At 45.3% G+C, this 135,389-nt stretch overlaps 8 protein-coding genes and 2 non-coding genes across 16 annotated transcripts; 1 reads left to right on the top strand and 9 right to left on the bottom strand.

Annotated features, from left to right (window-relative positions):
- Window positions 1-10,017: 10,017 nt before the first annotated feature.
- LOC100841068 (thionin BTH7) lies at window positions 10,018-10,947 on the bottom strand. Its single transcript, XM_003557539.4, has 3 exons — window positions 10,616-10,947; window positions 10,459-10,527; window positions 10,018-10,350 (listed from the first exon to the last, which is right to left on the bottom strand). The coding sequence occupies exons 1-3, from the start codon at window positions 10,857-10,859 to the stop codon at window positions 10,256-10,258; spliced, it is 408 nt and encodes a 135-aa protein (XP_003557587.1). The 5' UTR covers window positions 10,860-10,947; the 3' UTR covers window positions 10,018-10,255.
- A 15,460-nt stretch (window positions 10,948-26,407) lies between these two features.
- Window positions 26,408-27,339, bottom strand: LOC112268586 (thionin BTH7-like). Its single transcript, XM_024457280.1, has 3 exons — window positions 27,008-27,339; window positions 26,854-26,922; window positions 26,408-26,751 (listed from the first exon to the last, which is right to left on the bottom strand). The coding sequence occupies exons 1-3, from the start codon at window positions 27,249-27,251 to the stop codon at window positions 26,657-26,659; spliced, it is 408 nt and encodes a 135-aa protein (XP_024313048.1). The 5' UTR covers window positions 27,252-27,339; the 3' UTR covers window positions 26,408-26,656.
- Window positions 27,340-31,268: 3,929 nt separating this feature from the next.
- LOC112269867 (thionin BTH7-like) lies at window positions 31,269-32,200 on the bottom strand. Its single transcript, XM_024457282.1, has 3 exons — window positions 31,869-32,200; window positions 31,715-31,783; window positions 31,269-31,612 (listed from the first exon to the last, which is right to left on the bottom strand). The coding sequence occupies exons 1-3, from the start codon at window positions 32,110-32,112 to the stop codon at window positions 31,518-31,520; spliced, it is 408 nt and encodes a 135-aa protein (XP_024313050.1). The 5' UTR covers window positions 32,113-32,200; the 3' UTR covers window positions 31,269-31,517.
- Window positions 32,201-36,129: 3,929 nt separating this feature from the next.
- LOC100841672 (thionin BTH7-like) lies at window positions 36,130-37,058 on the bottom strand. Its single transcript, XM_024457287.1, has 3 exons — window positions 36,730-37,058; window positions 36,576-36,644; window positions 36,130-36,473 (listed from the first exon to the last, which is right to left on the bottom strand). The coding sequence occupies exons 1-3, from the start codon at window positions 36,971-36,973 to the stop codon at window positions 36,379-36,381; spliced, it is 408 nt and encodes a 135-aa protein (XP_024313055.1). The 5' UTR covers window positions 36,974-37,058; the 3' UTR covers window positions 36,130-36,378.
- A 3,931-nt stretch (window positions 37,059-40,989) lies between these two features.
- Window positions 40,990-41,921, bottom strand: LOC100841368 (thionin BTH7). Its single transcript, XM_003557540.4, has 3 exons — window positions 41,590-41,921; window positions 41,436-41,504; window positions 40,990-41,333 (listed from the first exon to the last, which is right to left on the bottom strand). The coding sequence occupies exons 1-3, from the start codon at window positions 41,831-41,833 to the stop codon at window positions 41,239-41,241; spliced, it is 408 nt and encodes a 135-aa protein (XP_003557588.1). The 5' UTR covers window positions 41,834-41,921; the 3' UTR covers window positions 40,990-41,238.
- Window positions 41,922-47,888: 5,967 nt separating this feature from the next.
- LOC112269800 lies at window positions 47,889-61,109 on the bottom strand. 7 transcript variants are annotated; one of them, XR_002961939.1, is made up of 7 exons: window positions 60,858-61,109; window positions 60,600-60,757; window positions 59,741-59,803; window positions 59,249-59,314; window positions 48,486-48,814; window positions 48,333-48,401; window positions 47,889-48,228 (listed from the first exon to the last, which is right to left on the bottom strand). XR_002961939.1 is itself a non-coding variant. In XM_024457001.1 (6 exons), exons 1-5 carry the CDS (start codon window positions 61,005-61,007, stop codon window positions 48,398-48,400), a joined length of 441 nt encoding a protein of 146 aa, XP_024312769.1. In that variant the 5' UTR covers window positions 61,008-61,109; the 3' UTR covers window positions 47,889-48,228; window positions 48,333-48,397. The 7 variants fall into 7 exon arrangements, 3 of the variants coding, with proteins under 3 accessions (XP_024312769.1, XP_024312767.1, XP_024312764.1); XR_002961936.1 differs by having other exon boundaries at window positions 48,486-49,247; window positions 59,616-59,803; XR_002961938.1 differs by having other exon boundaries at window positions 48,486-49,247; window positions 59,616-59,803; window positions 60,600-60,762.
- On the bottom strand, window positions 57,953-58,122 carry MIR7724B (microRNA MIR7724b). Its single transcript, NR_127007.1, has one exon. It is a non-coding gene; the product is annotated as a microRNA MIR7724b (primary transcript).
- A 16,899-nt stretch (window positions 61,110-78,008) lies between the features above and the next one.
- LOC100841700 (leaf-specific thionin DB4) lies at window positions 78,009-78,861 on the bottom strand. The gene is made up of 3 exons (XM_003561373.3): window positions 78,583-78,861; window positions 78,431-78,499; window positions 78,009-78,326 (listed from the first exon to the last, which is right to left on the bottom strand). The coding sequence occupies exons 1-3, from the start codon at window positions 78,824-78,826 to the stop codon at window positions 78,223-78,225; spliced, it is 417 nt and encodes a 138-aa protein (XP_003561421.2). The 5' UTR covers window positions 78,827-78,861; the 3' UTR covers window positions 78,009-78,222.
- A 5,664-nt stretch (window positions 78,862-84,525) lies between these two features.
- Window positions 84,526-84,692, bottom strand: MIR7724A (microRNA MIR7724a). Its single transcript, NR_127006.1, has one exon. It is a non-coding gene; the product is annotated as a microRNA MIR7724a (primary transcript).
- Window positions 84,693-114,226: 29,534 nt separating this feature from the next.
- On the top strand, window positions 114,227-117,505 carry LOC100842615. The gene is made up of 3 exons (XM_014896307.1): window positions 114,227-116,490; window positions 116,582-116,669; window positions 116,765-117,505. The coding sequence occupies exons 1-3, from the start codon at window positions 114,227-114,229 to the stop codon at window positions 117,503-117,505; spliced, it is 3,093 nt and encodes a 1,030-aa protein (XP_014751793.1).
- The last annotated feature ends 17,884 nt before the right edge of the window (window positions 117,506-135,389 follow it).

Consider the following 135,389-nt stretch of genomic DNA (forward strand, 5'->3'; position numbering starts at 1 on the left):
TTTTGATGGCTAGCTTGGATTGATGGATTGCCTGAGACTCGAGGCTCCTATTTATAGAGAGATGATGGTGTGTGGATCGTACAATAGAGTGTTGTAGGCATGCGAATCTCTCTCTCTCTCTGTGTCTTTCTCTCCGTGTAAAACACCCTTTAACTATAATTAACATGTTTTGACATTACACAGTGACATGAGATATAATTTATGTCCTTGGAGTCCTAGCTAGCTGTTGGGAATCGATCTGGGTATTGTGGGGAGGTCAGGGCCTGCATGCCTAAGCACCGTGCGCACCCGCGATTCCACTCTACTTGATGTTAGATGGTGCTGGCCGTGTTGGCCGTGTTCTTATTATACGGGGTGGCAGCCGTGTTGGCCGCGTCGTTGCCCACCACGCGGAGCAGCGCCTACCCCGGTCCCACCATGACATGCAACGTGATCCCTAATTAACCTACCTTAGGCCAAACCTAAACTTGTGCTTACTCTTGCGCTAATCTAATAAATTTTTAGATGTGGGTTCTTATCATACGGGGTGGCAGCTGTGTTGATGTTGGATAAAAAATAAATACTCACTCTGATCCTAAATTCTTGAATCAAATTTGCCAAAATATGAATGTATCTATTTTTAAAAAGCGTCCACGTACATGTAGTATTTCGACAACAATTTAGTATTGGAGGAAGTATTGTGATATGGCCACCAAATTTAAGCGCAGTCTATACTCTTCATCAAAGTTTAAAAACACTGCTTACTGCAGTTTTATTATGTATTTTAATGCAATCATGAAGCTCAAAATTCTCTCCGATGAACCTATAAACCGTAGCTAGACCTTGTTTCTGTTCTGCTTGATTTATTTTTCTGCAAAATAGAAAAGGTATTTTGCTTGATGATTTGTCCGTTTCTTGGCTGAACCAATGTTGGGACACAACATAGTTTTTCCATTATTGAAATGCCCACTGCGCGGCTGTTTAAAAATGATCTTGCTATGCGATCGAAATGAATTAAATTAGAGATCTCATTAAATTAAGCTGCATACTTCTCACGTGACGCGATGACAAGTCCATGAGCGGGATAACGTGGCTCAGCTGCTGAGCAGAAGCACCATCGCGTGCGTGGGGTTGATCCAATCTGCGATATGATCGAGACGCCACCTGCTGCATTTCAGTTTTTTTTTCTTCTGAGATTTGTCGGTTTGGTCAAATTACCCACGAGATTAGATCCCTGTATAGTACAGCATCTTGTACGAGTAACACATATTTTTGAGCACATGCAACGAAGCAACGCACTAATTGTTTTTTCTTACGAGTGCAGATTGTGTTGGTAGGGGAGAAACGTACTGGAAGGAGGCCTTTCTCTCCCTCCATCTCTCCTCCTGACATATTTGGTAGCCTAGTAACACCGTGCACAACCTGCATGGTTTATAGGCAAGGAGCAATGAAAATGCATTGTGGCAAAATCTACCAAAATATTTGTATAAACGCACACTATACACATTATGAAACTTCGGAAAATCAGATTTTAAGGTGAATATCACCCTCTAGGATGATAAATGCACCATGCTCACGGTCACCAACAAAATCCAATTAGGTTGCGGCATAAAAAAACATTGGCTCCCGCCGATGGAAACCGTCAAAACGTGAATTTTCAATCCCATGAAAAAGGGAAAAAGGTGATTTTTCTTCAGTGGAAAAAAAGACACAAAACCGTGTAACAGGGGTCATGATATCCGAAAAACAGTCGAAAACTCAAAAATGTGGTCTATAGTGCACGAAAATGGTCAAAAGTGTGATAATTTCTGCATCGGTCCAAAACTTTAGGGACTAACTTGACACCTTTAAAACAGAATTAGAACTTCAATTGTTTGTTACTCTCTTTTTTCCATGTATACTCTACTTTACTGGATTATTGAACATTGGTTTCAAATTTCATGAAAGTAACGCAAATTTGAACTATACTTTTCTTATGTCTTCCCTACAGGTTTTTGGGACGGTTTATGAGCGTTCAGTTTTTGGCTTAGGGCTTGATCGATATATCCCTGGCTCCACCACGGCCTCACACCGGACAGGCCTTCGACCGTGACACACGTACCTCCGCTGCAACAGAGCCCCACACTAGCAAGCACTTGGACACAACCACGATACACAGACTCAGACATGGACATACATACACAGTTTGACCCTGACGTCGAGTGGTACGTTTCAGACGGTCAGGATTGTTAGAGCTGCTTCTCACAGCTCCAGTTCTTCAACCTCACGAACACAAGGGTGAAATAATACTTCGCTTTGTATCCCGGAAATTTAGAGTCCCGACCCTCGCGTCGTCCCTCTCGCAGGCGACTCGGGGGGCTTAATTAACCTAGCACCGCCGCCGCCACCCTCCCCTCCCCCCTCCTCCCCTTGCCGCCACCTAAGGCTACCTCCGGCCAAGCCTTGGCCGTGGCTGATGACGGCGGCGGCGAGGAATCGGACCCTCATCCACATGCGAAGCTCTCGCGACAGCTTCCTACGGCGGCGTTTTTCTGAGTCGGCGTCGACACGATGATTTTCGGCCAGATCCGCCGGTCCCTCCACTGGATCTAGCGTCTGCCGGCATGGATCCAGCTCGGATGCCGTTGCCCCGCCCGCCTGCTCAACGCCTGTCGTCCCCATTGCCCTCTTCCCCTGGACGTCCTGCTCCGCCTCGAACCTCCATCGTTCCCCTGCCCATCGTCATTGCTGTTGGCCTACACCAAGCCTGCTGCCCCAGATCCGCCACGCGTGCGGCTCGTCGGGCCCTCCATGGTGCCGGTGCCGGTCCCCTATGCCGCTCCGCCATGTTGCGGTTTTGCTGGCCGCTCCAAGGCGCAGCGCAGGTCCCCTGCCCCAGCTTCACACGTGCATGATTAGCATCGCATGGATCCGCCTCTCCGTCGCCTACCCCGATCGTTCGGCTGCCACCCTACTGTGTTGCCATGGACCCGGCTCCATGTCGCCTCCACGGCGTGCACCTACAACCCTGCTGCTGCAGGTTCGCCATCGTCTGACAGCCGTCGCTGTTTTCGACTCCACCTCCCACCTCCGTCGCGCCCCTCAGGTTTGCGCTGGCGACATCCCAAGCTGCTCCATCCCTCGTCCCAGCTCCTCCTATCCCCCGGCCAGATCGAGGCGGCCCATGATCCTCGGACAGACAAGGGAGGAGCTCCACTGCCACCCACCCACTTCCAGATGCATCCGCCCATCCTCCTCATTCATCCGCCACTCATCCCCTCAGATTCTACATGCCTTTGCCGTGCTACATGCTGATCCTACATGTATAAATAGAAGGCAAAGCCAGCAAACTAACTCTATGCATGCTTAGCTAACAACTCCACGTCCTATCCAAGACTATTCCTATCCATGCACGCAGCAGATTATTCCTATCCAAGACTCCATCGGCTAACAACCTCCAACGGAAGCTAACTACTACTATACATGCATCGATATCTACTTTATCGATCGGCATGCAGACCTCCAGCTAACTTTCACGCATGTTGCCGGCCGTATATCACGGCGTTGCTGCATCGCACAGCACCGGCACCTTCGTTTCATACCTGACATGCCTGCAGCTTCACGCCACCGGTATCTCGCCTGCTCGCCACATCGCGCAGCGTCGCTGACATCTCACCGCGTCGCATCACACGATGACTTTGGCATCTTGCCTCCTTGTTGCATCGCATGACATCAAGCATCTCACGTCGCATGTCACGGTTGAAGACTTCATTGGCTCCGTACGTCTCACACGTACACCATGCCAATCTACCATGCACCTAACTACATGCATACGAAAATAAAAAAAACAAGCAGATACAAATCAAGATTAAGGCTAACAAGGACGATCTCCCATCACAAGGAGTCAAGGAGATCGGTCTCGGAACCATTAATCCGAGCACCGTTCCCAGCCTACCTCACCTGAAGGCTACTTCCATGAGCTCGAGTGCTAGTATACGCAGTCGGCCAGGTGCACGGCAGTTCTCACAGTAGGTTAGTTGTTCTTCATTCACCATCTCGTGTCTTTTCGCATTTCATTGTAACGACAATGAACTTGTAATGGCATTGCAGGAGGTGGAGGGTATGGTGGCGGCTCAGGTGCAGGCTCAGATGGAGGCTCAGAGGCAGGATCAGGATGCTCAGATCCAGGCTCAGGTGGCGGCTCAGGTCCAGGCTCAGATGGCTCAGATGCAGGCCGCACTGAGGGATCAGTACAACCACCTTAGGGTATGTTTACCGCACATAATAGCCAAGAAAAGCATGGTATTAGTTTCGTAACTACAACTCTTTGTCTTTTCAATATGCAGCCGTACCTCGCTGCCACCTCTCAAGTTCCGCCTATAGCACCACCGCCGTTCGACTTGGCGTTTGTCAATCTCCGGATTGAGCATGCTCCACAGGCTCCGGTGAGTTCACTCGAAACATTTCAATCTCCATTCATGATTTTTCTTGCTTTCTTTGAGGGTTGGGGTCAATGCCTAATCATTTGTGCAACAACATCAATCCGGCCGTGGCTCGAACGACCCTTCTTCACACGCAAGCCTTGCCGGAGGCAACCCTCTTGGCCAGTCACCTGCTCCTGGGCACTGACTCGGGTAAGTTGCCACAAACTTGTCTCATCTCGAGGTCCATTGTTTTGAAAACTTACTTTCTTCACACGTAGAACTGCATAACATAGCATCACATAGTGACATAGATCCCATTTTAGAGCCAAGAGGGCTCACTTGGCTCCAAAATGGTGGCCCAGTGGCATTTTTGGGCATTTGGCTCATTTGGCTCCAAAAATGGCACTAAGGCACCATTTTTGCTCAAAAATGATTCCATGGTGGCATAATGTAGCCAAATGGCTCGTTTTTAACCCAAGATGGTGCATTGTCGGCATTTTTGGGCCATTTGCTCATTTTATGCGACCATGGCACCATCTTGAAATCAAATGAGCCATAATGACTCCAAAATGGTGCCTTGAAGCCATTTATGGCTCATTTGGTTTCAAAATGGTGCCTTGGTGGCATTTCTGGGCCAATTGGCTCATTTATGGGACCATTGCTCCATTTTTGAGCCAAATGGCTAAGTTCCGCTTCAAATACTACAATTGTCACTTCAATACCTTTATTTCTATCTAATTATGCAATTCCAACTCTATTTCATAGGTTTCTACTGGTGCAATGGGTGGTGGATGTTGAAGGTGCCCGAGTCACCTTCTTTTCATGTATGAACACTTGTAATATGTTCCTACCATGTGATGAACACTTGTAATACTTTTGTTGTGAGATATGTGATGTTTTCGGACTTTCATGAGATGTTTATATGCTTGTGATGTGAATGCTATATGTGGATGCGTCTATGATTTTGTGTGGATGTATTGTTGTGATGTGTCTGAATATATATCTGTATATGTGCTGTCAAAATATTTCTAATTGTTGCGATAAAAAAATAAAAAAAACCCTTTGCAGACGGCCACAGTCCTAGCCGCCGGCAAAGGCTGAGCACGGGCATGCACCAGATCGTGCCGCGTGTCAGCCTTTGCCGGCGGCATTTTCGCCGGCCGCCAGAAAAGACCGACAGGGGGGCCACGACCTGGCACGCGTGGCCGGCTCACGGCGTGCCACGTGTCGTGCCTTTGCCGGCAGCGTTTTACCTGGCCGCCGGCAAAGGCCGACAGGGGGGCCACACCGTGGCACACGTGGCCGGCTTGCGGCGTGCCACGTGCCCGCCCTTTGCCCACGGCATTTTAGCTGGCCGCCGGCAAAGGCGCCGACACGTGGGCCTGGCCCACGCCCACGCGTGGCCGGCCCGGAAGAAGCCACGTGTCAGGCTTTTGCCGGCGGCTTTTTCCCTGGCCGCCGGCAGAGGCCCGACATGTGGGCCCAGCCATTAACGGCACCACCGGCCGTGAGCTCCTTTTCTTTGCCGGAGGACGTTATTTCGGCCGCCGGCAAAGGCTTCGCCGACGGACCCGTGCGAAAGCCGCCGGCAAAGAATCCTTTGCCGGTGGATCTCGGTGCCGATGGGCTTTGTCGGCGGCCCCGAAAAAAGCCGCCGGCAAAGGCTTTGCCAGAGGCAAAGGTGCCTTTGCCGGCCGCCCCTGGCCTCCGGCAAAGCCGGTTTCTCCCGTAGTCATCTCGCCTCGCATGTCACGGTTGAAGACTTCATTGGCTTCATACGTCTCACACTTACACCATGCCACTCTACCATGCACCTAACTACAAGCAGATACAAATCAAGATTAAGGCTAAGAAGGATGATCTCCCATCATTAGGAGATCGGTGCACTGCAACGATAGTACTGTCTGTTGGATGCTAATCCATCGCACAACCACAGCCGGTCGGAGACGCCGGTTCTTACTTTGCTAGTCTTTTGTCGTGCAGCGCAAGTTGTCGTCTGTGCTACGTGGGTGCGTATCAGCCATCTTCCGTTTGCATGTCTTCCCTCTGGAAAGCTCTGCTGTTTTTTTTCCTTTGTCGGTCTCTTGGCGTGTGTCTCAAGTCGTCGCTCTATTTGTGATGTGTGCTACGTGGTGGTTCCTCTCCTTGTGTGAGCGTCGTTGTGTGTCTTTGCGTTGTTATGGACTCTGGAGGCTATAAATACCTAGGCCTCCGTCCGGACCGAGCGACTTTGGTTGGTGCGGCAGGCGGAGGGGATGCTGCGGGAGGCGTTGTTTTTTGGTGTACGTAGCCAGTTTATCTCTGTTGCGGCTTGATGGTCGTCGCGCTCGCTTCGTCCTGCCGCGGCATGGTTGGTGGGGTTGTGCCGGCTGCGCGGCAGAAATCCTGCCACGGATCTGGGATCGTCGCAGCAACGAGAACGGCAGAAAAAGAACAAAAAAACAAAGAGCTTTTACATCCAGCATCCCATTGAGGCGTCGTTATAGATGGCATTATATTGCGAGTTGAACTATGTGTGGACTCTGATTGGGTCGAAATTCAAAAAACGAAAAAAGAATAACGGAAAAGGAAATTGTTGGCTGGTCCCAGTCCATGCCAGCGTCGTCATCAGCCTCGCCGGCCACCTACTGGCCGTCGCCACCTTTGTCGTTGTTGGTGTCCCAACTGAACTCCCCGTCATCGTCGTCGGTAGTGTGGCTCAGACGGGCACCGGCGTCGCCATCTGTCATCGCCTCCTGGTCCAGGCGGGACCAATCAAGGGCCTCTCATTGGCGGTACAGTCGGCGTACTTCGGGTTCTTGGGGGCCGGCCGCGAGTGACCGCTGCACGCGCCTCCTCCGCCCACGCAGGATCTTCATCAGCGGGCTCCTCCTTGACGACCGGATGGGCACGGTGGCCCACACGCGCTCCGGCGTGCGCTCGCGGATGAAGATGCCACCCGCGTGTCGAGTCGCAGCCATGCGTGCGCGGCGGCGGGGACCCCATGATCGATGGCGTCGATACGCAGAGGGGCGGTTTCGCAGGTGAGGGGGCCCGGGGTGCCGCGCTACATGTGCGGCATGACGGTGTCCCGGCATGCTCCAAAACGTCATGGTTGCGTGTGTGCGTCAGTGCGGCGAGGCGGTGTGGTCGCGCGACTATGCGGATTCCCATTGCCGCCGTAATTGGGAACCGTCGCCTGAAGGGACGCATATATGCATATGCTGCGCCTGCATGCATGGAACCCTGCGTCTGGCGTGACGCGGCGCTGACCCGTGCCGTCTTGGGGAACCGGCGCATCGCGTTGACTTTACGTTGCTGACGCCGCCCAATCGCGCGGCGAGTCGTAAGTGCGAGGGAGAAGACGGCCACCACGTCGAGTTCTCTGACAGGTGATCGACGTCGGTGCACCAAATAAGTGGGCTTGGGCCCCGTCTCGAGTTTTGGAACGCAAGATGTGGAAAAACGCAGGAATGCCTAAAATATAAGGTGAATCGAAACCATACGGCTTGATCGACGATTTGAAGGAACGGGGAATTTGTTGGGCACCTTTCGTACAAAATTCTTATGAATATTCTTTGTCCCGTACGGGACCTAATTGCATTGTGTGCCATCTGTATCGTGTAAGAATACTCCATGTTTGTTAGAGCGTCCAGTGCAGTTCTCTGGATTCGGGAGGCGTTGGGAAAATGTGTTCGGGGTGATCACTACGAGCAAGAGACCACTAGTTTTCATGCGGCTCCAAGGGAAGCTAATATGTTTACAAAGGTGCACTCAAACTTTGATCTGCACAGTCGCACAGAGCAAACTAGGACAGGCAGGGAGCTCCTGCGACAAAACTTTGAGAAGCCCTCTGCGGACAAAAATAAAACTAGGAAAAGATAAACAAAAGGCCATACATGTATAGTAGGAGAGCAGGAGCCCAGCCCAACTTGAGCCAGGACGCTGTCCTACCTTTTTTTTTCCTTTTTTCTGTGGCGAGGCTATTTTTATCTTTTTTTAGGAACAAGGCTATTTTTATCCCACGTAACAACGACCGACCTGGCATGCTTCCGGCAAAACGGGCCGAGGCCCAACCCAACTTGGAGAGCACCAGAGCAGCCCAGCTGCACTTCTTCTTTTTGTTTCCCTCTGTGTAACTGACGGTTGGCTCCACCTGTCAGCATCGCCTGATCCTATTTGGTCCAGAACGCGAGCGGCATCTGGCATTGTCCAGAGCTTGTCCACGAACCGCCGCCTCGCGCCTCCATGGCCAGCTTCCATATCTCGAAGAGACGACTTGTCCGGCAGATCGATTTGAGGAGTCCCTGCGAATATCCGTGCCGAAGGAATGGTCTCGGAAGGCTCTGTAATGAATTATGGTGAAGCGACTTCCCCAAATCTTCCCCAAGTCGGCGGCGGCCACCGCCGCGAGCCAATCTCCTTCCTCGTGGAGTAGAAATCCATATTCACCCTAAGGAGAGATGATCCTCTACGACCCAGCGTCCCCGAAAAGCCCCTCTACAAGTCCCCGAGTGCCATTAGCCTCTCCCGCCATGAAGCCCTGCCTCGGACGCCGCTCGGTGTCGATGACGACCCTGCACCAGTGTTCCGACCCTTACGTTGCGTTCATGGTCAGGTCCGCGTTAGTTTTCTCGCTTCACCTTTAGTGTGAAATTGCTTGTCGCTTTGACTCGAAAGGACGGTTCAGTGTGAAATTAAGCAATGATAAATATAGTGCTGCCAATGCTCTGATCATGGCTACAGGGTATCTGAGATGCATCCACATTTAATCTTTAGAGCACGCCTGCCAGGAGCTCCTCTGATGCTTCCTAACAAAAAGAAGCATCGGACGGTTAGTGGACCCGACTGACAGGGCTGATAGGAGTTCCCCTGACGCTTTTTGTTGCAAAAGCGTTAGAATTATGATGGGCCTGCTGAAAGCGCATCTAGTTACAACTTTTGACGTATCTTGATGAAAAACACGCCAGAGGAAGCCTGCTGCTTCAATCTTGTGTGAGTTTAACCGTTTTTGCTCGTGCACGCGCCCTTAATTTGGCGGGCTGATTGATTGGTTTCTGTTCCCACTAAATTTGGAATGCTTATATATACTTTATATCATCTTAAGATCTCTACCTCTATCTCTCCGGCCAAATTAATCGATCTCATATTCTCATCTCCCGCGCCAAGATATCTATTAGTGGTGATTCATACCAAAACACGTTCATAGCGGAGGAAAAGGCAGGAAGCAGAAGGCCTAAGTCCCTCTCGAATGAGAGGTAGGGGATCGTGGACGTCATCATGGGAAGAAGAGACGAAGGATTGTCGTTAGAAACGTTGTGGTTACTTGTCGGCCTTGTATGAGACATGGGATGTTAAATCCTAGCTTATGATTGTTTAGTTAAGAAATTATCATTGATATTTCATTTTCATACATTATAACCTATTGTATGGTTGTGTAACTATTCATCACAGCAAAGAGCCATAGATTCTGGCCAACCCCAAAATTATATTCGTATTGGTTAAATTTGATCAATTTCTGGCAACGGTATTCAGGATGTACCTATCATGTGAAAAAAAATATGCGGGAAGCAATCTATCATTAGTGTTATCCCGATTATCCAAATATAAACGACTAGGAAAGTAAAATAGGTACTTACAAAAAGGAACACTGACGTGAAAAAGAAAAACTGAAATTAACGTAACAGAAATTACATAGTTGTAGTATTCATATTAATTGGCCAAGGGTTACAAATATATTCTCGTTTTGATTCTTATTGGAATAAGGAAAGAGAAACGCGTGTCCAGAAATAACATGACACACTTGCTTGGATACGATTGATAGGATCCAAGTTTATTGAACATGAAGTAGCAACAAGATCTTGGCCTTTGACATCATGCATGCACATGCATGATTAAGCTGCAACGGATGCAACGGCAGCCTCATTCCCGTTACAGAGACTCACACATTCATCGAGGCAGAGCTCCACGTTCTCTTCGCCGCGAGAAACTGGTGCGAAATAGTAGACATTATATATCTATTAGACACACACAAAAATTACAGTTCTACATGACAGAAATTAAAACTAATTTAGAGGGATATATATATATAATATACCATGGTTCATGTTGTCACACACGGTAGAGCTACATCCGATGTTGCAGTACTTAATGGCATCTGATTCACCTGCAAGACAAAATAACTGGCCGTCAGAACTTATTTGCAAGAGAAAATAAAAGAAGTGGGAAATGAAGAGCGAGTGAGTTTTCTTTACGGGAGTCAGCGAGAAGATGCATCGAAGGATAGTCAGCTGGACATCTATTGCCACTTATGTGTATACAGCCACACCTACTTGCACACTCTGGTCGGGTACCCCCGAGTTTACGGCAGGCGTTGTAGCAGAATCTTGACGACGTGTTTTTGCAGCAACTCTTGCCCTCTACTTGGACCTGCTCCAGAACTAGCCCCAGTACGAGGATACAAATGATCACGCTCTTAAGACCATTGTTGCTTGCCATGGCTGGCCGGCTGGTTTTTATGTCTACTTGGTTTGGATGGCTGGCTGGTTTGGATGGCTAGCTTGGATTGATGGATTGCCTGAGACTGGTGGATCCTATTTATAGAGAGATGATGGTGTGTGGGTCGTACAATAGAGTGTTGTAGGCATGCGAATCTCTCTCTCTCTCTTCGTGTGAAACGTCCTTTAACTATAATGAACATGTTTGACATTACACTGACATGGGATATAATTTATGTCGTCCTTGGAGTCCTAGCTAGCTTTTGGGAATCGCTTTGGGTGTGGTGTGGTGAGGCAAGGACCTGAATGCATAAGTACCGTGCGCACCCTCGATTCCACTCTATTTGATGTTAGATGTGGGTTCTTATCATACGGTGTGGCAGCCGTGTTGATGTTACATAAAATAAATACTCACTCCGGTTCTAAATTATTGAATCAAATTTTGCCAACATATGAATTTATCTATTCTTAAAAAGCGTCTATATAAATATAATATTTCGATAACAATTTAGGATCGGAGGGAGTATGTGATATGGCCACCAAATTTAAGCGCAGTCTATACTCTTCATCAAAGTTTTAAAACACTGCTTACTGCAGTTTTATTATGTATTTTAATGCAATCATGAAGCTCAAAATTCTCTCCGATGAACCTATAAACCCTAGCTAGACCTTGTTTCTGTTCTGCTTGATTTATTTTTCTGCAAAATAGAAAAGGTATTTTGCTTGATGATTTGTCCGTTTCTTGGCTGAACCAATTGTGTTGGGGGGACAACATAGTTTTTCGATTATTGAAATGCCCACTGCGCGGCTGTTTAAAAATGATCTTGCTATGCGATCGAAATGAATTAAATTAGAGATCTCATTAAATTAAGCTGCATACTTCTCACGTGACGCGATGACAAGTCCATGAGCGGGATAACGTGGCTCAGCTGCTGAGCAGAAGCACCATCGCGTGCGTGGGGTTGATCCAATCTGCGATATGATCCAGACGCCACCTGCTGCATTTCAGTTTTTTTTTTCTACTGAGATTTGTCGGTTTGGTCAAATTACCCACGAGATTAGATCCCTGTATAGTACAGCATCTTGTAGGAGTAATACTTATTTTTTTAGCACATGCAAAAGCAACACACTAATTGTTTTTTCTTCCGGGTACAGTTTGTGTTGGTTGCACTACGTCACGGTAGATAATCGGCCGCATTTCAAAATGTGTCAATTTGGTTTTAAAATGCGTCAAGTTTATATTCGTGGCATTTTAAAAGTGTTGAATATACTCGTGTTGGCAAAAGTATTTGACGCATTTTTATAGGCAAAATCTGCGATTGAAATACTAAAAGTGCGGTTAAAAACCAAAATTAACTACATTTGAGCAAAGTGCGGCTAACATAGTGCGGACAAACGTCTACCGTCAGGTAGTGTAGGAGAAAAACGGGTTGGAATGAGTCCGATTTCTCTCCGTCTATCTCTCCTCCTGACATATTTTTGGCAGACAAGTAAAACCGTGCACAACCTGCATGGTTTATAGGCAAGGAGCAATGGAAATGCATTGTAGCAAAATCACCAAAATATGTATACAGCCATACAGGGAGGCAGGAACTGGAGATGAGGGCGCGAGGGGCGATGCGGTGAGTATCAATTTTTTTTAAACCATTAGAAACACACAGCGTGAATCAGGCGCTGTCGAATTTGGAGTTTGTTCCGATGGACGATGAGCATGCGCGGCAGCCGGCGGCGAGCGTTGCTTTCCTGTGCGGCAGGCAGGCTGGCAGAGAAGGGAATACAAGAGGAAACGATCTGGAATTCTGATCGATCGATCGGTTTGGCGAGTGCTCGGCTCACTGTGGATTCTCCTTCTGGCCCAACTGCTTTCTCTAGATGGGCTTGCTGCCTTGTTGGGCTACGGAACAGAGACAAATTAGAGTAGTGAATACTTGGTTGCTCTAAAAAAAAAATAGAGTAGTGAATACTTTAGAGGAGGCCAGGCGCTTGCTGCTCCGCAACGGGCCATCTCCCACGTTTAGTTTCGCATCGATGAACAGTACTGTGCTGAATTTATTTTATAATATGCTGTTGTAAAGAGTAAAATACATCACTAGTCCATGAACTCGGCAAAAATGAACACTTTAGTCCATAAACTCAGAAAACACACACTTAAACCCTTAAACGGTGACTAATTTGTCACTTTAGTCCAAAAACGGTTCGGTGAGGTTTACACACGCCACGTGGCCGCCACGTCCGATTCGGCAAGGATCCTGGACTTCTACTCGATTTCCCAGGATTCCCGTCTAGGCGCGGCCGCCTTGCCCCTCACGGGGCGGCTCGGGCATGGTGATTTTGCAAAAAAAAGCCTGAGAAAATCGAGCAGTAGTCCGCGGTCCTACCCGAAGTTGACATGGCAGCCACATGGTGTTTTTAAGACTTGCCAGACCATTTTTGGAATAAAGTGACACGGCAGTCTCAGTTTAGGAGTTTACGTATGCGTTTTCCGAGTTCGTGAACTAAAGTGTTCATTTTTGCCGAGTTCTTGGACTAGTGCTGTATTTTACTCTGTTGTAAAACACACACGAAAACAAAAAACCCGAAAATAGCCAAAAGCCGGTTAGAAAAGCCCCTAAAACCATGCCTGTATGTATATAAACGCACACTATACACATTTTGAAATACTTCTCACATTGTTTGTATTGTCCATCAGACTTCGGAAAATCAATTTTTCAGGTGAAAAAAAATCATCCTCTAGGATGATAAATGCACCCATGCTTATGGTCATTAAGAAAATCCAATTTAGTTGCACTACAAGAAAACTGATTTTACGTAACATAATCATGTAACACAAGAAAAAAAATGTACATACAGATTAAAACTGCACTAACACATCATATCAACACGTACTAGAGAAGACCCAAAAATGTGTTACTAGGACATTTATAGAGTAACATATAATTCTGTGTAACACATAATCATGTGTTGGTGCATAGTGTTTCGTGCTATGTAAATCAAGGGAGAAAACTAGAATAGTTGTTAGACAATGTCATTCATAGGTGAGAAGGTATGGATGCAATTTGCTAATTATTTAATTAATACATCTTAATTAATGCACAATATGCTCAAGCTCAAACCGAGAACTTTCACAAATCATATATTACTAACCCACTTTAATGAGATGCAAGTGTGGTACTTAAATTACTAATCTCTTTTGCTTTCAAAATAATTAGAATCTATTATTCTCTCATAATCCATATAGTTGCTGTTGTACAAAAAATAAGTATGCACAATTCAGAATCGAACCACTTTTTCTGTATCTAACTTTGGGTATTTGTGCCACTTTGCTTCGGGATGAAGCGCGCTGGGCCAAAGCAAGGAAAGCCTATGAAATCTAGGGTATTGCATCCATGTGTTACAAAACCCTGACCTGGCATAGTGTTGCAGTATAAAAAAAACATTGGTACCGCCCACGGAAAGCACCAAAACATTAATTTTGAAGTTCATGAAAACGGCCAATAGGTGATTATCTTCACTGGAAAAAAAATGACTCGAAACCGTGTAGCGGGGGTCATGATATAGGAAAATCAGTCGAAAACTCAACAAGCGTGGTCTATAGCGCACGAAAACGGACAAAACAATGATTTTTGTGCATCGGTCCAAAACCGTGTACCAGGTGTCACAATATCAAAAACGGCCGAAAACACCAAACTATCACAAACAATATGGTACATGACGAAACAAACGAAAAGAAACACTCCTAGGCAACACATTCAAGAAGGAACGCCGCATTTGCGCTGGTGATGACAAATCCTTATCGAACTCTGAATTTTCATCCGCAATGCCAATATTCAAACCACCACCTTCTACAAGGGCACGACACAACGCGCGTCAAAATTGCCTGATCTGGGATCATGTGTTCCCACTACTGAAGAAACGGGCATCACTAACGGTCAAAAACTGCATCACTAACGGGCATCCCGCCTGTCACTAACTTCCTGCCAGTAATGGTGGGCGTCATCACTAACGGTCGGTCCAGCTGTTAGTGATGGGCACCCCATCAGTGGCGGCCACAGAAACTACGCCCGACAGTGATAACATTTCATCCAATTAAAAAAAAGCAGGCCTGTGGCCCGATTCACCAAATCAAAAATCACACAAATTCATCAAATGTTTCACAACACAAATAAACTAACCCAATGTCTCGAGATGAATGGTGAACCGATCGAAGTCGATCCGAAGCTCTCTGACAACAGGCGCACTCCTGTAGTAGCCAGTCGACTCCACCGCACCACAAGCGTCGGCGGCAGCGCCTTGGCACTCCATGACCATGAACTCCCATGCAGATGTCAGAGAAAGAGAGAGAGCGAAATCGGGACTGCAAAAAGATAGAGAGAAGACCGACCTGAAGATCTTCAACTCCATGACCGTGCCGTCGACTCCATGACCGCACCGTTGACTCCATGGCGGATTGCATGTGTTTTAATCTAATCATGAAGCTGAAAATTGTCTCCGATGAACCTATAAACCCTAGCTAGACCTTAACTTCTTTCTGTTCTGCTTGATTTATTTTTCTGCAAAATAGAGAAGGCATTTGATGATTTGTCCGTTTCTTCGCTGAACCAGTTGTGTTGGGACACAACATAGTTTTTCCGTTATTGAAATGCCCACTGCGCGGCTGTTTAAAAATGATCTTGCTATGAGATCGAAATGAATAAAATTAGAGATCTCATAAAATTAAGCTGCATACTTCTCACGTGACACGATGACAAGCCAATGAGTGCGATCACGTGGCACTGCTGAGCCCTGAGCAGAAGCCCCCATCTCCAAATCTGCGGTATGATCCAGACGCCAGCTCCTACATTTCATTTTTTTTCTACTGGGATTTGTCGGTTTGGTCAAATTATGCACGAGATTAGATCCATGTATAGTACAGCATCTCGTAGGAGTAATACGTATTTTTTAGCACATGCAGCGAAGCATCGCACTAATTGTTTTTTCTTTCGGGTACAGGTTTTGTGTTGGTAGGGAGAAACGGATTGGAAGGAGGGCGATTCTCTCCATCTATCTCTCCTCCTGACATATTTTGGGCAGTGTTCATACGAGTTCTTTCGTTGCTTTCCTATGTGGCAGAGAAGCAGGGAACCGAAGATAAAACCATCTAGAATTCTGATCGATCGGTCGGTTTGGCGAGTGCTCTGCTGACTGTCGATTCTCCTTCTGGCCCAACTGCCCAGCTATGCTGCTCTCTCTAGATGGGCTTGCTGCCTTGTTGGGCTTTAGAGTAGAGACGAATTAGAGTTGAGAATACTTAGAGGAGTCCAGGGGCTGGCTGCTTGGTTGAAACCGGATCGGATTCGGACAGATAATGCTCGTGCCATATCCTTACCATATTTTTTATCGGATTCGGTAGTGCTACGGATATGGGTTCGGACACAGAAACGGAAACGGAATATAGCGGATTATGTCGGAAACGGAAACAGTACGGTAGGTCCTTTATAACTCTGGTGAACTTGCCAATACATTCAAATGTATTGACCACGTAGTGGCTCCAAATAACAATGCAGGTGGATCCGACGATGAGTGAGGTTCGTCGTTATGTTGTGGGTCATGTGCTTACATTCCAACATGCTCTCACCTTTGATTAGTTGTGGCCTTTATGTTCTACCCTTTTCCGCTGCAGTATTTTGAAGCATTGTTTCATGATGTTGAAACAGTATTTGTTTATGCTGGCCCAAGAGGTCATGCGAGGTTGTAAGTACTATTTAAATCCTGGATGATGCGATGTAATAAAGTATTTTTGACCTTTGTTTCTGTATATTTCATCATGAAACTGTGTGTGCTAGTGAGTCGATCCAGGGACTAGCACAGTAAGCACAGAGATCAAACCCTGTGTAAGGGGGAGGATCGCTTCAGATGGTATCAGAGAAATGTGTTGCCTGTAGGAACGTGACTCTAGCTTGGAATAGGACAAGACTAAACCATAAGACCAAACCTTAGGATTATTTCTTATCCCTATCTGATCTATATATATACATATGTTTCACTCCTTATCTCTATTCATCTAAATCATTGCATTTATATTGATTTATTTCACATGTACACCAAATACTATGCCTTACCACAGATGCATGTTTTTTTTATTATACCACAGATGCATATTTCTTTTATTATACCATCCACCACTATAATCATGTTGCTATGTTATTCACATATTATTATGCATCCAATTTTATTTGTCAATTCCACCATTTATATTAAATCTTATCACATTATTCCCACTCTACTACCTTTATTTTATTTTTACTTTTACATACATCCGACCATTTGATCATGTCACTGATACTCCCTTACCTTCCTTCTTATTTTACCCGAGTCTACTACCCCTCCACGGACGACGACCAGTTGTTCAGTGCCCCTTTGGCGGCACTGTGTGCGTCTCTTGACCTGCCACCACCCAGGTTCAGAGGCCGAGTCGAGCCCGCCGTGCCAGAAGGATGGCAACCGCGGTGGGAGATTGAGGCGAAGATCCGCGGGCGTGAGATCGCGCCTGCCACTCAGGATATCACCTTCATCGCCCGCTACCCCACCTTCGAGCAAGGCCTCCAGTTCGCCATGCAGTGCGCCTTCGCGCAGGTGTGCCGGGACTATCGGCACGAGTTTACCGAGACCTGCCCCTTCCGTCTCTTTGGAAGGCAGGACCACACGTGCCAGGCCATGCCAGCAGCCGACGACCAGGAGGTGTCCGAGGTGGCTGCCCAATTTGAGAGCATGGAGAAGAACACCGAGGATCTGGAGACCTGCCTTGGTGAGGAGATGACCAGGACTGACGATGCTGAGAAGCTAGTCGGTCATCTGCTGGAGGAGAAGACCCAATGGCAGGAGGATAAGGCATTGCTGCAGAACACTATCCTCAACATGGGAGATGCCATTGATCAGCTGAAGTACGAGAGAGACCTGGCTCACTACTACTGCGAGGAGTTCAAGGCCTTCATCGAGGCAGCAGCCGCAGCCGTCGCCGAGTCAGCACCAGCTGCTGCACCGGCACCAGACCAGGCCCCACCTCCACCGCAGGATCAGGAGGTGGTACCTCAGGAGGGAGTGCCGACCGAGGAGGAGGAGCCCCAGGAGGTCCACGAGATGGACACCCCTGCCACCAACACCCGCTCCAAGAGGAAGAGGGTGAACGGGGCCACGACGACAGCCACACCTCCCTAGTCTCGATGCCTGCCAGTCTTTATCAGTTTTGTCGTTATCAGTGTTGTGAGTTAGTCATTGACCATACAATCTATGTGTTTGGCAATGTAGATCGATTGCATTTTTTCTCGTACTCTTTTCTTATGGGCAGTACCCCATCATGAACAAGTGTGTTTTTGCTATAATTTCCAAAACCTTTTTATGATTGATTGAGTGTATGATTGATATATGCTTGAGACAATATCTTGTTTTGGGGGTATTAGACATCCTTAGCCCTATTCTATATGTTTCCTCATCTATGCTACCCTAAACAGATGTCTCCGAGACGCCAAAAGCCCGCCAACAATGCCAAGGCAAACAATGCCGAAGCAGACGGAAATGCCGCAACCATGCAGCAGTTATTGGCCGCCCAGACCCAATTCTTCCAGCTGATCACCCAGGAAATGGCTCACAACAACAACAATCAACAGAACAACAACAACCAGCGGCACCACCCACCTCAAGTGGATATGCTGACCAGATTTCTGCGTTTGCGCCCGCCCACCTTTTCCAGCTGCACTGAGCCCATTATGGTTGACGATTGGCTTCGTTCAGTCAACAAGAATTTGGTCACCATCAACTACACTGATGAAGAAAAAGTGAGGTTTGCAGCTCATTTGCTAGAACGACCCGCAGCATCATGGTGGGAGAATTTTCAGATCACCACCCCCATCGAGGACGTCACCTGGGACATGTTCCAGGAAGCCTTCCGCACCGCCCACATCTCTGCGGGAGTGCTCAGCCTGAAGAACAAGGAGTTTCACAGGCTGCGACAGGGAAGCCGCTCTGTGTCAGAATATATAGCAGTATTCAACCAGCTGTCCCGCTACACGCCGGACGATGTGAACACCGATGCCAAGCGCAGAGAGAAGTTCTTGGACAGTTTGAACGACGAGCTGTCGGTTCAACTTGCTGTTGCTTACACCCCCTCTTACCAGTCCTTGATTGACAAGGCCATCATTTTGGAAAGTAAGCTCACTCAAATGGAGAGCCGCAAGAAGATACTTCATGATGGAAGTGGTTGTTCCTCCTTGAGCAGGAACGGGAACCAGAACAACCACCGCAGTGGAGGTAATGGTCACAACCATCGCCAGGGAAGCCAAGGACACCACCACCAGGGTGGCAATGGGAATCGGCACCATCAGCAGCACCAGCAGCAGCATCAGTTCGCTCGCCCAAGGCCCACCAATTGCAATGGAAATGGCAGGAACAACGGCAATGGCCAGAGCAACAATGGTCAGAACCACAACGCCAACAAGGACCTAAGCAAGGTAGAGTGCTTCAAGTGTCACAAGATGGGACACAATGCCACCAACTGCCCGGAGAACCAGGATGGCACTGGGAACAAGCCCAATCCATTCCAGAAGGGCCACGGGAATCACGTGGACGTGGAAGAGATCACCGAGGAACCAAGTATCATACTTGGCACCTTCCACATTAATGCTTTTGAAGTACTAGTTCTATTCGACATTGGTGCATCACATTCATTCATTTCAAGAGTATTGGTAGAAAGAGGCAAATTACCCTCTGAGACCATGAGTAGACCCATGAAAGTGAACTCACCGGGTGGAACAATACTAGCAACCCGACACTGCCACCAGCTACCTCTAAGTATTGGGAGACACACTTTTCCCTCTCATCTCATAGTGATAGATTCTCGAGGACTGGACCTATTCCTAGGAATGGAATGGTTGACCTTGTATGAAGGTTTAGTAGACTATACCCATAGGACTGTCACACTCACTACCCCTGACCAAAGACGCATCCGGTACAAGCTGTACGCCAAATTCAGCAAGTGCGACTTTTGGTTGTCAGAAGTTAGTTTCCTTAGACACATCGTGTCAGGAGCAGGAGTAGCTGTCGACCCAGCTAAGGTTGCAGCGGTTACAGAATGGGAGGCACCGAAGAACGTCGGAGACGTCCGCAGTTTCCTTGGACTTGCTGGTTACTATCGGAGGTTCATTGAGAATTTCTCCAAGATTGCAAAACCCATGACAGAGCTATTAAAGAAGGAGAAGAAGTTTGCCTGGAATGAGAAATGTGAAGAGAGCTTCCAGGAATTGAAGAAAAGACTAGTGTCTGCGCCCATCCTTGTTTTGCCTAACCTGCAAGAGGATTTTCAAGTATACTGTGACGCCTCACGTCAAGGATTGGGAGTGTTAATGCAAGGAGGAAGAGTTGTAGCGTACGCTTCGCGGCAACTAAAGAGCCACGAAGGCAACTACCCCACGCATGATCTGGAGTTAGCATCAGTAGTGCACGCTTCGAAGACTTGGAGACACTACCTGATGGGGAAACGTTGTGAGTTGTTCACCGATCACAAGAGCCTGAAGTACATATTCACCCAGAAGGAGTTGAATCTGAGACAGCGAAGATGGTTGGAACTGATAAAAGATTATATTCTGAACTTACAATACCATCCAGGCAAGGCTAATGTGGTAGCCGACGCTTTGAGCCGTAAGGGCTATGTGAATGGTTTGACAGCTGGAGAACTACCGCCAGAATTGTGCGAACAATTCAAGGACCATAGATTGGAAATAGTACCGAAAGGCCACCTGGCTAATTTGGCAGTACAGCCCACGTTGTTGGACAAGATTAGAGAAGCACAGAAGGACGACGCTGAAATAAGGGAAATAAAAGAGAATATGGTTATCGGAAAGGCCAAAGAATTTCAAGAAGACGACCAGGGTACCATATGGTTCGGAAAACGCATTTGCGTACCGCAGGATCCGGAAATCAGAAAGTTGATACTACAAGAAGCCCACGACTCACCGTACTCAATCCACCCTGGGAACACGAAGATGTACATGGACTTAAAGGAAACATTTTGGTGGTCCGGATTAAAGCGAGACATCGCAAAGTTCATTGCCTTGTGTGATGGGTGCAGCAGAGTTAAAGCCGAACACCAGAAGCCAGCAGGATTGCTTAGACCACTGCCAATACCAGAATGGAAGTGGGATAAGGTGGGCATGGATTTTATCACTGGATTACCAAGGACCAGATCAGGATATGATTCCATTTGGGTAGTGGTTGACCGTTTAACCAAGGTTGCCCACTTTATACCGGTAAAGACCACTTACACCAGTGCACAGTTAGCGAAGCGCTACATGTCCAGAATCGTGTGTTTACACGGAGTACCCAAGGAAATAGTTTCAGACAGAGGTACCCAATTTACCTCAAGATTTTGGAGACAACTACATGAGTCTCTATGGACGAGACTAGAATTCAGCAAAGCTTTTCATCCGCAGACGGATGGACAAACCGAGAGAGTAAATCAGATCCTTGAGGATATTTTGAGAGCCTGCGCTCTAGATTATGGATCCAGTTGGGATGACAATCTGCTGTATGCAGAATTCTCATACAACAACAGCTTCCAAGCCAGCATAGGAATGTCACCGTTTGAAGCTTTGTATGGAAGGAAGTGCAGAACACCATTGTTATGGGATGGTGTAGGAGACCGTAGCCTATTCGGCCCGGATTTGATAAAGGATGCCGAGGAAAAGGTTAGACTCATCCGAGACCGACTGAAGGTAGCTCAGTCAAGGCAGAAAAGCTACGCAGATTCCAAACGTAGGGAGATTACCTACGAGATTGATGGTAGAGCGTATCTCAGAGTTTCACCGATACGCGGAGTTAAGAGATTTGGAATCAAGGGAAAGCTAGCACCCCGTTTCATTGGACCTTTCAAGATATTGTCACGACAAGGAGAGGTAGCCTACAAATTGGACTTATCGGAAGCATTGTCCAATGTCCACAATGTCTTCCATGTATCGCAACTGAAGAAGTGTCATCCTGAGATGGCCGACACACCACTGAAGGATACAATACCCCTAGAAGAAGTCCAGCTGCAGAGTGACCTCACCTATGAGGAGAAACCGATCAGAATCTTGGATACAGCTGAGAGACAAACCCGATCCAAGACCATCAAGTTTTGCAAAGTTCAGTGGAACCATCACACTGAAGAGGAAGCCACCTGGGAGCGCGAAGATGATCTTCGAGAAGACCACCCACACCTCTTTGCTAACCACACCAAATCTCGAGGACGAGATTCATCTTAAGGGGGTTAGGTCTGTAACATCCCAAAATTTCAAATTCTTACATGTGCAATTGCATTCAAGAACATCATGCCACAACTGCATATTTGAATTCAAATTTGAATCTCAAAAGGCTTTAAAATTTTTTATTGCAATTTAAAACCTAGGGTTTTCACCCATTTGAGCTTTGGATCTTCAAACCAATAGGGATTATTTATAAAAGGGGTTTATTGCATAATTAGGCAATCCCATAATTATTGGATAATTATTTGGAGTTGAAAAACTATTTTATTTAAATAGTTATATAGCCCTAAAGGCATTTATAGGGCAAAGGTATTTTTATATATTTTATTTTGAGGGAAATTACTCCCAAAAGTTGAATCATGATAAAACATGATTTTACAAATTTTCTGGAATTTATTTGGATCAATTTGGAGTTCAAAATCAAAAGATATCAAAGAAATCAGAAATAGAAAAAAAAGGCTAAAAGAAAAAAAAGGGAGGAAACCGGACCGCCCCGGCCAGATGGGCCGAACCGGCCCAGCTTCGCCCGCGCCCGAACCGGATTGAGCCGGCCCCGCCGCACGCGCGCGCGCCGTGAGCTGCTGACAGGTGGGGCCCACCTGTCAGGCTTCGTCTTCCCCAAAGGAAAGCTCCGCCTGTCACGCGACGTGTCCGCACCGGATTCCGCGCGCGCCATCGCCGCCCCGCTGATCCCGGCCTTCTTGAAACTCGCCAAGCGCGCCTCCATAAAGCCTGCGACCTCCCCGTTCTTTTCCCCCTTCTCGCCGTCCCTATTACGCGCCCACGCCGCCGCGATTCCTCGCCGTCGCTCGCCCCTGCCGCCGCCTAAACGCGCTCGCCTCCTGCCCCTTCGTCTTCCTCTCTCTCTTGCGCACCCCCTGACGCACTTGCTTCACCTTTTTGCGCACCGCAGCACCTCGCCGACGAGAAGCCGAAGCTCCGCCGCCCGCCGCCGCGTCTCCGTCGTCCCAAGCGTGGCGTCCGACATCCCCAAGGAGCGCCGCTGCCGCCCGCATCTCCGCCTCAACGAGACGCGCACGCCCATCTCCTCCCCGACCCGAAACCACGCCGGAAAACGCCCGCCGCCGCTCCCCGCCGTCGCCGGAGCTCCGCCGGGACCCTAGCGCTGCCTGTAAACCCTCATGCTCAATCTCGTCCGTTGGATCTTGATCAACGGCCGAGATTAGATCCAGTTAATTCATTTTAATCGAACCGGTATCATCCAATTAGATGCTGACATGTGGCACTTTAATAGAAAAATAAAAATGTAATTTTAATTCCCTGGTTTAATTAAATGGCACTTTTGCAGAAAAGCCCTATAACTTCAAATGATTATAACTTTTGAACCCTTTGGCCAAATTTGACAAACTTTACCTTTTTGGAAAGCTCTCAACCTGTAGAATATTTTTGCACTGTTTAAATTTAAGTTTGAACATTTGAATCACAGTCAATTTACAGAATAGGGTTTAATACCATTTAATTCATAACTAATTATTTAGAAGTTCTTTTTAATTGAAACCAGTGCCCAAATATTTTTTTTATTTTCCTATGTCCATTGGGACAGAGAAATAAATATTTTGAATTGAAGTAAATGGCTGATGCCAATAAAACCTTATTTTAGGGTTTAAACCCTAGCCTTTGCTTTTTGTTTAGAACCCTATGCATTAATTTTAATTACCAATGCTTAGGAGCAGTTGATCACCCAAATAAAATAAACCAAATCATGTCACATTTTTTGCATTGCATCATGGCATATATTTTTGCTTTTGAGTGTATTGTGTGTTTATGTATGCATTGTTTGTATTGATTAGTTTTCTTAGAGAGCGAACTGTGTGATTGTCAAGAGTGCTTGAATACCAATTGCTATCAAGGCAAGTTCACTTTGACCATCATCCCATTATTTTATTACGCACTAGATTTTATCAGTTGCATTGTTAAGATTATTATTGTACCTATGCTAGCTATGATTCTCGTAGTAGTACAGGTTACCCTTGACATGTCCTTACCACCAATTGCCATCATAGTAGTAAAATGGTATGCTATGATAATATATGAGGGTGGTATTATGACAATGTGAAACTATTGAATTACAATATGGTTTTCCTAGTGTATGGCAAAACAAGTAATTCAATGAACCGTCCTAGGTGGGCTGCTTTGAGGAATTGGAGATTTATGCGACGTCGGGTCCATTTCTATGAGTCGTCTCGCCATTTCTATGGGAGCGCCTGCGTCGCAAATGAGGAATGCCACCCGGGGTAACTAGAGACTGGACTAGTTTCTTGTTTAATAGCTTCTAGTACAACCATATGGTATTATGGGCTCTCCCAGGATGGATGTAAGAAATATGAACCTGGATCTGAGGTGACATCGGTATGTAGCAGTGTAGGTTGGACGCGTCCCTCAGGTGGTTTGGGGGAATATGTTCTGAAAATTCCTGTAATCGATGTCATTGTTACTTTACCCTGAGGACAGCAAGGGATTAACACGTCGATTTCTTGTGGGTAAAGTGTACCACCTCTCGAGAGTGTCAAACTAAGTACTTAGCCGTGTCCCCGGTTACGGACAATTATGAGCAACTAGATATTGGGGCCGTAAGGAAGGTCTCACTCATTCCAATTTCTTAATACAATGAATGGATTGAACTGGGTAGGAGCATTGATGTATCTACTCAATTTGCCTAGGTTAATAGGAGCATGGGTGTTTCTACCCCGTGTCCAATAGAATTCAAAACTATTTGTTTAAAAGTGATAGAATTGAACAATGATGTTTTTATGCAAATGGCCAAACCCCTCCTAGCCAAATTATGCATGTACTTGGTAGTTCCTTTATAACTCTGGTGAACTTGCCAATACATTCAAATGCATTATGGCTGCAAATAACAATGCAGGTGGATCCGACGATGAGTGAGGTTCGTCGTTATGTTGTGGGTCATGTGCTTACATTCCAACATGCTCTCACCTTTGAGTAGTTGTGGCCCTTATGTTCTACCCTTTTCCGCTGCAGTATTTTGAAACATTGTTTTATGATGTTGAAACAGTATTTGTTTATGCTGGCCCAAGAGGTCATTCTAGGAACCGGAACTTCCGGCTGAACCTCCGGGTGCTGTCTTTTACTTTTCAAAAAACCGATTTTTGAGTTTGTTCCATGGAGGATGAGCATGCGCGGCGGAGAAGCAGGGGACCGAAGAGAAAATGATTCTCCTTCTGCCGAATTCTGATCTATCGGTCGGTTTGGCGAGTGCTCGGCTGACCGTCGATTCTCCTTCTGGCCCAACTGCCCAGCTATGCTGCTCTCTCTAGATGTGCTTGCTGCCTTGTTGGGCTTTAGAGTAGAGACGAATTAGAGTTGAGAATACTTAGAGGAGTCCAGGGGCTGGCTGCTTGGGTGAAACCGGATCGGATTCGGACAGATAATGCTCGTACCATATCCTTACCATATTTTTTATCGCATTCGGTAGCGGTACGAATATGGGTTCGGACGCGGAAACGGAAACGGAATATAGCGGATTATGTCGGAAACGGAAACAGTGCGGCAGCGGATCGGAACTGAACAAGAAACGGACAATAATGGACGGATAATACCTTCAGGACATAGTCTCACACACGCAGTACATATCATGTAGTAGTACATTTTTAAGGGTCTAAAACTCACAATTTTTTAGAACACATAGTCTCATATTCAGCAACATGTGCCATCATGCAACAGTCAACATGCATTCACCAGAGCAGTAGACAAAGTAGACAAAATAAATACTAGCGGTTGGGATGGGAGAGAGAGAACGAGCCAGAGAGAACGAGAGAGAGAGACCGAGCGAGAGAGGCGGAGAGAGTTCCTTCCGGGGCTGTGTCTAGGATAGGGCTAGTAATTTAGTATATGGGCCTTAGGCCTTAGTCCATGACAGGAGCAGCCCAACTTTAGCCCTGCAGTATTTTTGATTAAAAAAACTAATAATATGCTAATATTTACTGCCGGATCATCCGATCCGAAATCCGGATAATCCGTTATCCGTTGGATTATGCTTATACAGTATCCGGTTGAGATATCCGATATCCGAATCCGGATCCGACCGGATAGACATTTTCTCTTCCCCCGTATCCTGTGCCGCCGGATCCGGATCCGGATTTAGCCGGTTTTATTAAGGTCTCACCCGGTTTTATCAAGGCTTCACAAAATACAGTTTTTGTCAAGACTTCATTATTGTTTTATTGATGTTTTATTCTGGTTCCAATAAGATTTCACAAACTTCACAAAAAGGTACTTACAAAAAGCAACACTGGCATGAAAAATAAAAACTGAATTTAATGTAACAGAAATTACATAGTTGTGCTATTCATATTAATAGGCCAAGGGTACAAAGAGTGGTACAAATATATTCTCGTTGAGATTCTTATTGGAATGAGGAAAGAGAAACTCGTTTCCAGAAATAACACGACACACTTGCTTGGATACGATTGATAGGATCCAAGTTTATTGAACATGAATTAGCAACATGATCTCGGCCTTGGACATCTTGCATGCACATGCATGATTAGGCTGCAACCGATGCAACGGCAGCCTCAGTCCCGTTACAAAGACTCACACATGCATCGAAGCAGAGTTCCACGTTCTCTTCGCCGCGAAAAACTGGTGCAAAATAGTGGACATTATATATCTATTGGACACACAAAAAAAATTACAGTTCTATATGACAGAAATTAAAATTAATGTAGAGGTATATATATATACCATGGTTCATGTTGTCACACACGGTAGAGCTACATCCGATGTTGCAGTACTTAATGGCATCTGATTCACCTGCAATAGAAAATAACTGGCCGTCAATAACTTATTTGCAAGAGAAAATAAAAGAAGTGGGAAATGAAGACTGAGTTTTCTTTACGGGAGTCTGGGAGAAGATGCATAGAAGGATAGTCAGCTGGACATCTTTTGCCATCGATGTGTATACATCCACAAGTGCTTGCACAGGCTCCTTGGCTACCCCCAGCTTTACGGCAGGCGTTGTAGCAGAGTCTTGACGACGTGTTTTTGCAGCAACTCTTTCCCTCTACTTGGACCTGCTCCAGAACTAGCCCCAGTATGAGGATACAAATGATCACGCTCTTAAGACCATTGTTGCTTGCCATGGCTGGCCGGCTGGTTTTTATGTCTACTTGTTTCGATGGCTGGCTGGTTTTGATGGCTAGCTTGGATTGATGGATTGCCTGAGACTCGAGGCTCCTATTTATAGAGAGATGATGGTGTGTGGATCGTACAATAGAGTGTTGTAGGCATGCGAATCTCTCTCTCTCTCTGTGTCTTTCTCTCCGTGTAAAACACCCTTTAACTATAATTAACATGTTTTGACATTACACAGTGACATGAGATATAATTTATGTCCTTGGAGTCCTAGCTAGCTGTTGGGAATCGATCTGGGTATTGTGGGGAGGTCAGGGCCTGCATGCCTAAGCACCGTGCGCACCCGCGATTCCACTCTACTTGATGTTAGATGGTGCTGGCCGTGTTGGCCGTGTTCTTATTATACGGGGTGGCAGCCGTGTTGGCCGCGTCGTTGCCCACCACGCGGAGCAGCGCCTACCCCGGTCCCACCATGACATGCAACGTGATCCCTAATTAACCTACCTTAGGCCAAACCTAAACTTGTGCTTACTCTTGCGCTAATCTAATAAATTTTTACATTGATTACATGAATCACGGACATGATGTTCGAGGAGCTGGCCTAATATGCAGGGCCACACGGGACTCTCAGATGTGGATTTGTTCTCAGAGCTTGAATGCGTGTATGTTGTACCGATAACTACGGCCACCACGGCTGCCACATGTTAGGAAGAAAATTAATTAGGTGTTTCACCATCCTATTGTATTTTCTTGAATAAGTACATGTTATCGAATGAGTAAAATGAACCGCAGGTCCTAAAACTATTCGTGGTGTGTCGAATGAGTCCTAATTCTATCAAAGTGCATGTTTGGATCCTAATTCTTTGTAAGTTGTTCACGTGTGGTCTGATTCGAGCCCAAACCGCCGCTGACTGGCCAGATGGCAAGTTGACCGCTGCCACATCGGCCAAGGTCGTTGGGCGGGAGTTTTCCCGCCGTTCCTGCGGTCTGGAATTGTGCAGAAACCCCCTTATAAAAAATAGAGACTGCAGCTGGCAAATTCTCTCTCCTTCTTCTCTTTCTTCTTCCCATTGCTTGAGCCGTCCGCGCCGCCGGCCCCCTTCAAAGCTCGCCTGAGGGGAAATACTAGAATCGCCTGCCGTGTCACCTCTGCTCCGGGTGGGCTCGGGAAAATCGGGGAAAGAACCGCGAAATGAGTAAAATGAAAAGGTTGGGCCTATTTGCAATTTCTAGCGACCCGACATTTAGCCAGCCTGGCAGTCAACTTGCCACGTGGCTGGTCTCACCAGCGGCTCGGGCTCGAATACGACCACGCGTGAACAACTTACGAAGAAATAGAGTCCAAATATGCACTTTGATAGAATTAGCACTCACTTGGCACACCTCGAATAGTTTTAGGATCCGCGGTGTATTTTATTCATTCGATAATTAGGTGTTTCGCCATCCTATTGTATTTTCTTGAATAAGTACATGTTATCGAATTAGAGCTGGCGGTGCCACCCAGGCCAATGTCCAGCAGCAAGTCGAAGGCCATGCGGAGGTCCTAAAACATGAAGGTGGAGCCACTGTTGCAACAATGCGGCGGCGACAGGTGCTGTCGGTTGCTGCTACGCATAACATTGTTGTTGTGAAGGATGACGATGAAGATAGGTCGGTCATGTGACCTATATAGGCCGATGATCTGAGATTCGTCAAAGGTGTTTTATCGTGTCTTTTAGACGAGTTCTGAGGTAACACCATAGCGATAGCTATATGAAGACTTTGTTGTCTTTTTAAGTTGTAGTACTAATATCTAAGATCTAAACTGTCTGCAAAGGCCGGAAGAATGTTCACCTTTTTCAGAAAAAAATCTACATAATGCATTTGGATCTCCCAAGTATAATTTTGGATATGTGCCTAATGCCGGTGACCTGAGTCGGGTTGTACCTCCATGTGAGACTGGAAAGAGATTAGAAAAAATAAATATGTGATATGGCCACCAAATTTAAGCGCAGTCTATACTCTTCATCAAAGTTTAAAAACACTTTACTGCAGCTTTATTATGTATTTTAATCCAATCATGAAGCTGAAAATTTGTCTCCGATGAACCTATAAACCCTAGCTAGACCTTAACTTGTCTCTGTTCTGCTTGATTTATTTTTCTGCAAAATAGAGAAGGCATTTTGCTTGATGATTTGTTCGTTTCTTCGCTGAACCAATTGTGTTGGGACAGAACATAGTTTTTCCATTATTGAAATGCCCACTGCGCGGCTGTTTAAAAATGATCTTGCTATGAGATCGAAATGAATTAAATTAGAGATCTCATTAAATTAAGCTGCATACTTCTCACGTGACGCGATGACAATTCAATGAGCGGGATTACGTGGCTCTGCTGAGCAGAAGCACCATCGCGTGCGCGGGGTTGATCCAATCTGCGATATGATCCAGACGCCACCTGCTGCATTTCAGTTTTTTTATTTCTACTGAGATTTGTCGGTTTGGTCAAATTACGCACGAGATTAGATCCCTGTATAGTACAGCATCTTGTAGGAGGAGTACATATTTTTGAGCACATGCAACGAAGCAACATAACGCATAATTGTTTTTTCTTTCGGGTACAGGTTGTGTTGGTACTTGGTAGGGAGAAACTGATTGGAAGGAGGGCGATTTCTCTCCCTCTAACTCTCCTCCTAACATATTTTGGCAGACAAGTAAAACCGTGCACAACCTGCATGGTTTATAGGCAAGGAGCAATGGAAATGCATTGTACTAAAATCAACCAAAATATGTATTAGACGGAGGCAGGAACTGGAGATGAGGGCGCGGGGGCGCTGCGGTGAGCATCAATTTTCTTAAACCATTAGAAACTCACCGTGCGAATCAGGCGTTGTCGATTTTTGAGTTTGTTCCATGGAGGATGAGCATGCGCGGCGGAGAAGCAGGGGACCGAAGAGAAAACGATTCTCCTTCTGCCGAATTCTGATCTATCGGTCGGTTTGGCGAGTGCTCGGCTGACCGTCGATTCTCCTTCTGGCCCAACTGCCCAGCTATGCTGCTCTCTCTAGATGGGCTTGCTGCCTTGTTGCGCTTTAGAGTAGAGACGAATTAGAGTTGAGAATACTTAGAGGAGTCCAGGGGCTGGCTGCTTGGGTGAAACAGGATCGGATTCGGACAGATAATGCTCGTACCATATCCTTACCATATTTTTTATCGCATTCGGTAGCGGTACGAATATGGGTTCGGACGCGGAAACGGAAACGGAATATAGCGGATTATGTCGGAAACGGAAACAGTGCGGCAGCGGATCGGAACTGAACAGGAAACGGACAATAATGGACGGATAATACCTTCAGGACATAGTCTCACACACGCAGTACATATCATGTAGTAGTACATTTTTAAGGGTCTAAAACTCACAATTTTTTAGAACACATAGTCTCATATTCAGCAACATGTGCCATCATGCAACAGTCAACATGCATTCACCAGAGCAGTAGACAAAGTAGACAAAATAAATACTAGCGGTTGGGATGGGAGAGAGAGAACGAGCCAGAGAGAACGAGAGAGAGAGACCGAGCGAGAGAGGCGGAGAGAGTTCCTTCCGGGGCTGTGTCTAGGATAGGGCTAGTAATTTAGTATATGGGCCTTAGGCCTTAGTCCATGACAGGAGCAGCCCAACTTTAGCCCTGCAGTATATTTTGATTAAAAAAACTAATAATATGCTAATATTTACTGCCGGATCATCCGATCCGAAATCCGGATAATCCGTTATCCGTTGGATTATGCTTATACAGTATCCGGTTGAGATATCCGATATCCGAATCCGGATCCGACCGGATAGACATTTTCTCTTCCCCCGTATCCTGTGCCGCCGGATCCGGATCCGGATTTAGCCGGTTTTATTAAGGTCTCACCCGGTTTTATCAAGGCTTCACAAAATACAGTTTTTGTCAAGACTTCATTATTGTTTTATTGATGTTTTATTCTGGTTCCAATAAGATTTCACAAACTTCACAAAAAGGTACTTACAAAAAGCAACACTGGCATGAAAAATAAAAACTGAATTTAATGTAACAGAAATTACATAGTTGTGCTATTCATATTAATAGGCCAAGGGTACAAAGAGTGGTACAAATATATTCTCGTTGAGATTCTTATTGGAATGAGGAAAGAGAAACTCGTTTCCAGAAATAACACGACACACTTGCTTGGATACGATTGATAGGATCCAAGTTTATTGAACATGAATTAGCAACATGATCTCGGCCTTGGACATCTTGCATGCACATGCATGATTAGGCTGCAACCGATGCAACGGCAGCCTCAGTCCCGTTACAAAGACTCACACATGCATCGAAGCAGAGTTCCACGTTCTCTTCGCCGCGAAAAACTGGTGCAAAATAGTGGACATTATATATCTATTGGACACACAAAAAAAATTACAGTTCTATATGACAGAAATTAAAATTAATGTAGAGGTATATATATATACCATGGTTCATGTTGTCACACACGGTAGAGCTACATCCGATGTTGCAGTACTTAATGGCATCTGATTCACCTGCAATAGAAAATAACTGGCCGTCAATAACTTATTTGCAAGAGAAAATAAAAGAAGTGGGAAATGAAGACTGAGTTTTCTTTACGGGAGTCTGGGAGAAGATGCATAGAAGGATAGTCAGCTGGACATCTTTTGCCATCGATGTGTATACATCCACAAGTGCTTGCACAGGCTCCTTGGCTACCCCCAGCTTTACGGCAGGCGTTGTAGCAGAGTCTTGACGACGTGTTTTTGCAGCAACTCTTTCCCTCTACTTGGACCTGCTCCAGAACTAGCCCCAGTATGAGGATACAAATGATCACGCTCTTAAGACCATTGTTGCTTGCCATGGCTGGCCGGCTGGTTTTTATGTCTACTTGTTTCGATGGCTGGCTGGTTTTGATGGCTAGCTTGGATTGATGGATTGCCTGAGACTCGAGGCTCCTATTTATAGAGAGATGATGGTGTGTGGATCGTACAATAGAGTGTTGTAGGCATGCGAATCTCTCTCTCTCTCTGTGTCTTTCTCTCCGTGTAAAACACCCTTTAACTATAATTAACATGTTTTGACATTACACAGTGACATGAGATATAATTTATGTCCTTGGAGTCCTAGCTAGCTGTTGGGAATCGATCTGGGTATTGTGGGGAGGTCAGGGCCTGCATGCCTAAGCACCGTGCGCACCCGCGATTCCACTCTACTTGATGTTAGATGGTGCTGGCCGTGTTGGCCGTGTTCTTATTATACGGGGTGGCAGCCGTGTTGGCCGCGTCGTTGCCCACCACGCGGAGCAGCGCCTACCCCGGTCCCACCATGACATGCAACGTGATCCCTAATTAACCTACCTTAGGCCAAACCTAAACTTGTGCTTACTCTTGCGCTAATCTAATAAATTTTTACATTGATTACATGAATCACGGACATGATGTTCGAGGAGCTGGCCTAATATGCAGGGCCACACGGGACTCTCAGATGTGGATTTGTTCTCAGAGCTTGAATGCGTGTATGTTGTACCGATAACTACGGCCACCACGGCTGCCACATGTTAGGAAGAAAATTAATTAGGTGTTTCACCATCCTATTGTATTTTCTTGAATAAGTACATGTTATCGAATGAGTAAAATGAACCGCAGGTCCTAAAACTATTCGTGGTGTGTCGAATGAGTCCTAATTCTATCAAAGTGCATGTTTGGATCCTAATTCTTTGTAAGTTGTTCACGTGTGGTCTGATTCGAGCCCAAACCGCCGCTGACTGGCCAGATGGCAAGTTGACCGCTGCCACATCGGCCAAGGTCGTTGGGCGGGAGTTTTCCCGCCGTTCCTGCGGTCTGGAATTGTGCAGAAACCCCCTTATAAAAAATAGAGACTGCAGCTGGCAAATTCTCTCTCCTTCTTCTCTTTCTTCTTCCCATTGCTTGAGCCGTCCGCGCCGCCGGCCCCCTTCAAAGCTCGCCTGAGGGGAAATACTAGAATCGCCCGCCGTGTCACCTCTGCTCCGGGTGGGCTCGGGAAAATCGGGGAAAGAACCGCGAAATGAGTAAAATGAAAAGGTTGGGCCTATTTGCAATTTCTAGCGACCCGACATTTAGCCAGCCTGGCAGTCAACTTGCCACGTGGCTGGTCTCACCAGCGGCTCGGGCTCGAATACGACCACGCGTGAACAACTTACGAAGAAATAGAGTCCAAATATGCACTTTGATAGAATTAGCACTCACTTGGCACACCTCGAATAGTTTTAGGATCCGCGGTGTATTTTATTCATTCGATAATTAGGTGTTTCGCCATCCTATTGTATTTTCTTGAATAAGTACATGTTATCGAATTAGAGCTGGCGGTGCCACCCAGGCCAATGTCCAGCAGCAAGTCGAAGGCCATGCGGAGGTCCTAAAACATGAAGGTGGAGCCACTGTTGCAACAATGCGGCGGCGACAGGTGCTGTCGGTTGCTGCTACGCATAACATTGTTGTTGTGAAGGATGACGATGAAGATAGGTCGGTCATGTGACCTATATAGGCCGATGATCTGAGATTCGTCAAAGGTGTTTTATCGTGTCTTTTAGACGAGTTCTGAGGTAACACCATAGCGATAGCTATATGAAGACTTTGTTGTCTTTTTAAGTTGTAGTACTAATATCTAAGATCTAAACTGTCTGCAAAGGCCGGAAGAATGTTCACCTTTTTCAGAAAAAAATCTACATAATGCATTTGGATCTCCCAAGTATAATTTTGGATATGTGCCTAATGCCGGTGACCTGAGTCGGGTTGTACCTCCATGTGAGACTGGAAAGAGATTAGAAAAAATAAATATGTGATATGGCCACCAAATTTAAGCGCAGTCTATACTCTTCATCAAAGTTTAAAAACACTTTACTGCAGCTTTATTATGTATTTTAATCCAATCATGAAGCTGAAAATTTGTCTCCGATGAACCTATAAACCCTAGCTAGACCTTAACTTGTCTCTGTTCTGCTTGATTTATTTTTCTGCAAAATAGAGAAGGCATTTTGCTTGATGATTTGTTCGTTTCTTCGCTGAACCAATTGTGTTGGGACAGAACATAGTTTTTCCATTATTGAAATGCCCACTGCGCGGCTGTTTAAAAATGATCTTGCTATGAGATCGAAATGAATTAAATTAGAGATCTCATTAAATTAAGCTGCATACTTCTCACGTGACGCGATGACAATTCAATGAGCGGGATTACGTGGCTCTGCTGAGCAGAAGCACCATCGCGTGCGCGGGGTTGATCCAATCTGCGATATGATCCAGACGCCACCTGCTGCATTTCAGTTTTTTTATTTCTACTGAGATTTGTCGGTTTGGTCAAATTACGCACGAGATTAGATCCCTGTATAGTACAGCATCTTGTAGGAGGAGTACATATTTTTGAGCACATGCAACGAAGCAACATAACGCATAATTGTTTTTTCTTTCGGGTACAGGTTGTGTTGGTACTTGGTAGGGAGAAACTGATTGGAAGGAGGGCGATTTCTCTCCCTCTAACTCTCCTCCTAACATATTTTGGCAGACAAGTAAAACCGTGCACAACCTGCATGGTTTATAGGCAAGGAGCAATGGAAATGCATTGTACTAAAATCAACCAAAATATGTATTAGACGGAGGCAGGAACTGGAGATGAGGGCGCGGGGGCGCTGCGGTGAGCATCAATTTTCTTAAACCATTAGAAACTCACCGTGCGAATCAGGCGTTGTCGATTTTTGAGTTTGTTCCATGGAGGATGAGCATGCGCGGCGGAGAAGCAGGGGACCGAAGAGAAAACGATTCTCCTTCTGCCGAATTCTGATCTATCGGTCGGTTTGGCGAGTGCTCGGCTGACCGTCGATTCTCCTTCTGGCCCAACTGCCCAGCTATGCTGCTCTCTCTAGATGGGCTTGCTGCCTTGTTGCGCTTTAGAGTAGAGACGAATTAGAGTTGAGAATACTTAGAGGAGTCCAGGGGCTGGCTGCTTGGGTGAAACAGGATCGGATTCGGACAGATAATGCTCGTACCATATCCTTACCATATTTTTTATCGCATTCGGTAGCGGTACGAATATGGGTTCGGACGCGGAAACGGAAACGGAATATAGCGGATTATGTCGGAAACGGAAACAGTGCGGCAGCGGATCGGAACTGAACAGGAAACGGACAATAATGGACGGATAATACCTTCAGGACATAGTCTCACACACGCAGTACATATCATGTAGTAGTACATTTTTAAGGGTCTAAAACTCACAATTTTTTAGAACACATAGTCTCATATTCAGCAACATGTGCCATCATGCAACAGTCAACATGCATTCACCAGAGCAGTAGACAAAGTAGACAAAATAAATACTAGCGGTTGGGATGGGAGAGAGAGAACGAGCCAGAGAGAACGAGAGAGAGAGACCGAGCGAGAGAGGCGGAGAGAGTTCCTTCCGGGGCTGTGTCTAGGATAGGGCTAGTAATTTAGTATATGGGCCTTAGGCCTTAGTCCATGACAGGAGCAGCCCAACTTTAGCCCTGCAGTATATTTTGATTAAAAAAACTAATAATATGCTAATATTTACTGCCGGATCATCCGATCCGAAATCCGGATAATCCGTTATCCGTTGGATTATGCTTATACAGTATCCGGTTGAGATATCCGATATCCGAATCCAGATCCGACCGGATAGACATTTTCTCTTCCCCCGTATCCTGTGCCGCCGGATCCGGATCCGGATTTAGCCGGTTTTATTAAGGTCTCACCCGGTTTTATCAAGGCTTCACAAAATACAGTTTTTGTCAAGACTTCATTATTGTTTTATTGATGTTTTATTCTGGTTCCAATAAGATTTCACAAACTTCACAAAAAGGTACTTACAAAAAGCAACACTGGCATGAAAAATAAAAACTGAATTTAATGTAACAGAAATTACATAGTTGTGCTATTCATATTAATAGGCCAAGGGTACAAAGAGTGGTACAAATATATTCTCGTTGAGATTCTTATTGGAATGAGGAAAGAGAAACTCGTGTCCAGAAATAACACGACACACTTGCTTGGATACGATTGATAGGATCCAAGTTTATTGAACATGAATTAGCAACATGATCTCGGCCTTGGACATCTTGCATGCACATGCATGATTAGGCTGCAACCGATGCAACGGCAGCCTCAGTCCCGTTACAAAGACTCACACATGCATCGAAGCAGAGTTCCACGTTCTCTTCGCCGCGAAAAACTGGTGCAAAATAGTGGACATTATATATCTATTGGACACACAAAAAAAATTACAGTTCTATATGACAGAAATTAAAATTAATGTAGAGGTATATATATATACCATGGTTCATGTTGTCACACACGGTAGAGCTACATCCGATGTTGCAGTACTTAATGGCATCTGATTCACCTGCAATAGAAAATAACTGGCCGTCAATAACTTATTTGCAAGAGAAAATAAAAGAAGTGGGAAATGAAGACTGAGTTTTCTTTACGGGAGTCTGGGAGAAGATGCATAGAAGGATAGTCAGCTGGACATCTTTTGCCATCGATGTGTATACATCCACAAGTGCTTGCACAGGCTCCTTGGCTACCCCCAGCTTTACGGCAGGCGTTGTAGCAGAGTCTTGACGACGTGTTTTTGCAGCAACTCTTTCCCTCTACTTGGACCTGCTCCAGAACTAGCCCCAGTATGAGGATACAAATGATCACGCTCTTAAGACCATTGTTGCTTGCCATGGCTGGCCGGCTGGTTTTTATGTCTACTTGTTTCGATGGCTGGCTGGTTTTGATGGCTAGCTTGGATTGATGGATTGCCTGAGACTCGAGGCTCCTATTTATAGAGAGATGATGGTGTGTGGATCGTACAATAGAGTGTTGTAGGCATGCGAATCTCTCTCTCTCTCTGTGTCTTTCTCTCCGTGTAAAACACCCTTTAACTATAATTAACATGTTTTGACATTACACAGTGACATGAGATATAATTTATGTCCTTGGAGTCCTAGCTAGCTGTTGGGAATCGATCTGGGTATTGTGGGGAGGTCAGGGCCTGCATGCCTAAGCACCGTGCGCACCCGCGATTCCACTCTACTTGATGTTAGATGGTGCTGGCCGTGTTGGCCGTGTTCTTATTATACGGGGTGGCAGCCGTGTTGGCCGCGTCGTTGCCCACCACGCGGAGCAGCGCCTACCCCGGTCCCACCATGACATGCAACGTGATCCCTAATTAACCTACCTTAGGCCAAACCTAAACTTGTGCTTACTCTTGCGCTAATCTAATAAATTTTTACATTGATTACATGAATCACGGACATGATGTTCGAGGAGCTGGCCTAATATGCAGGGCCACACGGGACTCTCAGATGTGGATTTGTTCTCAGAGCTTGAATGCGTGTATGTTGTACCGATAACTACGGCCACCACGGCTGCCACATGTTAGGAAGAAAATTAATTAGGTGTTTCACCATCCTATTGTATTTTCTTGAATAAGTACATGTTATCGAATGAGTAAAATGAACCGCAGGTCCTAAAACTATTCGTGGTGTGTCGAATGAGTCCTAATTCTATCAAAGTGCATGTTTGGATCCTAATTCTTTGTAAGTTGTTCACGTGTGGTCTGATTCGAGCCCAAACCGCCGCTGACTGGCCAGATGGCAAGTTGACCGCTGCCACATCGGCCAAGGTCGTTGGGCGGGAGTTTTCCCGCCGTTCCTGCGGTCTGGAATTGTGCAGAAACCCCCTTATAAAAAATAGAGACTGCAGCTGGCAAATTCTCTCTCCTTCTTCTCTTTCTTCTTCCCATTGCTTGAGCCGTCCGCGCCGCCGGCCCCCTTCAAAGCTCGCCTGAGGGGAAATACTAGAATCGCCCGCCGTGTCACCTCTGCTCCGGGTGGGCTCGGGAAAATCGGGGAAAGAACCGCGAAATGAGTAAAATGAAAAGGTTGGGCCTATTTGCAATTTCTAGCGACCCGACATTTAGCCAGCCTGGCAGTCAACTTGCCACGTGGCTGGTCTCACCAGCGGCTCGGGCTCGAATACGACCACGCGTGAACAACTTACGAAGAAATAGAGTCCAAATATGCACTTTGATAGAATTAGCACTCACTTGGCACACCTCGAATAGTTTTAGGATCCGCGGTGTATTTTATTCATTCGATAATTAGGTGTTTCGCCATCCTATTGTATTTTCTTGAATAAGTACATGTTATCGAATTAGAGCTGGCGGTGCCACCCAGGCCAATGTCCAGCAGCAAGTCGAAGGCCATGCGGAGGTCCTAAAACATGAAGGTGGAGCCACTGTTGCAACAATGCGGCGGCGACAGGTGCTGTCGGTTGCTGCTACGCATAACATTGTTGTTGTGAAGGATGACGATGAAGATAGGTCGGTCATGTGACCTATATAGGCCGATGATCTGAGATTCGTCAAAGGTGTTTTATCGTGTCTTTTAGACGAGTTCTGAGGTAACACCATAGCGATAGCTATATGAAGACTTTGTTGTCTTTTTAAGTTGTAGTACTAATATCTAAGATCTAAACTGTCTGCAAAGGCCGGAAGAATGTTCACCTTTTTCAGAAAAAAATCTACATAATGCATTTGGATCTCCCAAGTATAATTTTGGATATGTGCCTAATGCCGGTGACCTGAGTCGGGTTGTACCTCCATGTGAGACTGGAAAGAGATTAGAAAAAATAAATATGTGATATGGCCACCAAATTTAAGCGCAGTCTATACTCTTCATCAAAGTTTAAAAACACTTTACTGCAGCTTTATTATGTATTTTAATCCAATCATGAAGCTGAAAATTTGTCTCCGATGAACCTATAAACCCTAGCTAGACCTTAACTTGTCTCTGTTCTGCTTGATTTATTTTTCTGCAAAATAGAGAAGGCATTTTGCTTGATGATTTGTTCGTTTCTTCGCTGAACCAATTGTGTTGGGACAGAACATAGTTTTTCCATTATTGAAATGCCCACTGCGCGGCTGTTTAAAAATGATCTTGCTATGAGATCGAAATGAATTAAATTAGAGATCTCATTAAATTAAGCTGCATACTTCTCACGTGACGCGATGACAATTCAATGAGCGGGATTACGTGGCTCTGCTGAGCAGAAGCACCATCGCGTGCGCGGGGTTGATCCAATCTGCGATATGATCCAGACGCCACCTGCTGCATTTCAGTTTTTTTATTTCTACTGAGATTTGTCGGTTTGGTCAAATTACGCACGAGATTAGATCCCTGTATAGTACAGCATCTTGTAGGAGGAGTACATATTTTTGAGCACATGCAACGAAGCAACATAACGCATAATTGTTTTTTCTTTCGGGTACAGGTTGTGTTGGTACTTGGTAGGGAGAAACTGATTGGAAGGAGGGCGATTTCTCTCCCTCTAACTCTCCTCCTAACATATTTTGGCAGACAAGTAAAACCGTGCACAACCTGCATGGTTTATAGGCAAGGAGCAATGGAAATGCATTGTACTAAAATCAACCAAAATATGTATTAGACGGAGGCAGGAACTGGAGATGAGGGCGCGGGGGCGCTGCGGTGAGCATCAATTTTCTTAAACCATTAGAAACTCACCGTGCGAATCAGGCGTTGTCGATTTTTGAGTTTGTTCCATGGAGGATGAGCATGCGCGGCGGAGAAGCAGGGGACCGAAGAGAAAACGATTCTCCTTCTGCCGAATTCTGATCTATCGGTCGGTTTGGCGAGTGCTCGGCTGACCGTCGATTCTCCTTCTGGCCCAACTGCCCAGCTATGCTGCTCTCTCTAGATGGGCTTGCTGCCTTGTTGCGCTTTAGAGTAGAGACGAATTAGAGTTGAGAATACTTAGAGGAGTCCAGGGGCTGGCTGCTTGGGTGAAACAGGATCGGATTCGGACAGATAATGCTCGTACCATATCCTTACCATATTTTTTATCGCATTCGGTAGCGGTACGAATATGGGTTCGGACGCGGAAACGGAAACGGAATATAGCGGATTATGTCGGAAACGGAAACAGTGCGGCAGCGGATCGGAACTGAACAGGAAACGGACAATAATGGACGGATAATACCTTCAGGACATAGTCTCACACACGCAGTACATATCATGTAGTAGTACATTTTTAAGGGTCTAAAACTCACAATTTTTTAGAACACATAGTCTCATATTCAGCAACATGTGCCATCATGCAACAGTCAACATGCATTCACCAGAGCAGTAGACAAAGTAGACAAAATAAATACTAGCGGTTGGGATGGGAGAGAGAGAACGAGCCAGAGAGAACGAGAGAGAGAGACCGAGCGAGAGAGGCGGAGAGAGTTCCTTCCGGGGCTGTGTCTAGGATAGGGCTAGTAATTTAGTATATGGGCCTTAGGCCTTAGTCCATGACAGGAGCAGCCCAACTTTAGCCCTGCAGTATTTTTGATTAAAAAAACTAATAATATGCTAATATTTACTGCCGGATCATCCGATCCGAAATCCGGATAATCCGTTATCCGTTGGATTATGCTTATACAGTATCCGGTTGAGATATCCGATATCCGAATCCGGATCCGACCGGATAGACATTTTCTCTTCCCCCGTATCCTGTGCCGCCGGATCCGGATCCGGATTTAGCCGGTTTTATTAAGGTCTCACCCGGTTTTATCAAGGCTTCACAAAATACAGTTTTTGTCAAGACTTCATTATTGTTTTATTGATGTTTTATTCTGGTTCCAATAAGATTTCACAAACTTCACAAAAAGGTACTTACAAAAAGCAACACTGGCATGAAAAATAAAAACTGAATTTAATGTAACAGAAATTACATAGTTGTGCTATTCATATTAATAGGCCAAGGGTACAAAGAGTGGTACAAATATATTCTCGTTGAGATTCTTATTGGAATGAGGAAAGAGAAACTCGTTTCCAGAAATAACACGACACACTTGCTTGGATACGATTGATAGGATCCAAGTTTATTGAACATGAATTAGCAACATGATCTCGGCCTTGGACATCTTGCATGCACATGCATGATTAGGCTGCAACCGATGCAACGGCAGCCTCAGTCCCGTTACAAAGACTCACACATGCATCGAAGCAGAGTTCCACGTTCTCTTCGCCGCGAAAAACTGGTGCAAAATAGTGGACATTATATATCTATTGGACACACAAAAAAAATTACAGTTCTATATGACAGAAATTAAAATTAATGTAGAGGTATATATATATACCATGGTTCATGTTGTCACACACGGTAGAGCTACATCCGATGTTGCAGTACTTAATGGCATCTGATTCACCTGCAATAGAAAATAACTGGCCGTCAATAACTTATTTGCAAGAGAAAATAAAAGAAGTGGGAAATGAAGACTGAGTTTTCTTTACGGGAGTCTGGGAGAAGATGCATAGAAGGATAGTCAGCTGGACATCTTTTGCCATCGATGTGTATACATCCACAAGTGCTTGCACAGGCTCCTTGGCTACCCCCAGCTTTACGGCAGGCGTTGTAGCAGAGTCTTGACGACGTGTTTTTGCAGCAACTCTTTCCCTCTACTTGGACCTGCTCCAGAACTAGCCCCAGTATGAGGATACAAATGATCACGCTCTTAAGACCATTGTTGCTTGCCATGGCTGGCCGGCTGGTTTTTATGTCTACTTGTTTCGATGGCTGGCTGGTTTTGATGGCTAGCTTGGATTGATGGATTGCCTGAGACTCGAGGCTCCTATTTATAGAGAGATGATGGTGTGTGGATCGTACAATAGAGTGTTGTAGGCATGCGAATCTCTCTCTCTCTCTGTGTCTTTCTCTCCGTGTAAAACACCCTTTAACTATAATTAACATGTTTTGACATTACACAGTGACATGAGATATAATTTATGTCCTTGGAGTCCTAGCTAGCTGTTGGGAATCGATCTGGGTATTGTGGGGAGGTCAGGGCCTGCATGCCTAAGCACCGTGCGCACCCGCGATTCCACTCTACTTGATGTTAGATGGTGCTGGCCGTGTTGGCCGTGTTCTTATTATACGGGGTGGCAGCCGTGTTGGCCGCGTCGTTGCCCACCACGCGGAGCAGCGCCTACCCCGGTCCCACCATGACATGCAACGTGATCCCTAATTAACCTACCTTAGGCCAAACCTAAACTTGTGCTTACTCTTGCGCTAATCTAATAAATTTTTACATTGATTACATGAATCACGGACATGATGTTCGAGGAGCTGGCCTAATATGCAGGGCCACACGGGACTCTCAGATGTGGATTTGTTCTCAGAGCTTGAATGCGTGTATGTTGTACCGATAACTACGGCCACCACGGCTGCCACATGTTAGGAAGAAAATTAATTAGGTGTTTCACCATCCTATTGTATTTTCTTGAATAAGTACATGTTATCGAATGAGTAAAATGAACCGCAGGTCCTAAAACTATTCGTGGTGTGTCGAATGAGTCCTAATTCTATCAAAGTGCATGTTTGGATCCTAATTCTTTGTAAGTTGTTCACGTGTGGTCTGATTCGAGCCCAAACCGCCGCTGACTGGCCAGATGGCAAGTTGACCGCTGCCACATCGGCCAAGGTCGTTGGGCGGGAGTTTTCCCGCCGTTCCTGCGGTCTGGAATTGTGCAGAAACCCCCTTATAAAAAATAGAGACTGCAGCTGGCAAATTCTCTCTCCTTCTTCTCTTTCTTCTTCCCATTGCTTGAGCCGTCCGCGCCGCCGGCCCCCTTCAAAGCTCGCCTGAGGGGAAATACTAGAATCGCCTGCCGTGTCACCTCTGCTCCGGGTGGGCTCGGGAAAATCGGGGAAAGAACCGCGAAATGAGTAAAATGAAAAGGTTGGGCCTATTTGCAATTTCTAGCGACCCGACATTTAGCCAGCCTGGCAGTCAACTTGCCACGTGGCTGGTCTCACCAGCGGCTCGGGCTCGAATACGACCACGCGTGAACAACTTACGAAGAAATAGAGTCCAAATATGCACTTTGATAGAATTAGCACTCACTTGGCACACCTCGAATAGTTTTAGGATCCGCGGTGTATTTTATTCATTCGATAATTAGGTGTTTCGCCATCCTATTGTATTTTCTTGAATAAGTACATGTTATCGAATTAGAGCTGGCGGTGCCACCCAGGCCAATGTCCAGCAGCAAGTCGAAGGCCATGCGGAGGTCCTAAAACATGAAGGTGGAGCCACTGTTGCAACAATGCGGCGGCGACAGGTGCTGTCGGTTGCTGCTACGCATAACATTGTTGTTGTGAAGGATGACGATGAAGATAGGTCGGTCATGTGACCTATATAGGCCGATGATCTGAGATTCGTCAAAGGTGTTTTATCGTGTCTTTTAGACGAGTTCTGAGGTAACACCATAGCGATAGCTATATGAAGACTTTGTTGTCTTTTTAAGTTGTAGTACTAATATCTAAGATCTAAACTGTCTGCAAAGGCCGGAAGAATGTTCACCTTTTTCAGAAAAAAATCTACATAATGCATTTGGATCTCCCAAGTATAATTTTGGATATGTGCCTAATGCCGGTGACCTGAGTCGGGTTGTACCTCCATGTGAGACTGGAAAGAGATTAGAAAAAATAAATATGTGATATGGCCACCAAATTTAAGCGCAGTCTATACTCTTCATCAAAGTTTAAAAACACTTTACTGCAGCTTTATTATGTATTTTAATCCAATCATGAAGCTGAAAATTTGTCTCCGATGAACCTATAAACCCTAGCTAGACCTTAACTTGTCTCTGTTCTGCTTGATTTATTTTTCTGCAAAATAGAGAAGGCATTTTGCTTGATGATTTGTTCGTTTCTTCGCTGAACCAATTGTGTTGGGACAGAACATAGTTTTTCCATTATTGAAATGCCCACTGCGCGGCTGTTTAAAAATGATCTTGCTATGAGATCGAAATGAATTAAATTAGAGATCTCATTAAATTAAGCTGCATACTTCTCACGTGACGCGATGACAATTCAATGAGCGGGATTACGTGGCTCTGCTGAGCAGAAGCACCATCGCGTGCGCGGGGTTGATCCAATCTGCGATATGATCCAGACGCCACCTGCTGCATTTCAGTTTTTTTATTTCTACTGAGATTTGTCGGTTTGGTCAAATTACGCACGAGATTAGATCCCTGTATAGTACAGCATCTTGTAGGAGGAGTACATATTTTTGAGCACATGCAACGAAGCAACATAACGCATAATTGTTTTTTCTTTCGGGTACAGGTTGTGTTGGTACTTGGTAGGGAGAAACTGATTGGAAGGAGGGCGATTTCTCTCCCTCTAACTCTCCTCCTAACATATTTTGGCAGACAAGTAAAACCGTGCACAACCTGCATGGTTTATAGGCAAGGAGCAATGGAAATGCATTGTACTAAAATCAACCAAAATATGTATTAGACGGAGGCAGGAACTGGAGATGAGGGCGCGGGGGCGCTGCGGTGAGCATCAATTTTCTTAAACCATTAGAAACTCACCGTGCGAATCAGGCGTTGTCGATTTTTGAGTTTGTTCCGATGGAGGATGAGCATGCGCGGCGGAGAAGCAGGGGACCGAAGAGAAAACGATTCTCCTTCTGCCGAATTCTGATCTATCGATCGGTTTGGCGAGTGCTCGGCTGCCTGTGGAATCTCCTTCTGGCCCAACTGCCCAGCTATGCTGCTCTCTCTAGATGGGCTTGCTGCCTTGTTGCGCTTTAGAGTAGATACGAATTAGAGTAGAGAATACCTAGAGGAGGCCAGGGGCTGGCTGCTCAGGCCGCTACGGGCCAACGCCCAGAGGCCTGGGAGGCGATTTGCCTTGGGCTTATAGTTTGTTATTGCTAAACTGTACTAAGCTGAACTTATTTTTTTTTTCGGGGGGGGGGGGGGGGGGCAGGATGTCGCCCTGCTCATCGCCCCTAAATCCTTCGCCGTTTGTATATGAAAGCACACTATACATATTTTCAAATACTTCTCACATTGTTTGTATTGTCCATAAGACTTCAGAAAGCCAGATTTTAAGGTGAATATCATACTCTAGGATGATAAATGCACCTAAGCTCATGGTCATCAATAAAATCCAATTTAGTTGCACTAAAACAAAACTGAGTTTAAAGTAACATAATCATGTAACACATGAAAACATGCATGTGTTAAGAGATTAAAACTGCAGTAACACATCATATGTGTTGCAAGGTAGATAGTAACAAATACTAGAGAAGATCCAAAAATGTGTTACTACGACATTTATATAGTAACATACAATTTTGTGTAACACATAATCATGTGTTGGTGTATAATGTTACGTGCTATGTAAATCAAGGGAGAAAACTAGAATAGTTGTAAGTCAATGTCATTCATAGGTGAAAAGTTATATATGGATGCAAATTGCTAATTATTTAATACATCTTAATTCACAATATGCTCAAACCAAGAACTTTCACACATAATATATTACTAATTCGTTAACCCACTTTAATGAGATGCAAATGTGGTTCTTAAATTACTAATCTCTTTTGCTTTCAAAATAATTAGAATCTAGTATTTTCTCATAATCCATATATGCTAGGCCCGCCGAGGTACAAAAAGAAGCATGCACAACTCAGAATCGAACCACTTCTTGTGTATCTAACTTCGGATATCTGGGCCACTTTGGTTCCGGATGAAGCACGCAGGGCCGAAGCAAGGAAAGCCTACGGGATCTGGCATGGCGCAAGGCTGATGTGGTAGGCACCAAGAATATCGCATCCATGTCTTACAAAAACCCTGACCTGACATAGTGTTGCGGTATTAAAATATAACATTGGCTATCGCCCATGGAAACCGCCAAAACATTAATTTTCAACCGGTGAAAATGGCCAATAGGTGATTTTTCTTCACTAGAAAAAAAAAAGACTCAACCGTGTAGTGGGGGTCACGATATCGATAAGTTAGTCAAAAACTCAAAAAACATGGTCTACAGCGCACGAAAATAGTCAAAGCGGTGATTTTTTTTGCATTGATCCAAATCCGTGTATGAGCTGTCACGATGTCAGAAAATGGCTGCAAACACAAAAAAGTGGGCTAGCATGCCCCTACGGAGCTGTAAAATAGGCTCGACAACTTACCACCTTCTTATTGTGGCCGTTTGGCAAAGCATTTTTGCTTAGTTCCTATTTGGGGTTCAAAACTGATTATGTTAACATGAAGTACGAAAAATCAGGCCAGGTCACCGCTGTCCATAGTAGTTGTAGGGCTAGGTCTTCGATTGCCTTAGACGCGTCTGGCGTTATGTCGTCTTCTAGAAGCTTCTCTAGGCTGCTCGCGAGCAGCAGCATAGGGTGGCCAGCGAGCTTTCTTGTTCTTTCTCCTTGGCGGAAGATGAAGGAGAGGTTCGGATCTGGCGATGGCTTGGTCAATAAGCTTGTTGGAGCTCCGATTCGTGGTGATTTGACCCGTCCTGGCCGTCGTGGTGGCGTTGAAGGAGTCGAATTGCTTGGATCTGGAGCTCCAAGGAAAGTTGGTGAAGCTGCATCTTCGTTTCTTCGTTGGAGCTCATCCCGGTATACCTGGGCAAACCCCGAGCCGGGCCTGGTTTCGGGCCGGGCTTCACAAAGCCCGACGGGTAAACCTCAAGCCCGAGCCCGGCTCGGAGCCCGGAAAACAGGCCATTTTAGCATTAAAGTAATTATTTTTTATATAAATAAATATATTTTTATACACATTTTCCCAAAAAATATTCGATTTAAGCCATTTCGGGCTTTTTTTGGGGTTTCGGGCCAGGCTTTTTGTGCAAAAGTGAAGCCCGGGCCCCGGGCTTCGGGCCGGGCCGGTCGGGCCGGGCCACCCATGCCCAGGTATAATCCCCAGCGGTGCAAAGACGGCCGTCGCTGTCAACCCGCTGTATCTATTGGCGGTTTGAGCGGCTGCTCCATGGATTGGTGATGACTGTTGTCAAACACTACAACTCTATCTTCCTTCAGGCCGATGTGCCAAAAGGGAGGACATCTGACTCTATGGCGTCTCATGCCTGCTTCGTCCCAAGTGGTGCTGTCCCCGGCGACGGTGCGGGTTGCCATGCCCGGAAGTCTCATCGCAAGAACGGTTGAGAAGGACTTGACTGTAATCTTGTTCTTTCTCTTTGGGTCCTTTTCGTAAAAAGTTAGGGCACTATGTTGTTTTCTCTCTTTATCTTGAGGTCCTCCCTGTAAAATGTAATCCCACCGCTCTAATGGAGTAATGCAGTTTCCGGGTCCTTTGGGACCCTTCCCATGTTCAAACAAAAAATCTGCAGTTTATGTTTATACAGGTCAGAGATGTTCTAAGACAAGAACGTCAATTTGTTCCTCCTCTGGCACATTTAGAAATCAAGGGACGACCAAAGTTTCAAGAGCATGAACAAGCATACACTCGATCCTCTCAATTCGATTGGAAGAAAGAATTGGCACGGTTTAAAAGGAAAACCGAGCCTAAAAACCAATATAATGCATGGCTTATTCAAGGAAAGCCGTGCGAAAAACCCTGACAACGAGCATACACAGGAACAAAACCGAAGAAACAAGCCGTGACCACTAAGACGAAACCCCTCCCGCTCCAACGACACCGAACAGGGAACATCTCTTTGTGCCAGAAAAAGGTAGGCAGAAATGGGTTTTTTTGACGACATGGTGGCCACACATGGTTGTAACAGAAAAAGGTAGGAACAACTCTATCTTTCAGCAACACTGGCATGAAAAAATAAAAACTGAAATGTAACAGAAAATACATGGTTGTAGTATTCATATTAATTGGCCAAGGGTACAAATATATTCTCGTTGAGATTCTTGTTGGAATGAGGAAATAGAAACACGTGTTCAGAAATAACAGGACACCCACTTGCTTGGATACCATTGATAGGATCCAAGTTTATTGAACATGAATTAGCAACATGATCTCGGCCTTGGACATCTTGCATGCACATGCATGATTAGGCTGCAACCGATGCAACGGCAGCCTCAGTCCCGTTACAAAGACTCACACATGCATCGAAGCAGAGTTCCACGTTGATTTTCATCTCTTTGCCGCGAAAAACTGGTGCAAAACAGTAGGCATTATCTATGTGTTAAGCACAAATCTTTTTTATAGTTCTATATGACAGAAAATATATTAATGTAGCGGAATGCATATATATATACCATGGTTCATGTTGTCACACACGGTAGAGCTACATCCGATGTTGCAGTACTTAATGGCTTCTGGTTCACCTGCAAGAGAAAATAACTGGCAGTAAATAACTTATTTGAAAGAGAACATAAAAACGTGGGAAATGAAGAGTGAGTTTTCTTTACCGGATTCAGGGAGAAGGTCCATTTTACGAAAGTTAGACGGACATTTATTGCCACTTATGATTTTACATCCACAAGTACTTGCAAAGACTTGTCGGGCACCCCCTGCGGCACGGCAGAGGTTGTAACAGTTTCTTGCAATCGTGGTTTTGCAGCAACTAGCTCTTCCCCTCTACTTGGACCTGCTCCAGAACTAGCCACAGTACGAGGACACAAATGACCATTGTTGCTTGCCATGGCTGGATGGTTTTTGTGTCTACTTGGTTAATTTGGATGGCTGGCTGGTTTTGAGGGCTTGCTTGGATTGATGGATTGCCTGATACGCATGGCTCCTATTTATAGAGAGATGATGGTGTGTGGGTCGTACAAAAGATACAACACAGAGGAATAAAAAAGTTGAAGCCCACTAAGTGCAATTAATTTTGCAAGCTGCACAAGCAGCCTATCCACGTCAGCATTTCATTTAATTTCTCATTTTCATTTAGTTTCCATTCTAATTTCGATTTATTCCATATGATAAATGCGATATTCTTTGAAACAGTAGTTCCCGCAGGCTTCGCCAGTGCCCAGCGCAGAGGAAAATCCATGAAACCTAAGTTGGGCCAAGTTCGGAGCCCACATGCAGCAGACGACACATACAAACCTAAATCGATGGTGCGGCCCATAGCCCACACGTATCTTTCCCTGGCCCATTTCTGTCGCAACGCTGCCAGGCCCAGATGTTGCGATCTATCGTCTTCCTCCTCTTCCAGCGAACGCACACAGCTGCAGCAGTGGACCGACATCGTCACATTGAATTCCATCATATGAACCGTTTCTTGCAAAAACAACACCGGAAAATTAATTCCTGTCTCTTCCCGAACCGATTCAGGCAACTAACAGTCCGTATCTCCTTTTAAATCCCCATTTGTAACTGACGAGCCACGAATGCCGGCCGTCAGCATGCAACTCTCGATCTCTCTCCGTGGCCTATAAAACCAATTTCCGACCGCGTCATCTCAAGCCCATTTCCATCCTTTCTCAAACACCTCTTATAATTTCACTTTCCGGGACGCTATGGAAGGTAACTGTAGCCATTTTGCCGGCCAATGGCATTGGATGGCGCGGCCCTCACTCACAGAAAACACCAAAAGCTACGTTCGAAGGGCATCCTCTGTTGCAGGAAGGACGCCCGGCTACACTGATGGTGCTCGACATGTACGGCCGGCCGATGCGTCAGTTCGTTTGCTCCGCTACGTGCGCCGGTTCGTTTGCCCTGATACGTCTCTAAACGTGCTCAAGATCACCGCGGCCGTGAAGGTTCCTTTGCTATGCCGTATGTCGTGGTGGTGCCGAGACCGAGCATGGTGATATGATGTGAGCAGATCCATCTTATACAAGTTTTTAAATATTTTTTAATATTTACTGGCATTAGTTAGTCCTAGCTAAGTTCATTTACTTTATTCTATGCTCAAAATATTCTCATGTATATTACCACCGTCCTTTTCATAAGTAAATTCCGCGGCAACGCGCGTGGTATCATCTAGTATAATTTATGTCCTTGGAATCCTAGGTAGCTAGTGGGAATCAATCTGGCCGGGTGGTGTGGGGAGGTGGGGACCTGCATAAGTCGTGCGCAACTGCCATTCCACTCTGCTTAATGTTAGAGGTGGGCTCTTATCATACGGTGTTCAAGCCGTGTTGGCCCAGGAAAACCTAACGAGTGCAAGCAGGTGTCGGGAGAATGGGCTCCAGAAAAATACCATATGTAAACTTGTGCTTACATGCAGTAATCTCATATATTTTCACCTTAACTACTTGAATCAAAATTATCTCGGATAAACCTATAAACACTAGCTAGGCCTTCTTATTGAAATGTTTCATATATTTTCTGCAAAATAGAGAAGGTATTTTGCTTGATGATTTGTCCGTTTCTGCGCTGAACCAATTGTCTTCGGACACAACATAGTTTTTCCACTATTGAAATGGCTACAGCGCGGCTGTTTGAAAATGCCCTTGCTAAGCGATCGAAGTGAACTAAATTAAGCCAAATACTTCTTACGTTACGCGATGACAAGTCAATGAGCGGGATCACGTGGCTACTGAACAGAAGCACCATCGCGTGCGTGGGGTTGATCCAATCTGGGATATGAACGAGCCGCCGGCTGCTAATATTTCAGTTTTTTTTTCTACTGATATCTGTCGTTTTGATCAAATTACCCACGTGATTAGATCCCTGTATAGTACAGCATCTTGTAAGACTAAGCTAAAACATATTTTTGAACACATGCAACGAAGCAACGGACTAGTTGGTTTTCTTTCGGCTACAGGTTGTGTTGGCAGCTGGGGAGATTTCTCTCCCTCTGTCTCTCCCTCCTGACATATTTATGAGCGTTATCCAATTTAGACATAAACACACATTATCAAGCTTTGGAAAATCAGATTTTAAGGTGAAAATATCACCCTCCAGGATGATAAATGCACCCATGCGCATGGTCATCAATAAAATCATTTAGTCCCGCTATAAAAAAAACGTTGGCTACCACCCATGGAAACCGCCAAGACTTGAATTTTCAAGCCCACGAAAACAGGAAAAGAGAATCGAAACCATGCAACGGGGGTCAAATCAGTCGAAAACTAAAAAAAATCTGCATGGGCCCAAACCTTTAGAACTAATTTGACACCTTTAAAATAGAATTAGGACTCTCTTTTTTTCATGTTTAATCTACTTTATTGGATGTCGGCTCTGGGGATACGGAGGTATCTCGGAACCTAGGAACTCAGGCCGTGGCCCCACCGCATCCGTCTAAGGGCCCCCGAGGATGGGTCCCGGGATTGACTTCCCGGGAGCCTTGTGTCTGTTCTCTCCTACCCCGGGCGCCTGGTCTAGTGCCCGGCGAGAGAATACGTCCCTGCTTACCTCAACCGGTCCTGGGCTCCTACTTTCGTGCCCATGAGCCTGGGCTGGTACGTTCAGAGGCGTCCTCGGGACTGCGCAACTGTGGTGTGACGATCGCTGGCGAGGACTGCAGGCTGGACGCGGCAGGTTCACCTTTTCGGCCCAGATAGGTTCGAAAGCTTCTCTGCGCCCCAGACCGGGTACAGATCACTTTGGACAAAAGCCACAGAGCAAGCGGACAGCTTCCATGCCGCGCCAGGTTTATCACCGTTTCGGCCCAGACAGGGCCGAAAGCTTCTTTGCGCCCCAGACCGGGTACATATCACTTTGGACAGAAGCCAGAGAGCAGGCAGACAACTTCATATTCATCTTGCAGCAGGGATGTTCCCCTGTAGCAGCACGCATGCCGTGTGCCCTAGTTCGCCACTGTTGTGTCCCCTTGAACTATAAAAGGAGGCCCAAGGCTTCCATCCAAAAAACGTGGGCATCCGCGTTAGACCAGGCATAGAGAGTTCGAGGTAGGAGAAGGATTGGTGCTCCGACCGCCGGAGAAGAGCAGCGTCTACTTCTCCCTCCTCCCCGGGCCTCCGTAGTTAGGCTTGAGCTCGCCGCTCCAGCAGCTCCTTATACTCTTCCCTTGTGCCATCCACCACCATCAATACACACAAAACAGGACGTGGGGTATTACACCTTCCGGTGGCCCGATCCTGGGTAAACGATCGGAGTCGAAGTCCTTACCGGTGAGGTTCGAGACGCCACCCTGCCTAATCAGAAGGGGGTGGTCGCACTCCCAGTGTCCACGTTAGCAGACGCGACACTGGACTATTGAGCATTGGGTTCAAATATAATAAAGTAACAGAAATTTGAACTATACTTTTCTTATGTCTTTCGTATGAGTTTTTGGGACAGTTTATGAGCGTTCTGTTTCTGGCCAGGAGCATGATCGATTCTCGGCTCCACCACCACTCACTGAACATGCCTTCGACCGTGACACACCTCCACCGCAACAGAACCTCACACTGGCGAGCACTTGGACACAACCTCGACACACAGACTAAGGCATGGACATACATACACAGTTTGACCTCATGTCGAGTACTTTTCGACCACAAGGATGATCTCCCGTCACTAGGACATTGGTGCACTGTGATGGTAGTCTTATCTGATCTGCTGGATGCTAATCCACCACACAACCACCGATTGCCCGATCCAATCCGCTGAAAGCCACTCCACGCAAGCCACCGTTCGCCCGCCTCGAGGCGCTAGCACATCGCCTCCGTGAGACAAGCGTGTCTTCAACTCCTAACCCGACTAGCACTCGTAAACCTGACCTTTTACGTTGCTAACTCCAAGCCTAAACACACACATGGCCTCGGTACTGCTAAACCTACTGGGACTTGCACTCCGTACACACTAGGAATCCAATGCGAATACAACTCGAACAGTAGCTATTGCTTGTACTGATTTTCATTAGAGTAAATTTCACAGAACCACAGGTTTTGAGGCAGACTTCTCAACAAGCTCGTACTGTTGTTAATTTGTCTGCAAAACCACATGTTTTGCGTCCAACTATCTCACTGCATACAAAACGTTGGTTTAAGCACTCTTGACTGTATTTCTTACGTGTGGGTCCCGCATGTCAGGCGCGACGCTTTTTTCATTGGACCCCTTGCCCTTTTTTAAATTTTTCTGCCTCGTCCGCTCTTCTTCTTCTTCTTCTACCAATGGAAGTAGCGAGCCGCAGCATCCCTGCCATTGTGGATCTTTGGAACGGACGAAGTTGGACTGGAAGACCCCTTCGTCTTCGGTGGTGTCGTTGTGGAAGAAGCTGAGCAGCGGCGGAGGAAGCCGCGGCCCGTGAGGAGGCCGAGCCAGCGATTGCAGACGACGGAGGCGCGGAAGGGGCACCCAGGAGTTCGGGCGGGAGGCGGAGCAGGATCTCCTCGGGAGTTCTGGCGGCAGAAGTGCGCGGAGGCTGGCGGCGGAGAGGGATTTGGGGGAGAATGCTTGTCGGTGCATTTGACGGGAATGTGTGCGTGTGGACTCGGTCTTCTATCATGTGGGGTTGACTTAGAGAGAGAAAGAGGCGGCGTAGGAGGACGCAGTCCATGCCGCGCTGGAAAGGGAAGAGACGCAGTGCAAGCCAAGGAGGAGGTGGGATTGGAATTGGACTGGCGTTGGGCACGAATATGAAATTTACTCGAATTCCAGCCAACTGATAAAAGTAATGTTTTTTTATCCAACGCTAGCCGCTTATCCAAGCGCTTAAGGTGAGAAGAATAAATAACAAAAAAAATGAAAAATTGGTAAGCAACTCCGTCTATGGGGAGCTTATCAAAGGTGTCCTCAAGCTCGCCATCGATGCCATGGACAACTCTGGCGGCCATATTTCGCGGCTCATCAACTCGGCAAATGTGATCCTCCTGCCTAAGAAGGGTGACGCTTCTTCCATTCGCGACTACCGGCCGATTAGTCTCATCCATAGCCTCGCCAAAATCTTCTCCAAGCTTATGTCCCTACGCCTTGCTGCTCATCTCCCCGACAACTTCGTCAAGCTTATGTCCATTAATCAGTCGGCTTTCATCAAGAAACGATGCATCCACGACAACTTCGTCCTCGTTCAAGGCATCGTCAGAGGCATGCATGCACGACAGGCGAGATGCAGGCTGTTTCCTCAAGCTCGACATCTCAAAGGCGTTCGACTCGGTTGCTTGGCCTTTTTTGTTAGAAACGCTTACACGTCTGGGCTTCAGCCCCAGATGGCGCCAATGGGTCACCATGCTCTTCTCTTCGTCCTCCTCCAGGATTCTGCTCAATGGCATCCCGGGCCCCTGCATCCCCCACGCCCGTTGCTTACAGCAGGGTGACTCTCTCTCCCCGATGCTCTTCATCATCTCCATCGCCCCCCTTCACCACATTTTGCGGAGGGCCGCAGAGTACGGGACGCTGCGACCTTTCAAGAATGCCCGGGTGAAGGTGCGGGTCTCCCTCCATGCCGACGACGCAGGGATCTTTACATGTCCGGACCCTCAGGACTTGGCGGCGATCAATAGGCTTCTTCAGCTCTTCAGGGACGCCTCAGGCCTCTGCACCAGCCTCGACATATTAGAGCTCTTCCCAATTTGCTGCAGCGAGGAGCAGGCGACGGTGGCCCTGGGGGCTTTCCTGGCTAGGCGCGGCTGCTTCTCTTGCACATATCTTGGGCTGCCGCTCAGCCCTACTCGCCTCAAGGCGGCAGCTTTTCAGCCCCTCATTGACAAGATTGGCTCCTGGCTTGCGGGGTGGAAAGGAAGGCATTTCACGTGTGCTGGTCGTGTGGTTCTGGCCAGATCAGTCCTCGCCACCATGTCGACATAACACCTCACCACCTTCTCCATTCCCCGCGGCATCCTCAAGCAAATGAACAAGCTCATTCGGCTCTTCATCTGGCAACGCTCTGGCCCCCAAGGGCAGGCACGCTCTCTCTCCCTCGTCAATTGGAGCACGGTGTCTCGCCGCAAGCATCTGGGCAGGCTAGGCATCCCGGATCTTGAACGCTTTTGGAGGGCACTGCGTCAGCGATGGCTCTAGTTCCCTTGGGCTGAGCCAACCAGGCCTTGGATTGGGCTTGCCTCCCCTTGCTCCAGGGCTGATGTGGACCTCTTCCGGGCCACCACCACGATCCGCCTCGGCGTTGGCACGAAGACCCTCTTCTGGCATGACGCTTGGCTGCCGGACGGATCTATCGCCAAACAGTGATGGCCCTCCCTCTTCGACATCGCCACAAGAAAGAACCGCACGGTCCAGAAGGAAATCTCCTCGCAGAATTGGATTCATTCCCTCCTGCGCATGTCCACGTCACAACAGCTTTCCGCCTTCGTGGAGTGCTGGGAATGCATCCTGGGTGTCACCCTTAATGATGAGCCGAACGCCATCACCTGGAGGTGGTCCTCTTCCGGGGTTTATTCTGCGGCCTGTGCCTATGAGGCACAGTTCTTGGGATTGTTCCCCCACTTTGCCCCTGTCAAGATTTGGTGCGCCCATGTGGAGCCTAAGGTTAGGTTCTTTGCCTGGACTCTGCTTCATGGCAAGATCCTAACGGCGGACAACCTCGCCATCTGAGGATGGCCTCACAACCCCATTTGCCAGCTCTGTCATCTTCATCCGGAATCCATCGTCCACTCCCACCAGCACTGCCCTTACACAAAGGAGACCTGGAACCTCGTTCAAGATTGGAGCAATGCTACCTCGCCTACCTCCATCACGGCCTCCTCTGCCGACTCTTTCTAGGAGGAACACATCCGGGGCCACACAAAACTCGACAAGCGGGCCATTAGCGATAGAATCTTCTACTTGGTGGGGTGTGTGGACGGAGCGCAATAGGCGCGTCTTTAGGGGAGTTGGAATGCCTGCTCCTGAGCTTGCTTTCCTCGTCTGGGAGGATATTTGTTCTTGCATTCGGGCGTGCTCTAGCGATCTGGGAGATTAGCCCCTTTTTGGCTCTTCTGCCCTTCTCCTTTCTTCTTCTTTTTCTTTTTTCTCCTGGGACCCGTCTTGGATCTCTTTGTACAGTTCTACTCTTCCTAATCGAATGACGGGGATCGACCGTCTTTTCCTAAAACAAAAAAAAAAACAAAAAACTCCGCTTCCAGCACTGGACGCTTACTTCCAGATACTGAACGCATTTAACGGGCGGCGATTAATTAGGCAGCAACGGTACACAGCTGGGATTGCACGCAACCTGCCTTTTCCTTGGGATTTTGTTCCTGGCGTCGGTCCTTAGCGTCTGCGCTGGACATGCCCTAATGCTTACCTGTTCTAAGAATCGTTGTGTTGGTTACAGTAAAAAAAACAGAGAATCGGCCTGTTGCCGTCATCGCCGTCATCAAAACTTAAATCAACAAAACTTATATATGATGTGGTTGGCTGCTTTGCTGTAAATCCTGTGACTGATATATTATGATGCTCTCGTTAGTTCTCGTCACTAGGTCGTGATGGTGATCTTGCCCAGCATGCATGTTGTGTTTTGTATACAATAGAATTTCGGAAATGCTCCGCGAACTAATGTTTGTTCCACTGTACTACTTACTAGCCCAAGCCAAACCCAGATTAACTATTCTCAGTCTATTTAAATGACTTTCTCTGAGAATCCTTTTCAAATTCGTTGCTAATTAGATCTACAGATCTGTCGGATAAATCTTTTGGAACTCATCCCCTAGCAGTAGCTTCGAGAAGTTTGTGGTTGTGTTGTATCTAGGTTTGGCAATATTACATCTAGAATTGGCAAGACTGTCTCTCAACCTGCCTCAAACATGCCGAGGAGATCCCCTTGCCCCTTTTGATGGACAATCCCGCAGACCTCGTCCGCCATTTTTTCCTCTCGAAACTATGTCACCATCTCCTCTCCAACCCTGCCTTCTACGGCCGATATCACAAGTTCCACCAAGCACCTCCCATTCTTGGGTTCCTCTTGTGGTGGGCAAGTTCAATGAGGTAACCTCCACTCACTTATTCGCCATCACAAGGGGAAGCCGAGCACAAGAGGTGTATAGTGGAACCTGCTTTGGAGGCAAATGGAAGGCGGATTCGGAGAGCAGACGATGCCGTCACAAGGATAGGATGGGTGGACAATGCCTGGGGGTTGTCCAGCAAGAGGCAGAAGAGAGGGTCTTCTCAAGTTGTTTGTCCGGCAAGTTCAGACAAAGTATAACCTGATCCCAAGACATTGCTGCAAGATCTAGATACAACGCAGCCATGAACGGCCTGAAGCTGCTCGGGGATGATTTTCAAGAGAGTTCTCCGTGAGGCGAGAGACCAGTAGATCTTAGTACGTACCTAAGTTACTCTAACTATGAGTAGCCTGACTAGGAGAATCAGAGAAGGTGCACATGTTACTAAGCACTGCCTAATTTCCACCTTTGTGTACCCGTTACAAAACCGAGAGTGTATTACTTAAAAAAAGTTTGAAAAGTCCAACTACGTACTACTGAAGTAAGCGGAAAGAGATGGTGTGTTTTATACTTCTAAATAAATAAGAGATTGTGTGCATTAAATGATATTTTGCTAACTCTGTTATTCTCATGCCACGACAATTAAGCTCTCACCTTCAAAGTAATCTATTATCTTCAAAGCACTCAAACCAAATCTAGCATGGTTGTGTGCTGTCCCATTCAGATTGCTTATCTAAATCTGTTTCACGATGATATATATCTTTGGACTGGCAACAGCAGACAGAGCATCATGTATATCAACAAATCCCGGGGCAAATCTTGCCAATTTCCAATCCCATTCTAACTAAGAATTCACAAATCCAAATCAAACATATCTAAGCTGGAAAGCTTGAAGATAGTACCTAGAGTACCGAAGATTGTGTAAGGAAAGATGCAATTGAGTTTGGCGTCCCTCTCGAACAACTTCGTCGCCTGGTCCAACTTTTTGTCATGAAGATGCCAGTATTTGCGCTCACAAAAATGATACCATATTAGCCGCCCTACGCAAAGCAAATCAAAGATGGCAGAAAGCAACTCGAGTCATTAATGGGGATCATTTCAGGCTTGATGGTGCGTTTTGCCAACCTGGCCTGCAGCTCTGCCAGGACCCGTCTTCAGCGACCACAAGCACAGGGTGAACATGTCAATGTGGGCCAACCCAAGCCCTCCACCCTTTACCAGCACGAGCATGGTGATTTACTGGCCTGACATTTGAGAACACACATCATGCTCATGCCGATGGTGGATCGTGGGGTTGGGTTGGCCAGCATGTACATGTTCACTCTCTGCCAAAGTCGCTGAAAACCGGCCCTGACGGAGCTGCAGGGTGGGCAAAGCACAAAACCTTCATTCCTTTAATGCTCCTGAGTTGCATGGCACCATCTTTAATCGTCTTTGCCCATAGCCGCAATTCCCATATCCTTTTCGTGAGCACCCATACTAGCGTCTTTATGATCGAGAACAAATCGGAGCAGGCAACCAGGGTGTGCGAGAGGGACGACAACCTCCATGGTATCGTTCCTTGCATAAGCTCCTGCACTCTAGGTACTGTCCTCAAGCCTAGCAACTTCCACATGTTTGAGATTTGTGAATATTCAAATGGGATGGTGGCCGTATAGGAAATAGTTTACTATTGGCAAGGTCTGCCTACGGGTTTGTGAATATTCATTCAAAATGGAATGGTATGTAGGGAGCGGCTTTTATGTGCAGCTGATGTGCTGGAATCACATGTATTCGCTTACGTACATTAATGAAACAAAACGCTGCCATATACATACAAAATCAAATAAAGCTAAAAACAATTGCTCCTACGTACACATGGATCGTTGCTGTGAGTTGAGATTTCAGTAAAACCTGATTTTAAGGTATCCAAGTAAATATATCAGTATAGCTTTGAACCTCACACACAAATATGAGAAAGCTTAGACCAAGAATGTGTGTATATGAATTGTGAGCCATCAATAAACGGAATCCTTAAATCAATTATGGAACTAGAAGGGTTTTTTTGAAGGGTAGGAAATTTTATTACTCAATCAATTATGGAACTAGAAGTTAATTTGACCTAACCACACCCAAAGTTTGTTTGTTCATCCTAGCTCAGGTGCAACCAAAGCATTTTTTTTTGCTATCATGAAGATCAAGATACTGCTGGTAGGAGATGTACAGCAAAACCATCGGTTGAGCAGAGATGCATAATACTACGGAAAGGAGAAAGTACATAACCACTCGGAAATAACATATATCCCACACAACTAAATCTGATCACCTTCTAAATAACTTAATAAACTATACAATATATGTTCATTTTCTTCTGAAAACATACTTTGTATGCAGGGTAAAATTCTAGCTCTTATAAGGCACAAAGTTCAAACACGGTGAAAAAGGAATGCATGTCAGGGAAGTTCAAAATTAGACCATACCTTAACAGAAAATGGATGCAGCCGAGAAACCTTTTCTCTTGAGAAAAAACACCGACAGAAACATACCTTAAACAAAATGAAATAACGAAATAGTTAAGTGAAAAACATAGAAGAATCAGCAATAATCTAAAATTACTAAATTAACATGCCTTCAATTTTTTATGACCCAAAACTCAGTAAATAACCTAATTATGACCAACACTATTTTCTTTCAGCCTATTCCTGCGACCAACAATCATGACTGACGCGCTAAGCCTTAATATAATTTACTCGCAAATAATATACTAACATTGTGCATAAAAATTTGTCCATTATGGCTTAAATAAGAGTTCCATTTAGAATGTGCAATGATATACACAAATGTGACCTTAGTATTGTTGGTGCAACTGCAAAGGCCATTATAGGATTCCTTTGCCGCGTGAAAAAGAAAGATAAAAATGGCCGCGACTACTCCACTTATACATCCATCCTTGTTTCGAACGATACATCCACCTGATTGATATCCATCTTGGATTAGATTGCACCTCCAGATGCATGATAGATAGTTTTTCCTCTCTGCAAATAGCCATAAGAATATAACGGAAAGTGCATGCAGAAAAAGCCAGTAAAGACATAAAATAGTCGATTATATTATAAATCACAGTGTATAGGGGAATAATTTCAGAAGCTTTTCAATCATGGAAAATCCTATAAAAAAAATTAGCATCTGTACACATAATGGATATGTATATGGGAAATAGTGTATAATTTTTTTTAACGGGAAAGGGTTACATCCTAAATGCAGGAAGTTAATTTAAATTACATATTTTAGAATATTAGCAACACATGACCGAGAAATTCTGCAAGGAAATATAATAGTTTACAAAATTCTTCGAAACACGTCTACGCCTATAAATGGAAGAAGAAGCAAAGTTATTGTAAAGCTAGCCTCCAAATTGCATAATGTCAGAAATGACGAATAAGTGCTTTTCCATGTGCATAGCGTAAACCAGACAATCTGAACCCTTCTAAGAAAATGTATCGTCACACCAATTTTTCCTTTTTATAGGAAAAATAGGGGAATCACAGAAATTTTATTATTCGATCAAATGCCCACCACTGTATGTTAGTCTCACATGCAATGGAGATGCAACTAGGATATGATCTAAAAATAACAGGAGAAAGCTTCATCTAGATCACTGTAACAAGAACACAAAGTTACTGATGAGATTGAAGCTTTCTAGATTACTGTAACAAGAACGCTTAATAGATTTATCAAGAGTGATTTGAGAGAGATTTAGGAGCGTAACAAACTAAATTGATAGAGAAGATAAATCATACTAATTAATTCTTTACTATCAACAGTGATTACCTTAGTGCGATGCTGCTAGCTGCGAACTGCCAAGAATTCAAAGGCACGTACTTAGTTACCAGCATGCTAGGTTCATATATTCGTCCAATTGGAGTATATATCAAGCTTTCTGGTCCTGGACGAAGCAGCCGCCCCCATGGATCGGAGCGTATGAACTTCTAATCTTGACAAAAAAAAAAGAAGGAAAGAAGATGAGATAGATGTGAAGTATCTAGGTCAAAAGATGTCATACACAACAGATCCATGTGGCGTACTTACCAATTTACTTGGACGAAAAAACCTGGTCTCCAACAGATCTATCTTGGCTTCTGGTCCGGAGTGAAGCCATGAAGCTGCGTTAGGGTTGCGGGCACCGGGCAGAGGAGGATACCCTAGCCGCGGCGCTAGCTGGGTGGAGAATCGACTCATCAAGGAAATACGGTGAGGTTGCGAGTGGGCGGAGCGGCCGGCGGCGGAAGAGCGAGAGAGAAGCTAGGGCGAAGCCACGAAGAATGCGGCGGCGGCGGCGCTAGACTGTTAGGGCGGACGAAACGCAACTGCAGCGGTCTATATATATAGTGGAATACTTCACTGGTAATTAGGGTTTACATCGCCCCTCGGGCTGAACGCCCAAGCATCGTACGGAAATGCTCCCTTCCCGGCCCAAGTCAGGCCCGCAGCCCATCATTAACCAGGTCGGTCGAGAGAGATCAGAAGCAACCTGTACAAGGGATATATAAAAATAAAACTTGTACAAGACTAAAAATGGAATTCTGTTTAGAAACATTGGCGTGCTTTGGAGATGGAAGAAATCCGTTAGAGGAAGCACAATATGCTTATGGTACGGTACTACTACGGTGTTCCCTAAGGCAAATCCAGGTGAGACCATCACAATTAACAAGGCAAATCAACGTGAGACCGTCGCATTAGCGGATGAATTTCAATACATGATCAGGCACCACGTAGCTGAGTGCTGAGTGGGATGAGCTCCTGGTAAAGAAGAAGGTGCGGGTGCAGCATCCGAAATCAGAACAGAGTTGGCAATGCCCTCCGCAGGATTACGTCAGGAATTCAAGATTAACACTGACGGCGCGTTCAATATGCATGGCGATTTGGGTTGTGTGCGTGGCTTTTTTTCGAAAGGGGAGGAGTCCCCGGCCTCTGCATCAATCGATGCACACAGTCATTTTTATTGCAAAATAATCAAATATCGTACAAGTCACTAATCGAAGATCGTGGAAACAAAATAAGCCAGCGGAAAAAGTTCAGCATAGCGATTCTATGCGTCTAGTCGCCTAGCACACCGCCAACCAGCCCGGCTAAAGAAATCCTGTGTTGCATCCAATATCCAAAAGTCATGTTGGGACGCAGGAAGCAGATACTCCCACAGTCGAATCCAATGGGAAGCCCAGAGGATAACCTGCAAAAAATGAGTAACTCTGGCTCTGTTAAAAATGACATCATTTCTACAGTCCCAAATAGTTCAACAGAAAGCCGAAACTCCCATCCCAATAAGAACTTTAGATTTTTTTTTCCAGCCCATTAAGCCAATTCCGAAACATATTAATAGTCGAACTCGGTGGAGCTAGATTAAAGGCAATAAAAGTGATGCGCCACACAATATGAGCTAAAGAACAAGAGATGAAGAGATGATGTATAGTCTCGTCCGAATGGCAGAACAACATTTTAAACTCTCCTCCCAATTCCATTTAGCTAGATTCTCTTTGGTTAAAATAACCTTACGGTCAAGGAACCACATAAAAATCTTCACTTTCTAGGGAATTTTAAGCTTCCAAATGTATTTTCGCTGGAAGACCGTATTTCCATCCATAAAATCCGCATACATAGATTTGACCGTAAAAATACCCAAGGATGAGAGACTCCAAACAAATTTATCCGATTCACCAGAAAAATGAACCAACATCAAGCGTTGTACTAAGTGTAACCATCGCACCCAATTGTTGCTAGTCAGATTCCGTCTAAAACGAATTTTCAGTGGAACTGACGCAAATATTGTAGCAACAGAAACGTTTTTATGCTGCACAATCCGAAACAACGATGGATATTGATTAGAAAGAGGCGAAGAACCAAGCCGGGTATCCTCCGAGAAACAAATTCCGTATCCGTCCCCAAGAACGAACATACCTGGGCCAAAAAAATCATCTTTAACTTTGCCATCTGCGATGGATGCTCTCCAGAACCGCTGTGTGCGTGGCTAGAAACCTAGAACGACAAAGGAGAATCTTCTTTGCGGCTGGTGGGTGCTCGTGGTTGCTACTCCCAACATTCCGAAAAGCAAGGCGCATAACTCTTTGCACACAGACCAAGGCAGTGGATCCTGGATGCATTTAGTCCAGTTTTGCCCTTAACCATTTATGCGCCCGCGCCTGACTTGGGCAGGCCAAAGGACACATGCAGTCCGCTATGACCCGTGTTATCTAATCCCTGCATCCGAATGGTTCCAAGCAATTCACATCAGCCCCACCATGTGCTTGCCCACTCGCGCACCCAAGTCTCTCCATTGGCTACAGGCTCACTGTAGCGGCCATGGGAGGCCGGGGTCTCCACGCGGGCGAACAACGGAGCAAGGCCAGTCTCTCTCCACGCCGGCGAACAAGGCCATATGGAGATGAGGGGCACGCAGACGACAGTGTCGAACACGCCGACGAGCAGCGCAGCACGCTGGCGAAACTCCGACGCCGACGAGAGCACGTTCGCCGTGGCCGTGCGTGTCCTCGAGCCCACACGGCTTGTCGTCGTGCAAGTTCACGCCGAGACCGCGCGCACGGCCCTCACTGAGCCCGGGCTGTCGTCGGGCGGCTTGTCGTTGCCGCTCGCCTTCTTCCTCGCGGCCAACGGAGAGCTTGCTGCCGAGTCCGTGCGAGCCGCCTGTGCTCGTGCCGTGGCCGACCCAGCGTGCGCCGTCCTCACTGAGCCAGTGCGGCTCGTCTTCTTCCTCGCTGCCAACGGAGATCTCGCCGTCGATTTCGTGCGTGCCGCCGTGGCCGAGCCCACGCGGCTCGTCGCCGTGGCTGCCACCCGGGTCGCAGACCTCGCTGCGAGGCACTAGTCTTCCTCCACCTACGCGCTTCTCTTCTTCAGCGTCTTCTTCCTCGCTGCCATCGTCTTTGATTTCTCACCGGCCATCTCGTCTGGTGTTTTTCTGGTCTTCGAGGGGAGGAAGAGGTGTACTATTACTAAATGAGGAAACTGAGGAGTGTACTTTGGAAGGAGAAGAGACCGGATGGAATCTCTGCATGCAGAGTAAAAAAAGAGCAATAAATTGATTGCGATGGGCAGATGGGCGAGCAGCAGACTCTGCCAGCAAGGGCTTTTTCGTCAGGGAGGAAGAGAAAAGAGCAGTGCGCCCTCCTTTCCGGAATATCGAAGGAAAAGTTATGCGCCCTCCTTTTTAGGAACGGAGGGAGTATATCCCATATGCGAAGGATGCTCTCCAGGCCGAAGCTGAAGCTATGCTCGGGGCTATCTTGTATGTTGATCATTTGAGCATGGGGAGGGTTGTTAACTCGTCATGGAAACTGATTCCCAGGTTCTCCTCCGTGCAATGACATCATCTGAGTATGATTCGGCGCCGCTAGGGGCAACTAATGTTCAGGGAGAGGGAGGCCAAGTATAAGTTGTGTGTGGGCTTCATTGATTGCATTATTAATTCTTGTTCCCTCACTTGTAATAAATCAGCGCATGCGCTGGTAACATTGGGCGCGAGTACAATTCAGGCTGAACACTTAGTGAGGCTGGACTCGTTCCCGAGCTATCCGGGATTGGCCTTTGGACTAGATCATATGGGCTCGAAGGAGCAATGTATCTAGAGTGGATATCATGATTGCACTTCTTGAAGTCGCGCTTCACATCCATGAAAGGACCGCATCAACATCGGATGATGACACTAATCTTATCGCGGCCTCTCGCCTCGCATGAAGTACAACAACATCAGGCTCTACACTTGACCAAGGGCTATTGTGACTATTCCTTTGATCCTTTCTACTCCGATGGAATATTCCAATGAATCCTAGGGAGGAGGAGGAAAATACATCTTTGCCACATTCCCTTTCTATTGTTCATTCTTCTTTAGTTGCCACATTTCAATAACTTGTTCTGGAGGGGAGGCCACCTTGTACAGTTGTAAATATTTAGTCTTGAGTATTGGGTACCGGAGAAAATGTCTTATATAAGGCATGTAATCTCATGATTGATTATATGAGAGGAATAGAAGGAAAGAACTTGTGCGCGGGCTGTGTGAAGCAGCCCGAACCCAAAACACTCTTATGTCCCTTGTTTGTTACAGCAGGGACAGAGAGAGAGATAGAGAGAGTAGCAGCAGCGTCCTGGAAGAAGAAGTGGGGTTGCAGATTCCTGCCGCGGCAGGATTTTTTCTGCCGCGCCAGAAAACCAAGCTTGGAGCCCTGCCGCGGCAGCAGCGCGGCAGGTTGCTGCGCCTGCTTCTGAGGCGTCTCAAGGTTGAAGAAGAGGGGCAGCTTGGTCTCCTCCAACAATTGGTATCAGAGCCTCAAGATCTGAGGACTCAAAGCGAGGTGGAGGATGACGGTGCGACGTGTGTGCCTTTGGCGGTGCGATGCCGCTAGTGGTTGGTGGCGATGTTATGCTGCCGAGAGGAGATGGCGTCATGATGTTGCCATGAAGAGATGACGGTGTGATGCCGTCACAAGGAGACGTCGACGACGGGGCGGTTCTTCGTTGAAGTTCTATGAAGAAGTTAGAGTCAAGATTAGGGGGTGATTGTTAGCTCTAATCTTGATTCTTGTACTTCGATGTTTAGGTTTTCATTTGCATGTACTTTAGGCGTTTGGTTTTTGGGCTGAAGATCGATCGACATGGTGTGAGATGCCGGTATGCACCTCGTGAGATGCGACTTCCAGGCGAGATGCTGGTGTCGTGAGAAGCTGCACGGTAGAACTGAGTCCAGCAGCAAAAAGGGCAACTCCTGGAGAGATTTCAGGAGATTAGGAAAGATTGTTAGGGGTGACGTCAGACTTTTCTTAACGCTACCAGGTAGGATGTTTGCTGACGTGGAAGAGAAAGGGGTGAAGAAAGGCATGAGCCTTCTCTTAGCAGCTAAGAGATGATCTATTCACAAGAATGATAAGGCAAAAAAAGGCAAATTCCTCGTTGTACTAGATTTCGTCTTTTCTTAACATTTATTTGATTAATTTTATTCATCTAAAAATTAATTTTATGCTCATATCATGTCCTTACCATATTTTTTATCGGATTCGGTAGCGGTACGAATATGGGTTCGGACGCAGAAACGGAAACGAAATATAGCGGATTATGTCGGAAACAGAAACAGTACGGCAGCGGATCGGAACTGGACCGGAAACGGACAATAATGGACGGATAATACCTTCAGGACATAGTCTCACACATGCAATACATATCATGTAGTAGTACATTTTTAAGGGTCTAGAACTCACAATTTTTTAGAACACATAGTCTCATATTCAGCAACATGTGCCATCATGCAACAGTCAACGTGCATTCACTAGAGCAGTAGACAAAGTAGACAAAATAAATACTAGCAGTTGGGATGGGAGAGAGAGAACGAGCCAGAGAGACCGAGAGAGAGAACGAGCGAGAGAGGCGGAGAGAGTTCCTTCCGTGGCTGTGTCTAGGATAGAGCTAGTAATTTAGTATACGGGCCTTAGGCCTTAGTCCATGACAGGAGCAGCCCAACTTTAGCCCTGCAGTATATTTTGATTATAAACAACTGATAATATCCTAATATTTACTGCCGGATTATCCGATCCGTTATCCGTCGGATTATGTTTATACCGTATCCGGTTGAGATATCCGATATCCGAATCCGGATCTGACCGGATAGACATTTTCTCTTCCCCCATATCCTGTGCCGTCGGATCCGGATCCGGATTTAGCGGGTTTTATTAAGGTCTCACCCGGTTTTATCAAGCTTCACAAAATACAGCTTTTGTCAACACTTCATTATTGTTTTATTGATGTTTTATTCTGGTTCCAATAAGATTTCACAAACTTCACAAAAAGGTACTTACAAAAAGCAACACTGGCATGAAAAATAAAAACTGAATTTAATGTAACAGAAATTACATAGTTGTGCTATTCATATTAATAGGCCAAGGGTACAAAGAGTGGTACAAATATATTCTCGTTGAGATTCTTATTGGAATGAGGAAAGAGAAACTCGTGTCCAGAAATAACACGACACACTTGCTTGGATACGATTGATAGGATCCAAGTTTATTGAACATGAATTAGCAACATGATCTCGGCCTTGGACATCTTGCATGCACATGCATGATTAGGCTGCAACCGATGCAACGGCAGCCTCAGTCCCGTTACAAAGACTCACACATGCATCGAAGCAGAGTTCCACGTTCTCTTCGCCGCGAAAAACTGGTGCAAAATAGTGGACATTATATATCTATTGGACACACAAAAAAAATTACAGTTCTATATGACAGAAATTAAAATTAATGTAGAGGGATATATATATACCATGGTTCATGTTGTCACACACGGTAGAGCTACATCCGATGTTGCAGTACTTAATGGCATCTGATTCACCTGCAATAGAAAATAACTGGCCCTCAATAACTTATTTGCAAGAGAAAATAAAAGAAGTGGGAAATGAAGACTGAGTTTTCTTTACGGGAGTCTGGGAGAAGATGCATCGAAGGATAGTCAGCTGGACATTTATTGCCACTTATGTGTATACATCCACACCTACTTGCACACTCTAGTCGGGTACCCCCGAGTTTACGGCAGGCGTTGTAGCAGAGTCTTGACGACGTGTTTTTGCAGCAACTCTTGCCCTCTACTTGGACCTGCTCCAGAACTAGCCCCAGTAGGAGGATACAAATGATCACGCTCTTAAGACCATTGTTGCTTGCCATGGCTGGCCGGCTGGTTTTTATGTCTACTTGTTTCGATGGCTGGCTGGTTTTGATGTCTAGCTTGGATTGATGGATTGCCTGAGACTCGAGGCTCCTATTTATAGAGAGATGATGGTGTGTGGGTCGTACAATAGAGTGCTGTAGGCATGCGAATCTCTCTCTCTCTGTGTCTTTCTCTCCGTGTAAAACACCCTTTAACTATAATTAACATGTTTTGACATTACACACTGACATGAGATATAATTTATGTCCTTCGAGTCCTGGCTAGCTGTTGGGAATCGATCTGGGTGGTGTGGGGAGGTGAGGGCCTGCATGCCTAAGTACTGTGTTGGCCGTGTTCTTATCATACGGTGTGGCAGCCGTGTTGGCCGCGTCGTTGCCCACCACCCGGTCCCACCATGACATGCAACATTCGGCCAAGGTCGAAATTAAGCTGTTTAAAAATGATCTTGCTATGAGATCGAAATGAATTAAATTAGAGATCTCATTAAATTAAGCTGCATACTTCTCACGTGACGCGATGACAATTCAATGAGCGGGATTACGTGGCTCTGCTGAGCAGAAGCACCATCGCGTGCGCGGGGTTGATCCAATCTGCGATATGATCCAGACGCCACCCTTTTTTCGAAAAGGAGGAATGCCCCGCCCTCTGCATCGATTGATGCACACAGCCATATATTATTAAAATCATCAATCATCCAAAATCATCCAAAGAACAAGTAGCCGGTTACCAAAGGAAAATTACATAGAGTGAAAGGAAAACATCAAAATCCTTCCAGCCTAAGACCTGTGAGCCATCCAAACCGGCTGAATAACTCCCGTACGACCGTTTCCAAACGGTGGCAACCAAAATCCATACCTTCATGAGCTTCCGTCCGAAGCAGTAGGGACCACATACGGAGCCACTGGGACGTCCGAAGAACGACCCGCAAGAAGTTAGCCACTCTCTTGTTATGAAAAACCAAATCATTTCTGCAATTCCATATAGACCAACATATCGCACATGTCCCTACAAGGATGAGCGAGGCAAAAAATTTCTCAACACTCCTAAGCCACCGCCCAAACATATTAGTAACACAAGATGGCAGTGGTAAATTAAATGTCACAAAGACCATTCGCCACACCAAACTTGCCATCAGACACTAGAAAAAAAGATGTTGAATGGTCTCATTTTAATCACAGAAAACACACTTCTTGCTACCACCCCAATTCCTTTTGGCCAAATTATCCTTAGTGAGCACCACCCCTCGACATAAGTACCAAGCAAAAAAATTTATTTTAAGAGGAACCTTAAGTTTCCAAATAACCTTATGACGAAATTGGCAATCATTATCAATAAGCGAGTTGTACAGCGACTTCACCGAATATGACCCAGAAGAATTCAGTTTCCAGGTAAAAGAATCCGCTTGATTCACAAGATTTACAGACTCGAGTTTATGACACAACTCTAACCAATCCACCAGACGATCCCCAACAATTGCTCTACGAAATGCAATATTAGGAGGATCCGCCCCCAACACTTCAGCAACCGAAGCCTTATGGTTAAGAGCAATCCTATAAAGAGATGGAAACTGACGTCTAAGAGGAAAGTCACCAAACCATGTATCTTCTCAAAAACAAACATCGGCTCCAAAATTAACCGAAAAAGAAATATGAGGAAAGAAAAACTGACGAATCCGCAGCAATCCCTTCCAAAAAGGTGAATCATAAGCCCTCATTCGAACTTGGGACAAAAAGCTTGCGTAGAGATATTTATTCCGCAATAACTCCACCCACAACCCCTCACCCGAAATAATCTTATATAGCCACTTACTCAGCAAACGAATATTTTTAATCTCGAAATTCTCAATCCCCAAACCTCCTTGATCACGAGGTCGGCATAGGATATCCCATTTAGCCAATCTGTATTTTTTTTTTGTTCATCGCATTGCCAAAAGAATCTCGAACGATAGAAATCCAATCTTTTAACGACCCCTTTTGGAATTTCAAAGAAGGACATCATGAACATAGGCAAACTAGTTAAGACCGAATTAATAAGCGTAAGACGGCCACCACTAGACAAAAGCCTTCCTTTCCAACAGCTTAGCTTCTTCTCAAAACGATCCTCGACACCTTTCCACTCTTTATTCATCAACTTACGGTAATGGATCGGAATTCCTAGATAACGAAAAGGAAACGAACCCACCCCACACCCAAATAATTGAGTATACTGGTCCTCACACTCCTTCGCTTGGCCAAAACAAAATAATTCGCTTTTATGAAAATTAATCTTAAGCCCCGACAGCTGCTCAAAAACGCATAAGAACAACTTTAAAAATTTAGCTTGTTGGAGATCATGCTCAAGAAAGATCACTATATCATCAGCTACTGGAGTATCGACACACCTCCATCTACAAGATGCGGAATAACCCCATTTAAACGACCAATACCCTTAGCCCTCTCTACCAGTACTGCCAACATATCTGCCACAATGTTAAAAAGCACTGGAGACAACGGATCCCCCTGCCTAACGCCCTTCATAGTCTGAAAATAATGCCCAATCTTGTCATTCACTTTGACACCAACACTCCCTCCCTTCACAAAATCATCAATCCAAGCACACCACTGCTCATCAAAACCTTTCATCCTAAGAGCCTGTTGAAGAAAGGACCATCTAACCTTATCGTAAGCCTTTTCAAAATCAATTTTTAAAATCAGCCCATCTAATTTTCTGGTATGCAACTCATGAACCGTTTCATGTAACACGACCACACCCTCCAAAATGTGCCGCTCAGACATGAAGGCAGACTGTGTAGGTTTAATAACCGAACTAACCACAACATTAATTCGGTTAGTACAAACTTTCATGAAAATTTTATAGCAAACATTCAACAGACAGATAGGCCTATAGTGCTGAATCTGAGAAGCATCCTCTTTCTTAGGCAACAAAGTGATTATCCCAAAATTTAAACGAAAAATTGGGAGAGATCCAGCATGAAAGTCAGCAAAAAGAGCCATCAAATCATCCTTAATCACCGCCCAAAACTTTTGATAAAACTCAGCCGGGAAACCATCAGGACCCGGAGCCTTATTGGGCGTCATCTGGAAGACCGCCTCACGCACTTCCTCCTCCGAAAACGGCGCAGTAAGAATGGTATTCTCCTCCGGACTAAAACGCTCAAGGTCAGCCAACATTGATTCATCCATAGAAACTGCACTAGCCTCTGATGGACCAAACAAATGCTTGTAATAATTGGTGATATACTGTCTCAGCAGTCTCAGCATGGTTTATAGGCAAGGAGCAATGGAAATGCATTGTAGCAAAATCAACCAAAATATGTATTAGACAGAGGCAGCCTTAAGCATCCGACCAAATCACACCATTAATTAATCCCAAGCGATGGGCGATTTGTTTATTTTGTTTTGTGGGGGGGGGGGGGGGGCTTGCGGGATGTCGCCCTGCTCATCGCCCCTAAATCCGTCCCCATATGTATATAAAAGCACACTATACACATTTTCAAATACTTCTCACATTGTTTGTATTGTCCATAAGACTTCATAAAGCCAGATTTTAAGGTGAAATTTTTTTATACTTTAGGATGATAAATGCACCTATGCTCATGGTCATCAATAAAATCCAATTTAGTTGCACTAAAACAAAACTGAGTTTAAGTAACATAATCAGGTAACACATGAAAAAATGTGTTAAGATTAAAACTGCTTTGACACATCATATGTGTTGCAAGTTAGATAGTAACAAATACTAGAGAAGATCCAAAACTATGTTACTACGACATTTATATAGTAATATATAATTTTGTGTAACACATAATCATGTGTTGGTGTATAATGTTACACGCTATGTAAATCAAGCGAGAAAAGTAGAATAGTTGTAAGTCAATGTCATTCATAGGTGAAAAGTTATATATGGATGCAAATTGCTAATTATTTAATACATCTTAATGCACAATATGCTCAAACCAAGAACTTTCACACATAATATATTACTAATTCGGTAACCCACTTTAATGAGATGCAAATATGGTTCTTAAATTAGTAATCTCTTTTGTTTTCAAAATAATTAGAATCTAGTATTTTTCTCATAATCCATATATTTTTCTCATAATCCATATATGCCCGCCGAGGTACAAAAAGAAGCATGCACAACTCAGAATCGAACCACTTCTTGTGTATCTAACTGAAGCGACCGCCCTCGTATACGGGTTCGATCTCTGTGCTTTAGTGCTAGTTCCTGGATCGACTCACTAGCACACACAGTTTCAAGATGTAATATCATAGAAAAAAGGTCTCAATATTACAACGAATCATCCAGAATTTAAAAGTACTTACAACTCGCATAACCTCACGGGTTAGCTAGAAATAAAACAACTGTTTAGCAGCGGAAAGAGAAAGATACAAGGGCAAACCAACACCACGGTGAGAGCATGTTGGAATGTAGGCCCGTAACCCAAAAAAAACAGAACGTACGTCTTACTCGTCGTCGGAACTTCCTGCATCATTAAACGATGCAGCCACTAGGGTCAATACATTGAATGTATTGGCAAGATTCACTAGGAGTTATATCAGAGCCTACCAAGTATATGCATAATGTGGCAAAGTGGGGTTCAAGGCTATTTGCGTGGAAGCAGAACATAAAATTACCCTACTACAAAGGAATGTTATAATAATGTTAACTATTGGACTCGGGGTAGACACATCCATGCTTCTATTAACCTAGAGCACATTGAAGGGGATTCATCAAGTGCTCCTACCCTGTTCAAACCATTCATTTTATTTAAGAAATTGGAATGAGTGAGACTTTCCTTACAGCTCCACATCTAGTTGCTCAAATTGTCCGTTGCCGGGGACACGGCTAAGTACTTAGTTTTGACGCTCTCGAGAGTTTGTACACATTCTCCACAACAAACCGACGTGTTAATCCCTTGTTGTCCTCAGGGTAGAGTAGCAACGACATCGATTACGAGATTTTCAGAGGTAATTCCCTAAACCACGAGAGAATCACGCTCCCCCTACACGGCTACCTCGATACAATTCCTCGGGTCTAGGTTCATACAACTTACTCTTGTCTCACCAGAGCCCATATAGCATTGTGGTTGTACTGGAAGCTTCTAAATAGGAAACTAGTCCAGTCTCGGTTACCCCAGGTGGCATTCCACATTTGCAACGTAGACGCTCCCCGAATCCACGGGGAGGCGTCCATGGATGATCCTTCCCCGAATCCACGGGGAGTCGACTCAGAGGGACCCATAGAAATGGACCTGACGCCGCTAATCCTCAAAATCCTCAAAACAGCCCACCCAAGACGGTTCATTGAATCAATTGTTTTGCCTTACATCTAACAAAACATTTCATATCGCCAAAAGCATAACAATATCATAATGTAGTTATTTCCCCACGGTACTACCATAGCCTAGCATTCAACTACAACGATGGCAATTTGGTAGCAAGGAAATGGCGAGGGTAAACTAGACTACCTGGGATTTATAGCTAGCATAGAAGTACGAGTAATATTCCTAATGCATCTAATAAAACAACTAGTGCATAGTAAAAATATTTAGGAGAATGATCAAAGTGAACTTGCCTTGTCCAAGGTTCTGGTAGTTCTCGCACTCTTCGCAACAACAAGGAATACACTCCACACAATCTAAAATAAAAGAGACAAACACACAATAAACACAACATTCAATACAAAAATCATGCCATGATGCATATGCCATGATGATGCACACAAAGGTTACCTCCAAAGTAAAAAGTTTTTTTTTGTTTTGAATTTTTTTTTCAAATGATTTGGACAGATTATACAACAATCAAGAGGTAATTAATATGCATGAAACAAGGATAGGGTTTAAATTAAAAGATTCCGTGGTTTTTGCAACATAGAACAAGATTTAAACTTGTATGCCATTATTATTCACAAAATAATTTCTCTTCTGGTCCTAATGGACAGAGAACAAGCTTAAATAATTTTATAGCAAGCTAACATGCTCAAAACTATTTTGAAACAATTCATTTGAAATTTAAACCATATTCAACCATTCTGTAAATTGCTTCTGTCTAAGTTGTTCAAAATTGAAATTAGACAGTGCCAAAATATTCTACAAGTTGTGAAGATTCCAGAAAGGTGCGGAACACAATTTTTGGACAAACGGTTTGAAAGATATGAAGCTTTGAAGTTTTAGGAGCCTTTCTGTAAAAGTGCAATATTAATTCGGCCGAAAATAAATAAAACAAAACTCTGCCACATGGCAGAACTTGGTTGGCCGGAAGCTAGGGTTCCTGGCCGGCGTGAGCTCGCCGGACGGCGGCAGCGCGGGGCAGGCGGGACGGCGGCGCGGCGGAGCGGCGCGGCCAGAGGGGCGGCGGCGGTGCACGGGCGCGGGCCGGGGCGGCGGAGGCGGCGCGGTGTGCGGGCGGCACGGGGCGGGCAGCCGGCGGCGAGGAAGAAGGCCGGCGCGGTCGGCGGAGCTCCAAAAGCTAAAGCGCGAGCGTCACGGGGTTCGCGCTGGAGAGAGGAGGAAGGAGATGGGGTCGGCGCGGAGAGAACCTCACCGGAACGGCGGTGAATCGCAAAGAATGGCGACGGCAGCAACGAACTCCGGCGAGCAATTAACTCCTAACCGGTGCGAAATTGGACGTGGGGTTTGGGGGAAGTGGAAGAGAAGTTCGGAGGCTTCAATATGACGCGTGGGGTTTCGGATTTGGAGTCGTGTGCGCGGAGGAATCGGAGTGGAGGTGGGGACGACTCGGACTATGCGTGGCCGGGAAATTCGGACGGAGGTTGAAGAAGACGTGGGGCCCACTGGTCAGCGGCTGCGGGCGGCTCGGGCTGCCGAGCCGGTCCGGTTCGGCCGGTTCGGCCGTTCGGTCCGGTCCGGTCCGGTTCGGCCGGTTTTCTTCGGTTTTTCCTTTTCTGTTATCTATTTTCTGTTTTTGGACCTCAAAATTGATTCGAAGCTCCAAATCACTCCAAATAAAATGCAACAAAATTTGTAAAATCATATTTTCATATGATCTAACTTTTGGAACAAGAATTTCCTCAAAATAAAATATTTAAAAATACATTTGCCTATAAAATGGCTTTTGGGCCCTTAGGCTATCAAAATAAATTATTTTTTAAAAATAGTTTCAAAAGACAACTTATGGGATAGCTTTATATATGCATTAAATCCCTTTTTATAACAATACCCTCATGGGTTAAAATGCAAATACTCAAAAGCCAGAACAAAGCCCAAAATCAATGAAAGGCCTTTTGCAAAAGGGTTTTTTGGGCAAATTTTAGGGTTTTCAAAGTGATTAAATGCAAGAGTGACATGATGCTCATGATATGCAATGCATATGAAGAGTTTTGAAAATTGGGATGTTACACTAACTTTGGGTATTTGGACCACTTTGGTTCGGGATGAAGCACGCAGGGCCGAAGCAAGGAAAGCCTACGGGATCTGGCATGGGGCAAGGCTGATGTGGTAGGCGCCAAGAATATCGCATCCATGTGTTACAAAAACCCAAGAATATCAAATCCGAACCTCTCCATCTTCTGCCAAGGAGAACGAACATAAGAAAACTCGCTGGCCACCCTATGCTGCTTCTAAGGCAACCGAAGACCTGGCCCTACAACTACTATAGACAGCTGCGACCCGGCCTGATTTTCCGTACTTCATGTTAACATAATCAGTTTTGAACCCCAAATAGGAACTAAGCCAAAATGCTTTGCCAAACAGCCACAATGTGCCAAAAGGGAGGACATCTGCATCCATGGCGTCTCATGTCTGCTTCGTCCCAAGTGGTGCATGCTGTCCCCGGCGACGGTGCGGGTTGCCATGCCCGGAAGTCTCATCGCAAGAACGGTGGAGAAGGACTCGATTGTAATCTAAATCTTTCTCTTTGGGTCCTTTTTGTAAAAAGTGAGGACTATGTTGTTTTTTATCTTTATCTTGAGGTCCTCCCTGTAAAATGTAATCCCACCGTTCTAATGGAGTAATGCAGTTTCCAGGTCGTTTTGGACCCTTCCCATGTTCAAAAAAACAATCTGCAGTTTATGTTTATACAAGTCAGAGATGTTCTAAGACAAGAACTTCAATTTGTTCCTCCTCTGGCACATTTAGAAATCAAGGGAGGACCAAAGGTTCAAGAGCATGAACAAGCATACACGCGATCCCCGCGATTCGATTAGAAGAAAGAATTTGCCCTGTTTAAAAGGAAAACCCGGCCTAAAAACCGATACAATGCATGTCCTGTTCAAGTAAAGCCATGCGAAAAACCCTGACAATGAGCATACACAGGAACAAAACCGAATAAACAAGCAGCGACCGGTAAGACGAAACCCCTCCTGCTCCAACAACGCCGAACTAGTAACATCTCCTTGCGCCAAAAAAAGGTAGGCAAAAATGGGTTTCTTCGACGACCGCATGCAACAAGGAAGAGGCTGCCCCAGCTGGAACAGCCTGCGCACCGGCAAGTCCGTGCAGCACGGAGTCGCCATCCCTGGCCAAGTCCCCGACAAGGCCCACCGCAACAAGCAAACTCCGTTGCCGAACGAGGGCTCCAAAGGCAACGCCTCCAAGGAGGACACGGCGTCCGAAAACGCCACCGTTGCCCGATCTGAAAAACACATCTCAGTTTTCCCTCGGAGGCACCACTTCCGCAGATGGTGGGATGTTGTAGAAGGGAGTGACGTCCAGGGATGCCATCGTCGCCGGCACCGATGGTGCAGGGATTTCACCCGTGGCCCCACGCACCAGCACGGATAGGAGCAGCCGCTTCGTGGCGAGCCGAGGGACTGGGCAGAGGACACCGAACATCATGCGCAACAACGTAGGTCCGTCGGCGCCACATGGACCAAACCGCTACTGGCCAGGGCACCGCTACCGTCCCACGCACCGGATCTGACCTCTCGCGGCCCTCAGGCCCATGCCAGGCCAGAATCAGACGCGCCCACTGCTAGCCACCGAGGCGGCCCCTTACCAGCACACGCCTGCAAGAAGCCGATGCAGCATGCACGGACGCCACGCCCCCACACTAGGGCCCTGGCGGGAGAGCCCGACCCACATCACGTGGGCCTCCACGTCCCGCTGCCCCCACACTGGATCCGGCACGCCACCGCCGAATCTAGCCCTGCCGGCCAAGGTTCCGGCACCGCCGCCTCTGAAGCTCCTGGCGCAGGACCTGCAGCCTCCACTACTACAGAATCACTTATTTCTGACGCATCGAAAACCCTCTGTGCTGACGCAAATTGGATGCGTCACTAAGTCAAGTGTCAGAGATGACAAAATACTGCTGACACGTCAAGACGTGTGAGAGACAAGGACAACCATCTGAGGCTTTTTACGAAAAAATGCGAGCCTGGTATATATTTGGCTATTTGCTCCTCGAGGTTACTTTTCTGACACTTTCTCATCAATGAAGCGCCATACAAGTGTCTGAGAGTTTTCTTTGCTGACACTTAATTTTCTTCCAAGCGTCAGAAAACATTCATGCAGTTTTAAAAAAAGTGCGGCCACTGACGCTTTTTCTTCATGTAGTCAGCAGCGAGTTTTGTAAAATCAATTAAATTAATTGCACAGAACCAGCCACTGAATCAAATGCAGGATCGAATATTTTCATTGCATAAATACAAACATACATTGCATTACATACAAGATCCAAATTAACATACATTGCATATTACACAAGATTTAACACTAAGAAATTAAAACATCTAATACATATAGACCGTGCCATAGCTTGTCGTCGATGGCAAGGCGAGATCGTGATGGGGATGCTACATTGGCAATGGTTACCGTGCCATTTGCATGCCGTCAGAGGAGGACGCGCTGAAGTAGACACAGTAATGGTGAACGGTGGCGCGACGACAGAGAGCAGCAACATAGTGGGGGGACGATGAGATGGTAGAGCCGGAGTACAAGAAACGTGGAGGAGACGATGGCGATGGGCACGACCACGGTGTGTAAAGTTGGCCGGCTATAACCACCACCAGAGTCAGGACGGGACAGGGCGTATTTGTAATAGTGGACGCTTCAATCTCGCGTGAGTTTTAACCGCGTTTCTGCTCACACACGGCCTTAATTTGGCAAGCATATCAATCGGTTCGTGTTTCACTAAATTTGAATGCCTATATATATACACTTGATCTCCTCTTAAGATATCTATCCCTCTCTCTCCGGCCTGATCGATCTCATCTCCAACGCCAAGATGTCAATCCGTGGTGATTCATACCAAAACGTACACCTCCAGAGAGGAGGAAAAGCGGGAAGCTGAAGGCCAAAGTCCTTGTCAAAAGAGAGGCAGGGGATCATGGGAAGATGACGAAGGATTGTCGCTGGAAACGTTGTGGTTGTCGGCCTTGTATGAAACATTGGATATTAAATGCTACCTTATGTTTGTTTAGTTAACAAATTATCATTGGTAGTTCATCCGTCATAACCTGTTATATGGTTTTTTTTGTTGCGAAAATAACCTATTATATTGTTGTGAGACTATTCATCACAAAAAGCAACACTGGCATGAAAAAATAAAAACTGAAATGTAACAGAAAATACATGGTTGTAGTATTCATATTAATTGGCCAAGAGTACAAATATATTCTGGTTGAGATTCTTGTTGGAATGAGGAAATAGAAACACGTGTTCAGAAATAACAGGACACCCACTTGCTTGGATACCATTGATAGGATCCAAGTTTATTGAACATGAAATGGCAACATGACCTTGGCCTTGGACATGATGCTAGCACATGCATGATTAGGCTGCAACCGATGCAACATCAGCCTCATTCCCGTTACAAAAACTCACACATGCATTGAGGCAGAGTTCCACGTTGATTTTCATCTCTTCGCCGCGAAAAACTGGTGCAAAATAGTAGGCATTATCTATGTATTAAGCACAAATCTTTTTTATAGTTCTATATGACAGAAAATAAATTAATGTAGCGGAATGCATATATATATACCATGGTTCATGTTGTCACACACGGTAGAGCTACATCCGATGTTGCAGTACTTAATGGCATCAGGTTCACCTGCAAGAGAAAATAACTGGCAGTAAATAACTTACTCGAAAGCGAACATAAAAACGTGGGAAATGTAGATGAGTTTTCTTTACCGGATTCAGGGAGAAGGTCCATTTTAGGAAAGCTAGACGGACATTTATTGCCACTTATGATTTTACATCCACAAGTACTTGCGCAGACTTGTCGGGCACCCCCTGCGGCACGGCAGAGGTTGTAACAGTTTCTTGCAATCGTGGTTTTGCAGCAACTCTTCCCCTCTACTTGGACCTGCTCCAGAACTAGCCCCAGTACGAGGACACAAATGATCGCGCTCTTAAGACCATTGTTGCTTGCCATGGCTGGATGGTTTTCGAGTCTACTTGGTTTGGATGGCTTGCTTGGATTGATGATGGATTGCCTGAGACCATGGCTCCTATTTATAGAGAGTTGATACTGGTGGATCGTACAAAAGATACAACACAGGCGAATATCTCTCTCTCTCTCTCTCCCCTTCTCTCCCCCTGCGTCTAAAACGCCCTTTCACTATAACGAACATGTTTGACGTTACACAACCTGACATGATATATAATTTATGGCCTTGGAGTCCTAGGTTGCTAGTGGGAATCAATCTGGGTGGTGTGGGGGAGGTGGGGACCTGCATAAGTACCGCGCAACTGCTATTCCACTCTACTTAATGTTAGAGGTGGGCTCTTATCATACGGTGTTCAAGCCGTGTTGGCTCAGGAAAACCTAACGAGTGCGAGCAGGTGTCGGGAGAATGGGCTCCATAAAAATACCATATGTAAACTTGTGCTTGCATGCAGTAATCTCATATATTTTCACATTAACTACATGAATCAAAATTATTTCGGATAAACCTATAAACACTAGCTAGACCTTGTTATTCAAATGTTTGATATATTTTCTGCAAAATAGAGAAGGTATTTTGTTTGATGATTTGTCCGTTCCTGCGCTGAACCAATTGTCTTCGGACACAACATAGTTTTTCCACTATTGAAATGCCTACTGCGCGGCTGTTTGAAAATGCCTTGCTCTGCGATCGAAGTGAACTAAATTAAGCTGCATACTTCTCACCTGACGCGAAGACAAGTCAATGAGCGGGATCACGTGGCTCTGCTGAACAGAAGCACCATCGCGTGCGTGGGGTTGATCCAATCTGGGATATGATCGAGCCGCCGGCTGCTAACATTTCAGGGTTTTTTTCCTACTGAGATTTGTCGTTTTGGTCATATTACCCACGTGATTAGATCCCTGTATAGTACAGCATCTTGTAGGACTAAAACATATTTTTGAACACATGCAACGAAGCCACGGACTAGTTGTTTTTCTTTCGGGTACAGGTTGTGTTGGCAGGGGAGATTTCTCTTCCTCTGTCTCTCCTCCTGACATATTTATGAGCGTTATCCAATTTAGACATAAACGCACACTATACACATTATCAAACTTTGGAAAATCAGATTTTAAGGTGTAAATATCACCCTCCAGGATGATAAATGCCCCATGCGCGTGGTCATCAATAAAATCCAATTTAGTCCCGGTATAAAAAAAAACGTTGCCTACCACCCATGGAAACCGCCAAGACGTCAATTTCAAGCCCATGAAAACGGGAAAAAGGTTATTTTTCTAGACCGGGAAAAAACGACTTGAAACCGTGTAACCGGGTCAAATCAGTCGAAAACTAAAAAAAAATCTGCATCGGTCCAAAACTTTAGGACTAATTTGACAACCTTTAAAATAGAATTAGGACACTCTTTTTTCCATGTTTACTTTACTGGATGTCGGCTCCGGGGATAGGGGGTATGACGCAACCTAGGAGCTCGGGCCGTGGCCCCACCGCATCCGTCTAAGGCCCCCCGAGGACGGGTCCCCCGGGGACCGCCTTCCCGGGATTGACTTCCCAGGAGCCCTGTGTTTGTTCTCTCCTTCCACGGGCGCCTGGTCTGCTGCCCGAGGAGAGAATACGTCACTGCTTACCTCAACCGGTCCTGGGCTCCTACTTTGGCACCCACGAGCCTGGGCTGGTATGAATCATCCCATTCGGAGGCGTCCTCGGGACTGCGCGATTGTGGTGTGATGATCGCCCGTGAGAACTGCAGGCTGGATGCGGCAGGTTCACCTATTCGGCCCAGAGAGGACCGAAAGCTTCTCTGCGCCCCAGACAGGTACAGCTCACTTTGGACAAAAGCCATAGAGCAGGCGGACAGCTTCCATGCCGCACCAGGTTTATCACCGTTTCGGCCCAGACAGTAGGGACGAAAGCTTCTCTGCGTCCCAGACCGGGTACAGATCAGTTCGGACAGAAGCCACAAAGCAGACAGATAGCTTCATATTCGTCTTGCAGCAGGGATGTTCCCCCGTAGCAGCACGCATGCCGTGTGCCCTAGTTCGCCACTGTGGTGTCTCCTTGAACTATAAAAGGAGGCCCAAGGCTTCCATCCAAAAAAGGTGGGCATTAGGGTTAGACTAGGCATAGAGAGTTCGAGGTAAGAGAAGGGTTGGTGCTCCGACCGCTAGAGAAGAGCATCGTCTACTTCTCCCTCCTCCCTGGGCCGCCGTAGTTAGAGCTCGCCGCTCCGGCAGCTCCATGTACTCTTCCCTTGTGCCATCCAACACCATCAATACACACACAAAGCAGGACGTAGGGTATTACACCTTCGGGTGGCCCGATCCTGGGTAAATGATCGGAGTCGAAGTCCTTACCAGTGAGGTTCAAGGCGCTACCCCCGCACCACCCTACCTACACAAAAGGGGGGTGCTTGCACTCCCGGTGTCCGCGTTCGCAGACGCGACACTAGATTATTGAGCATTGGGTTCAAATATCATAAAGTAACACAAATTTGAGCTGTACTTTTCTTATGTTTTTCGTATGAGTTTTTGGGACAGTTTATGAGCGTTCGGTTTGTGGCCAGGGGCGTGATTGATTCCCGGCTCCACCACCGCTCACTGAACAGGCCTTCGACCGTGACACACCTTCCACCGCAATAGAACCTCACACTGGCGAGCACTTGGACACAACCTCGACACATAGACTAAGACATGGACATACATACACAGTTTGACCTCATGTCGATTACTTTCGATGATAAGGATGATCTCCCATCACTAGGAGATTGGTGCATTCCGACGATAGTCGATCTGCTGGATGCTAATCCACCACACAACCACCGATTGTCCGATCCAATCCGATGAAAGCCACTCCGTGCAAGCCACGGTTTGCCCGCCTTGAGGCGCTTGCACATCGCCTCCCCGAGACAAGTGTGTCTTCAACTCCTAACCCGACTAGCACTCGTAAACCTGACCTTGTACATTACTAACTCCAAGACTAAACACACACACGGCCTCGGTACTCCTAAACCTAGTGGGACTTGCACTCTGTACACACTAGGAACCCAATGCGAATATATTTTTGAACAGTAGCTATTGCTTGTACTGATTTTCATTAGAGTAAATTTCACAGAACCACAGGTTTTGAGACAGACTTCTCAACAAGCACGTACTTTTGCTAATTTATCTGCAAAATCACACGTTTTGTGTCCAACTATCTCACTGCACCCAAAACATTGGTTTAAGCACTCTTGACGGTATTTCGTTGGTCCCGCATGTCAGACGCAGCGCTTTTTTCATTGGACCCCTTGCCCTTTTTTCTTTTTTTTTTGCCTCGTCCTCTCTTCTTCTTCTTCTTCTTCTTCTACCAATGGAAGTGGCCAGCCGCAGCATCCCTGCCATTGTGGATCTTTGGCACGGACGAAGTTGGACTGGAAGACCCCTTCGTCTTCGGTGGTGTCGTTGTGGAAGAAGCTGAGCAGCGGCGGAGGAAGGGGAAGAGACGCAGCACAAGCCAAGGAGGAGGTGGGATTGGAATTGGACTGGCGTTGGGCGCGAATTTGAAATTTACTGGAATTCTAGCCAACTAATAAAAGTAATGTTTTTTCTATCCGACGCTAGCTAGCCGCTTATCCAGGCGCTTAAGGTGAGAAGAATAAATAACAAAAGAAAATGAAAAATCGGTAAAGCAACTCCGCTTCCAGCGCTGGACGCTTACTTCCACACGCTGAACGAACCACTCTCTGGTTCTCACGTTGCAAGCCAAAAACGCATTAAGGGGCGGGCGATTAATTAGGCAGCGTTACACAATATGCTGGGATTGCACGCAACCTGCCTTTTCGTTGGGATTTTGTTCCTGGCTAGCGTCTGCGCTGGACATGCCCTAATGCTTACCTGTTCTAAGAATCGTTGTGTTGGTTACAGTTAAAAAACAGAGAATCGGCCCGTCGCCGTTGTCGTCGTCATGAAAACTTAAATCAACAAAACTTATATATGATGTGGTTCGCTGCTTTGCTGTAAATCCTGTGACTGATATATTATGATGCTCTCGTTACTTCTCGTCACTAGGTCATGATGGTGATCTTAGCCAGCATGTCGTGTTTTGTATACAATGCAATAGAATTTCGGAAATGCTCCGCGAACTAATGTTTGTTCGACTGTATTACTTACTAGCCAAAGCCAAACCCAAATTAACTATTTTCCGTCTATTTAAATGACTTTCTCCGAGAATCCTTTTGAAATTCGTTGCTAATTAGATCTACAAATCTGTCGGATAAATCTTTTGAAACGTACTCATCCCCTAGCAGCAGCTTCGAGAAGTTCGTGGTTGTGTTGTATCTAGATTTGGCAATGTTGCCTCTAGAATTGGAAAGACTTCTCTCAACCTGCCTCAAACATGCCGAGGAGATCCCCATGCCCCTTTTGACAGACAATCCCGCAGACCTCGTCCACCAGTTTTTCCTCTCAAAACTATGGCACCATCTCCTCTCCGACCCTGCCCTTCTACGGCCGATATCACAAGTTCCACCAAACTCCTCCCATGCTTGGGTTCCTCTTGTGGTGGGCAAGTTCAACGAGGTAACCTCCACTCACTTATTCTCAATCACAAGGGGAAGCCGAGCATAAGAGGTGCATGTATAGTGGAACCTGCATGTGGTCGAGGCAAATGGAAGGCGGGTTCGGAGAGCAGACGATGCCGTCACAAGGATAGGATGGGTGTACAATGCCTGGGGGTTGTCCAGCAAGAGACAGAAGAGAGGGTCTTCTCAACTTGTTTGTCCGGCAAGTTCAGAGAAAGTCTAACCTGATCCCAAGACATTACTGCAAGATCTTGATACAATGCAGCCATGAACTTTCTGAAGCTGCTTGGGGATGAGTTTCAAGAGAGTTCTCCGTGAGGCGAGAGACCCATAGATCTTAGTACGTACCTAAGTTACTCAAACTATGAGTAGCCTGAATAGGAGGATCAGAGAAGGTGAACATGTTACTAAGCACTGCCTTAATTTCCACCTTTGTGTACCCGTTACAAAACCGAGAGTGTATTACTTAAAAAAAGTTTGAAAAGTCCAACTACGTACTACTGAAGTAAGCGGAAAGAGATGGTGTGTTTTATACTTCTAAATAAATAAGAGATGGTGTGCATTAAATGATATTTTGCTAACTCTGTTATTCTCATGCCACGACAATTAAGCTCTCACCTTCAAAGTAATCTATTATCTTCAAAGCACTCAAACCAAATCTAGCATGGTTGTGTGCTGTCCCATTCAGATTGCTTATCTAAATCAGTTTCACGATGACATATATCTTTGGATTGGCAACAGCGGACAGAGCATCATGTGTACGTATCAACAAATCCCGGGGTAAATCTTGCCAATTTCCAATCCCATTCTAACTAAGAATTCACAAATCCCAATCAAACATATCTAAGCTGGAATGCTTGAAGATAGTACCTAGAGTACCGAAGATTGTGTAAGGAAAGATGCAATAGAGTTTGGCGTCCCTCTCGGACAACTTCGTCGCCTGGTCCGACTTTTCGTCATGAAGATGCCAGTATTTGCGCTCACAAAAATGATACCATATTAGCCGCCCTACGCAAAGCAAATCAAAGATGGCAGAAAGCAACTCGAGTCATTAATGGGTATCATTTCAGGCTTGATGGTGCGTTTTGCCAACCTGGCCTGCAGCTCTGCCAGGACCCGTCTTCAGCGACCACAAGCACAAGGTGAACATGTCAATGTGGGCCAACCCAAGCCCTCCAGCCTTTACCAGCACGAGCATGGTGATTTACTGGCCTGATATTTGAGAACACATCATGATCATGCCGATGGAGGATCGTGGGGTTGGGTTGGCCAGCATGTACATGTTCATTCTCTGCCGAAGTCGCTGAAAACTGGCCCTGACGGAGCTGCAGGGTGGGCAAAGCACAAAACCTTCATTTTTTTTAATGCTCCTGAGTTGCATGGCACCATCTTTAATCCTCTTTGCCCATAGCCGCCATTCCCATATCCTTTTCGTGAGCACCCATACTAGCGTCTTTATGATCGAGAACAAATTGGAGCAGGCGACCAGGGTGTGCGAGAGGGACGGCAACCTCCATGGTATCGTTCCTTGCATAAGCTCCTGCACTCTAGGTACTGTCCTCAAGCCTAGCAACTTCCATATGTTTGAGATTTGTGAATATTCAAATGGGATGGTGGTATAGGAAATAGTTTACTATTGGCAAGGTCTGCCTACGGATTTGTGAATATTCATTCAAAATGGAATGGTACGTAGGGAGCAGCTTTTATGTGCAGCTGATGTGCTGGAATCACATCTATTCGCTTACTTACATTAATGAAACAAAACGCTGCCATATACATACAAAATCAAATAAAGCTAAAAACAATTGCTCGTACGTACACATGGATCGTAGCTGTGAGTTGAGATTTCAGTAAAACCTGATTTTAAGGTATCCAAGTAAATATATCAGTATAGCTTTGAACCTCACACACAAATATGAGGAAGCTTAGACCAAGAATGTGTGTATATGAATTGTGAGCCATCAATAAACGGAATCCTTAAATCAATTATGGAACTAGAAGGTTTTTTTTTGAAGGGTAGGAAACTTTATTACTCAATCAATTATGGAACTAGAAGTTAATTTGACCTAACCACACCCAAAGTTTGTTTGTTCATCCTAGCTCAGGTGCAACCAAAGCATTTTATTTTTGCTATCAGGAAGATCAAGATACAGCTGGAAGGAGATGTACAGCAAAACCATCGGTTGAGCAGAGATGCATAATACTACGGAAAGGAGAAAGTACATAACCACTCGGAAATAACATATATCCCACACAACTAAATCTGATCACCTTCTAAATAACTTAATAAACTATACTATATATGTTCCTTTTCTTCTGAAAACATACTTTGTATGCAGGGTAAAATTCTAACTCTTATAAGGCACAAAGTACATAGTCAAACACGGTGAAAAAGGAATGCGTGTCAGGGAAATTCAAAATTAGACCATACCTTAACAGAAAATGGATGCAGCCGATGTGAAATCATATGTGATGTGTAACATTAGCAAGTGTTTTAGATGAAACATTGATGTGGATACTTTGGATAATATGGATATTTAAGTGATGACATGTATCTTGTTTGGACTTAGTGCTTTGCTAGTGGTGTGCTGATCCATTAGTTTCTTATGTGAAAACATGGCGTGAGTTGTGTGAAACTTACCTTGAGTCAAGTCGTGGACTTGTGCTCGTACTGGTTATTTGTGTGTCCGCTTTCAGGTGTTGCCGGAGCTAGAAAAACGTGGTCGATGACGGGATCGAGAGACGAAGCTTGGAAGAAGCTATGGTCGAGGATCAAGATCATGCGGGACGTTCGTGCGAAGGAACAATGGAAGTGAAGGCTACGATGATCCGGGAGGGCACCGGTTTGTCGTATATTGTTTATACCAGAGATGTACGGTATGGGAGATATTCGATACGTGATGGTCGAGTTTTGAAGACATCACAAGAAGAGTTGATGGCATGAAGTGACATCGAGGTGAAGATATGTAGGTCCAGCCGTGGTTGGATGAGAGCTGTTTAAAGATTAAACAGTAGCGTCATCAAGATGACGTCGGATGGAAAAGTGATCCACATAAAAGTTGTGCGCGTCGTCGAGGCGAACAACTTTGCTTTTGGAGTCATCTCAATCCGAGGTCGTATGCGGGCCGCACGGGCAAAATACTGACCGGGACAGAGGAGTCCGTGTTGGATTCGGATTCGGTTTAGAGTTGCGAATTTTCCCTTATAAATAGAGGGCATCCTAGTTAGGATTTTAGCAAGGACGTGAGGGAACTCAAAGCTTTGGATCTAGATCAATTCTTGGAGAGTTCTTGGATGCATGGTTGCATCTTTTGTAATCGATCGACATCGTTGCAATAAAGAGATTCGTTGGCGGTGTCATCTCTGTTCTTCTCGGATCTTCGTGAAATCTTCGTGCTAGATCTTTCTAATACTTTGGTGCAGGTTCATCACAAGTTCATAATACTTTGCTGCAGGTTTATCACGAGATCAAGAGAAGATTGCAATTAATTCATCTTTCTTGTTATTCCTCGAAATTGGTTTTAGATTAATCCTCGTAACTTTCTGTCAGCTGTTACTATTTTGATCATATCTTTTCATTGTTAAGTCCGATTGAGCTGATTCTTATTGCGTTGGTTAGACAATTTTAATATCTTTCTTTTCCATACTCATACGTATTTTTTGGTTCATCCAATCAAAAGTTACGGCTGTTTTACTATCACGGACAGAAAGGTGATTTAGGGTTTGAACTTTCGGGAAATTTTTTAATTTGCTTCCGCGCAATCATTCACCCCCCCTCTGATTGCCTATCTCGATCTCACAGCCGAGAAACCTTTTCTCTTGAGAAAAAACACCGACAGAAACATACCTTCAACAAAATGAAATAACGAAATAGTTAAGTGAAAAACATAGAAGAATCAGCAATAATCTAATATTACTAAAGTAGCATGCCTTCAATTTTTTATGACCCAAAACTCAGTTAATAACCTAATTATGACCAACACTATTTTCTTTCAGCCTATTCCTGCGACCAACAATCATGACTGACGCGCTAAGCCTTAATATAATTTACTCACAAATAATATACTAACATTGTGCAAAAAAATTTGTCCATTATGGCTTAAATAAGAGTTCCATTTAGAATGTGCAATGATATACACAAATGTGACCTTAGTATTGTTGGTGCAACTGCAAAGGCCATTATAGGATTCCTTTGCCGCGTGAAAAAGAAAGATAAAAATGGCCGCGACTACTCCACTTATACATCCATCCTTGTTTCGAACGATACATCCACCTGATTGATATCCATCTTGGATTAGATTGCACCTCCAGATGCATGATAGATGCACCTGATTGATATCCGGCTTCTGGTCCGGAGTGCATGAACACGGTGAAGCCATGAAGCTGCGTTAGGGTTGCGGGCACCGGGCAGAGTACATGAACACGGTGAAGCCATGAAGCTAGCTGGGTGTAGAATCGACTCATCAAGGAAATACGGTGAGGTTGCGAGTGGACGGCGCGGCCGGCGGCGGAAGAGCGAGAGAGAAGCTAGGGCGAAGCCACGAAGAATGCGGCGGCGGCGGCGCTAGACTGTTAGGGCAGACGAGACGCAACTGCAGCGCGCGGTCTATATATATAGTGGAATACTTCACTGGTAATTAGGGTTTACATCGCCCCTCGGGCTGAACGCCCAAGCATCGTATTCGTACGGAAATGCTCCCTTCCCGGCCCAAGTCAGGCCCGCAGCCCATCATTAACCATATCGATCGAGAGAGATCAGAAGCAACCTGTACAAGGATATATAAAAATAAAACTTGTACAAGACTAAAAATGGAATTCTCTTTAAAATTGAAAACCACCTTTTCTTTAAGCACGCCAATTAGAAAAAATGGAATTCGCTTTGGAGATGGAAGAAATCCGTTAGAGGAAGCACAATACGCTTATGGTACGGTACTACTACGGTGTTCCCTAAGGCAAATCCAGGTGAGACCATCGCAATTAACAAGGCAAATCAACGTGAGACCGTCGCATTAGTGGATGAATTTCAATACATGATCAGGCACCACGTAGCTGAGTGCTGAGTGGGATGAGCTCCTGGTAAAGAAGATGGTGCGGGTGCAGCATCCGAAATCAGAACAGAGTTGGCAATGCCCACCGCAGGATTACGTCAGGGATTCAAGATTAACACTGACGGCGCGTTCAATATGCATGGCGGTTTGGGTTGTGTGCGTGGCTTTTTTTTTCGAGTCTCCGGGCTCTCCATCAATCGATGCACATAATCATTTTTATTGCAAAATAATCAAATATCGTACAAGTCACTGATCGAAGATCGCGGAAACAAAATAAGCCAGCGGAAAAAGTTCAACATAGCGATTCTATGCTTCTAGTCGCCTAGCACACCGCCAACCAGCCCGGTTAAAGAAATCATGTGCATTGCATCCAGTATCCAAAAGTCCTGTTGGGACGCAGGAAGCAGATACTCCCATAGTTGAATCCAATGGGAAGCCTGGAGGATAACCTACAAAAAATTAGTAACTCTGGCTCGGTTAAAAATGACATCATTTCTATAGTCCCAAATATTCCAACAGAAATCCGAAACTCCCATCCGTACATGTAGATTAAATGCAATAAAAATAATGCGCCACCATGAACTTTTTTCCAACCCATTAAGCCAATCCCGAAACATATTAATAGTCGAACTCGGTGGAGCTAGATTAAAAGCAATAAAAAGCGCCACACAATACGAGCTAAAGGACAAGAGATGAAGAGATGTTGTATAGTCTCCTCGGTGCACTCACATCGTCATGAGTATGATTCGGCGCTAGAGGCAACTAATGTTCAGGGAGGCCAAGTATATGTTGCGGGTGGGCTTCATTGATTACATTATTAATTCTTGTTCCCTCACTTGTAATAAATCAGTGCATGTGCTGGTAACATTGGGCGCGAGTACAATTCAGGCTGAAGTGCTGAACATTTAGTGAGTCTGGACTCGTTCCCAGAGTTGTCCGGGATTGGGCTTTGGAGTAGATCATATGGGCTCGAAGGAGCATGTATCTAGAGTGGCTATCATGATTAATTGCACTTCTTGAAGTTGCGTTTCACATCCATGAAAGGACCGCAACAACATCGGATGATGCCACTAATCTTAATTATCGTGGCCTCTCGCCTCGCATGCACTATCAGGCTCTACACTTGACCAAGTGCTATCGTGACTATTCCTTTGATTAGCGCTGTGGGTAGAACAGATGTACTAGCACTACAACAAAAACATACAGTAGAGACATCTTGCTAGAGGCACTACTCACTTTGTCTCTTGACACCCTTTCCGGTTGCTATGTAAAGGCACTAGCTAGAGAGACATTTTAGAGAATACCTCGACACTAGAGGCATCTCTGTAGAGACATGCCCTAATGTGTCTCTTAATTAGTATGTAAAGGCATTAGGAGAGACATTTTAGAGAACGCTTCGACACTAGAGGCATCTCCGTAGAGGCATTGCCCCAATATGTCTCTAGATTAGCATGTAGAGACACTGAAGAGACATAATTAAGTATGTCGTAAAATATAAAGACATCTCAATAGAGACACTATTTGTCATGTCTCTTAGGACCTAATTCAATTACTATTTAAAGACACTAAGAAAGACATTTTGGACAATGTCTTAATTAACAACGGAGACATCTCCCTAGAGACACCAATAATTTGTCTCATAGCCCAATCTAGTTAACACTTACAGGCATTTAGAGAATCATCTTAAAAGAATGTTTTGAAGTGAGAAATGATGACTCCATGTTTACTATGGATAATCATTCAAATGTTGACATACTTCCGTATTTTCACATGCAAGCTTTCAAATTATTATTTTTGACAAATTTCAAAAAATTAGGATGGACTTTCAAATTTAATTCCCTAGGACGGAACTTCCGATTTTTGTACTCCCTCCGTCCAACGAAGAATGTCTCAACTTTGACTAAATTAAATGTATGTATACACTAAGTCATGTCTAGATACATCCAAATTTTGACAAACTTGACACATCTTTTGTTGGACGGAGGGAGTAGAAACCTTTCAAAAAATTAGATGGACTTCTTTTTTTAATGGGACATTCAATTTTGTAGGAATAGACTTTATTTTAAAAACTTTTAAAATTTTAGGGCAGACTTCCTTTTTTTTCTCGAGATAGTCTGTTTTGGGCTCGTGTGCTACTGGACTGTCTATTTCTTTTTAACTAAAATAAATTACATCGTGTGCTGCTTGACAGCTTAGTGTAAAGCATGCGGCAGGAAAATCTCAGAATGTTCTTTCGTATACTAAGCTAATTTTTTATATTCTAAAAAGAGAAAATTACTTAAAACCACCACAATTGGGGCAACTGTCTAGTAAAACCACCTTTTTTTCAAAAAAAATTCAAATTACCACCACTATCGGGGAAGCGAGTACTCCCGCGCACTGATCAGCCGGTTGATCCCATTTTGATGGCAAAACTGACAGTGGGGCCCGCAGGTCAGGTCCACGGTGGCTCCACGCTGGCCAAGGGGTCCACTGTGGCCGGACCCGACCCCGACCGGACCCCCGAGTCTTATGATCTGGCTGGACCAGACCGTCCTCTAGCCGGAGCCAGACCCCTCACTCGCGAGGCAGAGGCGGAGAGCGTCCGACCTGTGATGCCGCTGACGCCCCCCGCCACCGCCGTCGCCGCGGCCTTCATGCGAGAAGATGGTGTCCTGGAGTGACGCATCCTCAAGCGACAACTCGCTCCCCCATGATTACTCAGACGTGGTAAGTATCCTCCACTGCTAGGGTTAGGGTTAGCCGAATTGGGGGTTCTTTGTTTTGATTTCTCTCTTCCGAATGGATTTGTAGTGTCCTGATTGGATCTATGATTCGCATTTCCCTAGAGAGGATGAAGAGATCTGTTGCCATCATGGGCTTCGCGGCATAAGGCGAGTGGCTATTCGCGGGGAACAGACAGGGAGACGTTATATCGTGTGCTCCAACATTGTAAGCCTCTAATTGCAGTTTGAATGTTTAGCTTAGCGATTGATTATTATTTCTTCATGGAGTCTCTTCTTCATGTGTAGATTCAGGACTGTGGGTTTGCGCACTGGGTTGACCCGGAGTGGCCAAACCCAATGAAGAAGAGGCTGTTTCACCTGTGGATCAACTATGAACTGGGGCAGAATTGCGTATCTCGGATGCTGAAAGGAGAAAGGCCATGGAAGAGAAGATGAAGGAAGAACAAATGTATTTCAAAGCTGTTGAAGAGAAGAAGCAAGCTGAATTTGCACCGATGAAAGTTGAGGAAGAAAGGAAAAAGGCAATGGAGATGAAGATGCACTTAGAGCTTCAGCTAGCTGACATTGAGACTGAAGCAAAACTGAAAGTTAGGAGGCTGAGACTGTTTGACGGAAACAAAACAAATAGATGACAAACACACACAGTATATACGGGAACCCTGTATCTTTATTGATCATTGTATTGAATACAAAGTACATGTTACGTGCTCCTGCAGGAGTTTGCCTTCTGCGACTATGCTTAAGGAGTATCTGACTAGAAGATTGCATGTGGTACACTGATTTCCGGCACGTTTGCAAGTGGCCGGTTAATTACATCTGCAGGATCGAGCCTGCAGAATACCTCCGATTAAGCTGCGCTGATGGTCGTCGTTGAATTTTGGATTGCTCATCCAGATGCATATGATTTTTATAAATATGGTGTGGGTGTCCGGCATTGTTTTGCTGATACCCGGTCACGTGTATATATTGGCATGTTGGTATTGCCAATAGGATTTGTCGTCGATGAAGGGGATGACTTTCGCCTCGTCGGTGCCCAGTCGTGTATCCACCTTGACTTCATCAAGTCTGGACATATGTATGTTGCTTTTGCCTCGTCGGTGCCCAGCAACGGAGTGTCCAATCCTATGGATTTATGACATGTCGATATATTCGTGACCTGACCTCGGCGGGTCATGATCTCATCCAGCCTCCTCGGTACTAGATGTGATCGATTATTTTCTAGTTTAGGCGCTTGATGAAGCATGCCTTTGATATCCATGGCCAACATGATGAGGCAATTGGTCCATGGTCGTATTAGCGTGTAGCTGGTTCAATCTAGCACCCGTTTTATTTTTTTGGATGATCTAGATTAACAGCTTTGCACGCTATACTCTTTTCATAAATTCTGCATGGCCGACGTGATGAAGCGGTCGCGCCATGGTCATAGGTATATATTGAGATACTTTTAACACTTGGTGTGTCGTTTTTCATATGCTTCGCACAGCCGACGTTGATGAGGCTGTCGCGCTGTGGTCGTATAAATGCATAGCTGACTCTAGCACCCATCTTGGATGATCTAGAGAAGCAGCCATGCTTTTCTCTTCCATCAAGTAAAACCATGATTTGGCCTGATTATAATATCTTACCATGAACGGACACGAGCGGAAGCACCATCTTGGTGAAACGTAGTCTTGTTGAAGATGTGTCGTCGTTGCCGCCGCTGGCCGATCTTGGTAGGAGCTTGGTGAATTTTAAATGGCTAGATGAAAGATGAGGCAGGGGCGTGCGTGTGCGTCGAGCGTCCGCCTCCTCTCTCCAACCTCTAAAACCTTTTCTTATTTGTGGAGATGCATTTGGTAGATTGATTTTGGTCTCATGGCTTCGTCTCCCGGCGAGCTCCTCGGGTGCACATACGTGCGCCGGCCGGAGCTTCCTGCCTGTTTTTCTCTTCTTCTCTAAGGCCTGCCCCTATGCGTGATGATGGTGTGCTCCTTTATATAGCCCGGAGGTAGGGCAAGCAAGGGAACAGAGAGATCGGAGAACGCCGCCGAAGGTCGTTGGCGATCAGCCGAGTATCTCGCGGAAGTTGGGCCAGCTGCGAACCATCTTTCTCATCTCGTTGCACCTGAATCAATATCTAAACTGCATGGAGGTCTGCACCGCTGCACGTCAGGTGGATAAGCATGACATGAGCTAGGCAAGCAGTCGATTGAAAGATAACAACGGCCATCAGGCTATGCATGCTGATGCCTTGACGTACGAACTGGGCTTGATTAGGCCAGCCCATTAAGCCTAGGTAATCAGCTTAATCCCTTTTAAAATATCATGCACGTGCAAGCAGCCCATTGAGGCTAGGCGAGTACCATGCATGTGCAAGCTCTTGTGCAATCGATGATGGCAAAAATACAACATCCCTTTATTAATTTATTCCTTTATTTTTATGGCATATTGGGCCTCATAAATAAAAGGTGACAAAATATCATCTGACAGAGACAGCCGGTACTAGAGAAGGAAAAATGGTTGATGTATGTTGGTGATCTAGTCTTGATTTTAGTAGGTTTTGTGCTTACAGTTATAGGTGCACGACTTGCAAGTTAGCTGAACTATCTGTAACATGGCTGATGTATGTTGTTGTGAGAGAACATGAACTTGTGGCAAGTTAGCTGTCTATAGGTTTTGAATGACGAATGTTGTGTTGAACTCGTATGAATGTTGTCATTTGAAGCTGCCATCTATTTAAATTTGATATTCCTAGTTTGAACAAGTTTGATATTCCCAGTTTGAACATAAGTAGCAGGCATATAGCTCGTGTGAATGTTGTGAGTTCAACCATAAAGTTCAACAAAATGTTGTGAGAACATGAACATAAATAGCTGAGATCAACCATAGCAGCTAAATAGCAGGCATATAGCACATAAATAGCACAACTTCATCAGGCAAATATCATCTTACAGACCATTAACTTCAACAAAACAAGTGCTTCATCATACATCACAGACCATCAAGTTCACATCAGCCAGTTCACACATCACAGGTTCTTCCTACATCACAGGTTCATCCAACATCATCCATTACAGAAGTTCATCATCGAAATCAACACAGGTTCCCAAAATAACTGTTTTCCAGCTTACGACATTTCAATACACATTACTCATACCTGCCGTTTCCGGCAGTGAAGTACTCCATCATCTTGTTTCTTTTCTGCCTTTTAGGCTGGCTTGGACCAGCTTGTTGTTCATACCTTGAGCATTGTACCTTGGAGCTATAAATGGAACCCTTGAAGCTTGCCTTGGTGACCTTCTTGGGGCAGGAGCTAGGGCAGCAGTGGCACTTCTTGCCACTGCTGATCTTGTTGTGGCAGGGGCTGGAACAGGAATGGCAGCAGCTGGTGCTGGAGCAGATGTAGTCCTTTTGGCAGCAGCCTGTGCTTTCCTTGGTGATCTTCTTGGTGGTGCGGCTTCTGCACTTGGTGCTTGTCTTGGTGATCTCCTTGGTGGTGGAGCAGAAGCAGCAGGTGCTTGCCTTGGAGATTCATCACTTGGTGACTGTGGCTGCTCAACATAGTCTGGTACTACTCTATTTGCCTGCAAAATGAATTCACATAGACAATTTACATTTGTATTGATTTAACAAAAAATTACAATTTGTTATACAAGAACGTATCTTTTGGGAGGTGAGTTACCTTGTGATTATTTTTCCTAATCAATAGATCAGGCCTCAGTGCCTTCTTGCAACTTAAGTAATTATGGCCTTGCAGTTTACAGTTGTTGCATGTCATAAGTCCCATTCTAGAGGTGTCCCTTGCAGCTGGTGGCTCAAACTGTCCCTTTCTTCTTTTATGCTTTGGTCTGCCAGGGTGCTTCAAGAAGATAGGAGGATCTGTGTCCACAGTGTTGGTCCTTGTCCAATCATGCTGACCAGGTACAGGATATATGACATCACTGTATGATTGAAGATACATTTCTTTCTTGAAAAATGGGTCCACATAATCTTCAGGATGTTGCTTGGCCTTATAGATTGATGAGATGGCATGGTTGCAGGGCATGCCAATTATATCCCATTTCCTGAAGCCACAGGTTCTAGCTTCAAGGTTCACTGCATGTGTATTCTCACCACTGGTCACTTGCCATAAACCAGGTCCAGCACAAATAGGTTTACAAAACCTTGCATACTTCTTCTCATTTTCCAGTTTCTCAGCATATGAAGGTGTAATATCCCACCTGCCACTACCCACTCCATCTCTTTTGTTAACAAATCTACCCATCAGTTTTGTTCTGATACCATCTATCATAGTCACTATGGGTTTAGCCCTGACATCTAAGATAAACCTGTTGAAGACCTCACTCGGCTTATTTACAACCAGGTCAGTTTTGCATGTGGTATCCATTGCATGCCTAGCCCAATAGTTGACAGGTATTTTTGATAACCATGTCCAAGCAGATTCTGATTCCTCTTTCAGTTGTGCCATTGCAAGATCATGCATAACTAGCAGCATCCATAAGCTTTTTAAGATCCCCCCCTAGAAACCCTGCCTTTTGGAAATTGGCATAGATGTGCCTAAGGCAAAACCTTTGTGGACTGTTTGTCAAGACTGCATTAATGGCATTAAGAAGGCCCTGTGTGTAAAAGAAATTGAGTTTAACTACCATATTTTACTACTGCAATATCCAGATTATAGTCCAATATTAATGGAAAGACTGCATTAATGGCATTAAGCAGAATGGATAACATGAGAGATATGAAGATAGCAAGCACATACCTTTTGTCTATCAGACATTATAGTCCAATATCCAAACTGTCCAGATTCACCTCCAAGTGCTTCTTTCATCTGCTCTAGAAACCATGTCCGCTGCCAGTGTCCTCCTTGCCTACTACCCCAAAAGCAATTGGGTAAATGTTATTGTTTCCATCTCTCCCAGTTGCTGCAAGGATCTGTGCACCAGTGGTCAACTTCACAAAACAGCCATCCACACCTACATCAACAGCACATAAAGTTATAGCTTTACTTCACATGTGTTGTGCATAATAATAACAGAAAAAAGGATCATTATAACAGAATAATGGCCAATGATAACTCACCAATGAATGGTCTGCATCCAGTCAGGAAACCTTCGTTGGGGCCATTCACACAGAAAAACAAGCCATGGAACCTTGGATTCTTTGCTGGATTTGGCTGAACAGTCTGGAGTATGCATCTACTTCCAGGATTGGTATCTATTACTGTCTGCAAATAGTCTCTGATCCTTGTGTGCTGCTTGATATGATCACCAAGAACAACTTCAATTACTTTGTTCTTAGCCCTGTATGCCATCATCTTTGCTACTTCAACTCCAAAATCTTCCATAGCTTTATCCATTATTGACTTGATATTGGTTGTGGGGTCAGATCTGATGTTGCTCTCACAGGCCTTGCTCAACCACTTAGCATTTACCCTTGTGCTCTCTTTTGTAATTCCACATTTGTGATCCAGATGTAGCTTCCTAATGCAGAAAGTCTTCTCATTCTTGATTTGAGATGCAGTCATGAGGAATGGACAACCCTTTTGAATGCAGCAAACAATCACTCTGTGTTTGCAGTTCCTATGATATCTCAAGTCTCTGCTCTGGACAATGTCCAGGTTAACCAAAGCTCTTTTGAATTGGTACACGTCAGTAAAGCACAACTTCAAACAGAACTGCTCATGTGCTTGCTGTCTTTCTTCATCATAGTATATCCTCTTTGCTGGTTTCTTAGCTCTGCTCTTCCTCTTCAAAGGAGCCACAAAAGAAAGTATCTCAGCATCATCATCTCCTCCTTCTGACAGGGGACCAGGGTCACTCTCTTCAGAGGAAGAAATGATGCACTCAGGAATGATACTGGGACCAGCACTTCCATGTGATCTGGTAGTGGGTCCTCTCATCCTTGGTTTCTTCTTCTCTGCCTCTGGATTCACAAAAGCAGGTCCTGTCTCATGATCAAGATCTGACACAACGACCGGCTCTGAGTCATACAAGTCTTCCACATCTGTGTCACCTTCCAAGTGATGCTGGGGATCATTTCTCTGAACTCTCATGTTGGCTACCCGTTTGGCAAGCTCATCTTCTTCAACCATATCTTGTAACTGTGGATTATACTCACCCCAATCTATTTCTGCATCAGCACTGCTATCACTGTCATCCTTGTCGGAATCATGAGATGTCTCTGAATCAACATCCACAGGTGCTTTTCCCTTATCTGCATGACCTCCAACAGATGCTTCACCCACCATGTTTACACTTTCTTGAGTCTGAAATTGCTGCTCAGGTTGTGCCGCCTCCTCATCTTCAATTGAAATGACAACAGGCCTCTTCCTCTTCCTTGTGCCCACCTTTGGTACATCACTGTAAAATTCTGCAGCTTTCTTCACAGGAGATAATCCATCTTCTTTGCCCCTCATAACAGTTATATCTAGCTGCTTTGATGACTGATACAGGTTCATCATCTCATTAACCTGCTCATTTCTCTCAATCAACGTCAAGCCTCTCAAACCCACCCCTTCCTCCTTGACATAATACATGTAGCAAGAGTTTCCAAACCCTCCACTCTCCATCAATCCAACCAGGTTCAAATATCTGACATCTAACCTTCCCAAGTACCTCTCCACCGTAGGACAGCCGACTAAATTCATCCTTATGCGCCATATCTCATCGTCCAACCTTACCAAAAATTACCAAAACTAAGAAATTGATAAAAAAAACAAAGATATTGTACACTACAATGGACGAACAGAGACACTAACACTGCCTACAATGAAAGAATCGAACAACCCATCGACGAAAACTCGATTAACCCTACCAAGGAACCCTACAGGCGGATATGAAAAATCTAATACATAAAGGCGCAAAGATAGCGAACTTAATGTGTGAAATTGATTAACTCTGTCCAGTACGCGCTCTGTCTCGTCGCCACCGGCGCCGGCACAGGCGGAACTGACCGTTCTGGCCCGCCTCCGCCGCTAGCCTCCGCCACGCTGGCCTGGGTAAGCAGCACCGCAAACTCGTTGGTTCCTTCCCCGTGCTGGACCGCCACATCTCCGTCCTCTCCGCCACCGCCATCGTCGGCGAACTTCGACGGCGCCATCGCTTCGCCGTCGCCAACCAGAGAGATGCGGGGGAGAAGACTAGATCTAGGGTTACGGTCTGAGTCAACGACGGGTCGGGTCGGGTACTTCAGGCTTGCGGTTGGGGTTCGGGTCTGGTCGGGGTCGGGTAAGGTCCAAGTCGGGTCCGGTCGGGGTCGAACCAGGTCGGGGTCAGGTCCGCCCACGGTGGACGCCTTGGCCAGCGTGGAGCCACCGTGGACCTGACCTGCAGGCCCCACTGTCAGTTTTACCATCAAAATGGGATCGACTGGCTGATCAGTGCGCGGGAGTACTCGCTGCCCCGATAGTGATGGTAATTTGCAAAAAAAAATATAAAAAGGTGGCTTTCCTAAACACTTGCCCCAACTGTGGTGGTTTTAAGTAATTTTCTCTTCTAAAAAACAAAGCTACTCCGTACAATGTGGTAACCCACAACGTTCCTAAACTGTTTCAACAAAAATAGGATCTCAAAACTTTTGCTTTTTCTCTCTCTAATACGTGGGTTGTTGCATCTCAAGCTCCACGCCATCTCCTCCCATCTGTTGCAGGTGCCAGACCACAGTAGCCTGTACTGATCTCTTCGACCTGTTGTAGGTGCCGCAGCAGCCTTTGCTCATCACAGATCAGGAGATCAGCCATCTGACCTCTGATGTGCTTCCGCAACTTGATTCATTGAATCCATCAGGCTTCTCTCATCTTTGAATCTGAGGACCAATAGAGGTAATAGATCCAAGGTCAGGCATATAATTTCATCCATATACAAGAGAATTTACACAAATAATTCTACAATCATGTGATGTAGGCCTTACCAGAAAAAGTTGCCCACTTGACATGCGTACTTGCCTTTAGTTCATAAATAGCACTCAAGTATTTTTGTCCAAATGGAACAAATCGTTAGGCAACAGAACATAAAAGTAGGCACTTAAGCTGCACCAGATGGCAAAGCAATGTTTCAAGTGCATAGCTAGCAACAGTCATAGATCTAGGGGTGTTGATTATATGATCTTTCTTTTCTAGCTGAAATCAGGTCATCATTCGTGTGCAGCTACATTCATATATGTAGAACTAAATTAGTTTCAACGCCAACTTGGCCATAATGTACAGCATGGTTATTTACCTGAACTTGTCCGAAGGAGTAAACTGGCAGTTACAGGCAAAGGATAGTGAATTTGATTGTAAAGAGAGGCTGGGAATAAATTATAGCTCATCATCGTATAAAATAGATAAAACAATCTATTACGAGCAGCATGATGGAGCAAAAACCAATTAGACGACACCATCTGATAGATATTTTACCTTATAGCAATACTTGATGTTCACTGAATATTTATCATTGTACAATGTAGTGGCGAGTGCACAGTCCGTTCAGAACATTAGACTTCATGATACCGTTTACTGGCAAAATTTCTCCCGAGCGTCCAATCTCTTCTCCTTAACAAAAAATTAACCATTGAGAAAGATGAAGGTTGCTCTGGCTACACACAAAAGTAATCTGTAATTAAGTTTTGTAAGTAAAAGCCTGATGCATCATCTTTCTTTTCTTCATTTTACATCAACTCTATCTTAAAGAAGGTTGCATCTTTGATATGTTCGTTAGTACTAAGAAATTGGTAGGGTCTGAGAAAATTTGTCAAAGATAGGAAGGTTTGGTGATTGACAATAGCTTACTTCTGTTAACCAGAGATGATAACTCAATCTTGAATGGTGAACCTCCCAAATTCATAGTTCCTGCCACTTGTTGCTCCTGAGAAAAATGTTATCAGCTATCTTATGCAATTAAAACATTTACTTTCATGGGTATTCAAAGCTACAATACATGCTACACATAGTACAATAAAAAAAGATACATATTTCCATACTCCCTCCATTTCACAAAGAACGGCACGCATGCATTTCAAGATTTTACTTTGACCAACAATTGGACCGATGATTTGAGATTTATGTGTTACAAAAGTTATATCATTGGATTCGTATTTTAAAAACCTTTCCAATGATATAAAATTTGTAACATATAATCTACATACAGTTGGTCTAATCGTTGGCCAAAGTTCGATCTCAAAAAGCGTGGGCGTCATTCTTTGTGAAAAGGAGGGAGTATTATTTTGTCATGTTGGGAATAGATTCATATAACACAACTAGTAGATCTTTTTAATCTGGACTATGTTTCTTAACTTCGGAAATTCATCACTGAAGTTTGTTCCTTATCTGGATATTTAGTCACTAATTATTTTTTACATTCTATTCGATTTCAGCATTTCCATTCAATGATGGATAGGTCCTGGATGAGTAAACTAAGAACTAGTGCAGAGTACAAGAATGGTGTTGAGCAATTTCTTTCTTTTGCATTCCATGATGTAAACGAGGGTAGCAAGATTCTCTGCCCATGCGTGAATTGTGGAAACCAGAGGACACAGAGTTCTGATGAAGTTAAAACTCATTTAAGATGTCATGGTATCCTGCAGGGATATACAACATGGATCTACCATGGAGAGAAATCTCACTCATCAGTAGCAGAATTTGAAGATGATATATCGCATGCCAATAGAAATATCCCTCAATGTGCTCCAAGACATGGTGGTAATAGAAGACTAGACGAAATGCAAGGACTTCTTAATGCTGCTTTTAATATGCGTGGTGATTATGGTTCACCAAATAGCGCATCAGAACAAGTGTTCTCTGATGTAACACCCAGCTCACCTGAAGAAGAGAATGCCTCAGCTTTTGATGATGAAAAACTTGAGTCCCCGGATATAATCAGATCACCAGGAAAAGAGAATGTTGGCAGTGAACGCCAAGATGAGGGTATCAAAGAAAAAATGTCAAGGTTCTTGAAGGAAGCAGAATCCAACCTGTATGGTGGCTGTGAAATTTTTTCAAAGCTATCATTTTTAGTCAGGTTATTTCACTTGAAGATTTTACATGGCTGGAGTCAAGAATCATTTCAATCAGTCCTTGAATTATTAACGGATGCATTCCCTAATGATGCAAATCTACCAAAGAACTACCATGAAGCAAAGAAATTAATTCGTGGTCTGGGTCTTAGCTACCAGAAAATTCATGCATGTCCCAATGATTGCATGCTTTTTTGGGGTGAGAGGAGCAGCCAAGAATCTTGCCATATCTGTGGTAGCTCCCGTTGGGCTGATGAGAAAAATGATACAACAATGGGATCAAGACGCAAGAAAAAGCCTGCAAAGATTCTGCGCTACTTCCCGTTGATACCTAGGCTCCTAAGGTTGTATACCACTACTAAAACATCAAATGATATGAGGTGGCATGAAGAGGGGCGTACAAAAGATGGACTGCTGCGCCATCCAGCTGATGGACTAGCCTGGAAAGATTTTGATGACCGCTATCCTGACTCTGCAATCATAGCGACACTGTCCGTAGTGGCATTTATGTGGCACAGGCCAAAACGACTCTACAATTACGTAGAGACAAAAAAAGTGTCTTTAGGAGACTAAAATAATGTCTGTACAGACCACTTCTCTTGTAGTGTAGACATACTGGGGAAGCAAGCATATTCCTGTTCCATGCCCTTTGGAGGACATATGAAAAGTGCTCATGAATGTCGAGAGCGGGATCAAGATCAACTGCTTTGCTGATGAACATGTCGACTTGTCTAGAACCAGACTAGATGAGTTCCGATATATGGGCTTGCAGCCAGTTTGATTGCGCCCCTCCTGTACATCTAGATTATTTGTAGAGCCAGCCCTTAAACACAAGTTTCCTACACACTTAGCTTTCCAAAAAATTCAAGTTAGTTGTTATCTCTATCTTTGTGTTGTTACACAGCAACGTACATACTCTCTCTTAGTCTCTTTTGTAATCCTGGCCATTTGGTATACCTACCTTCCACCGATTAACAGCCATTTATTAATTTCAGATCGTTGTGATGAAGTTGTCGTATACGCGCTCGTGAATATAAGTGTGTGGCCGTGAAGAAATTTCACACTGGTGATGAAACTAGATGGGTACGTAGGCAGCAGACATATGTTGCACAAAAACAGTCAACAATTATGTGGATAGGGTTGGTAGGCATCGGAAAGTATAGTCTAACTTCTACCAGGGTTCCGTGTTAGAGGATCACGCGCGCATGAACTGCTCAATAGGTTTTCCAAGCATGCATGAAAACTACTGAGTTCTGCAGACTAGCTGTGTGAACCGCGATTATGAGCGGGGGTTGCAGACGAAGATTTCTCGGGGTTGCATTGATGCCTGCAGACGGCATTAGACTTCAGTTCAGCTTCGAAGAACCCGGCCCACAGCAAACCTCGTAATGCGTGCCCTAGTCCCCCACCTCTTTATATAGTGCAGCGCAATAGGGGCCCGCCAACCATATTGGGTTGGGCGCCCCTGATCAGAGCGCGTCAGATCTAGACCCGGTGAGCCGTTGGGCTCACACGATAGGAGATCACTCTAACAGTATATAGGCATGTTCTAGTGAAAAATGAAAATATACAATGCAAGGGCGCACATGGGAGCTATGAACATCCATAGTGTTGAGAGGCATCGGAAAAATACTTGAGAAAAAGAAGATGTCAATGGTTTTTTTGTCTGCTTGGGGTTGCACTTCCAAGGAAAACCAAAGTTGCACCGTACTGTGAATGTGGGATCAAGATTATTTTCTGTAGGCTTTTTGGGGTAAGAGTGGACAACGTGGGAAGGAATTCCATGTATTAATGGATAAAATTGCATCTATTAATTCTAGTGCCTACTACAATGCTGACGTATACCCGGGCTCCTTGTAGGCCGCCGGCTCCTGCCTAGGTTAGTTCAAAACAAAGTGAAAATTTGACTGTGGTCTAGGTTAGTTCAAAGATGATAGCCACGAACATAGTATTGAGAGACATCGGAAAAATACTTGGAAATCGGAAAATATCAATGGTTCCATGGTCTTCACTTGGGCTTGCACTTCAACGTCAGATTAGTGTTGTGGGTAAAAGTAGAACAGTTGCTAGACAAACTGGGGAAAGTAGCATGTTCTTGTTCCGTGTCGTTTGGAGCACATGCATGTGGAAAATGCTCCTGAACGCCAAGAGCGGAATCAAGATCAACTACTTTGGCAATGAACATTTCGATTTGTCTCGAAACAAAGTAGCCGAGTTCCGATCTATGGGCTTGCAGCCAGTTTGATTGCTTCTCCTGTGCATATATTATTTGTCTGAGTGCGCCCTTGAAACACAAGATGCCCACACGATTAACTTTGCAGAGAATTCAAATTAGTTGTTATCACTATATCTTTGTGACCAGTTTTGTTACACACCAACGTACATACTCTGTTTTTCATATGTACCAATCACCGACCTACATACTCTCTCTTTGTAATCCTTGGCCGTTTGGTATACCTACCTTCCACCTATTTACGGCCATTTATTAATTTCAGTATCACCATGATGAAGTTGTTGTATGCGCGCTAGTGCATATAAGTGTGTGTGCCCGTGAAGAAATTTCACTCTGGTGACGGATAGGTAGCAGACATATGTTGCACACATACGCTCAAACATTATGTGGATAGGGTTGGTAGGCATCAGAAAGTATAGTCTAACTGCTATTATGGGACAGTCCAAGCATACATGACTACAGTATTCGGCAGAATAGATGTAGACTCAGATGCTGTGCGGGGGGGTTAATTGACATGGCAGACGGGAGCGACCTTCACGTCATGCTCGAAGAACCCGGCCGGCATGTCCTCAACTTTTTTGGTGATGCACATCAAGTGACAGGATGATAGCGAGTCTAGAAACAGAGCAGCTCAGTTCCAAGATATGGTCTTGCAGCCAGTTTAAATGTCCCTCCTGTACTGTACATCTAGATTATTTGAAGAGCGCCCCCCCCCCCCCCCCCAAACACAAGTTTCCCACGCGATTAGTTCAAAAAAAAAAAGAATTCAATCTACCTTTGTAACCAGGTTGTTATACACCAACTACGTACATACTCTGTTTTTCATATGTATCAATCACCAGCGTACGTACATACCCTCCTGTACTCTCTCTTGTTGTAATCCTTGGCCGTTTTGTATACATACGTTCCATCGATTTACTGACATTTATTTCAGAAGACGTTGTATGTGCAGCCCTGTATATAAGTGTGTGCGGCCGTGAAGAAACTTCAGGCTGGTGTTGAAATAAGTAGGGTATACACAAGAGGGCACAAGGAGGTAAAGGAGGTTCATACGTAGAAGACATTTGCATGCGGAACACATACATTCAACAATTACATGCATAATAGGGTTGGTAGGCATAGGAAAGTATTGTCTATGTGTTAGAGCACCACGAACTGCTCAAAAAGTTTTCCAGGCATGCTTCACAAGTTGATGTACACTAGATGTGAACTGAGATGCTGTGCGCGGTGGTTGACACCCCTAAATTGGAGCATGATGCAGTTCAGCCTCAAGTAGCTCGTCCGGCGTGTCCTCTCCGCATTGCAGTTGCCCAACGGCGGCATCCAGGCCGTCCTCCGGACCGCGCCGCGCACCAGCGGCTACTGCGCAGTCTGGTTCGGCGTCTTCTCGGTCGTCGAGCGCGGCATGGTCGCCGTGCGCCGGAAGGAGGAGCCCATGTGGAGTGACAAGTCCGTCGCCGCAGCCGCCGCCTTTGGAGTCCCTTCGTCACCCCATGGAGTCCGCGCCACCCGCCGCTCCGCTCTCATCGGAGGTGCCTGCGCTGCAGTTCTGCTTAGCGCCGTGGATAGGCTCCGGCAAGTCCCGAAAGATGATCGAAACTGGAGCCTCTCGCCGTAAATCCTCTTTGAGCTCCTGGATTTCGGGTTCTGTTTCTTAATTGATGCCGCGTCGGCATTGACCCGAACAGTTAATCTTGCTGCTGGGCGCCGCCAAAATTTTAGCTTTTTTTGAATTGTTATTTGTATTTTTTTATTTTTGGCTTTTAAATTTTTTATTTTAGTTTTATTTTAATTTTCAGAAAAGTTCAAAAAACCTCAACATCACCATACAACCCGACCCGACCCGACCCGATCCTTGAAGGTTTAAATTAGCCCAGTGATGTGGGGATGAAAATGAGCCAGGTAGGCCATGTGGCATATGACAGGTGGGCCCAACCTGTTGGAATCGCTATCAAAATCTTTTTTTTTTACCAATTTCTACCAAAGTCTTAATTCCATCAATTTTGGTTATATGAGAAAGATTGACTTCATAGTTGTGGTTCCTTGACACTATTGGTAACAACCATGGTTTTCTGACCTTAACCACAAGAAATGTGGTTTGCGAAATTTACTCTTCCTTCCTTGAGTGATACAAAATACATGTGGATGTCTCCGACCTTCCAGTTTCCGAATGACTAAATGAAAGACATCATATCACTTTGGATGATCAATCGATGATTTCATCTTCACAAATATGCATGCGTCCATTGCAACATTTTAGCAACAAACAATTATGCATTTTTTTTTTGTACTTTCCGGCGATCAGCATCATCTCCTGTTACCAGGAGCCTTTTTATGCCAAGTACTTTCCGGGGATCAATATGATCTTCCGTTACTACGAGATTAGCCACGAGACTTTGATACCACTTGTTAGATCGTCCAGCCAATACTCTAGAAAACCCCTCCAGTGGCGATCAAAAAATGGGGTTGGTGGCGGTGATCACGCCCGCCACCAACTATGCATCACTGGAGGTTTTAGCACCGAAAATACCCGCCACTGCTGCACCGAGATCACCAATGGCGGGTAAAATACCCCCCACCGAAGACCTACAAACCGCCACTGTAAATCCCTCCGGCATCACCCGAAAAGTGCGTGGAGTACATCAGTGGCGGGCAAATTACCCAACACTGGATATTTCTAGTGGCGGTCTTTTGCCACCGCCACTGGAACCTTTTCCAGTGGCGGTGGTGTATTACCGCCACTGGTACTGTTTTTCCCCGAAAAAAATAAATGAATTATTTATAAAAATAAATATTCCTGTAGCACAGAAATAGCAGGAATACAGCACATAGTAGGAATACAACAGCACAGTATACAGCAACAAAGAAACAGAATAGCAGCAAATATATTACAAAGTTCCACACGAGTTAAACATTCAAGTCACATGCATGTATACAAAGTGTTTGAAAGAATGAACCACAAATAGAAGTGTTCCACACAATTTAGCCACTTTTGGCGACAATCACGCCGCCGTAGTAATCCCCGCTCGATTTGAGGACCTCCTTGTTGAGGATTTCGCCGATGTCCTTCTGGATCTCGTACACGAGAATTTCTGAGTTGTGCCCTAACTCGGCATTGGCCAGAAACCAATTCCTCACTTCTTCGAAGGTCTTCTTCCCCTTCGGCTGGAAGTCGTTGATCATCTGCTGAATAGTGTGCGCGCAGTAGTAACCACAGTAGACGGATCCTTCAGGCTGTTGCTCGTAGGGAAAGTTGAAAGTGTGCCTGAGGGGAGCGTCATGATTGCAGCTGAAGTTAGGCATCCCATACCATTTCACCGCGTCGCGATAGGCTGCGTCGATGACATATTTGATCGGCTCAAAGTCGCGTTGTGGTTCATTCCCCTTGCGTCGCAGTGGATCAAAATATGTGACCCCTCCCATATCGAGGCAGATGGCAATTGTCACCCCAAGGGCCGCTGTTTCACAAAAGGACGCACATTGTATTAGCCAAATAATATAACAAGCAAGTCTTCCGACGGAAAAATATTTATGTATCCACGCGAATTGAAAACAACTTACTGTAGATGGTACAGCTTTAATACAAAACGGCGGTCTTGGTGCTTAAACATGAATTGAGTGAGGTATTCAATCGCCAACCTTAATTCTACTTTCGGCCAACAATGGGTCTGGACCAAGCAAAGTGGCGTTGAAGAGAAGGGGGTCGGCGACGGCCATCCCATATTGCTTCACCCTATAGGCCTCCCTCGTGTAGTGTACACACCACAGTCTTCATATGACGTTGTCGAGGCACTTGCGGTTGAAGAGGTGAAACAAGTCGAGGAAGTCAATGCCGAAGGTAACGTCATTTTCCCTCTGGATTTCCCCCGTATTGGAGTCGAAGAAGCCATAATGCTTTGGCACTCGAACCGTAATTTCCAGATTTGTTAGGTGAGGCGTCGGGCGGTGATGGGTGAGGCGCCAAGCAGCGATGGAGACATCAGGTGCCGGGCGACGGAGATGGAGACGGAGAAGGCTCCGTAGCGAGGACCACCAACCTCCTAGGCCAGATGAGGTAGGAGTTGACACAATCCCTTAGGGTCGTCGCCTTTTCGTGCGGAGGACAAGGGACCGGTTCGTCCTCAAAGCCCTTGAGCACGGAGTCCACCTGCACCCTGACCATGTCGTCTCGCAGGGTCACGTGGTGCACCACGGCCGTACGCGGCAGCAGCAACCCGCGCGCGCCCAGAGGATTCCCCACCGTCGGCATGTGTAGCCAGCATTTGACGCCCTTCTGCGCATGACAAACATGGTAACATCATTAATAGATTGGAGCATGATAGTGGTATTTCACTATTTTTCGTAGCGCGGGAAGACGCTTACAGTGAGGTTCTCGTCGGGTGGCCCAAGCGGGTCAAGCTGGCACTCGGTGCCGAAGCATGAGGTGCTCTTTTTGGGTAGCAGGGACGGATCCGGTGTGGGTGGGGTTGGTTGGATGGGCGGCAGCGGGAAAACACCGTGATCAATGAAGTTGTCGACGTCACGCTGGTCCCTTGCATGCCGCATGAGCTTGCTGAGCTCCTCCCTCGCCAACACCCGGATCTTCTCATCTAATTCCTCTGAGCTTTGTTCTTTGCTGGACGTCCTTCTACATTTGTGGGAACCTTGCTCTTTCGGCATCTGCCTGCGAAAGGGCCCGGAACCGACACCTCGCATATGGCCCCCGTGCTCATTTCGTTGCAGAGTGTAGCTGATGGCATCATCCCACTGTTGGTTGATAGACGAGTGGGAGCCATCCGACTCCCACTCTACCATTTCACCATGTATACAAAAAACAACATGCTCGGTGTTAATCTTATATGTGAGTATAAGAAGCCCAACCGATAAAAAAAGATGTCAGGACGAGGCCTTACGAGTGCATCCTCTTCCTTCTCTGACATAGGCTCCAGGCCCGCCCACTGATTTGCGGTCATGGACGACCGCAGCCATTTGCTGGAGCGCTCACCGTGAAGCAAAGTTGGGACCCTCGGCTGTATACCGGCTTGGTCCAATGCGGCGTCCTCCTTCGCCCACACCTTCTCCTTTCCGGGCGTCCACGACTGCCGAGGCGGTGGTCGAAGGGCCTTTTCTCACGAAGCTCCTTGTACCATTTTTGGCTGGCCTTGAATTCATCTGACCTGACCCACACCTTGAACCTCTCCCAATCCTCCTCCAAGATCCCCTTCCAGTGCTTGTTAACCACTGTCTTCCAGTCTTTGCCAATGAGGTTCCTGCAGTTATATTGCCACGTGCTCTGGCCCTTCCTCATGACTTGGTGCATCCAACACTCCAACCGTCTCCTAATCTGATCATTGGCAGGCACGAACCGCTTCCATGCCGCCTCGTAACAGTCCTGCTTCACATCTTCTTTGACGTCGCTCCATCTTTGATAGATCCGAGCGCGTACCCGTACGATGGCATTGCATGTGTTCGAGAATCTTTCTGCAGCCTCCACCAGTTCATCCGGGTAGCTTTCTTTATTTAGCTTGGTGACGACCCACGACTCCGTCGGCACCTTGTTCGTCCCCCACTTGGACTTCGACTGAGTAGCCGACTCCGTAGCATGAGACGTCTCATCCTGGGCTCCTTCAAGGAACAGCTGCTCCTCAGCTCCTTCTTCGCTGTGCTCGAAGTCATCGCTCATGGCAATTTCCTAGCCCGAGGAAGATGCCCCCGCTTATTCTTCGACTTCTCCCTCCACAACCGGTGGCTGCTCAGGTACCTCTTCAACGCGAGCCTGAGGTTCCTAACCAACACTTATAAAAGTAATTTAAAAAAAACGGAAAAATTTGGCATGACCTATGCTGTAAAACTAACAGCAAATTAATCCTAAGATTCAAATTAACCCTAAACAGCAAATTAACCCTAAGATTCAAATTAACAGCAACCCTAAGATAAAAAAACTTACCTCGGCAGTGGCAATGACGGCGGCGGCGGCGTCGACGGCCGGGGACGGGGATAAGGCCGGCGCCGGGGCGGAGAAGGCCGGGGCGGCGGGGGGAGGCGGCAGCATCGAGGAGGCCCGGCCGCGCCCCCGATGATGCGGGCCGGGCGCCGACAAGGCGGGGTCGCCGGATCTGGATCCGGCGGCCGGCGGCAGGGCCTGCGAGGCGAGGGGCTCCCCGCTCCTCGTCGTCTGTTGCGACCCCCCGCTAGGGTCCTTCGAAGACATGGCGGTGGCGGCGAGGGTTTGCGGTGGTGGCGCGAGGAAGGGCTGCGGTGGCGGCGCGGGGAAGGATGGCGGCGACGGCGGAGTCGGGCAGGGCTTCGCGGTAGGGATCAATAGTGAGCGCTGCTGGTCTGGGAAAGACGCGTGTCTCGAATACGAAATTTTCTCCAAGTCTCACCCTGTAATATATATAGGGAACATCACCAGTGGCGGGTATTTCGTGGATACCCGCCACTGGAGACCTACCTAGGGTTATCGGTATAGGAGACCACCGGTGGCGGGTATTTCCGGATACCCGCCATTGGTGACCCACCAGTGGTGGGCATATGAAAAACCGGCCACTGGTAATTGGAACATCAGTGAGGGTTCACCACATGCCTGTTCCACGCACCAGTGGCGGTGATATTGTATATACCCGCCACTGGTTAATATTTTGGCTCTAGTATTATATTCTTATTATATTCTGTGTCTCTCTAAAAATTATGGCACCTGTACTTTGAAGTGTATAATAATTATTTCTTGTCTTACTAAAGATTTCAATACTAAATAAATTGCTGAAAATGAAATATTTATGCTTTTGTAGTGTTTACTGTGGTTAAAAATTGTTATAAATTACAAAATTGCTCATAATGGTTTGATATTTGGCATGGAGGCTTCTCACACAACAATATGCCTGTATATGAAGTTTGGTGTCAAAATTCCAAATGAAACCCATGAGAATACCATATTGGGATCATCTAGGTAGATATCTCTGATACCTTCTAAGCCAACATCCAAATTGTAACATTATAAAAACTTTGGGCTTGATTTTTTCCATGTGGCTTCATTAGACTGAGAGGTGTTCCCATGCCAAGTTTCAGCTCATTTTGATGAAAATTGAATTTTATGGAATTAAATTAGCACCAAAGCCATACATAATCACAGAAATTTGTATGAAATACTATGAATTAATGTCTAAAACTTGTATTGGGAACAAACAATATTACTATACACCCAAAAGTACAACTGTTATATTTTTTGGGAACACAGAGAATATAATAGGATTATAATAGTGCCTTCTGAAATTATTACAAGTGGCGGGTTTCAGGAAAATCACCGCCACTAGTGAGTTGGACAAGATTTGGGAAATCCCTAAGTCCTGTAGTTTTCACCAATGGCGGGTTTCAGGAAAATCACCGCCACTGGTGCCAACTTCCGGTGGCGGGTTCCCCTGTAATCACCGCCACTGGTGCCCCTTCCAGTGGCGGGTTTCAGGAAATCACCGCCACTGGTGGCCTTCTGCGGGCTGCCGCGCGAGGTGAGGTGGGAGTTTAGTCCCACCTCGCTAGTTTACAAGCGATTCGGTTAGCATAAATAGCTTCCTCCCCCTCCCATTGCAGATTCCGAATAAAATCAAATGCCGCTCTCTTGTCCACTCCCGTTCGCCTGGCCTATGGGCCCGGTACCCTATGTGTGCACTGGTGGGCTCGGATTATAGCCCTTTGGGCCCATGCTCTTCTTGCCTAGTAGGTAGTAGGCAGCTCCCGGGTTCTCGCCTAGCTGGGCCCGAACCCGAAACAGCCTAGTTGACCGGGCGGGCTAAAAAAACTTTTTTGCCTCCTTTTCTGGTAGCACGTACCAGTGGCGGGTTTCACAGAAATTACCGCCACTGGTGCCCTCCTCAGGTGGCGGGTTTCCCTGTAATCACCGTCACTGGTACCCCTTCCAGTGGCGGGTTCCAGGAAATCACCGCCATTGGTGGCCTTCTGCGGGCTCCACGCAAGGCGAGGTGTGAGTTTAGTCCCACCTCGCTAGTTTACAAGCGATTCGACCAGCATATAAGGCTTTCATCCCTTCTCCCTTCAGCTTCCAAATATTCCTCCCGCCTGTCTACTTTGCTCCTCGCCTGGCCCATGGGCCCGATACCTGTATTGTTCTTTGTGGGCTCGGATTACAGCCCCGTGGGCCTGGGTCTGCTCTGGCCTAGTAGGTAGTAGGCTGCTCCCGAGTTCGCCTGGCTGGGCCCGAACCCGAAACGCTCAGTTGACCCAGGCGGGCTTAAATACTTTTTTTTTCTCCTTTATAATGAAAATAACATGTAATAAGATTTAAAAAAAATCCATATCTCTTAATTGTTTCCGAAATCGAAATAAGCAAATAAAATATGCATTCACTCTAGAAAAATATTTCGAACAAATTTACGGCATTTGTTTTCAAGTTTGAACAAGTTAAAATTCAAACCTCGTTAGAATTCAAATTACATTGAAAATCATCGATGAGCATAATTGATCAAAATTACACAAATAGTGAACTATTGGACAATCTTGTCTTTTTTCTTTTTTGTCTTCTCTTTCCTCTTATACGTTTGGACCTCATCATGGCCGCTTCTAGTGTAGACCCCGTCTTGTGTGGGTAATTTTGACTTCTTTCTTGTCTGGATCGTGTGTCTTGCCACCTCTTCTTCTTGCCTGGTCGTGGGATCGGGGAAACCTTCATAGTCTTGTTGTGAAGTTACTCCGTCGACCCCAACAATGCTCCTTTTACCTCTCCTCATGACTACACGGTTTTTCGCTATCGGGTCTTCTATGAAGAAGAGTTGTTTGCATTTGGAAGCAAACTGCCATGGTTCAAGTAGTGCCGAGATTCTTTTGACATTCACCTGATGACGGGGAACCTCTTTTGGCAGAATCATTGTTGTGAACCTATGATCTTCATGCTTGACATCGCGTGCCCATCTGATGCGAAACATGGCGATGGTGGTGAAGGTGTAGTCAAGCTCCCAGATCTCTTCGACCACGACGTAGTACACTTCAGTCTGGCCTTCGCTGTCGGTCCCCGTCTCAGCTACGAGCACTATACCGCTGTTTTGGTACATACTCTTACGGTCTTGAGCCTTGGTTTAGTACGTATACCCATTCATTGCGTACGACATGTATGTCACGACGTTGCGGCCGGGAGGCCGTGACAACTTCTGGACAATCTTCTCATCTTCATTCGTCGCAGCCCTCGGATACCAAAGATCCTTGAGCCACATGGCGAATGTAGAATTGTGTTTTCGCTGGATCCAATCATCATTCCTGTTAGGGTCACTACAAGAGAACTCATATACTGTGACGAAAACCCTCATGACAATGGCTGGAAGTGTCACTGAAACACGTAATGGGTGACGCTTTACACCTACCGTCATGTATTCGTATAAATCAGTGACACTCAGAGAATCACCGTCACACATTTCTCTATTCTGTGACGTTGTGATACCTTCCATGACAAACGTGGTAGCGTCTCGGATGATTTGAATTGGTGACGCTCGTATTTCGTCATGTAATATCTATTGGAGGATCCATGGTTACGGGTCCAGCGCTGTTAATAAATAGGTTAGCCTTTAGTAATGGATTGTGATTTCGGTATTGGGTTTGTGGCTAGGACGTCAATCTAGCCTATGCCCCATCTTGGGTTCGAGTCCGAACAACCACCCTTTTACCATATTTATTGACTGTTGCTGTCAAAAATTAAAAGCTAGCCGATCTGAAAAAATCATACAAAATTAAAAGGCACACTACGAGTCGAACTCACGACCTCAAAGGTCCCATGATACAAGACGCCACTCTGCTACACAGCACGTTGTTGTCTTTTAAATAGTGCAGACTATTTTAATATTTGTACCCAGGTTATTAGACGTATCGAATCAAACCAGAATCACGCAGCAGCACGTATCGGGAGGAGCGTCGGGGACGATCCGCTCGATTAGAGGAACACGCAGGCCAGGTCAATAGGCCGATCTCCTAGGCCATCCTCGGCAGAAGCAGCAGGTGCCAGGCGGGCTCCTGATTATTCATCGATTCTCTTCGGCGGAACGTTGATCTCGTCTGCAAACAGAAGGCGATTTTCTGCAAGTTGATGTAATTTCGTGCTTGGCCGCAGGACCGCAGCAGCACACCAAGGTTAACTCCCGATTCACGTACTGCTTCTCGGGTGCAAGTGCACAGAAGGGGATTGTTGCACGTTGATCTTTTTGACCAGACGCTGATTGCTGCATGTTGATCTCGTAGTGGTCTCGTAGGTACATCTTGGTGTTCGCTAAGAGAGGCTCGGGGCGAACCGCGGCACGACGGAGATCTTGGCAGCGATCTGGCCAGCCATCTTCATCCGGCTCGGTACGTCTTGAAGCCGTAATTTTAGGAGGATGAGAATTAGCTTGAAGTAAATCTTCATGGTCTTTTGCGGATTTTTCTGATTAGTTTCATTAAAAGATTTATTAGTGAACATGAAAAAGTATTATGGAGACAAATAAATAGATTAACCTTGAAACAACAACGATTAATTATTTTATGCTTAATAGTGATTTTGGTAGTGGGGTTAGTACAGTAGTACAATCTGTTTAATGTGGAGATTTTGTAAGCATATTTTTCTTATAAGTAATTTAATTTCTTGTAGAAGAATGGACCGAAGTTGGATACAGGGAACTCGTTTCTCGACACAATTTTTGAAAGGTGTTGATGAGTTTATGGCTGTTGTTCGGAAGAATTTCAGGAAAAATCAAGGCATATTATGCCCATGCCAGAACTGCCTGAATCTGCAACACCATAGCCAGTCACTTGTGGAGGAGCACGTACAGTGCAATGGTATGTCCGTCACATACACGAGGTGGATCTTTCATGGTGAATCGTTAAGTGATGATGAAGGAGATAACATGGAGGATACTGCATATATGTCCGACGACAATGATGACTTTCATGAAGACAATCGAGGTGATGTTCCGTATATGGTAGATGATCTGGCCAGGTCTGGAAGGCGAGGTGAGGGTCAGCCAAATCTCTATTCCAAGCTAATTGAGGAAGCCAAGAAAGAACTTTACGAGGGATGCAGCGACTTCACACGGCTATCATTCATTATTAAGCTCCTCCATGTCAAATCATACAACCGGATTACAAATAGAGGATTCAATGCAATTCTTGAGCTGATCAGTGCGGCGTTTCCACATGCTGACATACCAAAATCATACACGGCGGCCAAGAGTGTTCTTCAGGAAGTTGGGCTTGGTTATGAGACTATTCATGTCTGCAAGTTTGATTGTGCATTATTTTGGGGGATCTATGCCAACAACACCCATTGTCCTGAGTGCGGGACATCAAGATGGAAAGACACGGAGAGAAATAAAAAGGTACCTCACAAGGTTCTTAGGTACTTTCCTATAATCCCTAGGCTTCAAAGATTTTTCGTGTCAAAGGAACATTCAGCAAATGCAAGGTGGCACAAGGAGAAGAGGTTTCCTGAGGCAAACATTATGAGACACCCTGCGGATGGTGAAGCCTGGAAGCACTTTGACCGTGAGTTTGCATGGTTTGCTGAAGATGCCCGTAACATTAAGCTTGGTATTGCCACGGACGGATTTAACCCATTTGGAAACATGAGTAATTCATACAGTATGTGGCCTGTTTTTGTAATCCCATATAACTTCCCACCATGGATGTGCATGGACCAATCCAATTTCATGATGTCTTTGCTTATTCCTGGAAGAAAAGCACCTGGAAAGGAGTTCCATGTATTTATGCAGCCGCTGATTACAGATATGATGAAGCTTTGGGGAACCGGTGTGGAATCGTATGATGCATTGACAGAGGATTCATTTACTTTGCATGCTGCATTCTTGTGGTCGATTCATGATTACCCAGGACTGGCCACTTTATCAGGACGTAGCACAAGAGGCTATTATGCATGTGTGCATTGTGATGAGAACCCTTGCTCCATGCCTTTGAAACATAAGATTGGGTATACCGGGCATCGCAGATTTCTGCCTACTAATCATCGTTTCAGAAAAAGCAAAGATTTCAACGGGTCGATTGAGACACGAGAGAAACCTCGAAAGTTCACAAATGATGAAGTGTTGGAAAAGTTAGAGAAAGTTAAGAATTTCAAACCAGGGAAGTATCCAGGAAATAAGAAGAGAAAGCGCACTCAGAAAGACGAACCAAACTGGAGTCAGAAGGTGAGCTTATATGATCTGCCATATTGGTCAAAACTGAAATTACCATACAACATTGATGTAATGCACGTTGAGAAGAACATATGTGACAATATACTTGGGACTATATTGGAGATTCAGGGAAAGAATAAGGATACAGATAATGCCAGGATAGATTTGCAAAACTTAGGAATCAGGGAAGACTTGCACTTGAAACCTGATGGAAAGGGTGGGATGGTGAAGAGAAAAGCAGAGTATAATCTTACCAAGGAAAACAAGAAAAGATTCTGCGAGTATTTAGCTAATGTGAAATTTCCAGATGGGTATGCTGCTAATCTAGCCAGATGTGTGGATCTTGAAACATGTAAAGTGTATGGGTTGAAGACCCATGACTGCCACATATTACTGCAACAAGTAATACCTGCTGCACTCAGAGGGCTTGTGAGGAAAGACATATATGAGGCCATTGCTGAACTGGGACATTTTTTCAGACAGTTGTGCTCTAAAACTCTTAGACTTGATGTGCTTCATCGGATGAAGGATGATATTCCTGTAATTCTTAGCAAGCTTGAGAGGATTTTTCCACCCGCCTTCTTTGATGTCATGGTCCATTTAGCTGTTCACCTACCCGAAGAGGCGATTCTGAGGGGGCCCGTGCATTATGGATGGATGTATCCAATAGAAAGAAGGCTTGGGTACCTAAAGGGAACTGTTCGTAACAGAGCAAAGCCAGAAGGGTCAGTTGCAGAGGCATATGTGGTTGATGAGTGCTTGACTTACTGCTCTAGATTTCTAACTAATATTGAGACAAGATTTAACAAAGGAGATAGGAACAAGGATGGGAAGAGGGTTGCTTCTCCTGATGAGTTGAGAGTTTTTTCAACTGCTGCAAAAGGTTTTGGGAAGGCCGAACTCAAATATTATGACAGTGAGTACGATCAGCTGGTTTGGTACGTGCTTAATAATTGTCCTGAAGTAGAGGATTACATGGAGTAAGTTTCCCTGTCATCATTATGCATAGTACGTGGTTGTCTATTTTAGTCGATAAATGCTGATGTGTTAATTTTCCATTTGTTGTTTTAGTGTTTGTCGTGAAGAATTACAAAGGAAAGGTGTGATTAGAATTGAGCAAACACTTAAGAAGGAATTCGCAGCATGGTTTGAGAAGCATGTAAGTTATTTAGTTTTCTTGTGTGTTATATCCATCTTGAATTAATGATGTCATTAGCCTGACCATTTAACTGATGTGTGCACACCTTGTGACAGATTCATCATTTAGGAGAGCAGAATGTTTCAGAGGATCTGTACTCACTAGCATGTGGCCCAGACAAGCGTTTACAAGTGTATTCTGCCTGCAACGTGAATGGTGTTCGGTACCACACTCTGGATCGTGAGAAGAGGAGAAGAACTCAAAATTCAGGCATCATGGTGAAGGCAGATGACAATGGCGCAGAGGTTGTGTACTATGGTGTTTTGAAAGAAGTTCTTGAGTTGATGTACCCGAAAAACAAGCATGGAGAAAGGTCAATCTTCATGTTTCGTTGTGATTGGTATGATATTACAAGCAAGGCGACCGGGTTGAGAGATGATGGGTACTTCAAAAGTCTGAATCATAAGGCAATTCGGTACAAGAATGATCCCTTCATATTGGCTTATCAAGCAGATCAAGTGTTTTACATGGAGGACACATGTCTTGGAAAAGACTGGAAAGTGGTGCAGACTTTCAGTCATAGACATTCGTATGATGTTCCTGAATTAGAGACAGGTGACCTCAATGCTGAAGATGCATACCAAGAAGATATGACATCGGAAACTTTCACTGTGCACGATGCTGATCCGTTGTTTCACACTTTTGGCCGTGATGATGAAGAAGGCACGACTGTTGATCCTAAAATTGTTGCGGGGACTGAGAATAATGATGAGAACTATGACGAAGATAGTGGTACTGACAATGATGAATATGATGACGATGCGTTCAGTGATCATTCAAGTGATGATGAAGTTTAGCATGTTTTCAGATGTTTCTATATTTCCTTTTTCTTTTTTCTACACATTCTTCTTTTTGTTTCCATTGATTCCAGATTCACAGCTCTGTTTGTTAGGTTGTAATAATTTCTGAGATAAGACTTAGATTCCTATGTTTTCTGTGATGCTTGTGATAGTTTCTGAGAAGTGAACTCAGCGTAATCCATTTTTTGATAGATACTCAGAAAAACATGGATGTAACTCAGAATCCTATTTTATGCATTTAAAATCAGCATCCTTTATATCGTTGTGTCTACTGGTTGTATGATATGAAGTGTATATGTGTTGAACTGCACATATGGTGTCAAAATCAAGCCTGGAGTGCACATATGGTGTCAAAATCAACCATGCAGTGGATACATATATGCTGTCTGAAACCAACCATGAAGTGCATAACAGCTGTGAGCAGCTAGTGGATATATCCAGGGGCACAAAATTGTATCACTTGCATTTGCATATATTTCATAACTGTAACTTGCATACATACACTTACATTTCTTCGCAAACAGGATGAATTTTCTGGAACAAAATGAGATACACCACTCATTGCTAGTATTAGAACTCGTACAAGCATTTGGTTGGGTCATCTCTGCCATCTCAGAATTCCTACTGTCATCTCTACATTTCCTACTAACTATTACAAGAACATTAACTCATACAAGCCGACACACATGTCATCTCCATCTACGGTCCCAGTAGACCGGCGATGCAGCTCTTTGGGGTAGAAGCTGGAGGAAGACACCGCCGGCAATGCAGCTCTTTGGAGAAGAAGCTGGAGGAAGACACCACTAGTGATTCAGCAAACATGGGTCAACAAGGCTCTCTGCATATTACATTACAAATCAACATTTAGCTTCGAGAATCTTGTTGTGCATCCAGAGTTGTAATGAAATTAAAAAAATTAAATCATAAAGAAACACCCTTAGGGTCATGCTATAACATGTACACATATGTAAAGAAAACCTATTTGCCTAGAATAGGAGAAGAGTAAACTACATTGCAGATAAATAGGGGCATTGCTGAGAAATGACTTAACCAACTACGGAGTATATACCATGCCATCATTTGTTCCAGCCAAAATTGTATGCAGAAGAGTTGTAACTCAACCACCTGTTTTTCTCTTCTGTTTCATTAAAGGAAACCGTGTGTCTGTTAATACAACTTAAATATCGAGCAACAAACCCAGAAACAAAAGCGCCGAGCTAGTCTCGACCACTTTTGCTCTATAAAACTAGGCAGCAGCAACAACTACTACCCTCCACACACTCAACACCTGACACCAGTTTGGGAATTCAGGACGAAGTTGATGATGATCTCAGGCATAGAAACCTCCGCAGACTCTGAAGCCTCAAGATGTCAGCGGAAGAGTAACTGGCCCCCACTCTTTTTTGTGCTCGACTGAAAACTTCAACCATGTCTTGCCATAGCCGCCACAAAAAACATTGCAGAAGTTCCTTGGATGTGTTTCTCTGCAAACCAGCCCAAGAAACAATAGAACAAGTGACAAACAAAACAGTTGCTGGATCATTTGGCCAAAACTATGGAAACAAGCATTGTTCCTAGTTTTCCAGATAATCCAAAAAACAGCTGCAACTCCAACCAACACCAGATTTCCTTCTTGCTTGCTACAAAACAGTAAGCCATTCATGGAAACAACTCCTGAACTGAGCAAACAGTGAGAAGAAAACCAAAGCTACATTACACTAAGGGCTAAACATAATGAGCTATCGAACAAGAGAATTAAAGATTAATACTCTCCTTCCTTGAGGCAAAAAGGACAGTGAACATCGCCGTCCCACACCCCCTGGATGGAGGTCAGCACAACGCAGGTTAAAAAACTACCACTACTCACTAAGCACAAGAAAATCCTAATTTTTTAATGGCAGTTTGACAATCCACATGCATAAACATTTGAAGGAAATGAACGTTGAGATATTCTCAGTGCCCTGTACAAAGAGCCAACTGAAAAACTATCTCTAGCGTCCAAATCCTAAAATAGCTGATCCATCCTGTCAGAAAAATACATTAAACCACACAATCGCTTCAAACTCTCATTGCTGAAGAGATTCTCTAAACAGAGTTCTCCTACAATGAAAAAACCATCCAGCAGCTAAGACTCCAGCACAATCTAACTCAGATTCCAATAGACAAAGATATCATCTGCATATTTGCAAAATGACATAGCCTAAAGAAAACTGAAGAAAGATCAAACCTCATCACTTCGGACAAACAACAACTAAACTAAGAACAAATACGGACCTAGATCCTATTTGGTGAGCTACCATTAGGTGAGGATCGATACAAATACGGACCTAGAAATTGTAGGATGAAGTTTTGCATTGGGAGTTTGGGACATCTTCGACGGCGGTGATCCGGGGCAGGGCTGTGACGGCAGCTGGCCGGGGACGGTCGCTGGACGGGGCGACGGCGGCGCGCCGGGGCTTCGACGGCGGCGTGCGAGGCGGGGGCCTTGGGGGCCGGAGCAGTGGGGCGTTGGAGGGTGGACTAGATCGGGACGGCCGGACGAGATCGGGAGGGCAGGACGGGAGGTAGATCGGGAGAGAGAGGAGGGTGCTGGGACGGTCGGATGAGGAAACTTCAATCTTTTTCTTTTTTTGGAGATGTAGGAAACTCGAATGATCTGATGACAGGAAAAGCTACTTTATGAATAACCATTGCAAAAGCATATGACATTTTCTGGACCTAAGGTCAAAAGAGCTAGATAAAATCTAAATATAATACCAAGTAATTATCACCGTAAGACATTTTCACTTTTTGTGGATTTTTTTTTTCTACTTTTGAATGGCTAAAATACCAAATTGTGGCCTGTTCGATTAGAAGTAAAAGCACTGTACAAGGGGGACCAACGAGATCCCCGGGTGATTGGGTGGGGGGGGGCAAGCAAAAGAAAAAACCCTCCTGGGTCCGGCGAGCACGTCCTAACCCTACCCTGGTAGTCCTCCCAGATCAAATAGGCCACGTGAAGCATGGACGAGGCTCGAATGATCCTCCTATTGCACTCCTCCCAAATCCTCCACCAAGTGTAGATGAGATAGACGCTCAAGTTTCTTTTCTCTCGCTCAGGGAGATCACGAATGGCCCCATCCCAAAGCTCATTGATGGAGTCGCACGCCGGAATTTAACAAACAAAATCAAATCATGAATTTTAGCAGAACTTCTAACAATTTCTACTAGTAGCTACACTATTAAAATCGATGGACCAGTTGTACTGACTCGACAAAATATATCATTGAAGAGAGACTATCTAGTATTAATTCGGTTAACCAACGACGATAAGCGATTTAATCACTTAGCCACCGATATTTGAATCGGTTGATTCGGTTTCTGGTTTTTACGCCCGCCCCTACTTGTCCCCTAGTTGTGCAAGATGACGGTTGTGAACTCAAATTTGTTCATTCTTAATCATGCTATCTGATGTGTCTGTACTGATGTAATATAAGACAGTCAAATTTATATAGCATACATGCGCAATTTTATTACCGAGTTTGGTTAAGGACTCGTTATGTTAGTCATATCTTATTATTTATGTAACAACTAGACTAACTAAAAAAACTATATAATATTCTGAAGTCATTTCCTATTTGTTGAAATTAAATGTAATTTTTGAAAGAATTTTCTCTCCGTCCAAAACTTATTCCCTCCACTTTTCTCAAAAAATTTCGGTGTCCACCCGAAATACCACTTTCCCTCCGCTGAAAAATTAGTTTTCCCTCCATTAATCCCGAACCCAACGCGCGAGCACCTCCTGATTAAACCACCACGAGTCACCACCTCCTCCCCCATTTTTTCTGCTCGTCTCCAGGATTTTCTCCAGCGACCAGATCGGAGGAGGCGGCCTCCGATCCACCAGCCACCCCAGTCCGCTACAACGGGGCCGCCCGCCTCCACTGCCGGATCGGAGCCGCCCCGCCACATCTACCCGAAGGGCGCCGCCCCCGCCGCGCTCGCCTGAACGCCGCCGCCTCACCCGCGAGAACGCCTCCGGCCGCCTACCCTTCAACCACAGCGCGACTCGGTTTCTGCCTTTTCTTCCCTTCTCCTCCCCTCTGTCTTCTGCTTGTGTCCTTTTTTTTTTGCGAAGACTACTGCTTGTCTCCCTGTACCATATGCAACCGCAATGAGATGTTAGATGGATCTATGTGGATTTGGGATATAGATTGGGGTTTTCTCTTTCTCTGGGCTGTGTGATTCATGTACGCATATGCCTTTCAATGAAGAAAAAAATCTGGAGTTGTAACGAGCCCGATCCATGAACTCTAGAATTTCCTCTTCTTTTTTTAATTTAGCAAAACTCTCGAATTTCATATGTATCCCTTCTCGGGTTTTCTGTCTTGTTTCTTGCTCTGAATAGCATCAAGTATCTTAACATTCATTCTGGTATACTCGCAATTACACTTGCTTATGTACTCAAGACCATGACGTGCTGCTGGATATTGGGAAAGAAACCAGACCACCACAAAAAACTGTCTTTGAAAGGGTTGACCTGTTTGGTTGACATATTAATAGGAATGAGTTCACTTTTATTATAGTTTATCCTCGTACTTGAGACTTGCTCAAATCATGAATTGAAGTGTGCTATTCTCTTGTGTGTGTTTTCTGGCCAGATTATACTTATATGTAATCAATGGGCTGGCTGTCTAATTGGTATGGAGCATGTTTTATTCTCGTGTACATATAAAGTGCTCAAATCACTGCAGCACCATGTGGGTTAATGCTGATCTAAAATTGTATGTAGGGCTGCTAATAGTGCTGTTCTCCAATAGATATATATCCTTCACTGTGTGTTATGTTTATTTTTTTCTATGATGTTTTTTCTAATAAGCTATGAAGATAAAATAGCCTCATTAGTATCCTGTATATAACTTAGGTACTTATGATCAGCTCATATATTTGAAATAATAATCCTTGAAAGTACTGTTTACAGTTCGTTCTTTCTGCTACTGCCAAGCAAGGAGCTGATCTTAAAGGATTGGAGGAGGAGGTGCTGTTTTGTGTTCCTTCTACATTTCAGTAAATTTGTTCACAGTTTACATAGATAATGGTATTTTCTATACATGTACTGAATGCTCAAATGGTTTAATCAATTATTATATGGTTTATGCCATCCAACATCTTTGCATCACAATTAATCTTAGTAGTGTTTCTGTTGATTTTTATTTCTGATACTACCAACAAACGAAAGTTTAATTTGAATGACTACATAATCTGACCATGTGATAATATCATTTTGAGATCATTTGTTGTACGCCGCTTGCTTCAGGTTTAATTACATGCAATTTCACCTGTGAGCATGCATCCACAAGCAAGCTAGTATTATATATTCTTATGTTAAGTGCTTTTTTGATTTTTACCTTCATGTATTCACATATTGGTTCCTAATGATTCATTATATACGTTTTGTAGGTAACATAATCATGCCACCAGAATATAACAGGAAGAGGTTGACAACAGTTTCGAGAAACAGGACTGAAGCGCCACCGCCTCTTGCGAACATAAATGAGATAACTAGACTACTAGTATACGGACCCAGCGGTGATGACCAAGAGATGAGCAAGGGTGAGGATTATAGCAGTGGCTGGGAATATGAGTCAAGGGATGAAGAAGAGGCTAATTATGATGAGGTTTCTGGGGTAGCAAAGGAGCAGGAGCTAATTAATGTACATATGTCCAATGCAAAGGTAGCATATGAACTAAACATTCTTTGTTTACCATGTTCCTGCTTCATCTTGTTCTGACAAAGTATTTTCATTCACTCCCTTGTTTTTTCCCAACTTGTTTACACTAGGGAAATCAAGCTTCTACAATGCCACAAGGGAGAAAGCAAGCCCGATCCAAACCCAGTGTACCTACTACCACAAGAACAACAAGATCATCGAGATCCAGACCTAACCAGACAGAACCTACCCAACCTAATGACAGCCATACATTAGCTCACCAAACTTCCAATTATAGCAACTCACCCCAGGCCAACACAGAGACACAACCTTCTGAAGACACGATAGACACCTTAGGCCATATTGATAACAGAGTTACACTTCATGGCCAAGGTATATGGAACATCACTTCTTAACAATGTCTACTTTAATTCTGAACTTCTAATTTCTCTGCTACTTTGATGTAGATGCATTAGTAGGCTCCGCTGGTCCAACTAATTCAGAATCAAGGAGAGGTAAACGTAGTGCAACCATAGGGCATGGACTGCAGGAGTATGTAAAAAGAAATGGAGGGAGGAAGATGAAGATTGATTTTTCGGAGGGCAGAGCGAGACCTGCAGACTCTAACCAAGCATCCAAGCTTAGTTCTGAGTGTGGTATTCACACTCGCAACAAGATGCATGTTGCTACGCACTGGAAAGATTACAAGGAACCAGTCCTAGCTCATATTATTCCAAATGCTATTAAATCTGTTGCGGTAAGACATCTTCGTTCATTCTATTCATAACTCTGCTCATATTATTCCCAATGCTATTAAATCTGTTGCGGTAAGACATCTTCCTTCATTCTATTAAATCTGTTGCACTATCTCCTTTGATGTGTTCAATCATTCATTATATTCAGAAAAAGTTTGAAATGGACACAAAAGATGAGGTTGCCAAAGATGTATGCACAAAAATATTCCAGAGTGCTGTTCGACAACAACGCTACAGGTTGAAGAGGGATTGTTTCAAGGGTCGTACTGTTGAGGAAGCGTTATCCAAGAGGCCACGCCACGTGACTCAAGAAAATTGGGAAGATCTTGTCAACAAATGGTCAGATGAAAGAAATCAGGTTTGTAGCAAAATATGCCAAAACAACATCTATAATAAATCTGAAGTTGCACTCTGTGACTTGTGAATTTGTTTTTACATTTGCTAGCAACATATATAGTAAATAGTAAATTGGTAGTATCTTCAACTTAATTCTTTTTTTGTTGTTTTCTGTTTACAAGTGTGTTGCTGCATGATTGTCTTCACTAAAGAGAGAAAAAGATTACTAGTGACATAATTTACATTACTCAATGAACATGTTTCCTGTTTTTATGAATATTCGCTCGTAATGATAATACTAATATTTGTTGCTTGGTATAGGAAATTTCTGCAAAGAACAAGCAGAACCGAGAAGCTGTAAAACATCAACCAAAGACAGGCTCGAGGTGTTACATTGCCCATTTCCATCAACTAGTATGAACTCCAACTAATTCCTTCTAATCCAACGTATATTGCAACTTGTGTTCATACATAGAGTACTAATTATATAAATTAATCCATACATCTTGTAGAAAAAAGACAAGTACAACAACGAGGACCCTAGTCCAATTGACTTCTTCAAAGATACACATATTGACAAAAAGACTGGTCGCATGAGCGAGGAAGCACAAATAGCTTATGTGAGATTTTTTTCCTCTATTCCCGCTGACATTAATTACTTTTGGTGTTGTTATTTCCTTATCCATAAACCCAGATAAAATATATGAGAACCTTGTTATATTATTGTGGGATTAAGAGGCTTTTTGCAATGTTGTTGTGTTACTGCTGCTGCCCGCCGCCGCTGCTGCTACATGTTGCTGCTGCTGGCTGGCTGGCTGCTGCTCACTGTAGCGGCTGGACGTTGCTGCTACTGGCCGCTGTTGCTGCTGTTGCAGGCTGTTTGTTGCTGCCATCGCTGTGCTGTTTTTTTGCTTTATGTAATTTATGTTGTTCCTGCCTCCTTTAATCTATTTCTCTCGTACATGCTCCTGTAAGCTTAGTTCACATGTCAACTCTCTTACTTGACCATGGATGTTTTTCTTGTACAGACTGCTATGGAAAATAAGAGGAGGGAAGCACAATCAGAAGGTGGGCACCTAGTGTCTGATGCACAGATTGTGGCTGAAGTTCTAAAGGAGCACACCGCCTCAAGCACCTTCCTTTCAAGCATGGGACTGCAATCAAGACCAGGGAGTTCTAAGCCCTCTGCTTCCGCACTGCGCATCCAAGAGTTAGAAGAAAGAGTTCAGCAACAAGATATGGAAGCAAGAGAGGCAAATGAGATGTACCAGCAAGAGTTAAACAAGAAAGTCGAAGCACAAGAGTATGCACTTCAAGAGATGCAAAGGAAACAACAAGAAGATCTGGAAGCTGTGAAGAAGAGCCAGCAAGAAAGAGAAGAAGTTTGGGCAAAGAAGCAGGCAGAAACAGACGCCCTTCTTAGTTTTCTTTTACGAAAACATGGTGCATGAAGGCCATCATTATATTGTGGTTCTTTAATTTGGAGTAGTGGTGTGTTTTTGATACTTTAGTATGGAATCGTAGAGACAATAATTTCATGGTCTTTAGTTATGTCAATGTTTACATTCCATCGTAATGTCATTTGTCATTCTTATCAATTTACAATGTGATATCTGTCAGTTAACTGTATGTTATTTTTATGTCAGTTCACAGTAGTAAATTTTATGTATTACAATTAAATTTAAATCCTCAATTTCATGTAAAGTAATTTCATCTCAATATTATTGAAAAAAAAGAAAAAAATTCTGAATAATGGAATTGGTAAAAATATAAATAAATCGGATTAAAAATTATCCATAAATTAATTCGGGAAATAAAATATTGTTTTTAGAAAAGAATCACCGCATGACGACACGTTCATGTGTGACGTTAATCTGTGATGTTTGTAAAAGGGCCCGGAGCTAACGTGGCAGAAGTCAGTGACGTTCTAGCGTCATGAAAAATAGTGTTCTGTGACAAATTGGTAGGTAATTTGTGACATAACTAGGCGTCATTGAATAGGCTCATCGATGACGTTTTAAGGAGCGTAACAGAAAATCATGTATTCAATGACGGGGCCTGAACTTCGCGTCACTAGGATGAATCCGTGACGGTGATTCAGTGACGATGCCGGTGACGCTCCGTAAACGTCATTGTGGGTTTTTCTGTGACGTTTTCAACTATTCAGTGACGTTTAAATTTCGTCACATGAAGTCTAATCTGTTGTAGTGGGTTGAGGTTTCGAAGTTCTTCGATGTGCATGTCGATGAACGGCTCGACCTCTGGCGTGAGTTGCAGCACCATTGTGTGTGCTCTTATAAAGTCGTCCATTCTTTGGCGGGCATGCACATCAAGATCCTTCCGGCCAAGCCCACCTTCACCTTCTAGCTTCCCCTTATGTCGTGATTCAAGGACCCCTATGGGTTTGCAGTCCGCCAACCAATCAGTGCTGAACTCAACGCACTCTTCTACATGATAGCCTTCCATGATGCTTCCTTCGGGATGCCCTCTGTTACGAACATATCGCTTCAGCACCCCGTTGTATCGTTCGGGCCTAAACATGTTGTGCAGGAACGATGGCCCTAACAACAAGATCTCATCGGCGACGTGGACCATCAGATGGACCATAATGTCGAAGAACGTTGGGGGAAAGAACATCTCACATTCACACAATATATGTATCATTGCATCCCTCAGTTGCAGGCAATGGTCCACCGTGATGGACTTCTGGCCGATCGTGTCGAAGAAGTCAGAGAGCTTCATGACCGTCTCTCTTACCCATGGCTCCATGCAACCTCTTATTGCAACCGGAAGTAGCTGCATGAGAATCACGTGGCAGTCATGAGATTTCATGCCAACCAGCTTGTGGCTCTTCATGCCAACGAGTTTCTTGATGCTGGATGAGTAGTTCGATGGAACTTTGATGCCATGGAGACACTCGCACATTCTATGCAGCTCGGCTTTGCTCAGACTGTAACACGCAGGTTTGCATCGCGTATATATTGTGCGTTCACCATCCTTGTTTTCCTGCGGCGCCTCTTCCTCCATCGGCCACAGCTTCTCCCTTATCCCCATCCACCGGAGGTCCTTCCGTGCCTTTGGTCCATCTTGACTTGTCCGCGTGGTGCATCATCAAGCCCAACAGGCTGTCGCACACATTCTTCTCGACATGCATGACGTCTATGGTGTGATGGCTCTGTAAGAACCTCCAGTAAGGCAGGTCCCAGAACACGGACCTCCTCTTGTACGTAAGGCCGCCATCTGGACCAGCAGCCGGCTGTGCTTTCCGGCCACGACTTCGAGGTCCCTGACAATTTCGTATACTTCGTGTCCAGTCAGTTCCCTCGATTTGTGCCGCCTCTCTGCCCTGCCATTGAAGTTTTTCTTATCATCCCTCCACGGGTCCTTCATCTCCAGCCACTTACGGTGTCCCATGTACACAATCTTTTTTGATTCTGGCAGGAACAACCCTTCTGTCTCGTCCCAGCACTTTGTGCACGCTTTGTACCCATGTGTTGACTGGCACAGTGAGTTCCCGTTCGCCCGGTAGTCATGCACACATGTCAGGAGAGCTACTCGAAGGGTGAACTCCTCCTTATGAGCGTCCCAAACCTTTCGACCCTTCTCCCAAAGCTCCTTGAGCTCATCCTTCAGCAGCTCCAGATACCCGTTCAGATCAACTCCAGGCTGCTTAGGGCCCTATATGAGCATTGATAGGTGGATTTACTTCCTCTTCATGACAAGCCACGGGAGGAGGTTGTATATGAACAGGATCACCGGCCATGTGCTGTGTTTGCTGCTCAAGTTTCCGAACGGATTGATCCCGTCCGCACTCATCCCGAACCTGATGTTCCTGGGCTCTGCACCGAACTCAGGGAATTCATCTTCCAGAGTCCTCCATTGAGCCGCATCTGCGGGGTGTCTGAGGACTCCATCATCGTTGCGGAACACGCCCTCAGGATCGATATCCGCCTGAGTCGCGTCGTGGTAGATGAACCACCTGGCCTCCTTCTCATTCTGGAACCAACACTCCAACCTGGTACCACACGGGAGATACCAGACCGTCTTTGCCGCCGCACCACGCTTCAATTCTTCCTCCTCGCCGCCGTCAGGATTGGGGTTTTTCTTCCTGTATCGGGATGTTTTGCATACTGGACAGCTGTGCATGTCTTTGTAGTCGCCCTTACATATGATGCAGTCCAGCGGACAAGCATGGTATCTGATGACCTCTAACCCGAGGGGCCATGTAACTTTCTTCGCCTCGTACGTGCTCTTAGGCAACTTGTTGCCCGGAGGAAGTACCGTACGTAGGTAACTCAGAATCTCCGTGAATCCTGAGTCCACCATGTTGTATTTGGCCTTTATACGCAAAAGCTCGAGCGTTACTTTTAGCACATTGTTATCCACGCCGGCATTTTCATAGAACGGTGTCTCGGCATCCTCCCTCAGCTTCTTGAACTTACGGGACACCCTCTCATCCTCGGGGTTATCCAACTGATTCTGCAGATGCTGATCGTCCAGCATTTCAACCATCCTACCGGTTGGAATGTCCTGTACTGGATCCTCGCCACGGTATGCTTCTTCACCAGGCTGGTTGTCAGACTCCATGTTTTCCATCTCAATGCCGTCATCGACTTCAATGCCATCCTCCCCTTGAGAAGTCCACCTTGAATAACCAGACACAAATCCCCGCATGATCAAGTGCATCTCGACATCCTCTGGCTCGTACAGCTTGCTGTTCCGACATCTCACACAGGGACAACACATCTTATCTCCCCCTTTTCTATGCATATCTTCCACGCCGGCATCGACAAAAGTCTTCAGCCGCTCTATCCACTCAACATGTAACCTGTCCTCGTACATCCAAGCATGGCCCATCGAGCTACAACACAATTTTTTTTTAAAATAAACAAATCAGCTTGATCGACAAAAATGGAAAATTTCGACATGACCTTTGCTAAAAAAATAGCATTTTGCACTACGAAATTCGATGCCTGCATCAAACACAAATTACCCCCACCCACATCGGCACGACGGCCGGTATATCATCACATAAGAAATACACGGCACGAAGGCCGGTGTCAACACACATTTAATATGTTTGAACATGCACGTACACCGGTCCCGAGGTTAAGCTTAACCCTAGGGCTAACCTCCAGGGGCTAAGCTCCCCCATAAGTAGGTAGAGAGAGAGCTGCAGAGAGAGAGAGAGAGCTAGAGAGAGAGGGAGCTCATCGGAGCAAAATTAAAGCCATAGAGAGGGCAATCCGGGGGGGGGGGGGGGGGGAAGGGCAGAGCTATGCTGCGGGGGAGTCACGGAGATAGAGCGGGGGAAGACCGGAGGAGCCGCTGCAGAGAGATCGGGGCCGAATTTCCTCCAGCGGCCAAGGCACCATTAATGGCGAGTTTGCCAAATTGGAGAAGAATAGGAGGTGGAAGAAGGGAGAGGAAGAGGGAGGTGAAGGGGGGAGAGCTACCTTCCGGCCGCCGCCATCAATTTTGGCAGGGCTTCGCCACCAATGAGGAGCAGAGCCGCAGCTGGTCCAAGACAGACGCATGAGCTCGAACAGCTTCGGGCTCACATAGTACTTATATATAGGAAGGTCACCAGTGGCGGGTGTACCGATAAACCGCCACTGGCGACCTCCAGCAGCGGGCGGAAAAATAAACCTCCACTGGAGGCCTCAGCAGTGGCGGGTAACCTGAGGCCCGCCACTGGTGCTCTCCCACCAGTTTCCCCTCTTTAGTCCCACCTCGCTAGTTTACATGAGTTCTGACCAGCATAAAAGGGATTCCGCCGCCCCACTTACCGGTGGTTACTACTCAGTGCTCAGTGCGTTCCCCGTTCCGGTTGAGTTCTAAACGAATGACCGGATGGTGCTTAAGGGGTTCAGGGAAGGTCACTGAGACTGAGTAGTATCATCACGTATCGGGTGGCCTACCAGTGGCGGGTCTTTTTTACGGCCGCCACTGGTGGTTGTTAGGGTTTCCATGGCCATTTCCAGTGGCGGTGACAAACACCGCCACTGGTGATGGACCACTAGTGGCGGTGACTTGTTTTGGGACAATATTCACCGCCAATGGTGGTGGGGCAGCAGTGGCGGTGATAATCTGGTGGCGCTCGTGGATGCCTCGAGAGGCCTCCAGTGGTGGTGTGTTTTTTGGTCCGTATTAACCGCCACTGGAGGGGGATCACGGATGGGGTTTTCTGTAGTAGTGAGCGGTCCGGCCGAGCTTCTCATACATGAGCTAGAGCTGAACTAGATCCACGGGAGCCCACAACTAACCAAAGCCTGAAGCCTAACGCAACCCAAAAGACGGATCTTATAGGTGAGGTTTTTTCCACCTTATATGTTATGCTCCCCTACAGTTAATTGCCCGTGTGCGACTAAACCTAACAATATATAGGTACAAGTGTATACGTGGGGATGTATATAAGATACTGCTATACATTCGTCTTTCCGGCACTCATGGCTATATATATGGGCTTCTGAAATGTGAAACGTCCTCTAGACGCAACCTCTCTTCTTCTTCGTCTCCATGTGTAGTTCTGTTATGAACTGCCCAAACTTATTTTTATTTTTATTTTTGTCTAAATTAGTTGTAAGCAAAATGAAAATATAATGTGGTCTAGGTTAGTTCAAAGTCTCTAGCCACGAACATAGAATTGAGAGGCATCAGAAAAACACTTGGAAAGCGGAAAATATCAATGCTTCCATGGTCATCACTTGGGCTTGCACTTCAATGTTAGATTACTGTTGTGTGTAGAACGGTTGCTAGACATAATGGGGAAACAAGCACGTTCTGGTTCCTGCCCTTTGGAGCAGATGAAGAAAATGCTCCTGAATGCCAACAGCAGGATCAAGATCAACTTCTTTGGCAGCGAACATTTCTATTTATTTATTTTAGAACAAAGCGACGAACATTTCTAGAACAAGAGTACCTGAGTTCCGATATATGGGCTTGCAGCCAGTTTGATTGCCTCTCCTGTACATCAAGATTATTTGTCAAGCGCACCGTTTAAACACAAGATTTTCACACGATTAACTTTGCAGAGAATTCAAATTAGTCGTATCGCTATCTTTGTGACCAGTTGTTACACACCAACATACATATTCTTTTTTTCATATGTACCAATCACCGACGTAAGTACTCTCTATTTTTGTAATCCTTCGCTGCTACGGAAAAGAGCAGCAATGTCGGGTCGAAATCAAGGTTAGTGGCGGTGGACCGACCCGTCACTGACCTCGTGCCACTGGTGCTTCAGACCTCCAGTTGATCACCGCCACTGGTGTTGTACCCGTGTGAGTGGCCGGTCCGCCCACCGCCACTGGAGGTACGTAGGAAGCTCCCCGAATGGCACCAGTGGCCGGTTGGTGGGCACCAGTGGCCATGAACAAGGACTAGGGAACTAATGGCAGTGAACGTGCACGGCCACTGGTGATTTACCGGGCCTCCAATGGCGGTGACTTTTTTGCCCCATGCGAACCGCCACTGGAGGGGGTCCACCAAAGCTCCATTCTGGCGTAGTGCTTGGTCGTTTGGTATACCTACCTTTCATCTATTTAAAGCCATTTATTAATTTTAGTATCATTGTGATGAAGTTTTTGTATGCACGCTCGTGCATATAAGTGTGCGGCCATGAAGAAATTTCACTCCGGTGATGAAATAAGACGGGTGGGTAGCAGACATATGTGGCACACATACGGTCAATAATTATGTGGATAGGGTTGGCAGGCATCGGAAAGTATAGTTATGATGGGACATTGTTAGAGCATCACAAGCTGCTCAATAGGTTTTCCAAGCGTACATGACTACAGAATTCTGCAGACTAGATGCGAATTCAGATACTGTACGCAGGGGTTAATTGACACGGCCTGCAGACGGGAGCAAGTTTCAGTTCAGGCTAGAGGAAATCAGTCGGCGTGTCCTCAACAACAAGGTGATCAGGCTTTACCCTGAGTGGGAACCGACCAACTAATATCAGCCATGCGGGGCCTGGGTATTATGGATTCAGCTTTGCCTAATCCAATTAATTAATTAAGGGGAGTGCAAATAAGGACAGTTCGCCGTCCGCCATGAAGCTCTCGCGGCAGCCCGAGGCCAACAACGGTGGATGTGACGGGCGCTCCCTGCAGTTGTAATTGGTGCAGTGTAATAACAAGGGTTCGTAGTACTTGAGTTCGAAATCCGATACATGATTCTACAAACCCTATTTAAATCTTGCCCTCTTCCCCTGCCAAAACCTGTAATCCAAGACCAAGCCACATTAGTACATTACAGCCATGTCGACACCACCGCTCCCGAACACCCAATCGACCGTGAAACCAACGGAGACGCCGAGGCCACGAAAGCCGTTACTTGACCAATTCCGGGAGGAATTGGGCAGGGGCTTCATCGTGGGCGGCGTTATCGGCTTCGCTTTGCAGAAGTTCTTTGACATGGATATTGCTGTGTATACAAAAAATGACTATGGGATTAGGTGGCATCGGAGAAAGGCGGGTCTAGAAGCTGCAAACTAGAGTGACCATTTTAGACCTCATACATATCCCTCGAGTTCGGGAGTTTCAAAACTCAACTAAATAAGCACAAAGCCAACACGATATCCAGTTAGTACCCAGAATACACCATGTGGTACTATTTGGTTGTATCGTTCAACATAGTTTGAGATCAATAAAAACTTCCATTTTCGAAAGAAAGAATACACTATGTTCATTTGCATTGGACCAGTTATGTTGTCAAAAATCTCCCGCATAAGTCACAATCTTCCTGCTTCTCTCTGTTTGACAAGCATGGGTGATGATGTGGCCCCGCTTCTTGAGGATTCTCTGCAGATAAATGATTTTGACTTCTCTCAGTTACAAGTCACAGATTCAGCTCGTCGGTCCGTTTGATTCCTAATTACAATTTAAGTAGTAATCAAATCCACTAACACATGGATTGATTCAAGAATATCTGTTCGACCGTATACTATTACTAAAGCTAGAAGCGATCATTGCAGCTAAAACTCATTAATTTTTTGCCATTTACATGTTTCCATCTGATCAAGGTTTGGATGGGATGATGAACCATTGGTGTCCGATTTCCAAAAGTTAAGAGATGGAAAGTATATGAGAAAAGTTAAGAGACCATTTGCGGACTTTTCGACAAGTCGAGGGACAAAAAATATACTTTTCTTTTCTCTGTTCCTGAACTACCTTAGCTTCACCTTTGAAAAAAACACTACCGTAGCTTTATTAAGTGTATCATATCTCCTCTTTCTATCAGATTATCAGAATTAGTCTTTTGGGATAGATTACTAGAAGGGGTATCTTAACATGGTACCAGAGCATTTTCCCAATTAATTATCCACGCCCACGTCAGGCATGAGGGGAGCTTCTTTATTTCCACATCCACGTCTGATGTGAGGGGGGTGGGGGGGGGGGGGTTGTTAAGTGTATCATATCTCCTCTTCCTATCAGATCGATGTTCTGCGAATGCAAACCCGGACTCTGTTGGAGCAGCTAGCCCCTGCTGCTCCCCTTCTTCTTCCTCGTCAAGCTGCCTCACGCAGCTCCATCCTGGTTTTCTGCCGCCGCAGAAAAATTCCTGCCGCGGCAGGAATCTGCAACTCCAGTTCTTCTTCTCTGTCGCTGCAGCTCCCTCAGACCCTCTCTCACGATGTCTCTTTTCTTGGCAACACCACAAACAGAAGGAAGGGAAGATTTGGGCCTCGTATACTATTACTAAAGCTAGAAGCGATCGTTGCAGCTATAACTCATTAATTTGTGGCCATTTACATGTTTCCATCTGATCAAGGTTTGGATGGGATGAGGAAATATTGGTGTCCAATTTCAACAGTTAAGAGATGGAAAGTATACGAAAAAAGTTAAGATACCATTTGCGGACTTTCCGATAAGTTGAGGGACAAAAAAAATATTTTTCTTTCCTCTATACCATGAACTACCTTAGCTTCACCATTAATAAAAAAAACAACCTTAGCTAATTAGCTTCACCTTTCCAATAAAAAAAAACTATCTTAGCGTCACATAGCGAGGTCTGTACAAGATGTTCTGCGAATACAAAGTTACAAACTCGGACGCTATAGGATTAGGTGGCATCGAAGAAAAGGCATGCTATATGGCTACATGCTGTGAACCGGAAAGTGCGTTCTTGAATCGCATAGCTTCCACGAGGTGGTTAGATGGCTCAGCTCAACTCAATAAGCAGAGACGCAGCAAATGGCATGGCAAAGTTGCCTGAGCAGCATCTACCACGCTCTGTTTTTTTTTCTTTGTGCTCTCAAATATATTGATGCATAATCACTCGAACAGTCCAGACTAGATATGAAAATTTGTTCAACTACATAGTCATAGCTAGGTAGACGCTAGCTATGAATCAATCCCTCGAACTCAGCGATCACCCAAGTCCATCTGAACGGCCAGTTTTGAACAGCCCACGTCCTGCTCGGAAGCTACATGATATTACACACCACGATATAATCTCTCAATTACGCACCACGATATAGTCTCATTCTATGATTTAGTAGCGATACATGTTTTGGGATCTCAATCCAGAATCAGAGTAAGGTGAGGAGAGATACAAGTTGAGGAGAAGAACACTCTAGGGATGAGAAGATGCCGGTTGTCTGCCTGTTCTTCGATGCCTTTCCTCCTGCGCAAGAAGCTCCTTCATATACGCTACTTGGTCCACTCAGGCCCCGCGTACCTCCTGGACAGGATCCTCTCCCTCCTGGGCTTGGGCCTAGGTGGGCTGGGCCCAACTCCTGTTTCGGGTAGGCTGTTGTCAATCGGAACTGAAGATGTTCCTTGGGCAGATTCAGTTCCGTCAGCAACTTCAGTGTCTTCTTCCTCTGGCAACACTTCTGTAGCATCATGGTACATCTCCACAGCATCAGGGTTCGTAACACATGACTAGACTAGTTCTTCCCCATCGTAATTCACTGATAATTGCTTTATAAATGTGTGTGCTTTGTTGCCCTTCGGGAATTGCAGAAAGGCGTCCGTATTTAGGGCTCATAGCTGAGTGGCTGACTTAAACTGTAGGGGATCCAATACAGTTGTATGAGAAAAGAACGACGGTTCACTCAAAACTTGCTGGCTATTTATTTTCCCCGTTAGA

Source organism: Brachypodium distachyon, chromosome 1 (assembly GCF_000005505.3).
Source record: "Brachypodium distachyon strain Bd21 chromosome 1, Brachypodium_distachyon_v3.0, whole genome shotgun sequence".
Classification (NCBI taxonomy): domain Eukaryota; kingdom Viridiplantae; phylum Streptophyta; class Magnoliopsida; order Poales; family Poaceae; genus Brachypodium; species Brachypodium distachyon.

Bases quoted from the DNA above. Each gene is read 5' to 3' on its own strand.
- LOC100841068 (XM_003557539.4), bottom strand. From the start codon at position 10,859: ATGGCAAGCAACAATGGTCTTAAGAGCGTGATCATTTGTATCCTCGTA. The intron at 10,528-10,615 runs GTAAAGAAAACT...TTTGTCTTGCAG, and splicing joins GCATCTTCTCGCTGACTCCC to GTGAATCAGATGCCATTAAG. The intron at 10,351-10,458 runs GTATATTATATA...ATTTCGCACCAG, and splicing joins GTGTGACAACATGAACCATG to TTTCTCGCGGCGAAGAGAAC.
- LOC112268586 (XM_024457280.1), bottom strand. From the start codon at position 27,251: ATGGCAAGCAACAATGGTCTTAAGAGCGTGATCATTTGTATCCTCATA. The intron at 26,923-27,007 runs GTAAAGAAAACT...TTTCTATTGCAG, and splicing joins GCATCTTCTCCCAGACTCCC to GTGAATCAGATGCCATTAAG. The intron at 26,752-26,853 runs GTATATATATAT...ATTTTGCACCAG, and splicing joins GTGTGACAACATGAACCATG to TTTTTCGCGGCGAAGAGAAC.
- LOC112269867 (XM_024457282.1), bottom strand. From the start codon at position 32,112: ATGGCAAGCAACAATGGTCTTAAGAGCGTGATCATTTGTATCCTCATA. The intron at 31,784-31,868 runs GTAAAGAAAACT...TTTCTATTGCAG, and splicing joins GCATCTTCTCCCAGACTCCC to GTGAATCAGATGCCATTAAG. The intron at 31,613-31,714 runs GTATATATATAT...ATTTTGCACCAG, and splicing joins GTGTGACAACATGAACCATG to TTTTTCGCGGCGAAGAGAAC.
- LOC100841672 (XM_024457287.1), bottom strand. From the start codon at position 36,973: ATGGCAAGCAACAATGGTCTTAAGAGCGTGATCATTTGTATCCTCATA. The intron at 36,645-36,729 runs GTAAAGAAAACT...TTTCTATTGCAG, and splicing joins GCATCTTCTCCCAGACTCCC to GTGAATCAGATGCCATTAAG. The intron at 36,474-36,575 runs GTATATATATAT...ATTTTGCACCAG, and splicing joins GTGTGACAACATGAACCATG to TTTTTCGCGGCGAAGAGAAC.
- LOC100841368 (XM_003557540.4), bottom strand. From the start codon at position 41,833: ATGGCAAGCAACAATGGTCTTAAGAGCGTGATCATTTGTATCCTCATA. The intron at 41,505-41,589 runs GTAAAGAAAACT...TTTCTATTGCAG, and splicing joins GCATCTTCTCCCAGACTCCC to GTGAATCAGATGCCATTAAG. The intron at 41,334-41,435 runs GTATATATATAT...ATTTTGCACCAG, and splicing joins GTGTGACAACATGAACCATG to TTTTTCGCGGCGAAGAGAAC.
- LOC112269800 (XM_024456996.1), bottom strand. From the start codon at position 61,007: ATGAGTCGATTCTCCACCCAGCTAGCGCCGCGGCTAGGGTATCCTCCT. The intron at 60,758-60,857 runs GTAAGTACGCCA...TGTCAAGATTAG, and splicing joins TTTTTCGTCCAAGTAAATTG to AAGTTCATACGCTCCGATCC. The intron at 59,804-60,599 runs GTAATCACTGTT...GGCTATTTGCAG, and splicing joins GCTAGCAGCATCGCACTAAG to AGAGGAAAAACTATCTATCA.
- LOC100841700 (XM_003561373.3), bottom strand. From the start codon at position 78,826: ATGGCAAGCAACAATGGTCTTAAGAGCGCGATCATTTGTGTCCTCGTA. The intron at 78,500-78,582 runs GTAAAGAAAACT...TTTCTCTTGCAG, and splicing joins GGACCTTCTCCCTGAATCCG to GTGAACCTGATGCCATTAAG. The intron at 78,327-78,430 runs GTATATATATAT...ATTTTGCACCAG, and splicing joins GTGTGACAACATGAACCATG to TTTTTCGCGGCGAAGAGATG.
- LOC100842615 (XM_014896307.1), top strand. From the start codon at position 114,227: ATGGAGGATACTGCATATATGTCCGACGACAATGATGACTTTCATGAA. The intron at 116,491-116,581 runs GTAAGTTTCCCT...TTGTTGTTTTAG, and splicing joins GAAGTAGAGGATTACATGGA to TGTTTGTCGTGAAGAATTAC. The intron at 116,670-116,764 runs GTAAGTTATTTA...ACCTTGTGACAG, and splicing joins CAGCATGGTTTGAGAAGCAT to ATTCATCATTTAGGAGAGCA.